Below are 136,454 nucleotides of genomic sequence, written 5' to 3' on the forward strand. Positions count from 1 at the left end.
GTAGTTCATTATCAGACTTCATTCTGCTTATTGGTCTAACACACTCATCTGAACTTTATGGAATATCTTTGCCTCTTGCACTTAATTATGCAAACAACAGAGATGAGCCACCAAATTACCTATATTTATAGGAATTACCTATAAATTTGGAGTCCTGATAAATAGCACATACCCAAACTGGGAAGAGGGAATGGCTCAGATTCACCTGAGTCCCAGGTGCTCAGTGATTCCCTGGGCTGTGAGGTGTTTTAAGCTAAACCATGCACAATACTCTGAAGAGAACACACACTGAAAACAGATGCAGAGGCACATCCATTCCCAGATCCAAGATCACCTCCTACTAGAAATTAGCTGCCTGGAGAAATTTTTTTTAGCTGCTGTAAGACAGCAGCTATTTTTTAAATTAATTTTTTCCATGAATCACTTAACACCTTACCTTGTGCTGTCAAAAAAAAGAAAGGTAATGTGCGGGTCATGACCAATCTGTGTTTCCTTTAGCAAAATGTTCTTTATTTCTTGGAAGTATATAATGATTTATAGCAACCAGCTAGAGTATGCAATGCTGATGCCATTACTTATACAGTGTCTGTAGAAAAAAAAAGGCATTAACCATCTCAAAACCTCAGAATTTTCATTATTGATAGGTTTATTAAGATTAATGATAGGTTTTGTGGTGGGGAGGAAATCTGTCAGGTTTTGAATTTCTGAATTATCTTCGGTCTGTTGCAGGTTTGTTTGCGAGGAAGACAGAAGCAATGGTTACAAGCCGAAAAGACCTTTCCGTAACCAGGACCAAATTAGGCAGAAACGTAGGAGAAGGTAAGAAGTGATTTCACGAGTCAAATGGGTTAGGAAGGAGGAGATCTACTGGAGCTCTATCAGAGCTGAGCTGCAGCTTCAGGACTCCTGCACACAGCACCGACACCCAGGGCTGGGTGTCCGAGCCCAGGAGCAGGGGGACCCGCAGGAGGGAGGGAGGGAGGGAGGGAGGGAGGGCATCCCCCAGGGGCCTTGAGCGCCGGAGGGGAGCGGGGCTTGCAGCTCCAAGCCTGTGCTGGGTGACAGGGGACACCCCGGCCGGAGAGACACCGGGGAGCGGCAGGGTGACAGATCCCAGTTGGTGACAGATCCCGGTCAGTGACAGATCCCGGCCGGTGACAGATCCCAGTTGGTGACAGATCCCAGCCGGTGACAGATCCCGGCCGGTGACAGATCCCGGCCGGTGACAGATCCCGGTCGGTGACAGATCCCGCCGCTGTCGCACCGGGAGCGGCTGGCCCGGCCCCCAGCGGGCGCATGGCCCCGCCCCGGCGGCTGCACGGCGTAACGGGGCGGGGAGGAGCAGGAGCAGGAGTCGGAACGGGATCGGGATCAGGATCAGGATCAGGAGGGCGGTTCTGGTTCCGGGTCAGTCCCCGCCTGGGCAGGCTCTCGGGCGGAGGGCGGGGGCGGCAGCCCCGGCCATGCCGAGCCGAGCCGGGCCGGGCGGCGGCGGCCGCGCAGGGCCCTTCCTGGGCTGCGGCGGGGCCCCATGAGCCGCCGGGGGTAGGGCGGGGAGCCCCTTCCCCCCCGCCCCGCCGCCATGTACACCTTCGTGGTGCGGGACGAGGGCAGCAGCGTGTACACTGAGGTGAGCCGGCTGCTGCTGGCCAGCGGGCAGTGGCGGCGCCTCCGCAGGGACAACCCCCGCTTCAACCTGATGCTGGGCGAGAGGAACCGGCTCCCCTTCGGCAGGCTGGGTAAGGGTCCTCCCCGCCGGCAGCAGGGCCCGGCCGCTCCCTGCTCCCTTTCGGTTCGGAGCTCCCCCCCCCCGCCTCAGGGCAGCGTCCCCGCGGGTCGCCGCGGCTGCGGGCACGGGCGGGGCCCCGGCAGAGCCCCCGCGGTTCGTGAGGCGGTGCCCGCCGGCCCCGCTCCCCGTCCCTTGTCCCCTTGTCCGCCCCGGCCTCCGCCGGCCGAACAAAGCTCGGGCACCTCGGGGTGTCCGTGCAGTGCCCTCCCGACTCCCGGCAGGGCGCTCTGCAGGCCCCGCTGATGCCCTCCAGGGCTCGAAGGCTCCCCCTCCCAAGCTCCCGGAGAGTGATTTCACCGGTGCCCCCCCGCTCCAAAACACCCCAGCCCAGCTCGAATCGTGTGCTGTGGCGAAGCAGTGGGAAGGGCTGGGGAGGGGACGACACAAGGGTCACCCGGAGACCCCCCTGTGACATGTGGGAGGCCTCAGGGTCCCGGCTCTCCTTTGCCTTCCTTGGCCTGCAGCAGTGCCCCGGGGCTGTCTGCGGGGTCGCGGTCGCGCCAGTGCCCTCCCCAGCCTGGTGCTGGGCAGGGACACTGCGGTGCTGAGCTCACGCCTTAGGGGGTGTTTCTGCCGTTTGACACAGGAGGCGGAACAGGTGTAAGCCAGGCACATTCAAACCTTCACTCCAGAGCTGACGCTGGTGGGGATGTGCCTCTGCAGGGCTTGGTGAGGGTGACGGCACTAGTCCCTGCCCCACTGCTGCCTGACCCCCACTGTCACTCTGCCAACGTGCAGGGCTCTGGGAGCTGCCCTGTGCTGGCTTGTCCCCTGCCTGCCATGCATGCTGCTGTGCCATGGCACAGCAACCCTGGATGGTGCAGAGCCCAGGAGCAGGGAGGGAGAGTGCCCACAAGCAGGGACAGCCAAGCCAGGCGCTGGCAGTGTTGCAGGGCGTGGCAGGGATCGGGGATGCACTGTCATCTTGGCCCTGGTTTCTTTCTTTCCTTCTGGGGTGATTTTGCAGCACTGCTTCTGGCTGCAGAAACATCAGTACAGGCAGAGCTCACTCACTCCAGCAGCTCTGGTGCAGGGTGGCTTTGCAGCTCCTTTCTTGAAGCAGAGACCCATGTCTGACTGCTCTTTCCAGTTTGCAAGTCACCAGCTCCAGCACCTCTCCCTTGTCTCCTCCACATTTGTGACTGGAAAGTCCTTGTCACATGGCAGTGCCAAGTGGTCACCTCCCGGTGTCAGAGTGTCTGCAGCGGGCAGGGAAACACCAGGAGAGGCTCAGGCAGTGAGGATGTGAGCAGGCAGCAGGCAGACCTGTGCTTTAACTTGCTCAGCGTGGAGGACCTTGGAACATCAGGCCTCATTGCAGAATGAGTGTAGTTCTTTGATGGGAGTGGGCATGCATGGCACATCTAGCTATGATGGGCTTGTGGCCATCTCTAAGTAACCCCTTCCATCCTCCACAAGTATCCTGGGGTGATGGAAGGGCTTTCCTGAGCCCATCAGCATGTGTTACAATGGGATGCCCAAAAACTCAAACCATTTCTTACAGACAAGACACGTCTATAACCCATGGAGTGGGGCCATGCTTTGGCACTACCTTTTTTAAACCATCCTCCTATAGCAGGGACTGGGTGCCTGAAATCTACAGTAGAGTCAGACCCAAAATAACATGATTATTTTGGTGCATTTTCCAAAAAGCTCTATCTTCTCTGGTTCCTCTTCCTGTGCAACTGTTTCATCAAAGCTGGCTTGGTTTTCCTAAGGGCTCTACTCAGTGGAAGCAGGCATTAATTCAGGGAGCTGTAGGGATTTGCATTACTCAGGGCCTAAGCTGGATCATGGAGAGAAGTGGGGACTCTCAGCGTGCACCACTGCTTCTGCCCAGCTGCAGGGACCTCTGCAGCTCTCACCAATAACCTAATTCCTGGGGGATTGTGCCCTTAAGATGTGTCCACATCTAGCAGATAGAGAGGAGGAAGAGGCTGCAGAGGTCTCATGTGGCAGGGGATGCTGGGCTGGCCAGCAGAGGATTGCCACTTTGGTCAGTGCCTTGGCAGCTTTTTAATCCTGATAAATGCGTGCTACAGACCTCACAGCATGCCCCAGAAGTTTCTCTTCCTGCCTTGGGGTCCCTCTTTGCTGTCCACCAAACTCTATGTTGCAGCCCACTGCTCCACGGCAGTGCTCAGGAGCCCAGTGAGGATGTGTCTCCCCAGGATAAACTGGAAACAGAAAAAAAAATTGAGGGGTTTCGTTTTTTGGTTGGTTTTTTTTTGGTTTTTTTTTTTAGTAAACCTGGCTGTGCTGGCTGCACACTGAAATGCCTGAAGTTACAGATCTTTTCTGCAGGATGGTTTTCAGCTGTCTTGTATTTAAAGGTTTATGAATAAAAGTGACCCAGGTCAGGGAAGTGACTTTCAGGCTGAAAATAGATACTGACTCTCTGTGAACTTGCAGCTACCTGGTGCTTAAAGTAATGTTTGCTCCAGGCCTTTTTTTACTGGGCAGACATCAAGGAGGATAAAGTAAAACTCTGAATCCTTTTTCAGGGTTCTGGTCCCTCTCAGAGAGCTTCCAGCTGAGCACCAGTGTTTCTGTAGTGTGAAAAGGTGAAGGCAGGGAGGCTGTGGTGTGGAGTCCAGGTTGCTAAGGAGGTACCCATCTGTTCAGCACTCTCGTTGTCACTGCTGAGGCCACAGCTGATACTGGGGCCAGTTTGGGACTTTCCAGTGCAAGAAAGGCTTAAACATCCTGGAGTTATTATAGGAGGGGACACAGGTTGTCAGCCAAGCACTGGGACAAATTCTTACAGAAGTCACAATCTGTCTTTAGAGATACTCAGACTTTGAACAAGAGGTTGGAGCAGAGACTCCCAGAGGTTCCTTCTCACCCCAGGTATCCAACGGGTCTTGTTGCAGACTGCTAGAAAGAAGCAAGGCTCCAAATCTTTCTAATGTTTCCCAGTGTTTTGTGGTATCAGGCCCAAGAGGGAATTCCGCTGTTACAAGACAAAGAAAAAGGGCCTTTTGCTAAGCTGTGATCTTTGTGTCATGGTGTGTTTCCCTGCATCCTCCACCTGTATTTAAAAGTAACCGAAATCTTGATTCTTAAAAGCTTACACCAGCAGATGGAGAACACTTTTGAGTAGTGCTGCCAGTTCCCGGTGTGAATTAGGAAAAAATTCTTTTCCTTTGCAAAATGGATGTGTCAGATTAAAAACAAGTGGGTAGCTGCATGTTTTTTTGTTTGTTTGTTTGTTTGTTTGTGGGGGTTTTTTGTAGCTAAATGAAAGAAACCACAGGAACCAATACCAGTTTACAACCTGTTTCTATAATGCAAGGCAAGGAAACAGGCTCCTTTCCCCCCCCCCCCCCCCCTCTGCTGCCCAGGTCCTTTACACCAAGCAGCTGTTTTGCCTTTATTCATTGAGGAGTTTGTCTGACCTCTGTTTCTCCTTCTTAGGCCATGAACCTGGACTTGTGCAGCTGGTGAATTACTACAGGGGAGCAGACAAGCTGTGCCGCAAAGCATCTCTGGTGAAGTAAGGAATTCACTGAAATGTTAGATGGGCTTGGCAGAAGCTTCTCTTCTGAGCCTTGTTGAGTGTTGAACCTGTTAGGAGGGTATTTCACAGAGCAGCTGCCCTGGGAGTGTGCTAGCATGTGCTGTCTTCAGACTCCTGGGCTGGTCTCTAGAGTTGTTTGTGTGCACAAAGGCCTCTCTGTAACCTCAGGGGAAATGCCATTTTCCACTGAGTTGTATCTGCTTGAAGCCATAGAGTGTATTGAATCAGATTAGAGCCAAATCAAAAGGAGAAAGAATCCCGAACATATCTGCTCTTTTTCCTTGTAGACATTTAATTAAAACCTTCTCCTTTTATTCTCTGTTTCATACAGAGAAGAGACACTAATGTGCCTTTAGCTAATCAGATTTGTTGGTCAAACAAATGCTTGGAGACATCTCCAGGAAGATCTCTGGGAGTTAATTCTGCATGACCTGCCATGCCAGGGTCTCCTGGGGAAACATGCATGAACTTTCATTGTGAATAACCCTCGTCCCTATGCAGTCTCTGCTCCCACCAGAGTATCTTTATGCGCAGAGAACTCTTGGTGTCCTTCAGCACTTTGATTGCCCATTACAGTCTGTGCTCCTCTTGTTGGTGCAGTTCTGCAGACTGTGTGTGCTGATCCAAGCCCTCTCCTTCCTCTGCAAAGAGCCTCTTCCCAATTGATTTCTTGGCAGTGGTGATGGTGTTTGTCAGAAAGTGGCAGAGTGTCTTTAAACAAGCATTTACAGCACTCCTCGGATGGATTTCTCTTTAGCCTATTACCTAGACTGCTAAAAGCACTTGCACACCTGCTTTTACATCCTGCAGCTTGGCTGACCTTTTTAACTGAAGGATCAAGCATGCATCAAGCTACTTAGGAACCCACAGGACAATAAATGACACTCCTCAGGGCTCCCAAAGTGCCACTGACTCACTGCCATCTTGACAGAGAGTCAGCACCTCATGAACTCTGCTTTTGGCCTTAAGCAAAGCACAGGCATTTGGAGAGGCAGGCAGCTCCCTTGACTTTGAAAGAAAGCAGGCCTGAGCTCTGCTAACAGGAATTTGCTGCTATCTCCAGACATTACTGGTAGGAGAGATGTGCCAGAGGGATACCAGACACCTTGGGATGTGGAACATCTAAGTGTGCTCTTGCTTTCTGTGGGCTCCCAGTGGTCTTCATACACAGCTGGGACACCTGGTGTGATCTCAGTGGGAATGGGATCAAGGGCTAAGCACCAGCACAGAGAGCATTACTGCTCTGGCTTCCCTTTTTCCAGTTGGAATCACAGCATCCTTCCAGCCCTGAGCCATGTCAGCAAAAATACCTCCCCGATTCCCTTGTGCAGAGCTGATGCATGGAATGCACCACAAGCTTTAATTACATGGAAACTTCTCAGCTGTTAGTTTCACAATATCCAAGCTGTCAATAAAATGTTTAATGAAGGCATGCAGGTTCTGGTTCAAAGAACAGTGCTTTGCTGTGGACTGGGGTTGCTATGATATCTTTAGGAAAACCCTAATTTCAAGGGTGTAAGGAAAATGGGGCAATTCAGCGCAGACTATCCGTAAGATGCCATTCATCATCAAGCAAAAGAGCCTAGTTATTGATGATTTTTCCTTATCAAATGATCCCCATGCAGGTGGGGACACTCCAGAGATTAACAGCCTGTCTCTCTTCACCCAGGCTAATCAAGACAAGCCCTGAGCTATCAGAGTCCTGCACGTGGTTCCCTGAGTCGTATGTGATTTACCCAACAAACCTGAAGACCCCCGTGGCCCCAGCACAGAATGGAATCCACCATCTCATAAACAACTCGAGGACGGATGAGCGGGAAGTGTTCCTGGCAGCTTACAACAGGCGCCGGGAAGGCAAAGAAGGCAACGTGTGGATTGCCAAGTCCTCAGCTGGTGCCAAAGGTTCATTCTCCAGCACCAGGAGCTCTTCCTCGTTATTCCTCACTGTTTATGTGATCTGTAGAGTCACAGGGTTTGGCTGAGTCAAGTCGATACGTAGTCTGCCTATGGAGGGCTTCATTCGCCATGCCAGTCAAGCCATGTGGTGTGCACGTGGTACCCAGGACATACACAGCAGTGAAAGGGCCTCTACTTCTCTACACATGCACCTCAAAATGTGGGAAAGTGCTGGGGGGGAAGGCAGCAGGAACCAGCATTTGAGGGGAATGTGGAGAGCAGGTTAGAGGGAGCGGAACAGGATACAGGGAGGTGGTGAGCAGGCAGGACAGCAACCTTGAAGGGCAAGGAGCCCAATCCCCCGTGCTGTGCTTTAACTTACCTTCTTCTGGGTGGAAATCCCACTTGCCTTTCAACCAAACTCAGATGCCTGGTGCCAGTGGCCTGCCCACGGTCACACTGAGAGGCTGGCTGAGCAGCCATGAGCTCAGTACATCAGAATTGCAGCCAAGCCTCAAGGGAAGGTACCAGAGCGAGGACAAGCATTGCAGTATCTGTCTGTCCATTTAATCTGAATAGGACAATAGGTACCCAAGTGGTATTGTGTCCTTCCTTGTTTCAGGGTCATTCCAATACTCACTGCAGAAATAGCAAGCTGTGAGATAGCTGGATACAGCTGTAAATGCAATGCTTTGATAACTGTGTGCTCTGTCAGTTATGGTGTTATTATGGGCACAGTATTAGAATGGCTGTGTTTAAAAACTTGCCACGTGTGTAGCAGAGCCCAGCATGAGGAAGTACCTGGTCTTTTCAGAGAGAACAAGCCCACATATACTACTCATATTTGCAGAGTCAATTTGCATGCAGCCTTACAAAAAGAGAACGTGAAAGCCAGAGCTGGCTGCAGGGAGGCTGCATGATAAAACTGTCCTCCACACTGGCTTCCCTCTCTGTTTTCTCTTGGCTGTCTCACCAAGAAGCATTGGAAGAGTATCCTTATTTTTATCAGGAACAAAGGGGAGTTGAGTCCTTTCAGTATGCCAGTGCGAGAATGTGTTTTTCTGTGGTAAACTGGCAAAAAAAAGTCCATCCAGGCATTGGAAAATACAGTTGCTGTGGTCTTCTGCAGGCTGAGCAGGTTCAGACTCTTCAGATACCTCATGCAAGTGTGATCCCATCTTTTCTGCACTAAAGCAGAGTAGTCTTTTGTATTCATCACTGTGCTGCTGCAAATTAAAGTGGAAAGCAGAGTCTCGTAGTAATCCTGTAGAGGGAAGTTTTATACATCTGGGGATTACTTCTAATGAAGAAGAAAACTTGCTCATGCTAATCACCAAGAAAGATACATCTCAGGCACAGCCCCTGTTTTGGGACAGGTCTAGCAGAAGCTTGATCATCCATCAGTAACAGGAAAATTCAAGGTTTAGGATGCCATGACTCAAACATTGTAAGGGTTTGTGACTGTGGCTGGAGGTTTTGGTGTTTTCTTTGAGAGCAGGGATAGCTGCCCCACATAATCTGCTTTGCTGTCTCACTGGGTTGCTGCCTGGGTGCACAGTTAAGCTGACCCTCCCCTTGGTTTGCCATCTGTCCAGTGTGGAACAAGTGCCTGCTGATCTCCCCACTGCACCAGCTTTGCTGGCTTAGGGATGTAGTTTTCCTCCTTCCCCAAGTGCACAGCCTGAAGTTGTGCCAGTGCAAGGTTCTGCCTTGCTCTGTTGTGATCAGGAGACTAAAAAATCTTGCCCCCTGCATAAAGCGTGAGTGACAAAGATGGCAGCCTTTTTTTTTCAGTGGAGGGTGCAGGGATGAATGGGAGGTAGGTAGGGCTGGAAGGCTGAGCAGAGGATGGAGCAGTTGGGAGTACCTGCAGGGTTGTGCTGACAGCAGCCTTCAGAAATCACAGCTAGGAGCATTTTTCACTGGATGATCCTGTCTAACCTGGCCTGTGCTCTATGACCCTTTTGATGCCCCCTTGGAGGGTGGGGTTTTTTGTACAGTATTTCCTCAAAAACACTGAGCACAAAATTAAGACTGAATCATCAGGTTTAGTCCAGAAAGTTGCCTCAAGAGCAGGCAAAGTGCCAGAGGAGTGTTTGATAACTTTACCTCAGTTGGCTTGTCATGGTACCCTGCCACTCCTTTATGAAATCCCAGAAGGAAAATGGTCTCCAGTGCTCTGCAACACAAGTTTCCTATTTGGATTCTTGCAAGAAATGAACAGTGACAGGTTCAGCCAAAATGTGGGAGTGTTCAAAAGGCACAGTTCATTTTTTTAATGAAGAGCTTCCACAGCAGGAACACTTGAGTACATGGATGAACAATTTAAAATAGTACTTTTCCTTATTCAGCAATTATTTTAATATTAACTTAAGTGAACTCAGTGAGCAGGGCAACACTGCACAAGTGTGCATGTGTGACTCCCTCTGGCAGCCAGAGAGACCAGACAGGGGAAGAAAGTCTTGAGTCTGGGATAAAAAAACCCTGCAAACCTCCCTCCCCAAATAAAAAAGAAAGGCAAAAATCTTTACAGAAAATGTGCCAAACCCCTTGTTGTCTCTAAACTGCTGAAAACCAGGGAAAAACAAAACCAAATTTTTCAAGTGCCAAATACTATAAGCACCACCATGCCCTCCTACCCCTGCCAAGCCTCGATAGGAAGCAGAAAAAGAAGTAAAAGAAAACAAAATGCCCCCAAAGGCAAGCAGCTGCCTCACTGCTTTGCCCAGGTCCCTGTCTGCTGTGCATCTCCTCACACCTCAACAGCCACCCCACTACAGAGGTGCCCCAGAGAGGCCGTGCTGTGTCAGATCCCCTTGATTCCTATTTGCATTAGCCCTGGTTTCTGGGGAGCCATAGGCCCGTGGCATGGCTAAAAAGAGGTCCCTCCAGAAATTAATTCCCATGGAGTGACTGTGATATTGCTTGGGCACTTGGCTGACCCTGGGGCTGCTTGTCCTTGCATGTCATGTTTTGGGCTAATGAGCCACGGTCCACTTGGAGCCCAAAAAACCTCCAACAAAGGTAGAAGGATCCACTGCCTAATTTGGTCTTCAACTTTCTGTGCCAGGGGAAGGGATCCTGATTTCTTCAGAGGCTGCAGAGCTCCTGGACTTCATCGATGAGCAGGGACAAGTGCATGTGATTCAGAAGTACCTGGAGAATCCTCTGCTTTTGGAGCCGGGGCATCGCAAGTTTGACATCAGGTAACCTTTTCTGCCTTTGTAATACCAGTTTTCTTTTTAATGCTGTTTCTTACTGAGACTAGAGTTTGTTCTCCTATCCCCCAGGAGCTGGGTTCTCGTGGATCATCAATATAATATCTACCTCTACAGAGAGGGTGTCCTGCGGACCTCTTCCGAACCATATAACAGTGCTAATTTCCAGGACAAAACCTGCCACTTGACCAATCACTGCATTCAGAAGGAATATTCCAAAAACTACGGGCGGTATGAGGAAGGGAATGAAATGTTCTTCGAGGAGTTCAACCAGTATCTGATGGATGCCCTGAACACAACGCTTGAGAATAGCATCTTACTGCAAATCAAACACATAATAAGGTAGCCAGCTGCCTGCTGCTGAGGATGGCATAACCCTTCAGGGACAGGGAGTGTGCATGGACACAGCTGGGGAAGCAGACAGAGCAAGAAGGGAAGGGTTTCAATTGCATAAATTTAAGAGAAGGCCATAAATACCCCTATGTCACCGCTCAATGGAAAGGCACCTCCATGGGTGCTGTTGATTCAGTGGTACGTGTCCATGTCTCTGCATTTTGCCAGGTGTGGCTGGAGAAGGATAGACTGAAAGGGGAAGAGAGCAGCTCAAAAGACAGGGCTGGGAGAGGCTGAGATTAAAAAAGGCATAAAGGCAGTAGAGGGGAAGTGAAGCTGGACTCGACTCTGGATGCTTCGCCCGCCATCAGCCAGCAGCAGCACATGGCTTTCACCTAGGTCATCTTACTCAGTCCACCAGAGGCACTTCCTTCCTGGGCACAGAAAGTGCCTGGAGAGAGATCTCGGTGCTACAGAGAATCCAGGTTTTGACAAAGCAGCCCTTCATGAAGGAATTTGCTTTGCCCGTACCCCATTGCTGTAAATTGCACTAAAAAGACGTGGCGTGATCTTTGAAGGACTGGAAGGCAAAATGAGCATCCATTGGCAGTTTCCTGGGGACCTGCTGCAGCCCTGTGTGGCGTTGCACATGATGTTTTTCAGGTTGCCTGACCCAGTGGTGAGGGAAGATGCTGCTCTCCAGCTCTTTGTGAGTTAACTCAGGGGTGTCCCCACATGGATTTTCATGGTCACGGGATCTCACTCGCAGGGACCTAGTTGCTGTGGCATGTGTTGGATATAAATTGTAATTTGGGGCATTTTCAGGGCACCCCCTCTCACTTAACTATGCAAGGCATGTGTCCACAGCATCCTTAACCCTGAGTTTCTGTTTTTCCCTTCACAGAAGCTGCCTTATGTGTATAGAGCCTGCAATCAGCACAAAGCATCTTCACTACCAGAGCTTCCAGCTCTTTGGCTTTGACTTCATGGTGGATGAAGAGCTGAAGGTCTGGCTAATAGAAGTCAACGGGGCCCCAGCATGTGCCCAGTGAGTAAATCAGTTTCTGTAATACCCTTGTGAGGCCATCATTCACATGCCTCACCCAAAACGTGGCTTATATCCCAGCTCCTAGTGAAAAAGGTAAAAGAAAGTGAATGAAAAGGGAGTTTTTTCAGGCTAACACTGATCACTGCTCTAAGTGCCAGTCAGTTTGGGTTCATTGCTCTTGCCTCTGTGTTTGCTATCCCCCAGCTGCTTTCCCACGTGAGGTGGGGCACTAACCTGGGTTTTTGAAAAAATTGGTTTGAATATAACTTGTGTCATTTTTATTACTCTTGGGTTGAAGTTATGTTTGCAGATTTAATGCTTTGGGAGTCAGATTATTTCTCAGTCTCTCTTGTGGAGCCACTGGTGGCTGCTCTTTATATGAACACATGTTGAATGAGTAGCATCAAGAGCAGCAGCTGGAAGTGAGTGACTAAATTTGCAGGCAGCAGGACCCCAGAGCTCACTGTGGACGCTGCAGATGTTACCAAATCTCTGAAAACTGGAATAAAGACTCCTTAACAATTTACTTTTAAGAAGGGCATCATTTATTCAGGTCACATGGGGGGAATAACTCCTGACTTCATGTGCCCATGTGATTTTACAAGTGTCTTGCTTAGATACAGTCACTTCACGCATGTTACAATTTGCCCATTACCAAGAAACCTTCCCCAGGTTCCCAAATTAAATCCTTGTCTTGGCTGTTCCTGCATTCCCAAGCCACATGTCTTCTTACCATCCAGCCATCCTTGCTGGGAAAGCAGATTTTGCATGCCTTGTTTCTCTGCTGGGAGTTCACAGGCACAGTAAAAATTGAATTAACCCTTTTGGTATCGCAGAGTTTGGATTACAGCTTCTTCCAGCAGCCACAGGGAGGCTGGAACAGCCAAACAGCCCTGGCCATGAACATCTCTCTGTAGGCACAGCAGGAGGTGCTGTATTACGTGACTGAAACAGCTGCAGGGGACCAGAAATTTTTGCTAAGTGAGCATCTGTGTCATATTAAAAAAAAAAAAAATCAGCAAAACAGAACAGGCTGTACATTACTGCATTAGAATTTGATCAGATTAGGTGCCGATTAAATTAGGTTAGATCATCACTAACAGTAGATGAAAAATGCAGGTCAAATCTACCAAACAGCCTGTTCAGCAGCTTTTCCAAGGCAATAACTCAGGGAGCTTTCTGTGCCCAGGATGCCCTGCTCACAAGGTGCATCATGGTGCCATTACTGCTTGCACCTCCTTGTCTTGTTGTATGGGTAGAATTAGGCTATTGCTACGTGGATTTGGATTGCAGCAGTGCCCTGTTTTGTGCCTCTTGGAAGAGGAAGGGCTTTGTTGGGCACTTAAAAGACTGAAAGCAGCTGAGGTAGGTTTTGGCTATTTGTGACTTCTCCTGTTGAGGTTATTTTTATTTATAGGACTCGTATCACACAGCTCCCATTTAAAGAGGAAAAAAAAAAATTGGCTGCTGTAAGCAATAACATGCCCAGGAGCTGAAAAAAACATCTTACTGTCACATAGCCCCCCAGTGGCATGGAGTAAAAGACATTGATAATCCTGGGGAAAACAGCTTTGGTACTGTTAAATATGCCCCAGATGCCAGCACGTTCAGGGAGGTTACATACACATTTCCTCCAGCAGAAAATGAAGCTGTTGTTAACTCATCTCAAACCCCTTGTCTCTCTTCTCCCTAATCCTGCTGTGCCTGAGCTGTGCCATAGTGAAACACATCCCACACGTCTGAGGTCCTGTGAAGCCCCTGTGCCTGCTCACAAGCTGATGTGTACAGCTGCACCCCAGCATAGCTTTTCATCAAACCAGGAATGCGTCAGAGCAGCCCTTCTGGGGCACATTCCTGTGTGAACAGGGTCTGGTGCAGTAAATCCCAACTCCCTGAGCTGGAAGGCTGGTATAGGGAGCCCTGACATGTTTCCTGCCCCTTTGCATCTTGTGGAGACTAAAGTCTAGGGACTGAGGGTCTGGAGCTTCTGCTCAGAAGCCTGACCTGACTGTAAACATAGATAATGGGTTTTGTGTTCCTTTGTGAAAAGGAGCATTACTGGGAATTACCATCATGGAAAAAGAGGATACTTGTTGGTGTAAACAGGGAGGAGGTGGAAGAGATAGTGCTCTCCTGCTGTTCGCCACCCTGAAACTCCTTATAATGGGAATAGGATCTTGTAGATCTTGCTGAGAAAACACATTTCTACATAAAAATCGGCCAGGGGTCTGCTGGTTTGTCCTGCCTGGGTATCTGATTGTCTCTCTCTCTCTCTCATCTCTTAGGAAGCTGTATGCAGAGCTCTGCCAAGGAATTGTGGATGTAGCCATCTCCAGCGTTTTCCCCCTCAACGACACTGGGCAGAAGACAAACCAGTCATCATCAATCTTCATCAAGCTGTGATGACAACACAACTGCCACTGCTGTGAACAGGGAGAGACTGCACCCCACGGGTCAGCACAGTTCGGTGGCTTATCTCAGTAACATGCCAAAAAAGTCATAGAGACAGGCTTCATATTTTCTGGGAGACCACAGGGAAAAACAACAAAACAGGCATCCTCACAGAGCTGTGATGAGCCAGAGCTGCTCAGATAACTCTGCCTGCATTCACCAAAATCCACTTTAGAAACAGCTCCTGTGACTTTGATACCTGAAACAAATCTCTCTGGGAGTACAGCAAAACAACCTTAAAATGAAACCCCAGCAGGGATACTGTAATGCTGTATTAGCTCCTCCTTTTCTATAGAGATAACACTGGGGTTTTTTAAGGGAATTGAGTGAAGAGAACGATGGAGTTGTCCTCCTCCCGCTGTGTTTATTCTTTCCTCACCTACTGCATCATTAGTGCCTTAGCTCGGCTCCAAATAGGTGACTCCTATCCTTTGTTCCTGCTCTGTTACATAGAAAGGAGCAAGCTCTCCTGGTGCCTAAAACCAGGAACACCAAGAAGTCAGTTTCCTTAGGTCATTTTCCAAGCTGGTTGGCTGAACACCCAGGCAGTAGCTGGCAGAAGGGTGCTGAACTGCAGGCGGTGAATTAACCCAAGCAAGGAAGGTGATTTTCTTTATTTATAGCTATCCCTTTCCTACTGAGATTTGAATCAGTATCTGTCCCAGTCTGAGGCAGTTGGATTCTGCTTAAAAGAGGCAGAGAGATTCCCTTGCAGCTCACTGGTAGGCTGTAGGATTTCTAGCATCACTTTTGTGCCGAGTGTTTCAAGTAGCAGAAACCTGATCCCAGTTTCTTCTGAGGCACTGCAGTGAATTTAGGCTCTTCTCTCATATTTCACCTTCATGATTTACTTGGGGCTTGAACCTGAAATCTTTCTACCCAAATTCCATTTGATTCAGCCAGTTTTACTCTCTTCCACTGGACAAATCATGGAATCTTCTGCCCTGAAAACAGTCCACAGCTTGATCTTAGCTAGGGGGAAGGTGGGTGAGGTTGTCTCCTGAACAACCAGGAGACAGATTCCTGTTTGTCACACATCTGGGAAATCAGGTGCTTTGGGGGGAAAGAGGTTAAATTCCTTGAGGTCTCTGAATTTCAGAGCTAACATCTGCTTCAAGTATAACCTAAATCCTTGTCATGCTTCCCACCTTGTGAAGTGTGAATTTTTTAGTGTGAGCCCAGCACATGCCTCTAGCAGGGAGAGATGGTCGTGGGAAGAAACTGGTTCTTGTCCCCCATAACGAGGAAACACGGAGACATTGTGGAGATTACAAGCTCCCCGTGTGCAATGGGAAGTGAATCAAGCAGTGGAATTTCTACCTTCCTCAGAAGAACCTAGCATTTTGGTGTACTCATCTCTGCTTGTGATGGAGATTTCAAGAGTTCTTCATGCAGCAGACAATCCTGATGGGATGGGGCTGGGTTATAAGCAGGGAGAAGGGTGTGGGGGAAGGATTGGTTGGGTTTTCTAACCTTAGGATAGCACGGAGGTGTCAGAGTTTCACTGCAGTCCAGGTGAAGTGTGGTGGTAACTCAACAAGGTAAAACATAGGCTGTTAGTCAACTTGGAAGGTTCACCACATCTCCCATTGACGTTTTCATGTTAGCTCAGCTAAGCTTAAAAACTCTTCTTTTTTTGCCCAGCAGTGGGAAGACCTTGCAGCAATTGCTCTCATCCAGGATGTGCCTGGGGTGTCAGCTGAGCTCTCATAAACTCTAGGGCAGAGGAGAATGGGAAATTTTCCCCATCACAGTGAACCAAGGAATGTTCATTTTCTGGGGTGCTAGACCCATCCTTCTCCTCAGAAGGGAAATTTAGATAATGCTGGGTGGTAGAGCCACAAGTACAGACGATGCAGCTATTCATACCCTGCCTTTCTAGCTGGGCTTGGGGGAGGTAGTGTTTCGGGGACACTTGAATCCTCTGTTTGCTGAATTTTTCAGGAATAAGCAACATCCTCTAGAGGAAAGCATGTATTTTCCACCTTCTCTCAAAGTGACCCCCAAAGTAAAGCACAGAAGGTAAATGATAAAGGACAGAGAGCACAGTGCCTAAAGTTTTGCCCAAAATACTAGCTACAAGGTGGAGTAGAGGATGTGTATTGCTGAGGCCTGGGCATTGCAGCCATGGGTGCACCTTGCAAGTGATGCTCACAAGCCCCTGTGAGACTTTTGTTTGTTTCTTTTTTTAGGAATATACAACAATAAATGTTTTCTAGTTTATTTCAGCTAAAAGGTCAATAGAAAAGGTCTTACTCTCTTTCCTGAGCTTTCACCCAGGATACTGCTGGGTTTCCAGAAGACACCTACCACGTTGCAGAATGTCTCTAGTCTTAGTTGTATCCCTTCATGTCATCCATGAAGAATTTCTGGCCCAGGTGTTCTGGCTGCGTTGTCCAGCAGGGTCTGGTCCCACTGGACTCTGGGTTTCAGGTAACTCCCATGTGGCTTGTTCCATATGAGCTGGTCATGTTGTGCTTCTGCTGAAATCTGGTGGCTGCCCACAGTCCATGGAGAACGCTGGAGAAATTCCAAGAAAGGCTCAAACGCTGATTTCATCCAGGTGACTGTGACCAGTGTCCCTCAGGACTGCTTGCATGTCCCTGCTCCCAGCATTTCTTGTTCTCCACACACGGCTCTCTCCCGGGAGAGCAACGCTGTGCCGTTCATAATCCTGCTCCACGACAGTGTCTGCTGTGGCAAACCTTGGGATACCCCGGTGCCGAGAGGACGTGGGGTACACGTCAGGCTCGGGATGGTGCGCCCAGCTGCTCTCCCGCCAGCATGTGCATGTGGGGCTGGCGAATGCCTGAGCTCCCGGCTCTCCGGTGAGCTCACATTTATCCACATCTCTCCTAACCCATCATTAAAACATGCGAACCCCGCAGCCTGTGGTGTTTCCTTGGGATAGCGGCTCCCTGGGCTGTCAAGTCCCCAGGGCCCCGGGAACCGGCTTCACATCCTAGGCTGTCCCGGCAGCGGTGGGAGCTGGGGAATTGCGGGGCGTTCGGGATTCCGGGCGTGCGGAAGGGGCAGGCAGAGAGCGACGGGGATGCGGGGGCGTCCAGGCCGCTGCCGTTCTTGGGCTCCCGTGGCTGAGCGGGGAGCGGGAGAGGCACACGGGTGGCTGGGCCGCGCAGGGAGGTCAGGAGCAGCGCACCCTCGGAGGAGGGACGGAGCTGCGGGGCGGGGATTGGGGACGGGAGCGCTCGCCGGGATCCGGGACGCGCGCCCGCGGAGAGGTGCCGGGAAGCGGCGCGCACGCGCGAGTCCCCCGCACGCGCCGCTTCCCGTGAGGAGGAGCGCGCGGCATGGCGGGCACCGGAGCGGAGCCGCGCCCGGACCCGCACCGCCTGCGGCCGCCGCGGCGCGGCACGACCCAGCGCGACCTCACCGGCGCCCACATCGAGTCCTTCAACTACGCCGTCAGCGAGGGCGTCTATCGCGCCGTGCAGGTGTGCGGGGCGAGGGGCGCGGGGCCGGGCCCTGTCCCTCCCCCGGCGCGCTGACCCGGTGCCATTGCAGGATGTGGCCCCGGTGGAGTTCGCGCTGAAGGACGCGCGGCTGGCGCTGACGCTGGTCGGGGTGTCCATCGCCCCTCCCGCCGTGCCGGCCGGGACGGTGTGCCAGGAGAGGAGGGTGTTCCCGGCTGAGTGCCGCGGGATGCGCAGCACCTACCGCGGCCGGATCACGGTAAGTGTTCGCCCCGCTCACGCGTGTCCCTATCCTGGGGGCACCCGTGTCCCTGTCCCGGCTCTCCACACCCGTGTCCCTGTCCCGGCCGAGCCCTGTGCTGTGGTTAATGCCCCTTCCCGGCTCACCGGTCTCACGGGGGTTCCGGGAGCGCTGACCTGCGTGGCCTCGCTGCTTTTCCCCGCACATTAAGCTTGTCGTGTTCCCGGCCCCTCTGCCCCTTCTTTCCCGTGTCACGTTTCTCCCTGCGAGCAGCCAGCCAGCTTGGAAGACCTTGGATGGAGACCTGTGTCGTCCCAGAGGGCAGCTTCATCCAAATGTTGTTTCTGCGGGAATCCAGGTTTCAAAAGCAGCATTGTTCCCCCACAAAAGTCCAGAGCTGTAAATCTCTCCTGTTTTCCTGAAGTGTTTTGAAATTTGCCTGGAGAGGAAGCATCCCTAGCAAATATTTCTGTTTAAATGCTGTCGTGTCTGAGCTGATTGCTTATGTTGAGGCACCTGGTACAAGGGAATGCTTGCTTGGAATTTCAGTTTTTTGCTTGTTTTCTTATTTCTGGTTGTTTTTTGTTTCCCTGAAGCTCTACGCCTTACCGTGATAAAAGCCACTCTAAGTGCAGTACCTTAGCTGAAAGTGAAAGTGGGGGAGTGTAGAGTGTTCACAGCTGTATTCTCAGAAATTCACTTAAGAATTTCCTGAGACAGAGCTGATTTTATTTTTCTTACCTGAATTATTTCCCATCTTTTTTTTTGCTTGTTTATTTGTTTTCTCTTTCTCTCTCCCACTGTCTGCTGTTTAATTATTTTTGAAATGTTTGGAGCAGTTTGCTGTGCCTTGTGGTTGAGAAGGCTTTGCCTTCTGCTCGAGCAGGTTAACCTCTCCCATTCCCTGCCCACGCACAGCAGAAAACAGTCAGTAATTATTCCTTATTTCCACCTTGCTACTTTAGCTCAGTATCCCTCCCTCAAGAGCCCCAGTCTGCTGAGCAGCTGTGTGCACCCCTTGTCATCACTTCAGGTGTAGACCAGACTACAGCAGTCCCTTTGTAAGGCTGCCCCGTGGATTTAAAAGGGCACAGTAGCATTTCCCTTCAGTTTTCTAGTAATTTCTGAGACTCAGTTTACTCATTTTAGCTGCTGCCAGGTGTCGAACCGGTGTTGTTGTTGTATTGTAGTGCCAATGTCTCTTTCCTGAAGGACAGCAGCTCTTTCAAAGCCTGTCATTCTGCACGTAAAGTTGGGAGTTTTTGCTCCCACAGTCTTCCTACAGACCCACTGCCACAACTTGTTAATAAATTTTCTTTCCTGTGTGCTTTTCTTTCTTGCTTTTCAGATCACTCACGAGCATGCTGCATGAAGAAAGGAAGGATTTCATCAGGTCTTTTCAGGGCATGTTTGCTCTCTTTTTCTACTTCTAACTGTTACCTTCTGAGGTCTCCTTTTCCTGTCCTCTGGCTGCCTTTTTCTATTTAGGCTGTTCTTTTGAAGGGTCTGGAAGGCAAAGGAGGCCAGACCAACCTTGTTCTCTCACCCAGCAGCTTCTTTACCTGACTCTAGACTTGTATGATTTTCTTCTGTAAGCCTATGTTGACTGTTCCCCAGCGTGTAATCTTTAGGCATGTATCCACTGGCTCTCCTTTTTTTTTTTTTTTTTTTTTTTTTTTTTTTTTTTTTTTTTTTTAATTGCTACTACCATTTTACAGTGATACGAGTCTGTTCAACTGCTAAGGGCAATTTAACTTGCTTACTGTTGGTGTTGTATCATTTTAGGCTGACATTAGCTGGTCAGTGAATGACATGCCACAAGGAACTATCAAACAGCCCTTAGGGTACATTCCAATCATGGTGAAGTCCAAATTGTGCAACCTCTGTGGTTTTTCTCCACAAGACCTTATGCAGCACCATGAGGAAGAAGAGGTAACGGGGATTTTGAGGGTTAGGAAAGTCTGTGTTTTACATGAGCATTCTGTCAGGTCACCTTCTCTTTGCAGGGCTTGAACATTTATATTTTGTTTCAAGTTTGACTTCCCGTTTCCTCTTGAAGACAGATTTATGTGTATTGGGGCTTGATGAAGCAGCTTGAGAGGTTTGCAGCCATGGCTGCTCTTGAACAGAGGGATCTGTTTGGTGTCAATACCTGCAGTTTTGGTGTAGAACCTCTCAGCTGCTACACAGCAGCTGAGAGTGCTGTGAAGGGGACTCTGCAGAGAGGAAGACTTGGAGAACAGGCATTGAAAGAGACATTTCCATTCCCAGTTGTCTTTGTGCTGCTTCTTCCCTGTCTCCCCAGTAGCATGTTAGCTGTCCGTAATTGAATACAGAATTATTTAGCACTGCATTTTGAACTCACAAAAGAGGAGAAAGCAAACTACAAAAGAAAGTCAGAAAAGTAAACTTGTATGTGACCAGACAGAGATCTTTTGCTCTGAAATCCCCTCTGGTTTATAAACTCAAAATGAGAATTTTAGAGTGCTTATTTTAAAAAGTTAATGTCAGCTTTTCAGAGATGTTCCATTGATCACAAAGGTTTTTTCTTCCTCTAAATTGTGGAATGTGCATCCTTTTCCTTGCACTCTTCTACATTTAGACTTCATAAGCTCCTGCTAAGGAGTGGAGCCTTTCCAAAAGCAGTGCTGAATCATGTCTTGCTATTTTCCATTAAATGTTTGGTTTTATATGTATAATATATAGTGCAGGCAATTTTTATGCTTCTCACAATGCTGGTTCTGAGTTTCTAAGTATATTAAAATGATTTTTCTTCTCCTGCCAGGAAATGGGAGGCTACTTTATAATCAATGGCTTAGAAAAAGTAATCAGGATGCTGATTATGCCCAGGCGAAACTTCCCTCTTGCGATGACAAGACACAAGTGGAAAAACAGAGGCCCTGGTTTCACAGAGTATGGTAAGCTCAGCAGTTTGCTGCAGCATCCTAGTAGCAGCTGTTTCAGGACAAACAGGAGTGACCATCTGTAGCTAAATTTTGGTAACTTGTTTTGTTACAGTTCTTCTCTAATGTTAATATTTTTTGCTGCACGTACGAATGAAGGGTAAACACACGACCATGGTGGTACAAGCAAGAAGCAGGGACTTGGCTTGTGGGAACTGTCTGAGCTGCCCATGGGGAGCCAAGGAGATTTTATTCCAGGCTTTGCAGCACTTGACGCCTTTTGTTCTGTGGAAGGTGTAACTAAAACCCCACCTTTCAGTACAAGTCAGTGTAATCCACTGAACTAATTTCACTGATTTTTGTCTATACTTCGTGGTGGGAGATTTAATATCCGTGAAGGACAGAAAACTTGGTTCGTGGCTGCACCTTCCCTTTGTCGTGTATACTCAGCAAAACCACTTTTAAATTTAATTAAGCCAGAAAATATTAGATTGCATTTTAAACTCTGGTGTTGCCAGTTGCTGATTTGACTGGACTGTTGTGCTTCAGTACACACTGCAGTTTCACACCCGTTTATTTCAAGGCAGTGCCAGATTAGATAGTCCTTTTTTGTTTTGTTTTTCTTTGTCCTGCAGTGGATAGTGTGGAGCAGGATCAGGAAGCACTGCTGCAGCACTGCCACCCAAACACAGAGACAAGAGTGCACTTAGGAACAGTACCTTGTGTGTTATTCTATCCTACAGCCAGAGGTTACAAACAGGATAGTCGAGGCCTGGGTCTTTCTTTAAAAACTTTCTGCATCTTCCAAACCCCTCAGCAAATGTGCTGGCTGTCCTGAGACACAGCCCTCTTTAGCTAAGAGCTGAGTTGAGCTGATGTGTCTATTTGAAGTGGCACACTGACACTGAAGTGAGCAATCTGCCTCATGTTCTCAGCCTTCAAGTACCAAAGTTTCTCTCATTAATTGTCTCACATGTCCTTGGACACGATGCAGTGATGCAGCCACTTGGTTTTGTGCAGCTCATGCTGATGTTGTGATTTTTGTAGGGGTTGTGATGCACTGTGTCAAGGATGAGCATACTGCAATAAATATGAACCTTCACTACTTGGAAAATGGCTGTGTCATGGTGAATTTCATTTTTCACAAAGAGTTGTTCTTCCTCCCCTTGGGATTTGCTCTGAAGGTAAGCAGTAAATGCTTGTGCTTTCTGTATTGAATAAATACAGAAGTTTTGCAGAGCATTTTTATTTTAAGCAATGAGAAGCTAATTCCACTTGGATTATTTTCAGTCAGCCTTCCTTTTCTGGTTGGAGAAACGTCATCCAAACTGTAACACTATAATCAAACACTCAGTCTGCAGCAGAAGAAATGTCTGCAGGGACAAGGGATGAGGGGAGAGTCACACTCTCAGGTTTTGTGGGGTATTTCTAATGAATGGTCTGGATGGAGATCATTATCTGTGGATGAATATCCCCTGCATTCCTCTCTAAGCATCTCAACCCCACAGCATTTTGCAGTTTTCATTGTGGAAGGGCATTTCTAGAGCTCTGCAAACCTATATCATGGGGTGCCTTAGTTCTTTAGCTGTATTTTGTAGGCAGACATTGTTATGACCTTATTTTTCTGACCTGATAAACTTCTGTCTCTCAGGCATTAGTTAATTTCCCAGACTACCGGATTTTTGAAGAGCTGGTGAAAGGAAGGGAAGATGACTCCTTTTTTGGGAACTGTGTTACTGAGATGCTGAGGGCAGTGGTGGATGCTGGCTGTTTGACACAGCAAAACGTCCTGGATTACCTGGGAAAGAGCTTCAGAGTGAAACTCAACCTGCCCGAGTGGTACAGCAATGAACAGGCTGCAGATTTCATTTTGAGGTCTGTGTCTGGGTGTGATCCAGTGTCATTGTGTTGAATTTATAGGCATATGTGAGAGTATTATGATGATATGTATTTTAGTGGATAGACACAAGTATTCCCTAAACACTTTCACAAGAAGGTGACAGTTTTTATTTCGATGGGATTTTTTGTGATGTCATTGATTGAAAAGCACAAAGGATGAGGAAGAGGAGGTTAAAGCTAGCTCTATGACTGCTTTAGGCTCCATTTGTTGAACAGAAATACTGCAGTTTATTCTCAGTTTCACACAATCTCTGTGAATTCTGAATAATTTTTATTGTTTAAAATGGTAGAAAAGAGATGCTTTAAAATCTTTCATTAAGTGAGTTTGAAATCAGTGGAAGAATTGGCTTTGAGACTGTCAGTGTGGCAGGCATTCAACTAAAAACAATTCATTTTTCTGGTAAAGTAGGTGTTTGCTCTTCCTTTAGGAATTAGGTGTGGTTTTCCTTTTTTGTTTGTGCTAGACTGGTGCTCATCCCACAGTTTTCCATACATGGCTTGATAGCAGTGGATATTTGGAGTTTCTGTGACAGGACACTGATAGTGCTAAGGGAAATATTTTGTAGTTAACTTCTACTTGCCTTGTTAGGCTTTTTATAGAAAAAATAATTGGTTTACAGTTATTTAGGAGAAACCTGAGGAACATGAAGCTAGCATGAAGAGATCATGGTGGTTGCCCTTCTTCTTTTTCCTCCTTCAGCAATTGTATCTGCATTCACCTGACCAATAGAACTGAAAAATTCTACCTGCTCTGTATGATGACCCAGAAGCTCTATGCTTTTGCCAAAGGGGAGTGCATGGAGGATAATCCAGACAGTCTCATGAATCATGAGGTGCTTACCCCAGGACAGCTTTTCCTTATGTTCTTAAAGGTAAGGTCATGGCTCCCACATCTTCAGATTTCTTGACAGTCAGCATGGTAACATGCTTCTGACTTAAACAGGTAACTTACTACTCATCTATTTCAATTCAGTTTACAGGGATACCTCATTTTGGGATGCTGGGAGGAGAGTAGTTGTGTTCAGAAGCTTGACTGTCCCATGGAATTCACTGTGGAATAGTAGTTCTCACCCCCAAATAGGATAATTCCCTAAGTTATTACATAATTCTTTAATCTTTCTTTTCCCCTTCAGCCAGAATTTTCTCTAGCATTGTTTTGTTGAAAGACTTTAAGAAACTTGAGTGATTTGAAAGTGAACTCGGGGAAGCACTTCAGTGCTATATAGAGCAGCTACCAGGAACCAGAAAAGGTTGCTTTCCTGCCTAGCCCTTGCTGTCAGATCAGCAGGGGAGTTAACAGCCCCTTTTTTTGAATCCTAATCTTTTTTTTAAGATCCTAAATAGTGTAAAGCATAAAAAAATTTTCTCATTTCTATGCATTTCTAAAGCATACAGTAGATACAGTGTACACTGTGTGCAGAGATATCCTTGTGGTCATATGGTAGGTACAGTTTCTGCTTTGGGTTTTGTCTGTGCTTTATGAAATTCTGTTATTGTACTTCATTTGCCAGCCTCATCACTATTCTGGGTGGAAGTGATTGCCAAGCTGTTGGGTGGGTGTTTTCCTTTTAGTTCTGTGTTGACATACACCATGAGCATCTTGATAGAATGAAGTCAGTGTTGGAAACAAGTCTGGAAAACTGTCAGTTCCTTAGAAGTTGTCCATCTTGCTAATTTCAGAGGAGTTCCACAGCACGTGCAGCTGATGTGCTTGATTAGAACTGATGTTCTAATTTGAGCCTTTCCCTGTCCTGTTTCAATTTTAAATCTCTCACTTTTAAACCGTAGGAGAGGCTTGAAACCTGGCTGCAGTCTGTTAGGTTTGTTTTGGAGAAAAGAGCAGAAAAGGCAGATATCAGCCTGAATACAGACAGCCTGGTGAAAGCATTCAGCCTGGCACCAGACTTCACCAAGCCATTTGAGTACCTGCTTGCAACTGGTAATCTGCGGTCTAAAACAGGTAAATCTGCAGCCTTAAGATGCCTTTTTTTCCCTGTAAAACAGAATGAGGAACACTGTGAAATTGAGCTCTCAACTGGAAACAGGCAGATGTTGTGCACTGTAACTGAATTGCTAAAAGGGGTTTGAAGAAAGGGGCAGTTGAGGAAAAAGGCAAGATTTATGCACAAGCATAGGCGTTGTGTATGGTATAGAACAGGTTGGTTATGAATGCAAAGCCTCTACCCAAGTGAATAGGTGAAATGAAATTTAGCATTGTCCAAAACAGTAACCATAATTTGATTTGCTTTCCCAAAGGTTATTTCTTCTTAGGATGTGCAGTGTAAGACAGAAAAGGGGCATTTTTTATCAGAACTGCCCCATTCGTTATGTGAGCTTAAATTGTTTGCTGATGTATGTTCAGATTTATCTGATGCTTCCCTGAAGTGTCCAGTATGACAGTGTTGTAGAGGGGGGGGGGGGGGGGCACTAGAAAATGAAATCAGATTAAAAACCTGAAGAATTTTGCTAAAACATACCAGCTGGAAATTCCTAGTCCCTTCACTGGCAATTGCTTCCACGTGTTTGTAAAAGGAACTAGATTTTAAGGAACAGGTTGAAATTTGAAGTCTCTAGGTGTCTTACAGGTCACTGAGTTGGCTGTGCACAGGCACCTCCCTTGTTGGGGTCCGGTGTGAGCATCTTTAGGAGCTGTCAGTGAAGAACAAGAAACTGTCTTGTAACATCATCCTGTATTTGTTAAGGCTGGATGAGGTCCTGACACAAATCTCACCTTTTTTTTCCCTAGGGCTGGGCATGTTGCAGGCCAGTGGTCTCTGTGTGGTGGGGGACAAGCTGAATTTCATCCGCTACCTCTCCCACTTCCGCTGCATACACAGAGGGGCAGCGTTTTCCCAGATGAGGACCACGACTGTCCGCAAGCTGCTGCCCGAATCCTGGGGCTTCCTGTGCCCCGTGGACACCCCAGATGGAGAGCCCTGTGGGCTGATGAACCACATGACAGCTCTGTGTGAAATCGTTACCGAGATGGTGCCTGTGATGGACATTCCACCTTTGTTATGTTCCCTGGGTATGTTTCACTGGCCTGATGGTTTAGTGAAGTGCTCTCCTTTGTTCCTTCCCTGCCCTGCAGCCCTGTGCCTGGGGAAAGGTTCTCCACTCAGCACACTGATCCTGAGAAGGTAAAATCGGGTTTGACCTGTACGTACTGGGCTGTTCTTAGTGGTCAATAACACATTGCTTGTACAGGTACATCGGCCTGAAAATTCAATGTCACTGTCTCTCAGCTGTGTGCTGTAGTGTGAGGATGTTCCCTGAAGCACTAGGAATTTCTCACAGCTCTAAGAAACTAGATTAAACAGTAACTTTTTAATTACTCGATTTGAACTGCAGTTCACTTGTGATTACTGCAATAATGAGAATCCTTATTTCAGTCAGAAAAATGGGGAAGGGATTGACATTCTAAGTTGTAATTTATTTCTTTTTTCTATTGAACCTGTCTATGGTTTTGCCAATAATTTTTTTGATGTCTCAGAAAGTTTCTTGGTGTGAACTGACAAGTGCAGAAATAACTTCTGTGTTTTGTTTGCTTTTTTTTTTTTGGGCCATTCCTTCCATCAACCCCCTCTTCCCACAGGTGTCACCCCCATTGATGCAGCTCCAAGCCAGCCTTACTCAGAGTGCTACAGAGTTGTCCTGGATGGCTCCATGGTGGGCTGGGTGGAGCGGGAGTTGGCTCCTGAGATTGCACAAACCCTGCGCCGTTTCAAGGTTTGTTGTCTTGTTTGAAATGTTTCTTAACTAAACACCAACTTGCAGTGGTCAGAAATATGAATGTTTGGAACTTCTTAGGCTTCCAGTTCTTCTTCTTTTTTCTCTTTTATTTATTTTTTTTTAATCTGGCCCAATAAGTTATCTTTGGCTGTATGTTAGTATTGGAGTGTGCTTTTGTGTTACCTTTTTTTTTTTTTTCATCCATGTGTTTCCTCTGTTGGTTTATGAAGTTAGAATTTTTGAAAGAACATTTTCTTGGAAAAGGTAAGTTAAGACATATTCTGTCTTTTTTTTGTGGTGGAGGTTTTTCTAAAAGTATTTTTAAGAACTCTTTTCTCTGTAGCTTTTTATTAATGGCTACACCTGTGGTTGACATTTTCATTGTGTGGCCAGGTGGATGCAGTTTAATTAATCTTGTTTAACAGTGTCTGGACTGTTATTTCTTTGCACCAACAGATAACACAAGAGAAGAGATTTCCTGCACGGGCAGAAGTGGTCCTTATCCCAATGACAGGAAAAGCCAGCCTGTATCCTGGGCTGTTTGTTTTCACTAACCCTTGCCGGATGGTGCGGCCTGTCAGGAACCTGTCCTATGGAAGCAATGAATGGATTGGGACTCTGGAACAGGTGAGATTTGCATATTCCCATGTTACAGAGCTACCTGGCATCAAAAATTAGTTTGGAAAATACAAAAGGAGCTGAGGATGAGGCTTCTGTTGAAGACCTAGAATAGGTGATGAAAGGGTTTTTTTTCACTCCTGCAAATTGATTTCTGGTAAATGTCATAGCTGGGCTGTAGAGATCTTGTTGAGATCTTCAAGTCTGCTCTCGGTATTAACTTTGTGAAGATTCGAGGTGAAGGATTGCTGTGTTGTGTGTACCATGTCATCTTGTTACATCTTGTGTTACATCCTGTTTGCCAGATGGCTCCTGGGCAGCCAAGCAGCGGATTGCTGGGGAGCTCATCCACTTGAAACTGTTAAAGTGGGAGACAGAAAGGAGGGCACGTTACTGCAGTTCTGTATTTCAGGCTTTCTTCCCTTGCAGCTGATCTGTGATACGTGGTTTACCAGCTGTCTGATTCGTCTTGCTAATGCACTACAGTGCAGACAACAGCCACAGCTAAAACTGAAATGGATAGAAAGCCATCAGAAACAGCTTTGTTTCGTTTCCTTCCCTTTAAAAGGAGGAAGTGAACAAGCATTATCCAATTTGATGTTTCCAGATCTTCATGAACGTGGCCACAGTGGAGTCAGAGGTGGTGCCTGGAGTGACCACTCACCAGGAACTCTTCCCTCACAGCATTTTGAGCGTGGTGGCCAATCTCATTCCCTTCTCCGACCACAACCAAAGTCCACGGAACATGTACCAGTGCCAGATGGGTAAGTGCTGTAGTACCCAATGCTGCAAGACCCTGGGCAGGGGCATTAACACCTCATTAACACCTCTAGTATATTGAATTTCTGAAAGTATTATCGGAAAGATGTCCTTAAAACAGTATCTCTTTCTCATACTTTTCTGCAAGTGGCAGTATGACTGTTCAAAACTGTTTCTTTGTCAGGATATTGATGCTGGCAAAATAGTTATGAGAAGCAAATAAAAATAGTAAGAAGCAAATATTTTTGGCCTGGAAATGCATATCATGGGCCTCACCCTGGGAAACGTGGGGGAGGAGACACACGTACATCTCCCCTCAAAATGACAAAACAAAACAACACACACACAAAAAAAAATCTCAAAGTAAGCAAAACCAGAAACACCACACCAACCTTAGTGGGGATTTTTAAATTGCAGAAAAGAAAACAAATATGCAGAAAAGAATACAAAATTAGGTGTAGTTCTTATGAAGTGCTGTGAAAGGAACTGAGTATTGTGGTTCATAAAAAAATTATAGCTGGGCTTAGGGCAATTATTAAATTCCAAGGGGTTTAAGATTGATAATCCCTCTAAATTTTTAAGTATTTCCAGGTTTTTTTCTTAACATATATGGAGAAATAAATCCAAGCTTCCCTCCTTCCCTCCAGGAAAGCAGACCATGGGGTTTCCTGTTTATAACTACAAGGATCGCTCGGATAACAAACTGTACCACCTACACACCCCCCAGAGCCCTCTGGTGAGGCCCAGCATGTATGACTATTATGGGATGGACAGCTATCCTGTTGGCACCAACTCCATTGTGGCTGTCATCTCCTACAGTGGCTATGACATGGAAGATGCAATGGTAAGTCACCCTAGGGAAAAAATCCTGCTGACCTGTGAAGGAGTTTGATGTGGGGCACTGGGAGTAGGGGTGATACTCGGCTGAGAAGACCCTGCTTTCTGTCTCTGCTGGCCCTCACACTTTTTGGGCAGATTCAGCAGCATAGTGGTTGTGTTATTAGAGCAGGCAATGCTGGAGGTGGTGGGAGTGCAGCAGAGCTTGCTTTGTCTGAGGCAGTGGCCTTCCAGCTTTGAAAAATAACTGGGGTTATTCAAGGCTTGAGCTTTTTGGAATAGCGACTTACTGGAGGGCCTTAAAAAAGCAATTCCTATTTTGATCTGATGCTTACCTTTTGTAAATGTTTTATTTTCTGAAGTTATCAGCATGCCTTTAACAGGCTTTTGTTTCTCCTTTTTAGATCATAAATAAATCTTCCTGGCAGAGAGGATTTGCTTATGGAAGTGTTATCAAGGTGGAGAGCATTGACCTTTCCCTTAAAGCCAGCAGGGCAGGTGACAATTTAGTATTTGGCATCAGGCCTGGTGATCCAAACGTTGGGGAGAAGTTGGATGCTGATGGATTGCCTTTTGTTGGGTCTATCCTGCAGCCTGGGGACCCCTTCTACAGCTTCATGAACCTCAACACAGGGGAGACCTTCACTGTGTACTATCCGTAAGTACAGCTTGTCACTCCTGGCTCTGCTCACCCCGTGGGGAGAGCAGCTGGCCCTTTCCCTGCAGATGTTCCCTTTTCTCCTCTCAGAACAGTGTCCATGGTGTGGCAGAGGGCATCAAGTTCATGGTGTAGGTGACTCTCGGGCATGTACCACATCTTTTCTCTAAGCCAGCCTTTGCTGGTTGTATGTGGACATGGTAACAGCTAAGCCTGCAGCAGACCCCTGGCATGTGGAATATCAGCCTGAGGGCTCATTTGGAAGAGGAGAACACCCCTGAACAAGGCACTTGTTGTCAAAGCTCACACTTGGCCTTCCCTTTCTGCTCTGAACTTCCCTCTCTGCTGAAGAGCTGAATCAGGTTCCTTATTTTGGGATCCCATCAGTATGGTGTGAATTTATTGGTGGTAGGGAGAGGAGCTGCTGTCTTAACACAGTGGAAATGGCAGTGGGATGCAGTTTATCAGATACAAAGTGTGATACAGATGAGCCAGGTTGGAAATGATCCTTACTTTAAATCAGGGGTGGCACATTACCTGATCACCTGAAGGTGGTACCTGAATGGCACTTGGAAGATGCCTTTGTACTGCTTCCTTGTCCTGATCCTTACATAGTCTGAGTTCCCTCACTACTGAGTAGTGCTTTGAAGAATGGGGGTTTTTCTCAGCTGTCCCAAGGCATTTTATGTAAATGGTTCAAGTTTTTTGCTTCATTTTCCTTTTGAAACTTAAAAATTATTAGCAAACTTGACACCTTTGCTGCGATTGTTTTTCCACCTACACAGAAGCAAGGAAGTGGGCATTGTGGACAACGTTAGGCTGTGCAGCAACGACCGCGGCACTGGGAAGTTCAAGAAGGCTTGCATCACTGTGAGGGTTCCCCGAAATCCCACTATCGGAGACAAATTTGCCAGCCGTCATGGACAGAAAGGTATCCTGAGCCAGCTCTGGCCCGTCGAGGACATGCCCTTCACAGAGAACGGGATGGTTCCAGACATCCTCTTCAACCCTCACGGCTTTCCCTCCCGCATGACCATTGGGATGTTAATTGAGAGCATGGCGGGGAAGTCGGCAGCCCTGCATGGGGTCTCCTACGATGCCACTCCCTTCACCTTCACCGAGAAGAAGTCTGCTCTGAAATACTTCGGTGAGACCTTAGCAAGCGCAGGCTACAACTTCTTTGGGACGGAGAAGATGTACAGCGGCATCAGTGGGGTGGAGCTGGAGGCAGAGATCTTCGTGGGGGTGGTGTACTACCAGCGCCTGCGCCACATGGTCTCCGACAAGTTCCAGGTGAGGACCACGGGTCCCCGAGATGCTGTCACCAACCAGCCTGTCAAGGGGAGGAACGTGGAAGGCGGGATCCGCTTTGGGGAGATGGAGCGGGATGCTCTGCTGGCCCACGGCACGTCCTTCCTGCTGCAGGACCGCCTGTTCAACTGCTCCGATGGCTCCGTAGCCTACGTGTGCACAAGCTGCGGCAGCATGACCTCCCCTGTGCTGGAGAAACTGTCCCACTCCTCTGTGACCAGCAGCAGGAGGTATTCCTGCTCCGTCTGCAGCAAGGTAGATGCCATCGAGGTTGTCCCTGTGCCCCATGTCTTCCACTACTTTGTGGCTGAGCTGGCGGCCATGAACATAAAAACCAAGCTCAGTGTGGAGTAGCTTGGTCCTTGGCATGGTGACAGTGTAGGAGGGAGGAAGCACGTATCAGGTCATGTCCTTGTCCTTCAGTTTCAGGTATTAAGTCAGTTCTCAGGTTCTTCAGAAGAATTCAAGATTAATTTGATGTTTGTATTGCAACAGGGTCGTTGCCAAGCTGTAGGGTAAGGAAAGGTGGCTCTTTTGGTTTGTTTGGACTTCCTAAAGCATCACCAGCTACTGAGAGGTGTATGAAAATCAGGCAATATTGCTGCTCTCCCCAAGCTCAAGCTGGGTTGAGAGGGATGGGGTTCTTTGAGTGTGGACTGAAACTGTACTTTTGGAAGAGGTCATAAAACAGCATGAAGTGAATGCTGGAAATCACAAAAAATTTTGGGTTTTTTTTTTTTTTTTTTTTTTGGATAAAATTATTTGAAAAACACATGGCTTAATGATGGTAGGTTTGTGTTAAAGTTATTGTACATGTTTTGTTTTTCTGTATTTCAATACAATGTGCCTTGAATCATAAAGAGTCTCAAAGTCCTGCTGCGTGAAGCCACAGCCTTGATTTGACTGCAAGTAACCAGGTGTGTCCTGGAAGCGTTCAGTGTCACCAAGCCGAGTGGGGCTGGGCTTTTGGGGTTTGTTTTGGTGCATTTGGCTGAAGAAGAAAAAAGCAGAGGCATTTCCAGCCTGGCTCGTCTATGTTCATCATAGATATTTGTAGGACTGGGTAAGGGTTAGGGTTTGCTCCCTCTAAATACACAGCAGCCGCCACCCCGAACAGTGCCTGGTGTCCTCCCTTTCCCTCTGCCCGCCCCGGGACCGCGGGGCAGAGGCTGTGCCCCGGCCACAGCCGTACCCTGCGGACGCACAGCTCTTGGGTAGTTTCTCCCGGGACTTGGCGGGCAGGGGACGGTGGGAGTGTTCCCCGGGGGCGAGGCGCGGAGGTGCAGCACCCCCGGGGCCGGGACTCGCTCCGTGGCACCATCGGGAAGGATCGGCGGCCCCGGCGGGGCGGAGCGGAGCCGTACCACGGGCGGGGGAGCGCCGAGCCAGCCCCGGCGATGGGCGGTGCAGCTGGGGGCTGAGCCCTCGGCAGCCCCGTGAGCTGCAGCTGCCATGGAGCCGCTCCGGGTGCTTCTCGCTGCCGCTCTGCTCCCGCTACTGCCCCGTGAGTACCCCCGGGACAGACGCAGGAGGAGAAAAGGCCGGCTGCCATCCAGCCTGGATGCAAAGGCTGAGCTCTGCCGAGCTGGCAGCCGTGCTGGGTGGGATTGTGCGGGAAACAGTGTCCCTAAACCACGTCTCCCTCAGCTGGCAGCGCCGCCGTGCCGCTGCCTACGCTGACCCGGCCATTGAGCATGGTGCTGGCCGGGCAGCGCCGGCAGCTGGTGGTGTGCGTGGTGAGCGACCTGGCCCCCAGCTCTGGCCATGCTGTCTGGATCTCCGGTGGGAACGGTAGCATCCTGCAGTCGTTTGCCTATGGGGCCTCCCAGGAGGATGGTGGCACCGTCTGCTCCGTCTCCCTCCTTTCCAGTGAACCCCCGCGCGAGAGGGAACTTGCTTGCCATGTGGGGGCCAACAGGACCTCCCCGTCCCACAGCTCCAGCCCCATCCGCATCACCGGTATGACCCTGCCGCCACGCCACCCCCTCTGCCTGCCTTGGCCACTGCTGCTCAGCCTAGTGGGCGCGCTGGTGGCCCCCGAGGAGGGAGGTTGGCAGTGCCTCTGGGGCCGGCAGGGAGCAGGTGTGAGTTCCTAGGGGCAAACGTTGCTGTCTCGCTCACAGGAAGGGGTTTGTGGCCAGCCCTGCCTGCCATGCACCTGGCGCTGGGCTGCCAGCACCTCCCCAGCTGCTCTTTCATCCCACAGGCAACGAGGAGGTGGCAGAGCTGTGTAGCACAGCTGGTGAGTCTGTGCCTGGTGGGAATGTCAGCTGCCAGGGAGAAAGCCCTGGCAGTGGCTTGGCTGGGGCTAGGTGGTGATTGGGATGGGTTTTCCTACAGTGTTGTGGGACTAGGGAAGAGGGAGGAAAGCTTCACCTTGGGGAAACTAGGTCAGAGCCAGCCGGCCCTCAAGGACAGCATGAGGGTGACCTGAGGTGCCTCTGGGATCCCAAGTCTGCCCAAACATGGCCCTATGGGCAGGCCTGGAGAGGACGTGGAGGCAGTGGAGTGTCTGTGGCAGGCATCACTTCACCCTTCCATTGCAGTGTCACCGGCCTCTGCCTTGGCAGCCCTGCTTATGGCTGTCCGTGTGGTGTTGCTGAAGGTCTTGCTCTCCGATGCTGTCTTCACCTCCATCCTCCTGGCCTAGAGCTGAGGCGTGGGCAACTGCCCATGTCCGAAGGGTAAGTCTCCCTGGTTTAGTGTAGGGGTGTGGAAGTCAGTGGAAATATTCTGGAGACTGGAGAGAGGACCCCCAGACGGAGGAGGGAGGAGACCCACTCGGTTGGGGAAGGTACAGGATGGGAATCTTGGTATGTGAGAACAAGAGAGAGGGGGCTGACAGGTTTCTATCGGTGGCAAGGCCCCGGAATTACCTGGAAGATGGGAAGGAACCCCAAATTATCCAGAGGTAGAGAAAGCGCCCCAAGGCACTTCGGGGGGGGGGGGGGGGTGGTAAAGTCTCCGGAATTCCAGAGGCAGGGTTGTGTGGCTGCCCCGAGGGGTGCCCGCTCCCGCGTGCGCGCCCCTTCCCACGTGGGCGCTCGGCGGGACCGCCCGGGGGCGGTGCCACGGGGGCCGCGCGCCGCTGCGATTGGCTGGCGGCGGCCGGCGGGGATTGGTCACGCGGGTCACGCGCGCCTCCGGCATTGGCCGGCGAGGCGGGGTCGCCATGGTAACCGGGCGTGGCGGGGCGGGAGCGCGCCCCGGAAACGGAGTCATGGCGGCGGCGGCGGGGGCAGCGGTGCTGATGCTGCTGATGGCGGCGGCGCCGGCGGAGGGCGACGACTCGGACTGGGTGCGACTGCCCAGCAAGTGCGAGGGTAAGTGGGGCCTCGGGGGAACCGCGACGATCCGCCGCCGCCCGCTGGCTTCTCGGGCCGCGGGTGGCTGGTGCGGGGCTGCGCCCCCGCGGGCTATCCCTCTGCCCGCCTCCTGCCCGCGGGCACCGCTGCTCCCGGCAGGCACTTGATCGCCCGCCCGTTCGCAGCTGGGACTGGTCGTGTGTGCTGCTTGTATTTCGGTCTCCGTGATGCTTTTTGTCTGAGTATCCCTTTGGTTCACAGGCAGTCCAGGGTAGGTCACGACGGACATTTGCAGTGCAGTTTCTTCTGTCTTTGCTGTGCAGGCGCGTGTGGAGCTGGACAGCAAAGAGAAATTAAATTTAAAAAAAAATAGGGAATTCTTTACAAAGCTTTCCCTGTCGGGGAAGCAGCTCTGGAGATGCTGATGTCCGAGTTCTGCTGTGGCAGCAGCATAACCTCAGAGAAGCATCGGAACAAGCACTGACCACACACTGCTCCTCTTCCTGCCCAGGCTTGGAATCTATGTCAGTGCATAGCAAAAGCTGCAGGAAGCATCTGGATAACTGGACTCGGCATTGAGCTCTCCCAGCATATGTGGGGACAGTGCAGCAGGTGTGGTGTGGAGGGGGACATCCTTGAGGCCTGAGCTCCAAGGGTCTGCGGAAGGAATGATCATCCCACCTGAGAAATGGCCGCAGTCACCTCCAGCCCCTGGTGCCAGCAGACAAAGGATTGTGCAGGAGGTGGCCACAGGGCTTCTAAATGTGTGCGTGGGAGCTCTGGAGAAGCCACCTTGCTCTCTTCCTGCCTGGGGTATCTCTCAACTCATATAATTGTCTGGGAGAAGACAGTGGCTCATTGCTGACTGACCGCTCCTGCTGGAGCTTGGTGCTTCTCCTAAAGTGGAGCTCGAGGAGGTGGCTCCTGACAAACAGCCTCACAGCACTGGACAAAGCTTTCTCCAGCTTCCTGAGACCCTGTCTTTGGGGGAGGAATGGCCACACCAGGCCTGGTTTCCTTCCTTCCACATTCCCACTTGTAAACCCCTAAGATATTTCTCCTGCTGTCCCTTTCTATAGCTCTGTTGGGTTCTTTTTTTACAGAAGAAATAAAGGGTTTTTTTTCTTTCTTTCTTTCTTTCTTTCTTTCAGTTTTATAAAAATACTCATGCTTTGTGTTCTGAATCTGTTGGTGATATGGTCTCTGCTGCAGGCAGAGCCCCAGGTTGTGTTGCTGGAGCTCACAGCCAGCACCTTGTCAGGTCACCCAGACCACTGAACCCTGCCAGCTGCTCAGTCCCCAGCACAGTCCCAGTGTCCCTAGAGCACTGAGAGCACAGAACCAGTACCAGATGGGACGTGCTGTCATCACGAGGAGAAGCTCAGAGCCACACTGGGGCTTGCATTGCGAAAAGACCCTGTGTTCTTCCAAAAGGAAGAGAGAAGCTTGTGGCAAGGAGGTAGAGGGTTTTTTTAGGGGGGAAAGCTGCAGGCGTAACTGTGCTTGTGTGACCTGCTGTGGCACAGCAGCTGGTTTATACCAAAGCATTGGTTTGGGTACTCCTGCTTCAAGTGTTCTCCAGTGGAAGCAGCTGAGCCATTCCTGATTATTTCTTTAGATGGCCAAGATGTGTTTTGTGCTCACAGCAGCTTTGGTGTGCCCAGTTCCTGGGGCTGGTTCTTGCTGCTGTCCCAGGTGCTCTGTCAGAACAGTGACACCCCCTTAACCACTTGTGCTCTTTCCTTCCCACAGTGTGCAAGTACGTAGCCGTGGAGCTGAAATCTGCCTTCGAGGAGACTGGCAAGACCAAGGAGGTGATCGACACCAAGTACGGCTTCCTGGATGGAAAGGGCTCTGCTGTCAAGTACACACAGTCGTAAGTGGGAGTGGGATGGAAGTCTCTTGCTGCTGTCTCTGCCTCTGGAGCCAGAGGCTTTGGGAAGTTCACCCTGTGCCCTGGCTGTTGCTGGGGGCCATGGCAAGCCTGAGCCTTTCCTCTTCTTCTCTGTGCAGGGACATCCGGTTAATTGAGGTGACAGAGAACATCTGCAAGCGGCTGTTGGATTATAACCTGCACAAGGAGAGGAGTGGCAGTAACAGATTTGCAAAGGTGAGGGCCATTCCTCCAGCTCCTGCTCCCAAATGTGCCTCACCCATCCCTTCACTGCCAGAGTGACAAAAGAGGTTCATTCTTCCCATCCCCTGCTAGTGACTGGCACGCAAGGCCCCAAAGTCAGATGTGGGGTGCAGGAGCTGTCCTCCTCTTGGGTTTGGGACCAGGTTTGCAGAGGGGGACTCGATGCCGCCTGACCTCCCCCCGTGATGATCCCTGGCTGATGCCCCAGGGATCTGGCTTACCTTCTTTCTGCATGGCTGGGCAGAGTTGTGTGGCTGCCACTGGGAGGGGAGATTTGGAGTACTCCAGGAGGAGCACCACCTCACCCAGCATGGCTCCCTCCCTCACAGGGCATGTCAGAGACATTCGAGACCCTGCACAATCTAGTGCACAAGGGTGTCAAGGTGGTGATGGACATCCCCTATGAGCTGTGGAACGAGACTTCTGCTGAGGTGGCTGACCTCAAAAAGCAGGTACCCCACCCTGTGAGATTGGTCCTTGGTGGCTGCTATGACCTTGTAGGCTGGAGTGGAGGGGGGGAGAGTATCTAAGGGTGTGATGCTGGGAGCAGGATGTTGGCAGGACCTGTGGCAGAAGCCTGGCCCTGGTCCTGCCGTACCAGTACGTGTCTGGAGCTGGGCTCTCCTCTCTGCCCTAGTGCGATGTGCTGGTAGAGGAGTATGAAGATGTGATCGAAGATTGGTACAGGCACCACCAGACAGAGGATCTCTCCCAGTTTCTCTGTGCTAACCATGTGCTAAAAGGAAAGGACACAAGTAAGTCCTGGCTGCTGCCAGGGGCTGAAATAATCATGGCATGCTCAGGAGGGCAGAGGAGCCTTGCTAAAGCGTGGGGAGCCCTGCCTCTCCTTCAGAGCCCCCTCTGCCCCTCTGTTCCCCTCTTTTCCCTAGGCTGCCTGGCAGAGAAGTGGACTGGCAAGAAGGGTGATTTGGCAAGCGTGGGGGAGAAGCAGAGCAAAAAAAAGAGCGGGAAGAAGAAGAAAAAGGGCCATAAGGATGAGGGCGAGGGAGCTACCAGCCTTCCGGACACAGGGGAGGCCCTGGAGGGGGTCCAGGAGCAGGCTCCGCTCACCCACAGCCCAGCTGATGAGCTGTAAGCACGCAGCCCCTGCCCCCGGGGCCGCCCGCTCCGGGGTTTCACCCCGCCGTGCCTATGGGTACCAAAGGAAGAGGGACTTGTGACTCGGGGGAGACCGGAGCGCCTGGCCCTGCCTTGCCAGCCTGGGTGCTATCCCGTGCTTAGGTGTGACGGAGCCGCGGACCCAGCGCTGCCGCATCCCTGCCGGGGGCTCCAGCTCCGGGAGGCCGCGAGTGCTGCCCCGCCGCCGCTTCTTCGCACGCCGCCGGGACTGTAAATAAAGACGTTTTCCCCAGAGTCGCCGCCGCCACTCCCGGCCCTGCTTCTGCCGCTGCTGGGTGCGGGGTGAGCGCTGCTGATGCTGCTGCGGACCCGCGGTCCGGGGCGGCCGCTGAGGACCGGGCCGGGCCCTGACCCCGCCGAGGCAAAGGTCGGGGCCATGAGGGGGCGCGGCGCGAGCGCCGCCGGGCGGCGCTGATTGGGGGGGCGGTGGCCGGGGGAGGGCGTGGCCTGGCCGGGGGCGGGAGGGGCGCGGCGCGGGCGACGATTGGCGGGGCGGCGGGGGCGGACGCGGCGGGGATTGGCTGCCGCGCGTGGGCGGGGCGCGGCGGGGGCGCGGCACAGCGAGGCTGAGGGGCCGCGGCGGTGTCGGTGTGCGGGTCCGTGTCGGTAGCGGCGGCGGTGGCGGCATGGTGGACAGCGTGTACCGGACGCGGTCGCTGGGAGTCGCGGCGGAGGGGCTGCCGGATCAATACGCGGACGGGCAGGCGGCCCGCGTGTGGCAGCTGTACATCGGGGACACGCGGAGCCGCACGGCCGAGTACCGCAGCTGGCTCCTGGCGCTGCTCCGCCAGCACCGCTGCCGCTCCGTCCTCGACGTGGCCTGCGGCACCGGGTGAGGCCCCACAGCCCCCGCACCCGCCCGCCTCCCAGGTGTCCCTTCCCTCTGCCCGGGGCTACCCGGGGCCTCGCTGCCCCCGGCCGTCCCCAGTGCCCCTCTCCCCCTCGGCTGCCCCCGGCCCCGCTGACAGCCATGTCCCCAGGGTGGACTCCATCATGCTGCTCGAGGAGGGCTTCCAGGTCACCAGCGTCGATGCCAGCGACAAGATGCTCAAGTACGCGCTGAAGGAGCGCTGGGAGCGGCGCAAGGAGGAGCCCTTCGACCGATGGGGTGCGGGGGCTGGGGGCCGGGAGGGGCCTTCAGACAGTGACACTCTCCCCAGCGCACTGCCCATGGCCCCTCTCAGTGCTCAGGCCATTCCTCTGGGACTGCCGCTGGCCGGGTGCCCTTGCTGCGGGGACCCGCCAGGGCCGGCTGCTCGGCGAAGACAAGCCATGCGTCTTCGCCTGTCTGGCCGCTGGTCAGAGGCCAGAGCCAGCACCCACAAGGGCCAGGGAAGGTCTGGGTGATGCTGGGATGGGGTCTTGCAGGCAGGGGAGGCTGTTGGGGGTCCCTGCCCTCATCCATTTCCATGTGCTGCAGTCATCGAGGAGGCCAACTGGCTCACACTGGAGAAGGACCTGGAGAAGCCAGGGGATGGGTTTGATGCAGTCATCTGCCTCGGGAACTCCTTTGCACACTTGCCTGACTTCAAAGGTGAGTTGGGGCAGGGGAGAGGAGGGGGAGCACCTCTGTATGTGTGCGTGGTGTCTTCCAGCAAGCTGAGAACGTGTCCTAACTCATGGCATTAGTGGGATGGGATTACACACAGTGCAGGTGCTGCTTCATGGTGCTTCTCCAGGGAGGATGTAGCTGAGGCCCCACTGCCTCAGTCTGTGACATGAGTGGACCCAGTAAGTTCCATGGTCACAGTGGAGGTTTGTGCATCAACGTCACATGCTGGCAAGGCTGGAGGCACACCCAGACTTGTGCCACAAAATCAGGTGGTGGGTTTCCTACATGGCATGCTCTGGTCCAGTGAGGCTGAGAACATGCCTGAGCTCATGCCATGGGTGGGGCTGTGGGTTCTCTAAGCTGAGATCTGGGGGTAGATGATAGGGGCAGGTATCTGTGTGTGCATGTGTATGTGTGTATGGGTAAGATGAGGGCATATGGGCTGTGCCAGTGCTTGGAGATGCCATAGTTTCTTCTCCAGGGGACCAGAGTGACCACAAGCTGGCCCTGAGGAACATTGCCAGCATGGTGCGGCCCGGGGGCGTCCTGGTCATTGACCACCGCAACTACGATCACATCCTGGCCACGGGCTGCGCGCCACCGGGCAAGAACATCTACTACAAGGTCGGTGGCTAGCAGGCCCTGCCCATCCCAGTCCCCTTTACCCCAGCCCCGTGGCCCCAGCGGGGCCAGGCAGGGCAGGCAGCAGGATTGTGCCCAGGCTGGGGGACACCGAGTTCCCACAGGACACAGATGTCCTCCTGTGGTCTCCCAGAGTGACTTGACCAAGGACATCACCACCTCAGTGCTGCTGGTAAACAACAAGGCACATATGGTGACCCTGGACTACACGGTGCAGGTCCCCCCCACTGAGGCGGGGGCAGATCCGGAGCTGAGGTGAGAAGAGCTGCAGAGGTGGCTCCTGGCATGGGGGGTGAGGACACTGTGCCCCATTGTCCCCCTGCCTCACCAACACTGCCTCCTTGCAGCAAGTTTCGGCTCTCGTACTACCCGCACCGGCTGGAGGCCTTCACAGCTCTGCTGAAAGGTGCATTCCAGGGAAAGTGCCAGCACAGCGTCCTGGGTGACTTCCAGCCCTACACACCGGGACAGGCCCACGTGCCCTGCTACTTCATCCACGTCGTGAAGAAGACAGGCTGAGGGGCCTACGGAGATGGGACTGTGGTGGCTGAGAGCTCCAAGCAGGGGGTGGGGACATGGCTGAGAGCCACCTGGGAGACCCCTCCCCTCAATTAAGAACACTGGTGAGAGCTACCTGCAATCATGGTCCATGTGTCCCTGTGTGGGCAGGGTATGGGGCAAGGGGGACAGCCACAACCTCCTCAAGACTCTGTGGAAGGATGTGCTCAGCCTGGGGGTGGTACAGGATGGGTGCAGGCACAGCTTCCCTGCCAAGACCCCAGCTGCAGGTGCCAGCATGCCAGCAGTGTGGGGCTTTGGGGGCCTGCTTGAAGAAGGAGGGGTGAGCTGGCTCCCAGGTGGTTGCACATCCCAGCCGAGTCCCTGCAGGACCGCTCACAGGAGTGTGCCAGAACCTGTTTTTTCACGTGCGCCTCCCAAACAGGTGCTGGCTGGTTTTTTTTGACGCTCCTCAGTCCCACAGAGGGGTCCCCATCACCCACTGGAGCTCCCAAAGTGGGGAGGCTCCATCAGTACTTCCGCTGTGGTTGCAGCTCCCTCTGTTCCACCCTAGGGAAGATGTGGTGCCCAGATCCAGCAGTGCGGTCAGGGACAGCCCTGCCTGAACACGCTCAGGCACCAGAGCCACAGGGCTCCAGGCGTGCACCAGCTGGGGACTCACACCTGGAATGGCAGAAGCTGCTGTGGAACCAGCCCTTAGCAGAGGAGCTCCACAGGGAGCAGGCTCTCACAGCCCTGCCTGGCCCACGGATGCAGCTGTCAGCAGGCTCAGTGCCTACAGCAGGTGGGGCAAAACCCAGCACCAGCAGCCCCTTTGGCTGCATAAAGGCTGAGGGCAGCTGCAGGCACCTACAACAGCAGCTGCCAAACACAGCTTGAAAAGGCTGGAAGCAGGGGCTATGCAATGCTGGCAGCAGCTGCTGTGAGGCTGCAGAGATGAGACAGGACCTCGGGGAATCAGGGCCAAGTGGTGCTCAACACAAATCAGCGTAGACCAGGCAGCTCCAGACAGGGTTTGAGTATTTCCAAAGCTGAAACTCCTCATCGCCCTGTGACAAGTTTTTCCTCTTATCCGATGGGAATTTCTTTGCTGCCACTTTCTGCTGTTGCCTCATGTGCTGTCACCTAGTGTCTCCAGCAAGAACTGGGCTCCTTCAGCAGAGGGAACTCAGCTCGAAGCCAAGCAAGCGCCTCTCCCTCAGACTTTCCTCATCCATCACAGGCTCCAGCCATTATGGCGAGATGAAGAGTGGCCTCAGTATAGTCTACAGATGTGCTCCCCTCTCTACCTGCAGGATGATTTCTCTGCACCATCCAGCCCACCCAAAAACTTGCAGGGACCTTCCTGAGCCTACAGACACCATCAGAGGCAACAACTTGAGGTCAGGCAGTGAATACCTAGGGCTAAAAAAACTGTATTTATTTAGAGACTATGTCAAGTCCAGGCCAGCTGGAGCAGCAGTGCCCTCTGGCCAGCACCTCTCACTGGGACCTGATGGCCCAACAAGCAGCTGCCTCCAGTCCTGCACTTGCTGCCAAACCCGATGCAGTTTGAGGCTTGCTCCCCCATCAATGAATGGCCTGGCACCCATGGAGACACTGCTACACCGCCCATGGCTTTGTCCCCCACAAGGAAGGCACCCTGTTACGTTCCTGGCAGCCACAATGCACCACTGACATGTGAGGGACCCTTACAGAACCCACCACCCTCCTGGATGAGCAGAGCAGCACTTCCACCACCACTTGCTTTGGCTTGGGAAACTGCAGTTTCCACCCAAGCTCAAAAGACAAGGGGCCCAGGAGGCATCAGAGAAGAGCAGGCAGGTGCCTGTTAGTGCCTGTTCTCCAGCCCCAGCTCTGCTGAGCTGAGCATTAGGAGGCCGCAAACTTCTGCTGGATGAGTCTGTACCTGAGCAGCTCCTGCTCAGAGACTGATGGCTGCAACCTGGCAGCAGCCTGCAGGAAGTCTTCCATGGTCAGGATCAGAGCAGACTTCTCAGTATCCAGCCCTGCATGAGAGAAACAACACGAAAGAGCTGAGAACAGGGGCACCTGGCAAGATCCAAAAGCCCATTCTCCAGCCATTAAAGACTGCAAGGAAAACTTTGTGTCTCTCTCCTTCCCCCTGGGGCCAAGCACTGGAGGTGGAGATGACCACGTCTGCAGAAACTGCCTGCCTGGCAATAACCCAGAGCTTAGCACTGTGGTCCCAAAGCTGCTGAAGATCTTCTCACACAGCCCAGCTACCAGCAGCAGTGGTAACTCTCCTCTCCCGCCCCTCTGCTGGGCTGCTCCAACAAACGGGACAGGTAAGGGCAGGGCTCTTACCTTCCTCAATCCACTCCACCTTGCGTTTCACAGCACACATCATGGCATCTGAACACAGGGCATAGATATCTGCTCCTGTCAGCTGAGCTGGGCATTTTTCGAGGATGGTGGTGAGATTCACAGAAGGATCCAGTTTAAACCTGCCAAGAGAGAAAAATGGAGGTGTAAAAGCTAACAAAAAACAGACCAGGAAAGATGTGGCAGCCAGTGTGACCAGGAAGGAACAAGCAGATTACCCAAGTTTAGCCACTTCGAGAATGTGCTCTGCATTCTCAAAAAACAAAAAAAAAAAGGTTGCTTTACTTTGTTTTTTCAACAGTCACCTCTCTTTGAAACATCCCTGCAGGAAGGTCCTTTCTCCTGCTAAGCAGGATTAAAAGAAACTTTGAATCACAGCACAGCATGGCGTGGGTTGGAATGGATCTTCAAGATCATGCAGTTCCAACTCCCCTGCCATAGGCAGGGACACCTTCCATTAGACAAGGATGCTCCAATCCCCATCCAGCCTGGCCTTGAACACATGCAGGGATGGAGCATCCACAGCTTCTCGGGGCTTCTCTGTCTCCAGGCTAGGATGCAGGGAGTAGTCTTGGAGCCATGGCGCAGGATGAACTCTGTAGAACACAGTCTGTTTATGCCATTGGTGTTTGACTTCTCACCTAGATAAATTAAGTGCTGCACATGCCTGGGAACAACCTACAGCCAGGGCTGGATGAGAACATGTTTAATGACAGAGTACAAAACCACTGTAACACTAAACCATCCCCTCAGAGCCACGCTGCAGACAGTGAGCCTCCTTCAGCATGACCAGCAGCTGCTGGTGGGCATGGTGGCCAAGACACAGGGTGTGACAAGCTGTCTGCAGCCAGCCCATGTTCTCACGTCTCCTACTAACACAGCTGATCACAGCTATCCAGGACAGAGCTCCTGCAGAGGCAGTTACAGCGACTCACCCATCTGTGGTGGGTGGTACTGCTGCACCTGAATTGCAGGGCTTGCTTTTTTTTCCTTCAGAGATGCTCTCAGGAGCTCAAAGCAGCTGGAAAAGCAGCCAAACCCTGCTGCTCAGTGATCCCAAACAACCAGTGATTGGGAAGAACACACAGATCACAGCCTGAACACCCCTGAGCACCACAGGAGGAGAGGTAATGAGCTGAACGGAGCTGCCTTCGCACTTGGATTGGCAAACAGCAGGGAAACTCTTGCAGTAATCAAATGTGAGCTTCCTGTCCCACAGCTGCACTGCACTCTCAGTACACCATTAGGATCTGGCTGATCTCCTTACGAAGAGCATTGTGCACAGTGGCTGGAAAACTCTACCAACCCCTCCAATTGGACAGGCAGGCTGAGCTTTGCTTATCTTGTAGAAAAACCAGTCCCAGTTCAGCTTCTGGAAATTGGTTTGTCTGTCTTGCCCTACCTGCCGGCTGTGGCTCAGTGACCTCAGCTGCTCCCCAGGGCTCAGACATGAAGCCAAGATGGAGCATGCTAAACATCAGCCCCAGAAGGGCTGTGACCTCCTGGAAGGAGGTGGGAGGGTGCTGCCAAGAGCACAGTGTCGCTCACTTCCTGGTGACGGCGCTCAGCACCTGCAGCTGCGACTCCCGGTCCTCGCTGATGCCCACGTAGACCAGCTTGTCAAACCTGTCAGCAGAGAGAAGACAGCTGGGAACAGGCCAGAGCAAACCTGCCACAAATGCTCAGCCCTGTGGACCAGGAGCTGAAGGGTGGCCCTAGGACAGCTCCTTTTGCTGTCCAGTTTGTGGATGATACAGAGCCTGAAGCAGTCGATGTGCCGCAGGGCAGGGCTGCTCTTTAGAGGGATAGTGGCAGGCTGGGGAAATGGACTGACAAGAACCACACAGGGTCCAACAACAGCAGATACAACGTGCTGCCCCAGGACAAGCAAGTCACAGGCTTGAGGACTGGCTGGGGGGCAGCTGGGGGACAGAAAGGGCCCTGGGGAACCAATTCCTGCCATTGTTTGGTGCAACAGCAGGTCCCTCATTACCCTGCTGTGCTGCTGGGACAGCAACCAGAGTGGTGGGAGCAACAAGCTGTGGTGTCTTATGCCGCTGCTACAGCCACAGGCACCAGCCTCCTCTTGGCTTCCTGTGAGCCAGGGCCAGGGGCCTTCACAAACAATGTGGGGACAGTCCTGCTCACCAGGGCCTGAGGAGCTCTGGGGAACCCCCCTGGAGTGAGGCAGGGTAGGATGTGAACACACCTGCCTGGCCGTAGCAGAGCTGGGTCCAAGAGGTCAGGCCTGTTCGTGGCTCCAATGACAAACACCTCTCTGCTGGAATGAAGGCCATCAAGCTCTGCAAGGAGCTGTGAGACAACTCTGCAGGGAGCAAGACAGGATACTCAGAACTAGGCTTTGGCAAGTCACCCAGCGTTTCCCTCCGCCACCAATGGAAAAAGGAAGAAGTGAGGCCAGTGGCAAGTCTGTTTCTCAGACTTCAGCTCCCATTTCTCTTCCCTAAGAGCCCTAACACAGCCATCCAGACTTCTCCATTAGCACAGCCAGCAAGCACGTGGGCTCACTGCATTGTAATTCAAACCCCAGACAGTCCTGCAGAACAGGAAGACTGGATGGGGACTGCCAGCTTAGCAGAAGAGCAGAGGAGGCCTAGCAAAAATAACCCTGTTTCTGGGTATCTCTAAGCTTTACACATTTTGCTTCGACCAGAAGCAGCTGAAAGGTTTCCCACCACAGGGAAACAGCAGCTAATAGGAGGACAGCACACCAGGGGTGTGAAGGATGACCTTGGAGAGGCCATAGGGAGCACTTGGCAGCCACAGAAGCAGATGGAGGATACTGTCTTAATCAAATGTTTGCACAACTAGCTTGGGCAATCGGGAACCTGAGGCAATGCAAACAGCAGTACTAATGCTCAGAGAGAAGAGACAGGCCGTGCTGAGAGCTTAAGGGAGCAGAGAAGGGGAAAAAACAGACAAAGAGGGGTGGAATGGACTCTGCCTTTCAGGGCAATCTCATGTACTGCCTGCAGCTGAGGCAGGAATCCTGCTCTCCCAAGGACACCTGATGCACACTCACCTGTCCATGACACCCCCTGAATCTCCACTTCGCCCACGACTGGGGGCCAGGGAATCCAGTTCATCAAAGAAGATGATGCAGGGAGCAGCTGCCCTGGCTCTGGCAAACACTGTGAGGAGACAGCACAAAAGGTGAAAAAGATGTGGAGGAGCAGTCAACAGCAATAGGACCTGCTATGTTCCCAGCAGGGAAGAGCTGTGGGTGTAAACCAGATACCCACTGTATCACCACTACCAACTGCTCCTGCCTGAGTGGCTCAATAGACTGGGGACAGGCAGCACCTAGCAGGATGGGTCCTGAGGTTCAGCTGTGTCTCTGAGGGGCTGCTGTCCCATCAGGAACATCAGGGACAGGAGCAACAGGAGCAGAGAGAGCAGGAGGGGGAAGCTGTGGGGAGCAGGGAATGGACTGCAGGAGACAGCCCTTGCTGAGAGCTGTGGGTGGGAGTTGGCAAGGGGGGGTTTAAGCACTACCTCCTTCCCTGCAGCACTCCAGAAAAGCCCCATCTCCCCATGTGCAGGAGCAGGATGCACATCCTCACCATTGCGCACGTTCTCCTCACTCTGCCCAACGTACATGTTGATGAGCTCTGGCCCTTTCACGCTTCGGGGCAGGGAGAAGAGGAAGTCAATTAGAGGACACCCATCCCCTGCCAGGAGGAAGTCAGTCCCATTGTGTGTACCACATTTCTTACCTGAGGAATGTCATGGTGCACGTTGTTGCCACGGCTTTTGCCAGCAAGGTCTTCCCTGTCCCCGGAGGCCCATACAGCAGCAGACCAGAGCGGCACAGACCCAGTGACAGCAGCTCTGGGTGCTCCAGGGGCAACTGAATAGTGTCCAGGATCTCCTTCTTCACGTCCTGCAGCCCACCAACATCCTGCCAGGACACTGAGGGGATCTGCCAAGACAGGGAGAATCCTTGTCAGCACTTATTTCTTAGACCCAAGCATGCCTGGGCAGCTCCAGTATCCAGTATCCACATTCCCCCTCTTCTGAGCTTTGCAATGGAGAAAACAAACTGTACAAACACGTCCCTAGACATGCAGCACTCACAGACTGCACTTCATCTCCAATCCTCCACTGCCCCTCATATCATCTTTCCGCAAAAATACCCCAGGAAAAGTATCTGCCAGGGTTGCCTGCAGCTTTGAGGAGAGAGAGTCTTGCTGCAGACAGCCTTTGGGATGCATGAAGGAAGGTAAAAAAATAATTAAAAAAAAAAAAATCTGGATCTTGCAACTATGAGGGACTTGTGTTCAGGGCATCTTGTCCCCCAGAGGGGTGAGACCTGTGCAAGGGCTTCACACCTTGCAGAAGGACAGAACCTGGGCTGCCAGGACCTCTGTGATGGCAAGGAGGATGTGAGGGGAGCCATCCTGCAGGACAGTGTATGGAACACTCACTGTTCTTGGAAGATGGGATGCAAGATCAAAGTTCCTGTATGCTCACGAGAAATAGATAGGGATGGGGTCAGCTGCAGACATGTGAGGGGTCATGGAGAACAGAGAGAAGACACCAAACCCGAGACGGGTGAGCCAATGCCCCTTAAGTTATTTTGTGCTGAGCACCACTATCCCAGAGCACGCTGCTGCTCTGCTCACAGCTTTAGGAATAGCTGGAATGCCACAGCCTGCATGACATCCTCCTGAGAGTCAGAGCAGCTCTCATGGGAACATGCAGAGAAAGCAAAGCCCCACACTTCCCCCCACCTGCTGGCTGCTGGTGCCAGCACAAGCGGGGAGTTTAAAAATAGCTTAGGGCAAAATTCTTTCCCTCTCAGCCAATTTGCATCTCCTTCCCTCACTGCTGGAGATGATGTTATCTTACTTTATTTCTTTAGCTGTCCACCAGGAAAATTAGGTCAAACAAAACAAGGATTTTCAGAAAAAAAAAAAAAAAAACAACAACAAAAACAAAACAGCAAAACTTTTAAAGAAAAAGTCACAGGCCCTTCTGCAGTGACAATGAATGGAAGAGCTGCCCTCTCCTCTGCACTTTTGCTCATCCTGCCTTGCTTAGGAAGAGCTCTACAGACATGAGCACAGAAGCTGGAAAACTGCAGCAAGGTTGTTTTCAGGGGAGAACACTGTAAGACATGGTGCAGACACTGTTAACTAGTGGAGGTTTGGAATCAGTTCTCTCCAGAAGGCTTAGGCTGTAAGTCCAGACAAATGTGTGACTAACCAGAAAGTGCAAGCAGGGAACTGAAAGCCATGTATTATTGAGAGTATCCAGGTCTGCTAATGGGCTTCCTGACCACAACCAATTACTAAGAAATCAATAACGGAATGTAAAGTGCAAACAAAATTAACTCCCATTCACACAGCTCACTGCTGAGCATGCTCTGTGGCTATTTGTCTTACAGCAAACTTGACAGCAAACAGATCTCACTTCATGAATTAAGTGGGCAGCTGGGGAAGGTGCCAGAGGAACTGCTCCAAGGCCAAAGCTTCCTCTGTCCTGTGCTGAACTCAGTTGTTTGCACTCACGGGCATGAAAAAGAGGTTCTGATCACTTTACTTGTTCCCAATGCCGTATTAGCCAGCCAAACCAGCCATCCCAAATGCTGCTTCCCTGGGTGCTGAGCTGCCAAAAGCAGACCACACCCTTTCTGAGAAGCTGACTCCTGGTTTTTTCAGACTCTTCAAGTCACTTTCCCTGAAGAAACCCCAAGTTCTTCCAATTGCCTGTCCATCAGAAAAGTCCATGCCAGCTCAAGCAGCATCCAAGGCCAGGGATCAAGTCTAAGACTTACCACACGTGTGGAGAAACCCCCTCCCCAGCCTGTGCCACAGCCTCTCTGTTCCCCCAGGCCAGGTGGCTGAGGAGATCTCAGCGAGGCAGCCTTTGACCCCCAGGAGGCTGAGCTGCCCAGTGGCACCCCTCCAGCACCAGCCAATTAACTGGTCTGCAATTAGCACTCCAAGAGCTTCCCTGGCAAATTCCAAGCCAAGTGGGTGAAAACTGATGGGGGAAAGTCCAGAGGACTGTTTCCCACTGAAAGCTGGGGGAACACATGGAAGGACAGAGCAGGAAGCACTGTGTCAGCACAGCCCTGAAGGATCTTCAACGGGCACCTTGAGCCAAAGAGCTCTGCAGAATCCACCCCCTCCATGTGCCCCAGCATCCCACCTTTGGGGCTCCCACTGCCTGTGAATGAACATCATGCAGCTGGTCCAGTGCAGCACTGAAATCCTCCTCGAGCACAGGGAACCCAGCAGTGCAAAAATCCCTCTCCACTTCTTCGCTCAGTCCGCCGGGAAAACTGGTGAGGAAAGGAAGGGAAAGGAGTCAGGCTCTGCCCCACTACTGGCTGCAGCCCCTGCCTTCCCACCCCCTGCCCTGCTGCGTGTGCTACCTCAATGCCTGGATGCGGGTGCAAGCAGCCCGGCTGCTGTAGGACAACAAGGCACAGAAATCTCCCAGCACAAATCCCTGTGAACGTGTAAACAACAAGCATCAGTTCAGTCCCTGCAGTCCCTGACCATAGCTACACCTAGGCCATAAAAAGTATGGGGAAAAATTCCTTGCAGAGCTGTTCCTTGAGCCTCTGGTTAAAGGCTCTAGCTTTAGTTGTTTGGTTTTTTTTATTACCAGAGCTGAACATCGGCCAACACCTCTGCAAAAGGTGTGGAGTCCATAGGCACTAGAAATCTGTATTTAAAAGCTGGTATGTGAGGACCAGGACTAACCACTGAAGAAGTTGTCTGGGCTGTGGGAATTACCCTCTTTCTCCAAGGCCAGATAGGTGAGACTGGCCCAGCACTCTCAGCCTGCCCATCTCCACACAGTGCTGTGGTTTTACTCACGGCAGTCCTGCGGGCCAGCTTGGACAGGCTCACTTCTTTGCCCAGCGGCAGGCTGGCAGTCAGCATGCTCAGCATCAACCTCCTCTGCTCCTCTGAAGGGGCTTTGATGTTCACCTCATGAAGGAAAGCAGTCTGCACGTCTGTGGGAACATCCTGGGGCTTGCAGGTTGTGCCAATCACGACGACAGGGTGGCTGTGGAGGGAAAGGGACAGTGCATGTTCTCAGCTCTGTGGAAGTACCCTCTTACACTGCCATCACATATAGCAACTCACTCTCCCATGGCTAGGCCATTGGCAGAAGCAAACAATTACCTCAGATGCCCACAGGAAACATGCAGGGTCCATACCTCAGTGCTGGGTCTCTGTCCAGGAGCAGCTGCCTCAGAGTAGCAATGACCCTGGCATCCTCACCGAGCCCGTCTCGGTCTCTGCCAAGCACCTCGATGTCTTTCAGCAGGAGCACACAGGGCTGGTACTGCTGGGCCTGGCTGAAGGCCACCTGCACTTTCTCCTCTGTGGCTGCGCTGGTGTCACCGCACAAGCTGACGCAATCAACCTGCCAGACACACCACACAACACAGTTGCAACATGGACAGCTGTTGGGGGGGCTAGGGCAACATTCCACAAAGCTTCCCAGGGGCAATTCACGGCTCAGAGGAGATCAAGCTCTGTACTTCCCAGAGACACACTCAGGTCGTATTCAAAACAAGCACATTCAGGATGCCTTGGCACGGATAAATGGCTGATTCTTGCTTCTCTGCAAGAGGTGACCTGGGCAGGAGGGTCTTATCTGGAAAAAGTGAGGCAAAGAGACCAGAGAAATCCAAATAGTGGATGCCACAGCTCGGCAACCTAAGCTGGAAGGGAGGTGAGAGCTGTGGAAGACAGGGAGAACAGAGTACCTTGCAGAACAGTGCAGTAAGTAGAGGAGGAGGCCCAGGGAAGTGCTCAACCAGTGCCAGACAGGCTCAAAGTGCAGGAGGAAGGTAAAGGTGACTCGTGTTTGGGGGGAAGCTATAGGTGGCGAGAGGCCCAGACACTGTTTATAAAGCAAACACTTGATGAAGTCATCCAAGGGGAGAGGTGACTGGTGAGCCTTGAACAGCAGCCTGGGAACAGGCAGTGCTGCCTCCTGGCGCTGCAAAGTGGTCCAGGGAGACACAGACCATCTCTGGGATTCCCTGAGTTTCATCCTCAGAAAAGGCAGCCTGAAGCAGGGAGAACAGCTCCCTAAAGGATAAGGACAGAGCAGAGGAACTCCTGTGCTCCATGTATTACAGAAAAAAGCCCAGGAGTTAGGGTTGTGGCAGGCCTAATGGCAGCAGTACCTGTATGCAAGTACTGAAAGGCAGAGAGAAATGACAAAAAAACTGTTTATCATCAGGTGGGGGAGATTAAAGCAGGGAAGAATCACTGTGTCCTGGTGGGATGGCAGACACAACAGTCAGAGAAAGGGAAGAGTAGGTGGAATGGCAGTGTAAGCACTGCAGTCAGTGAGAAAGGGAGAGGAGAGTGTAAAACCTGGGGTAGGAGAATAAGACAGACAGAAAATATCTCTGTCTTCAACACTAAGTGTGTTAGTCTTTTAAAGCAGCACACAATGCTGAAACCAGAGCTGTAGTCTTGCACACACACCCCACTAGAACCTGAGGCCACTTGACAGGACATGACAGTGACAGAGTGCTCCCAAGCACATCCTAAACATGGATCTGAAGGTCCTGCGAAATCCCTGCAATCTTTCATTGGATCCCAAGAGCTGTGACACATGTGCAGAATAGTCAGAGCTCAGCACCACAATATCATGTCCATATGAGTGCACAGCAGCAGGCCAAGGCATTATCTACCTGCTCCACTGACCCAGTGTTACAGCTTTACTTGGAAAGAAAAGAACAGGAAAAGTTTACTCTAAAAATGTCCACCAAAAGGAGGAGCAAGCCCACGATTTCCTTCCACAAAAAAGAGGAGCCTTCCAGCCCTATTCTTTCCATTATTTTCTTCCATGTCCTTTCAGAACTTCACAGAGTCTCCTAGAAAAGTCACCACATGACTTCCTCTCGCTTTTGCAAACTTGTATCTACAGATTCAAGGAAATGAAAGCATCTGTGGGATAATCCAGGACTGTCAGAGTGAGTAACAGAGGTATGCTAGAGGAAAAGAGCAATTTTAACAAGTCAATGAAGACTGTGTTGGTCCCCAGAATCTTTTTGGGTTCTAGACCTCACTTTGGCCATCCAGGCACGTACCAATCCCATCAAAAGGGCTTTTCCCAGTGAGATATGGTTTTGTAACACTAGATTTCTCATCCAAATACTCTCACCTACACAGAGAAACATCTCCTTTAGCTTGCCTGCTCCCACTAGCTTCACCTGACTGTCACAGGCCTCATGTTGGCACAGAGAAAAGTAAACACCTTCCATGCTCTGCTGTCCACTCAAGCTCTTGTGAAAAATCTCCTTCAAAAAGATCTTGTAAAAACTTGTATCAAACTCTCCCTCAATTCTTTATTTGTCAAGCTGAAAAACTTATTCAGCTCTTCCCCACACAGAAACTGGTCTAGACTCCTGATCTTACCAAGTGTGAATCTCTGAATTTTTCCAGCTCAGTTTTATGCTTTTGTGATGGCGAGACCAGAACTGTGCATGATACTCAATGTGTGTCAAGACATGGATTTGCACAGCAACAGCACCCACTCTCAGGTTTGTTTCATAAAATGTGATGTGATTTTTTTACACATATGGAGAGCGGAACACAGGTTTTCATGGAGCCATTGACAAAAAAAAAACAACAAATTCTTAATAACAACAGTCAACTTGAACTATATCATATTCCACATAAAACCAACTCCAGTGAATTTCACCTGCCACTTCCCTGCTCGTGGCAGGGGGGTGGGCGTGAATGTGAACAAAGCTACAGGGAAGCTATTTTACACGCCAAGAGATTTTGAGCCAGGTGTACCAGGTCTGGTACATGTGCTAGCGTGAAACCAAGGGCTGATTTTCTTTTCCCACTCGGCCAAAGAAGATCTCGGCATCATTTGTGCCTCACTTGTTTGCACGCGCACATGGAAGCGCTCCTGGATGAGCTTGTATCAGGGCTGACTTAAAAAACATTTCCATAATTTTCTCTCTGGTGTAAAACCACTAATCCATTGGCCAGAGGAGAAACTACCTTGAAGAGGTGGAGGTTGAGGCAGCTGCACACAGCTCTGACAGCCATCAGCTTCCCGCTGCCGCTCGGCCCCGAGAGGAGAACGCTGCCCACGCCGCTCAGCGCACTGGCCCTGCAACAGACAGGGAGACCTCCCTTTGGCCACGGTCCCAAGCTCTTCCAGGGCTCACCCCAAGGAATTCACACTCACCGACGGTTCAGGTGAGGCCGAAGAGCATCGCAGAGCTGTTTCACGACGTCAGAAAGTCCCGCGGGAGACAAACTGCTCCAGAACTCGTTGCTGTTATAGGCTGGGGCAGATGGGACAGTGCTATTTGTTGAACCCACCTGTGAGAAAGGAAAAACACCACCCAAGTAAAGGCAGGTGCCAAGTGACAAAATCTGTTCCTGAAATGTCATTTTCCCATGGCAGGAGGCACAAGCCTCCACAGGTACATTTGTTCCCCCCAGTGTAAGCTCAGTCTCTCTGCTCTCCACCAACATCTCACCAGATAGAGAGACGTGTTCTGGGTGTCCACCAGGTAACCCTCGGACTGCTCGCCTTCCACCATGCCCACGACCTTCTTCACCTTGAAATAAAGCTCTGGCCACCTAAGAGAAAAAAAAAGCAAGCACTCTAAACTGCTGAACCAAGATCTTGAAGGAGAGAACAATATAAATGTCAGCAAGAAGACAGCTGAAAACCATAGGTAAGCAGAGATACTCTTGTCCTCTTGCAGTATGCACAAAGATCAGGCAATGTCAATGTTGAGAATGTCACTGGGAGCACCCTTATCCTGATACAAAGGAGACATTCCGTCTCCCATTTAGCACAACTGCTCCAAAGCCACGTGAGCAAAACCAAGAAAGGCAGAATTGGTGGCCAAACAAAGTTTTTCTGATGTGAACTGCTAGGGCTTACATTCACGTTTCGTTGTTTGTCACAAACTGAGAAGCCCAGCTCCCACTTTGCTTCCTTTACGTGGCTCTGACTGACCCCAGGCCATCCCTTTCTCTTCACTCTTTATTCTCCATCAGTTGTTCAACCTCTTTTTTTTTTTCCTTTCTTCCCTTCCTGACTATTCGAAATGAGCTAACGGAAGCCTCCCTCTTAGCTGCAGCCATCCACAATCCAACACAAACATCTCCCTCTTGCCAGTATAATTAAGAGACAGATAAAACACTGAAATCCAGGGACAGATCAGAATGGAATAAACTGTCTGATTTCAAGAAAGTCAGTAATGGAAAAATATCTCTGCTCTTCTGGTACAAAGCAATAGAGCCACAGTTTGTTTGCACCTACCTTAGGAACTTGTCTGCATTTAGTTCTATAAATTCAGCATTTCCAAATGTTGGAACACACAGGATGTCTCCCTCCTGAACCAGCCTACAAAAAACCCAGAGAGTTTCACTAGTGAAAGAGAGTAAATCCTTCTGGCTGTGTGCCCTCCCTCACCTGCATCACAAGTGTTTTTTACAGAAAAGAACGTAACTATTCATACTGATTCACTCCTTGCCTGTAAATAAAACTATCAACAGCCACTGAAATCTTTGGCATGCACTGGATGGAACCAGACTACTAATGGGAGCCTTTCGGGAATGGAAGATGAATGTCATTAGAGTGTCTCGTTCAGACAAAATATCCACCTTATCTGTGTAATAGCTGGGAATAATCCCAATAGATAGCCTTGGAAGCCATATGAAAGGCATCAGAGGAGAAGATGACAACACATCCAGTTTCCAGACTTTACTTAGCTGAAAACTAGGATTACAAACACGGACACTCACAGAGGTTTACAAAACTGGGATTCCACAATGGAGGTTTGTGGGCAGCATTTGTGAGCCCTCAGCACTGGATGGTGGATCATGAGGCAGGAGACTTGAGGATAACTTCTGAAGGACAGGACAAAAAGTGTTCTGTCCAAGCAGAGCACGCTTATGCTAGAACACTGCAAGGGGATAGTCTAAAACCACACAGCCCCTGCACTGGGGGTGTCAACTGTGAACGTCCCCAGCGTGTGGCACGAACACACGGGGTATCTCACGAGTCACAGCCCGCACAGCTCACCGCGGTGTTTCGAAGTGCCTATAGAGCACGCTGTCGTAGCTTCCCCGGGCGCTGTAGGCCGGCGAGCAGACGATCTCCAGGCGCAGCTCCTTGGCGAACGGGGGCACAGACAGAACGGACCTGCTGCCCTTCCCATCCGCGGCGCCGGTCCTTTCGTACCTCTGCGGAGCGGACGGGGCGCACCGTGAGCCGCGGCTGCCGCCGGCCCGCTCCCCGCTGTGCCCGTCCCCGGCTCACCTGCAGGCGGAGGTGCGCGGAGGCGGCGGGGTCGCAGCCCAGGTTGAAGGCCAGGGCCGGGGCCAGCAGCGCGGTGCCGTCGGCCAGTCCGCGGCGGGCGGCCCGCGGGTACTCCCAGGGCGGCGGCCGCGCCAGCAGCGCCGCCAGGTGCTCACGGGCAGCCCCCTCCGCGCCCACTCGCACCCACTCGCCCTGGAACAGCCCCAGCGCCAGCAGCCCGCGCCGGCTCACCCAAACCTCGGCGCCGCCGCCGCCCGCCCCGCCGGGCACCGCCCGCAGCCGCGGCCCGGCGGAGGCGGCGGCGGCGAAGCGGGAGACGAGGGGCGGCGCGGCGGAGGGATGGGGGCGGCCGCGGGAGGCGCCCGGCGGGGCGGGCGGCGGGGGCGCCAGGGCGGTGCGCGTCCCGCTGCCCAGCAACCCCTGGAGCGCCGGGCGCGCCTCCAGCACCAGCGGGCCCGGCCCGGGGCCCGGCCCCGGCAGCGCCTCGCCCCGCCGCGCCAGCACCGCGCCGCCCGCCAACCTTCCCGCCCGCCCCGCCGCCCCCAGCAGCACCCAGGCGAGCGCCGGCGGGCGCCGCACGGGCCACACGGCCACCCTCCGGCCGGCCGCCAGCCCCAGCCGCCGCAGCAGCGCCCCGCGCAGCCACAGCTCCGCGCCGCGCCGCCCGCCCGCCTCCAGCGCCACGGCGCTCAGCAGCACCGGCTGCGCCCCGCCGCGCCCCGCCGGCCGCACCGCCAGCACCAGCGCTCCGCCCCGCCCGCGCAGCGCCGCGCACAGCCCCGCCGGCGCCAGCAGCAGCGCCGTGGCCGGAGACAGCTCGGCCGGCGCCGCGTCCAGCGGCCGCAGCACGGCCACCGCCATCGCCCCGGGAGCGCGGCCGGGCCGGGGCGGAGCGCGGGGGCCGCCCCGCCCCGCTGAGCGCGCAGAGCGGCGGCGCAGAGCGGGCCCGGAGCGCGGCGGGGAGGCTGCGCTCGGGGCTTTGATCCCTGCCGTGCTGGCGGCAGCGACACCCAGTGGGGCCGGCCCGGTCCTGCTCGGGTTCCAGCGGGCTGCAGCCAGAGCCTGCGGGAGGTGGGACAGAGGGGGAACGTGGCCAAAAAGGCGGGCGGCGCTTTCGCTGTTCCGCTCGCCCCGCGGCAGCACGGTGCGGGGCCGCCGGGAAACGCCGCTCGGAGCAGAACCGCTGTCCTCGCCAGCGGCTGCCTGAGGAGGTTTTGCGGGCTGAACACGTGCGTCTGGTTGAAAAGAATGGAATTGTGTTGGTGTTAGTGCTGAACTAACCTAGGAAATCATAGAATAGTCTGAGTTGGAAGGGACTCGTAGGATCATCGAAGCCCAGCTTCTGTCCCTGCGCAGGGCAACCCCAGTAATCACAGAGAATGACCGAGAGCATTGTCCAGACGACCCCTTGGACTCTTGTCAGGCTTGATGCTGTGACTGCTTCCCTGGAGGGCCTGTTCCAATGCCCAACCACTCTGTGTGAAGAAACTTTTCCTGATATCCAACCTAAACCTCCCCTGATACATCTTTAGAGCCATTCTCTCGGGTCCTGTCAATGATCACCGCAGACAAAAGATCGTATCTGCCCCTCTGCTCTAACCGCGAGGAAGCTGCAGACTGCGATGGGGTCTCTCCTCAGTCTCCTCCAAGCTGAGCAGACCAAGTGACCTCGGCTGCTCCTCACAAGGCTTCCCCTCCGGACCCTTCACCATCTTCGTAGCCCTCCTTTGGAAGCTCTCTGACAATTTTAATGTCTGTTTTACCTTGCCGTGCCCCCAGGACTCGAAGTGAGGCTGCCCCAGTGCAGAGCAGAGCGGGACAATCCCCTTCCTCAGCCAGCAGGCGATGCTGGACCTGATGCACCCCAGGAAAGGGTCGGCCCTGAAGCAGTCTGGAGAAGGTCAGAGGCTCTGAGCAGCGCCTGTGCCCTCTGCCAGGGACCAGTCCTTGCACCGAGTGCCCGCTGAGGATGCAAGACGGGAGCAACGAAACGCAAACCGCGCAGGATTCTTGTATTCTGCACCCACAGCACACGTCCAGGCACGGCCCTGCGGGGCTCTGTGGGGATAAGGGGAAGGAGCGAGGCTTCCAGTTGCCTCTAGGGCTCCAGCCAGCCTCTTCCCCGCTTTCCTGGGCTGCGCGCCGTGTCCCATCGCCCCGCTCCACACGAGGGAGCGCTCCCAGCCTGCGGCTAGGGAGGATTGGCCAAAACAAAGCGACACGGTTAGATGTTGACATTGCTAAAAGCTGTACGGGTATGGTACCGTGAAGATGCTTCTGCAGATACAGCCCTGCAGCCTTCTCTGCCCTGGCCCCATCACTGGGACACCCCCACTGCTCCCCTGCACCCTCCGGGTGCCCGACAGCCGGCTTCCAGTCTGTGAACAGACCTGCCCATGTGAACACTGGCTTCGAATTTACTGACTTCTCTTGCCTGAGCCACATGGAAGGGACCTCGTGCTTGAGCAAGCCCAGCACCTGTGGCTGAGGGTCCCCCAGGGCTGCCCCTATTGCTGCTCCAAGCAGTGGTGTTGGAGGACGGTGGACTCTTCCCTGCCAGGGTTAGTGCAGGCAGCTGAGAGCCGAGTGACTCCCTACTCCAAGGAGGGCACCAGGAGCTGAGCCTGGCCAGTCACTGCCATCCACCAGCGTCTCTACCCCGCAGTCATTTCCCAGCACATGAGAAGTGCCTTGGGCCAGTAGCCCCCCTCTTGGCTCCTCGTTTTCAGCATGTGGTGAGAGATGGGAGTCCACTAGGCACTACCAGGAGCGAGAATGGTCTGAACCCTGTGCGTGGTGGAACTACAGAGTCTGCCCTTGTAGCACCCGTGGTGGTGACGTGCGTGCTCTCACAGCGCTGCAGCCAGCACAAGGCAAAGAGCCAGGCCATCTGCACGCAGGCAGACCAAAGGGGGGAAAAAAATATAAAAGGATTGCAAGCATCCAGTGCCAGCGTGGCACAGCCCAAATAAAAGGTTTGCAGATGCTGCTCAGGCAGGATTAGGCCTCCAATGTGCTAAGTCTCGGCTCTCAGTGAGCCTAATTGCTGCTGCAATAAGCCCTGGCTGGTCCTTTCCTGAGCCGTGCTCCCCACAGCCCCCCCAGAAAACTTTTTTTTTTTTTTTTTTTTTTTTTGTGCTGCAAAGCTTGTATTTGCCATGCATATGTTAATCCTCCCCTCAGCTGCCTGGTGGGGTCTGGCTGGCTGAGCAAAGGAGGGGAAAGGCTGGAAATCTACACGTGCCACTTACTGCTCTGCTCTTCTCAGGATGTGTTCCCCCACTCTCCCCCTGTCCAGCACAGCCCGTGAGAGCAGCTCAGGCCCAGCAGCAGAGGCAGGACCAGGTGACAGCATCAGTACCTGGCCACACAGTCCCTGAGATGAATTAAGACACTCTCCAAATTGGAATTACTCAGATTTTAATGAAGCCATTTGATAATTTTCTATTATATTTTGGCTGGTAGATGAAACTGGAGGTGTTCCAGGAGAGCTGTCACAGCCTGTGCATGGGCCAGTTCAGCAACTGCCACGAGATGTGTCAAAGGAAGGCATAAATTGCAATACAGAGCATGAAAACCAAAGATACCGCACAATTTTATTTATGGATGTGTAATAAATAAATGGTGGACAAAACAGGAAGAGCCACATTCAAAAATCCAGATTACTAAAGTGCTTTTAGACATAAATATAGGGCAACCAAGAAACAGCTCCGACATCAACACTTGTTACAGACAATTACAAAATATCTTCTTATGTCAATTCACAAAATTGTTTAATTGCTCCAGGGTACTATGGCTTGCTTTTCAAAAAGGTCTGTTCTATCATGCATAGTGTGCCAAGTGACATTCAAGAGAGTACAAAATCATTGCATAAACAAAAACGTCCTTACCCCCTTCTCACAAACATGAGTTAAGGAAGATGCACAGTGTAAATCCAGTGATAAGGCTGCATTGGCAGGCTAGATCCTCAGGGAGCATAAACCTGCCTGTCTGTCAGGTTACACCATCTTGAGGATGAGCCCTACCATGTTTAAAAACACTGCTGCTCCTCGAGGTGAAGGACTGTGTGCTCGGTGTGGAAGCACGCAGGCGCTGCGTTGGGGTCGGAGCGCTTGGAGAAGGTGTCTGTAAACTCCTGCACCATCCTTGCACCTGCGTGCTGGAGGAGGGAGCAACTCCCAGTGTGTTGCTCCTCTTTGTGCTTCTGGCTAGCTGGGGAAGTGGTCCCAGCACGGAGGGGAAGGGGGCTCCTCCCCAGCAGCAATTGGTGCTGGCCACAACGCGCTCCTGTCCTCGCACTGCTCTTGGCCCCACTGGGACCCCTCTGCCACCCTCCACCCTGGCTCTGCTGAGAAGTGAACGGCTTGAAAGTGAGGGGACAAGGGGATGTGTGTGCCCAGTTTTAAAATGCCCTGAATTCAGATAAAAATTCCGTTGTTTGAGAAAAAAAATATATATCTATCAATAAATCAATAAATATTATGGTCTCGCCAGGACGCTGTGGGGTCCGGCCTCCTCCGGGGCAGCCCGAGCTCAGTGGTCCCTGTCGTTCTGCTCTGTGGGGGGGTCCCCGTTGATGTACTGCCTCAGCACACCCCTCTTCTCGTGCTTGGCTGTCCTGGACAGGTCGATGGCTTTGTCCTCTGAGTCTTTTGCAGGCCCAAGCTTGTCGGAGCCCCTCTGGGAACTGGCCTGCGTCCCTTTGAGTTCCTCCTCCTCCTGCTCCACTCGCCAGCCATCTGCCAGCTTCTCTTGGCTCTCTGCCTTCCTGCTTACCTCCATGGACTTTTTGTGCATACCTTGCAGAAGGGAGAGAGCAAAGCCAAGGGTATTGGTTGCTTATTTCTGCCTGGGAGTGCTCAGAATCACCTCCTGCATCACTGCTGCTTCCCTCATCTCTTGCCTGCACCTCGAGGAAAGCTCTCTCTAGCTACCACCCTTTCCCAACCCAGAGCCCTGCCACCTGCTCTCTGCAGCCCGAGGGGACGGCTTGTAGCAAAATTAATCTGTACCTGCCCTGTAGTAGGGAAGGCTTACAGGGAGAGGTGTGCTATATTGACCCATTCCAACCCAGATTTTGATTGTGTGCGAGCAGAGGGTAGGTCTGAGGTAGCTCTGAGGAATCTCCAGTTTAGGGGTGGGTGACAGCGACTTCTTTGATGCCTTGCACCTCCCATGCTGCCTGCTAGCACTGCAGAGTGATGCCCACCCATGTGCAGGCACCTGTCTGACACAGCAGTAACAGGTTTCCCTTTCCCTAGCTGTTCTTTGCAAGAGGAACTGGAAAACCCAGGGCGCCTGGCAGCCTGCGTACAGCTCAGAGCTGCGGAGGCCCCATTCCTTTCTGTAAAAAGGCAAGGGGCAGCCATATGAAAGAAGCTGAGCCCTGATTCCCCCCAGCAGCACCCCAAGTTCCCACTCACCCAGCAGCCACGGGGCGCAGGATCCCACCAGGCCACTCTTGGCGGAGTTGATGATGGACTCGGGCAGAGGGATGGAATGCCTCACCATGGCCCCGTAGAGGCCGTACTCGGCCATCACGCTGCTCCGGCCCCAGCACTTCTCCCGCTTCCGCCACTTGGCTCTTCGGTTCTGAAACCAAACCTTCAGGGGTAACAGCCAGGAGAGCACGGAGGGGTGGGGTTGGGGAGGAGACAGCCCCCGTGGTGGCCGGGTGTCCAGGGCCCATCGGGAACGGGGCGGGGAGGAATGTCCATCCAGGGCAAAGGGTCAGCCGTGGGGGTGCGTGGAGGGGTGGGGTGTGCAGACACGGGGTGCGGACACGCAGGTGGCACCACAGGGCAGCCAGGGCAGCGTGTGGGGAAGGGTGTGAGGGAGGGAACACACGTGGGTGTCAGAGAGGGGAGGAAGGGGGGGAGAGGGAGCACATGTTAACAAGAGGCTGATCGTGACACAGGAAGGCGATCCCAGCCAAAGTCACCCTACGCTGCTCTGCCTGGCCCCGCAGTGCCTCCCTGCCTGATCCACAAAGCACCAACGTCTCCAGAAAAAAGGCTCCATAGTGCGGTGATCAATCATGAGAGAAGGTTCTCAGGTCCCTCTTCCCACCCCACTCCTGCATTTGAAGGTTTGAGGGGTGTAAATACATCCAGGCTGCTGCCCAGACCACCACCTCATTCTTACGCCACATGAACTGCTCCACAGGGGAGCAGGATCAGGCCCTAAAATGCCACGTGTCCCTCAAAAGGGCAAGCCAGTGAGCAAGCTCCTGTGTCACAGCTTGGCCCAGCAGCTCCGAATTGCTCCCAGCTCCTGCCTGAGTGGGAGGGTAGAGCCAAGCTGCCAGCAGTAAGCAACTGCTGGGGCCAGCTCAGTCCCCTGGTTCTGCATGTCCATTTGGAAGCTGTTGGATGCCAGCAGGCAGAAGCTGAGCCTCCCCCAGGCGCCCTGCAGCGTTTCAGTACCACCACGTTCCCACCACCTGCATTCACTGCCACAGAGCAGAGGAGAGGGCCGGATGCTGGCAGCACGCAGACTCTAAGGAAGAGAGAGGACCGCTGCAGCCACCTACCTGTATCCTGTCCTCCGGCAGCTCCGTCTTCACAGCCAGCATCTCCCGGGCATAGACGTCGGGATAGTGCGCTTCATTGAAAGCTTTCTCCAGCTCCTCCAGCTGGTGAGCTGTGAACACAGTCCTGCCAAGAGGAGAGAGCGTTCTGTCACATCGTCCGAACCCTTGGGCAAAGAGCGAGGCTGGCAGCCCCCAACAGGCTGAGGTTTTCCTCCGGAAAATCCTCCCCCCACCCCAGCAGCAGCCCTCCTTTCCCTCCCTTTATGCCCCTTGGGGATACCGACCGCCCCAGCCTGAGGATGAGAGGAACAGCGGGAGGATGGTGGCAGCAGCGAGGAGGTGAGAACGGGGAGAGCCTGGCTCCCGGGCGCTACCTGTGCCGGCGTTTCTTCCTCTTGATCTGGGAGGTGGACATCTTCAGGTCGCTGGCGTCCCCAGACAGGCTGTCCTCATCTGGCAGCAGCATGCGGGAGGGGAAGAGTCACGTTCCCGTCGAGAGCGGGACAACCGAACCCAGCTCCCCAAACAGGGTTCCAGCCGCCCGCGGAGAGCGGGCCCGGGGCAGGGAGGGGTCCCCTCCCACGGCTGAGCCCGAGGAGCCGCACCGGTGATGCCATCCCCGGGCAGGGGGTGGGAGCCCGGAGCACTTCCCGGAGGGTCGAAGGCTCGGCATCCCGGCGGGACGGGCGGCACGGGAGCCGATCGCGCACCGGCGGGAGGATGCTGGCCGAGGCCGCAGGTGCGAGGCAGCCCCGGCAGCGGCTCCGGACGAAGGTCCCCGTGCGCGCCTGAAAGGCCACCCCCGACCCCGACCCCGCTCACCGGAGATGTTCTCCTTGTGGCGGCGGGCGGCGGGCGGCGGCCCGGGAGGCGGGCGGGGGCCGCGGGCGGGCAGGAGCGGCAGCGGGGCGGGCAGCAGGCACGGGGCGCCCGGTCCCCCCAGGCTGCACAGCAGCCCCAGCCCCAGCCCCAGCGCCCCGCCGCCCTCGTAGCCACCGGCGGTGGCGGCCGGGGGGGGCCCGGGGGGCGGCTGCAGCTCGGCTTCCAGCCCCAGCAGGTCGGTGATGGCGAAGCCCTTGGCCCGCAGCCCCGCGCCTCCCGGCCGCGCCGCCGCCCCGGGTGTCACCGGCGGTGTCACCGGCGCTGTCACCGGCACGGGCACCGCCACCGGCCCCGCCGCCGCGCGTCCCCCCGACGGCTCCGCCCGGCCCGGCATCGCCGCCGCCGCCTGGCCCGGCCACCGCCGCCCGCCGCCCTTTTTATCGTCCCGCCGCCGGTGCCGGCTCCAATCACACTCCAGACCGGCGGGGGGGGCGCTCCCAATCCCCGGATTAGCGGTCCCTGTCCCCCCCCCCCCCCCTCCCTCCCGCACCGGCCCCGCGCCCCTCCCCCGGCCCTCCCAGGTCACCGCCCGGCCCCCACCGCCCCCTCTCGCCGTCCCTCCCTCTCTCTTTCTCTCTCTCTCTCTCTCTCTCTCCCCACCTCCGTTCCCCTCGGCCCCCTCCCCTCGGTCCTCGCCACCCCCCCGGATCCCCTGCGGTTTCGCTCAGATCGTCTCCGGGACCCCCTCTCAGTACCTGTCCTGCCCCGGCCCGGTCACCCTGTTCCCCATCATCCCCAATACATCCCACTCACATCCCTTTGGGTTCCTTCTCCGGGTTTCCTCCCAGGAACCCCCTGCTGTGTCCCTATATCCCCTCTTCCAGTGCCCGACAATGCAACTCCCCAGTACCCCCATTCCAGCCCAAGCCCTACATCCCAGGTGGGACATCCCACTGGGCTCAGCACCCTAGAGACGGGCATGGGAATAGGCAGGGGCTGCTGGGCAGGACCTGATCCCAGGTGTCTTGTCACCGGGGCCGGGGCCACCTCGAGGTGCCTGGCCTCTGTGCTTCCTTTTGCTCCCAGATTCTTGCACCTGGCCTGCAATTTTTTTCCCCCTTCCCTTCATCTGTTGATGGAAATGATTTACAACCGGCTTACACGGGCTGCCTGATCCAGGCCTTCATTGGACAGTCAGATTAACCGAGGGTCCTTCTGATAAAGATAATTACAAGGGGACTCCGCATTAACTTTGCATTATTAAAGAAAGACCCAAATCTCCCATCGCAAGCTGTTCCCGGGATTAGCAGAACAATAACTTTCATTTAGGATAATTGCCGTGGCCGGCGCTGGGGGCTGGCGGGGGGACCCTCTGGACCATCATCGTGCTTCTCACCAAGAAAGGCAAAGGGGTGTGAGGGGAATGGGAGGTGTGGGAGTGTGGTCGCAATTCCCAAGCCACCAATTCGGGATACTCAGGGTGTGCTCAGGACGAAGGGATGCTTGGGGCATCCCCACCCAGGGCTGCCCCCTGCCCAGGTACGGAGCACCCCGGGATCCCCTTGGGCATCTTCTCTTCTCCAGGGTGGTTTTGCTGCAGTTTTGCTGGAATAGGAGACTTTCACTGCTAGGCAGGGAGGATCTGCCACAGTAATTAGAAGTCATAATCCGGCCACCACCCACAACAAATTTCCTGTTCGAGCAGATATTAGTGGTTAAAACCCTAATTTTTGATGTTGTCCCAGAATCAGCTTGATTTCAGCAGTTTACATTGAGGCTGAGCTGTTGGGAGAGATGATGAAGCCTTAAATATGCATATGGCCTAGGCATTTGGAAAGTTTGGGGATAAAGCATGTATAATTGCTCCTAATCAGTTTATGAAACATAAAAGCTCAAACCCAAGAGAAAGCCGATAGATGCAGAAATGGAAATAGAGATTAAATCTCCCCATGCTGGCAAGGTGGCCTGGATATGGCGCTGCTGCCCAGGGCGAGGGTGACCGAGGCTGTGCCCTGGGGGATGGGGACACACCCGCTCCACGGACAGGACGGTGGGATGGGGTGTGGGGACACTCCCGCTGCCACCCCCAGCTCCCCCAGCCCTGGTGAAGACGGGCATCTCCACCAGTCCTTTGGACAATAAATCAGTTAAAGGATATCTTGATATACGCTCATCAGATAGGATTAGCTGGGATTAGACTAATCAGTAAATGTTTCTCTGCTCATTATTTTCTAAGGAAGATTTTCAGCCGATTCTCCGACGCCGAAAGATTATTAATCGCTTAAAGAGCAGAACATCAAACATCGCCCCTTGCTCTAATTTCCCTGGGGTTTGCCCCCCTCCCTCTCCATGGGCAGGGTGCCTGTGCCAGCCGGCCCAGCAGCCTCAAGGTGCCCCAGCAGGCAGAATCCCCATGGGGCTCTACCAGAACAGCCCAAGGCCACAGGACCCCGGCCTCGGTGCAGTCCCATGTCCCAGGGTGCAGCTGCTGCTGGAGCGCTCCCATCCCTGCTGCAATTTGCAGGACTAGGGACTCAGCAAGGTGGGACAGTCCCCAAGTTGCCCCCTCCTCCCCATGGCTGCTCCACCAGCAGGTCAGACCTGCAGGATGCCCTGCCACGACCTGTGGGATGGAGGGCACGCATGATGGGATGGATGCCTGGAGCTGTCCAGCTCAGACACCGGAAACAAGCCTTGCAAGTCCTTAGGGGATTACGGACGTGTGCAGCATTTTGGCAGACCCCCCTCAGCTGGTGATAACTCCAGAGACAGCATTTGGAGGGGTTTTGGAGTCCCTCTTCACCATAGGGCTCAGGGAAAGCCCCAGAAGGATGTTCACTCACCCTGCAACCACCTGCTGTAGCAATGAGGAGGGGGCAGCAAGGAGAAGGTATTGAAGGGCCTGGTTTAGGGGATTAGTAATGGGATAAGACAGCTTTCACCTCCCTGGTTTAGATATGAATCAGGTCAATAATAAAGGACCATCTGACAGTTTCAGGCAGCTCAGGGTGGAAGAGGCTCCTGTGCCCCAGGCTGGATGGAGAACCCATCTCCAAAAGCACAGCTCTTACCGCACACCCATGTATTGTACCTGCACCAGCAGTCACAGCCCAGTACTCCTCCCCAGCTCCACACCCCACACCTGCATCAGCTCCTGGCACACCAGCACAGGAGCAGGTTGGAGCCTGCTCTATAGGGAAGATGCTGGCACCACAGCCCTTGGGCACCTGCTGTGTAGGGCAAGCTCAGCCAGCCCATTGGTGGCCACGGTGGGCCTTGCACAGGTGCAGGGTGACCCAGAGGCAGAGTGCAGCAGGGTGAGCAGCCAGCTGATGGCAACACAGGCAATTTGGCAAGGGTGGGAACCTCAGCATAGAAAAAGCCCTTTTCTTCTACCTCTGTTGTGGATTGTGTGCGCGCTCCTGGCCAGTTAGGAACAGGTAAATGTGGTGGCCAAGCACCACCCATTTTGGGGTGATGGATTTTCAGAGGCAGGCAGTGTGAACAGGTTCAATGAATCAGGGAACCTGTGTTCCCTAGGCTGTCAGGCTGTGGGAAGTGTTTTGTTTGCAGCTCTGGATGTGGGTGAAGCAGAGGGTTTGCAGGATGAGCGCAGCCACAGCTGGCCACGCACCACCTGCTCAACGCTGTAGCACTGCCAGCCCAGCTTACTGCAAGTGTTGTCAGCCCTAATTTGGCACGGGGGCCCTTTCCATGTCCCACTCCACACACCCCAGAGACATCCCTTCTAATTCCTCTGCACAGATTTCTGTCTTAAGGCATTTGCCTTTGATTAAAACCAGAAGAGCAGTCACGGTTTAAGTGGAGTTTAAGAGCAAACCATGTGCCGCTGCACAGGGTGCTCACATCTGGAGTGTCACAGATTTAATCAAACTGCTGGGAAGTGCCGCACGCAGACAGCTGTCACAGCAGCCTGGAGCCCATCTCCTGATTAATTCCTAGTCAACACAGGGCAAACAAATGGCCATCAAGGTGCTACACCTACAACATCAACTGCAAGCATTGCTGGCAGTCAGTGAGCAGAGCTCACCATGTGTGTCTCCAAGGAGCTATAGGTGATGTAGCCCATGGAAAGTGCTGGTCCTGCTCCTAGGGAGGAGGCTGGGGCTTGTTCCAGAGGTGTATGCCTGGGAACAGGAGGGACAGAGTGCTCAGGAAGAAACCCAGATGGAGTAGGCACAACAGTGGTAGCCCTGATTTCTGGTTGCTCCTTCAGTTGCTGCTTTTTGCTTCCCCTCCTTCTTGCTTCTGCCAAACTTGTTGCTTTCTAGTACCATTTATCTGCCCACCTCACATTCCCCGTGGGCAACCCCCTCTTGTCCTATACAGGATGTGTGAGCTGGGACACAGCTCTCCCTGGAGATGCTCTGCCTGGTGCTACCCAGGGCCTGGCACCTGACAAAGGTTCTGGGCGAGCTCCGCTGCCACAGCATTAAGCAAAATCTGGGCAATGGCAAAACAGGTCAGGCCCAGACTCGGTTCTCCTTGGTGCTCATTCACAGCTCATTAAAGCTAATTGAAATGACTACCAAAGCTGGGTCTATGTGGGTGTTTGGAAGCTCTGGGCACAAGGCACAACTAGGCTGGGAATATCCAACTGTGAGGAGCCCCAAACTAGCTGATGGACTGTCCACTCCAATTAGCCCCACAAAGGAGCTATTATTCCTTTGCACTATGCTTGTCTGATTACTTTATCTTATTATTTTTTGATCATTCCTCCAAAATGTGCTAATTAAACAGAAATCATCAAGTCAATTAGAGAAACACTCATTAAAGCTGAAAAGAAAAGAAAGTATCAGCAGAAGAAAAACGGCTGTGAGGGTCCCAAACACACACAATAGCTGCCACAATCATTAAATCAGCAACTCCCAAAAGAGGGGAAGACATTGTCCCACTCTGGTCTGTGCCCTGCAAATGAAACTTCCTAAGCAATGGAATCAGATGACTTTCCTTTCCTTTCCTTTCCTTTCCTTTCCTTTCCTTTCCTTTCCTTTCCTTTCCTTTCCTTTCCTTTCCTTTCCTTTCCTTTCCTTTCCTTTCCTTTCCTTTCCTTTCCTTTCCTTTCCTTTCCTTTCCTTTCCTTTCCCTTTCCCTTTCCCTTTCCCTTTCCCTTTCCCTTTCCCTTTCCCTTCTCTCCCCCAGGCAGACTCTTCACTTTCATGCCCAGCACCTCACCAAGCAGAAAACTTCCAGAATAATGCTTCCCTTCTCACCTTCACTCCCCTGGCATGGAAGAAACACACAGGAAAATCCAGGGAAACATGTTAACCAGTGATTTCAGTGAGTAAAGAAAGGGAGATCACAGTTTGTTCCGGCCCCAGGGTGGCAGAGCATCCAGCTCAGCTCTGGTGCTGCCCAGCCTTTGCATTTCCAAACCAGTTCAGCCATGCCTAATCACAGGCGCTGTGCTCTGAGACCTAACAGAAGCACTTCTCCTTTAATTAATCTCCAAGTTTGCTATCTGAGTGATGTGCCATATGGTATTGATTTTTCAGCTTGGTATGACAGCACTTGCCATGAAAGAAACTAACCTAATTAAAGCAGGGGACACCAGCACACAGGCAACTACTCTCACTCTTCCCCACAATACGGCTTCCCAGATCAGCTCTCCTGAGTGCTAACAGGTGCTGAAATGGGGCACCTCTACTTGCAGGAGAATTCAGAGGTCTTGGTTGCATGCAAAGAGGTCCAGATCCCTTTCTTAGCACTGGTCTGGGCTTGCTCTGACAAATGGCACCTGGGCTTTCCCAGCTATCTCCACTCTGGAGCTGAGCAGGGATATTTTGAAGCAAGCCTTCCCAACACATACAATTTATTTTCAGGAAGACCAGCTAAGTCATTAATGAGTTTCACAGTGTCTCCCCTCTCCCTAGGAGGGAATATTCATAAGTGTTAACAGCTGGACTCCTAAGAGACCTAAACTGGGGTCTTTTAGCTGAAGACTGATGTGGCAGTCTCACAAATCCCATCAGACCTGACATAAGCAAATGACCCTTTACCCAGGCTATGTTGCCCCAAATAGATCATTTAAAGGACCTATAGAAATAAGAGAAAAATAACATAAATATATTCATGTGCATGGATTCTCCTTCTCAGAAGAGTGAAGCCACATGTGCTTGCCTGTCTCATCTTTGTAGGCAACCACATTATTTGGTGTGAGAAATACAGATAGTGTTCCTGTAGCTCACTTTACCCATTTTACTTGACCCTGCAGGAAAGCTAGGGATGTGTTTTCTGTGCTCTGACACTGCATTATGCAATTTTCTTTTTTTCTTTTGTATGCAGAAAGGGCATCTTTCAACACGTGGGGACTTCCCCTTCCTGGTTGTCCTTTCATAGCTCAGCCTTGCTCTCACCAGTGTCACTCCTACACCTTCTTCTCCTCTGTTCTCTTACACTGGCAGCACTGAGTTGTAAAACTTGCAAAATTTTCTTGTAGGACTAATATTTTCTACAGCAAAGGACAGATTTTAGCACAGAGGACTTTCCAGCTTTTCTACCAGCTCCTGGGTCTTGCTTTCACAGGATTCCTCTAATATAGTCAAGGTGGGCCTTGATGCCAAAAGGGAACCTACTGTATAAAATGAACAGATTGAATGTTGCTGAAAATGAATAATTATTTAATCATCTCAAACAGGACTTACTGTTTGTATTATTGGTATTGTTACTCTCTGGGAAAAAGAGGAGGAAGGAAAATAGTAAGAGGGAGAAATAAATGTCTCCTTTGTGGGATTGTTGTCTGCAGTCTTCCCTTTTGGCTTGAGGTTACGATGGATTTTGAAGGCAGGACAAATGCATTTTTTTCCTATTTGGAAATTGCAGTGAAGGCTCTAATTTCCTGTTGTTTGATACCTCAAAAGTTTACACCTTCTACAGGGAAAAGATGACTGGCCACCAGTTTCCTTCCACATCCCCCAGCTCAGCCTCCTTTGCAGCTCCTGCAGACCTCTTCCCCCAAAGCACTCCCCAGACTCCTGAGAGGTGAACACTCAGCAGTGACAGCAGAAACCCTGGGCAATACCCTTCCCTCTGCTCTTGTCTGCCCAGGGCAGGAAACCTGTGCCATGGTCCCATTTTGGGGCCATCCTGTGAAGGATGCACAGACAAGCAGGTTAGCTGCATCTCCTCTCCTGGCTGGGAGCCCATGATCCATCCTTCCCTCTCTTTTTAAGTGACCTCCCCTTTGTTTCTTTAGCTCACAGGAGGAGATGTAACAAAGAGCCCCACGGTCCTGCACAGTGCCTGAGTGTTCATTTGTTGGGCAAAGCAGTCCTTTTGGCTGGGGGAAGCCTTGAGAGTGCAGCTGAGCTGTGTGGCAGGCTGTGGGGCAGCCATCCCCAGGGGCAACCTGAGAAAAGAGGCAATTAGCCAGCCCCTCACCAGCACAGCAGGGGCGGTTCAAGGGGAAAGAAAAGCCGAGCCCTGGTGGTAATGACATTTTTCCACTTGGGTAAATGCATTGATCTGTGACAAACAATCCCAGGCTGTGCCTCTGGCTGTGGTGCAGAGAAGGAAAGGATGGGAGAGCTTCCCCGTGCCAGATGTTCAAGGCAGAAGTTTTCTGGATTCCCTGCACTTAGCTGAACATCCGTGAAGGACGAGTACCTGAGCATGTGTCCCCAGACCCTGCTGAAACCACAGGTCCTGCCCAGGGCCACATTTCCCAGCAGGTGCCAGGAGCTCCTCCTTAAAGGCAAGTGTGATGCAGGTGAGCCTCATCCACAGTCCCATCCCACATCCTCAGAAAGTCCTGCAGAGCAGACAAGAAAGGTACAGAAGACTCAAGTAAAGCTTCCTAACAGAGCTACCCTGGGTAAACTACCTACCCATGGAGGCTAAAACAGCAGTGAATCTGCTCCTGTCCCTGACACCCTAACTCACCACGTTAGTTTCCTTTTACCTACTCCTTGCAGGGTGGTGACAGCAGGCTGATCCCATACTTGTAGAGCACCTGAGGTAACACAGCATTTCTGTAACACCCCAAACTACGCCTGAGTTGGGGCATCTCTCCCAGCACAATTCCTCTAGGAAAAGCCCAATCCATAAAGGATGAACACTGGCAGACATGGACCTCTTCTTTGCTTGGAGCAGTTCCTTCTACTTCCCCGCTTTCCAAATTGCCAGGTGATCACATGTAAGTACCACTACTCAGACAGAAGTGGTGGGATGTTCCAGGCACAATCATACACCCTCTGGACTGGGCATCATGAGTGTCTGAGAGGAAACATATAGGAGTGTGTTATTAGTGTCTCGTCATGGAATGGACAAAGTGGTTTAGGAGAGCACAGGGCAAGGCACACATCCTGTCCGAAAGAGCTTAACTTCTAAGCTTTAATCAGAAGAATTAGGGCTTTACTTTGGCTCGAATTTAATCAGAATGAATAGCAGAGATGGTCCTGCCATTTCGTAGGCAGGGTGCTATCTGCTCAGGACATTCCCTCCTGCCTCACATCAGCCAGGCTGCACCCCTGGGTGAACAGGATCTGACTCTGGTGACGGGCACAGCTAACCTTGGAATGCCTCAGGTAGCAAGAAATCCCTGCTGGCTCTGGGGGTGCTTCCCAGGCTGACTTTGCCCTCCTGTTGGAGCTTTGACCTTAGCCGAGCCCTCCTGGGGCTGCCCGAGGTGTCAGGCACCTGGATGCACCTGCACACGTGCAGTGGCAGCTCCAGCAATTCTCCCACACCTCTGCTCACTCAGCACTCTCCTTTGGGCCAGAGCCATCAGGGAACAGCCCTGGATCGTGCCTGTATTGCCAGCTGGACTGGAGCCTGGGACCTGCTTTAGCCCAGCTCCCACCGCGCGTGCAGTGGCACGGCCGGGCCATGGGTGGAGCGGGGTTGAACCAGATTTCCCAGCAGCAAGGGCGAGCATGAAGGAAGGAGATTTGTTCTGTTCCTGGCAGGCCTCTCCACTCGTCACACGGGGCTTGCAGATGCTTTGACAGGGCAGGACATGTGCACAGGGAAAGGACCTGGGGCTAAATGCAAGGTGGGCATTGCTCTTTCCCCCATCTCAGCACCTGCCTCACCCACCACATCACCATGGGATCACTCCTCCTTCATTTTTAGCTGCAAAATTGCACTTTTGATTGGCATTTCACCTGGCAAGCTCAAAGTAAAGGCAAAGAGCTTCCTTAGAAACTGTGGCTAGTTAAAGTAAACCACACCATCCTCTGCTCAGAGCTGCCATGGTCAGAGGCTTTTTGTTGCTTAGCTTTTTCCCACCCTGCTTTTTTTGACACTCTCTTCTGTTCTCTTTTGCAGGCACATCCCTCATTGCAAAGCCAAACCCCAGCTGCCCTGGGCTCTGTGCCATCCTGCCACTTTCTTCCCTGGCTGAAACAAATTCCTGACCATGGCAGCAGGCAAGTATCAGGCATACATACTGGATGTAACCCTCATCCTAGCTCCTCTCACTCCTTGCTGCATTTCCAGCTCACAGAAGTGGCTTGGATCTTCCTGGGCAAAATCTAATCAGGTCTGTGTAAAAACAAAACAGAGTGGGAAAGAAAAGCCCCGACCATATTTTTAAATAATACCAAAAAGCTGTAAGTATGTGGTCGGCCTGTTTGTTCTTACTGCATGGGATCAGCCTGATTATTCAGGGATTCATTTTTATTTCTGAGTTTTATTTTTTCTCATTCAACAGCTGCACATTAATAAAAACTCCATTTATTGGAGGATTTGGCTGGGATTGCTATAATAAAATAGAAGGATTTGTGCCGGGCACTAAAAGAACTCTCTGCAAAAAAAGTAGTGTTTTTCCTGTGATTAGGAGCACCAGAACATATTGTTTTGCTGTGTAGCACCATCACTGCCAAGGGTGGTGACAGATGTCTTGTGTTAATGTTGAATGATTAAATGCCATTTCTGAAGCCACTCCCTATCTGTGTAGCACGGTGCTACTTCACCCACACAATCTGCCTTCAATCTGTTCCCTTTGCTGACAGCATCCCACCCTGCTGCCTGCCATGGAACCCTCCATCACCACCCCACTGCACGCTGTGCCCCAGAGGCAGCTGTGTCCAGCCAGTGTCAGGAACATCAGCCTTCCTGTTGCCCTGTCAGGGCAACTCAGAAGCAGAGGATGCAGCCAGTGGAAACAGAAAGACAAGTACAGCTCTTGGGCTTCTCATCCTGCCATGGTGTCCCTCACCCACATCAAGAGTGAGGGCAAGTTTGGTGGGAAACCTGAGGCCAGCCCAAGAGGTCACTATTTTCAGCTCTAACTCTGCTAAAAGAGGTGATATATTCCTGCACACTTGCCTCTCTTCTATACAAAGGCCACTGCTTGTCATTTGTGACCAGTGCCTTTGAGCAAGGCAGAGAGCATCCCACCTGTGGGTAGCTACAGAGTCATATCCAGCTGCCCTAGAGCTTCCACAAGCCCTCTAGCACTGACTTTTTTTGCTTTCCACTGTCCTCAACCCACCTTGTTCTACTCTCTTACTCTCATAAACCACTACTGCCCACAGACTGCATCCCACTCTGCCCAAAACCAGGTAGCTAAATCAGCTCTGTGAAGAAAGAGCCTCTTCCCAGAAGAAGAAGATGGGCAGACCAGCAGCAATGCAGAAGTGTTGGCTCGCTGCTGTCCACCTGAAATTTTGCGATTTTCCTTTTCTAAAAGCCTGCTCTGGTCTCAGCAAACACGCACAGAAACACCCTGAGAGAATCACGCACACGTGCACACACGCAGGTGCATGATCAGGACACCTGTATCCTCTGGAAGAGCGTTGTTTTCACAAAACCATCATCTGTTTGGCATCTTTTGCAATGACCTGATGCACAGACAAGTTGTGCGCATCGCTTCCAACCCCCCCCACCCCACACACACACACAAAGGAGGCATCTGAGTCCCAGCACCACACAGATGACATATAAGGTTGTTTCCCCAAACAGAGCTGATGTGGTAAAGGGAGGAGCTGTTCGAGGAAAATCTGGCTGCTCACCTGCATTCCCACATGTTGCTACGAGTCCTGTCAGTCAAGGAAAGGAAGCATGGTAGGGGAGAATTTCGGCATGAAGGTGTTAAAGAGGGGGGTGTCCCTGCAGAAAGCCCAACCAAGGTGATGCTGCTGCATCCGCTCACACCACCTAAACAGCGCCTTCTCCCCTCCCCTGTTCACCTCTCTCCATGCATCCCGTGGATTTGGGGGTGATGTCAAGTGCCACTGAAGATGTCATCCCCCAGCTGCAGCGACCTGGCTGCACAAGGGAGCTCTTCTGCAGGGATTGAGGAGGGGGGAGCCCAAGGAGGTGCCAAACAGCAAGAGGCTCAAATTGCCTTATTTCTACCACCTCTCCTCCAAAAAAAAATATGAAGCCCTGCTGTCACTTGTTAATCCATCAGCCTGACAGGTCAAGTAAAAGCAGGTTGCCCACTTGCTTTCACTTCTCCCCCAACTTAATCTCTGTGCTAAATTACAAGTTGATAATGGGTTACCATTAATTATTGATTTTCCAGATAATACTTGTTAAAGTAGAATTAACGCTATTGTTTCTGAACAAATACTGCCCAAATACTGTGTTTAGTGGGCTTGTAATCAGCTTTACCCACTTCTCCTCTAATCTGATTGAAACAGATTTCCTACCAAATCTTTTTTATCATTTCGTTGATATTAAAAGGTCACATATTTATGCCTGCCCAGAAGTTTAATTTAAGTTACTGCAATTGATTATCATGACGTATTCATGCTCAAACAGCAGAGTGCTGATGGAGGTGCTTTAATTTAGAGTGGGAATGAAGAAGCAGAGAGAAACTGCGAGGAGGAACACTTTCTGTGGCATTCTGTGAGTGATGTTAGGCACTGTACATTTTAGCTTATTTTCCCAAGCCCTATATTATGATTCTGTTCATCATAATGCCTTTTGACCTGCTGCATTTACTCTATCATAATTATCCTTTAATACTCTTATAAATGAACTTTTAGCTTATCTTCTGTTAATTCTCAGAACAAGCAAAGCACACACGTAACAAACAAAGCCATCGAAATAAAGTGTTTAACCCTTGTGGTGGCTTTCCATGATTATTCAAAGGTGGGCAGTGTGTTTAAGAGGTATGTGGCATAATTACACTTTCTCTCACAAGGTACAGAATGTGTCATGGCATTTCAAGCCCTCTTCAAGCCAAGCCCCACTGAACAAATCTACGAAAAGAAAAAGCAATGAATTTAAAGCAAAACAAAAGTAGTTGGCAGGAGTAACACAGCTCAGTCTGGGATTTCTCCAGTGTTTGGGCAGCCCCCTAACCTGAAAGGCACACAGAACCTGAGATGAGCTAGTTAGGAAGAGGAGGTGGAGGCAACTTGTCTCAAGCACATGAGAGGCTTCAGTTTGATTTCCAGCTTAGCCATGAGTTGTCAGTGATCTCTTGGACAACTGGCTCTTTAGGACATAGAGGACATGGAGACCCCTGCCAGGTCTGTCCTGTGTTCCTGGACATTGGAGCAGAGAGGGTTTATCCACAATACAGCCACAGTACTAAACACTATAACATCTCCCACCTTGTTTCTCCTCCATGCTCAAGCCACGTTGGGAAATGGGAATGCACCAGCTTGTTCCATTTCTGTGTTGCAGAGTATGGCAAGTGAACACACCTCAGCAACGGTCTCCACAAAGGTTTCTGTACACAGAAATATTTCAGCAATGCAAAAAAGCACAGGACCAACACTGGTTTGCATTATAGCTGGGTGCAGGTGAGACCTAGCTGGAGACGTCATCCAGTAAGGACAAAACTCTCCCAGTGCCTTGGACACCTGCCACTGATCCAGCATGTCAAACTCCCACAAACTCCTGCAGGTGGCAAAACTGTAACCCCTCTCTGCTGTGACCTGATTTCCCTGCTCCACCTTGCCAGGAGTGTGAGAGCTGGCAGTGATCAGTGCCTGCCTCCCAAGACAGGGGGCAGGCACCTGGACACTCACCCCTGGTACAGCCCAGCCCTGCTGCCCGTGCATTCCTGGATATCCCAGGTGGGGACAAGATCAGTAAAGCATCTGTGGCACAAGGAAGGGTGACACAGCGATGCCATCGCAGCTCCTCTTGCTGCGGTCACTCCTGTCTCCATGCCATGGTTGTTTATTATTAGCAAGACAAGCAAAGCAAGAGAAGGTTCCTTTCTTGGAGAGTTTGCTAAACCTGGACATACAAGGGCAGAGAAATGAAGCTTCATTTGGAGCTGAGATCCAGTATAGGCTGTGGCTGCCTGGGGCTCAGACTTTAGGGGTCTACATGTAACCCTGGAGACCTTAAACACCTTTTAAGCAGCTGGTCAGTGGTAAGCCCAAACAGCTGTACATTTTCCCAGGGCACATGGCAACGAGGTCCTGCAGGCAGAGGAAGGAACAGAAATGGATGGATGCTTCAACCAGCAGGCTGTTGTCCTGAAATGACTCCACATACAGCAAGGACTCAAATGCTTGCAGCGTTTCCTTTCCCACGCACATCCTGTATCTGTCTGTTCTGAAGACAAACTGCTTTCACTTTCTAGCAGTCCATCAGAGAGTATCTCACCTAATTCAGAGGTAGGTAGAGGACAGAGCAGTAGAAAACTCTGAAGATCCTTTTTTTACAGACTAGGTAAACTGCAACCTGCCAGAGAAACTCATATTTTCATGGAAATTGAGTGATATTCAGTGAAAAGCTACTGGCATGCATAATGAGAAAATACCTAATTCTCCCAAAGAAGGTTTTATGCCCATAAGTGCATCAACAATAACCTGGAAGGGTTAGATTACAGCTAGTAATGTCACGCAGACCTCTAGAGGAGATTAACTCAGGAGTTTTGTTATTAAAGGTGTACCATTCTTGAGCCTAACTCCTCTACAGTGGTAGACACTAAACAGTATTATAAAAGGTTAACAGTCATTAGGAGCTCCACGAGTCATCTTGTCCCTATTGGTGCAAATCCCAATTTAAAATAAAAAAATAAAAAAAGTCTTGAGAAATTACAAATGAAACCGCCATCCTATTTGGTCCCCAGCCCATCTTATTTGCTCTGTAATATTATTTGTCCTCACAAAATCCTGTTAGATTTTTTTCCCTTGTTTTGCCAGCAAGATGAGGATTCTTTCAGTCACGGGGCTGGGTCCTGAGCTGCTGGGGACTGACCCAGCTTTCTCAGCAAATGGGACTATGTTGACTTATATCTGCTGGGAATCTGTTTGCTCTCCTGTTTCACATGGGATGGACTCACTAAGATTATCAGTTAGCCTTAAGACTATCATGTTTTTATTGTAAAGAAATCACTCTAAAAGCATTTTTCTCTATCCAGTTTTTAAGAATCCAATCCTCTGCCATAGCTTAAGGACAAACAATTTCATGATTACCACCAGCAGAGCCAAGGCCAACTTGAGAAAATTTTATTTATTTCCTGATAACATAATCCATATCCCCCTGAATTGCCATGTGAAATATACTCCTGTGTAATACCAAAGTGTTAATGGCACAGAGAAAAACCACAAGCTGGTTTGAAATGCAGAGATTTTGAAGGAAAATATATGAAATCACATAATGCAGCTCCATAATCGTTTGACAATAAATGATCCTTTTATCCGATTATTATTTCAGTTGCATGTCTTTAACAAAATGCAGCAGTCACCCATTCCCCAAAGCATTTGGACCACAGATATGATCGAAGAGCAGTGGCCTGTAGCAGGAAAGCTGCATCCTGGTCCTTTTTTACTCCATGCACAGCCTGTGCTCCTCAAATCTCAGGACCATCAGTGGGGTGACACTTAGGATCACAGGCACAATTGCTTTATACTGCAGCAGCTCCAGGGAAATCATCACACCAGTGGTTACCAACTAGAAGGCAGGAATTGGCAAGGACAGACACTGAAATAAAAAGACAGCACTGAAATAGACCATGACTAATAGAATCAAAGAAAGTAAGAAGGAAGTTCCTACTTTTACCAAGAGCAAACATATCTCCTGTTTGTTAGCTGGCCTTCCTACAAGATGCTGATTGTTGAGCTGCCATTCACAGTTCAGAACAATTTTCTTTAAGCCAATAAACTTCTGCAGTTTCAAACAAGGAAAGAAGCAGTGGTCACATCTTTTGGAGAAAGTTGCAGGTGACTATCTGCTCCTTACTTTTACAAGGAGGACAAGTAGGTAACTCAATGTGTAAAAAATCTTGGAGAGCTAACACAGCATCAGGATGTCCTGTTTTTTATGGTTTCAGAACAAAAAAATGACCCTTTTCCACAAGATTATAAGTTGGCTCAAAGATTGCAAACGTGCTGATAAAATACTGCTACAGCTTCTCAAAGTAATTTTATTTCATTCTGGTTTAAATAGAGATGAGTGTAATACAAAATTGGCTGTGCCCATATTGGCAAGTTTTCAGTCTATTTGACTGCTAAATCCTCAAATCAACATCAGCCTTTACTCAGCCCAGCAGAGTTTGGTTAACCACTAAGCTGTAAAGAAACATTAAATGTTACTGAAACCCATCACATTTGCAAAGGTGATAAATCAATGCTAAATAGCACAGGGTCTGGTCAGATGTGCAAGCAAATAGAGCCACTTGTAAAATAGATTTTTGCTTTCAAAAAACACATCTACCTCTCCATGGAAAAGATGGTGACTGGAGACAATCCTTCAGGATGGTACCTAAAATAGCTAAGAAAATGTTGAATAAAATGCCCTGGTTGGAAAATATTCTCTCCCAGAAGTAAGATGAATTTGGGTAAAAAAAGAGGGGGCATATTTATCACCATGGGTTCCCTAATGTTATTTACAGCAGCCAAAAAAAATGTGTTTTCTTAACTGTGCCAACTATGAGCTTGGCTGTTCGTACACGGTGTCGTGCGCATGGGATAGAGTGACACTATTCATCCTCAGAAAAGACATTATCAGAAACTACAGCATAAAGATATGAGACAGAGATGGATTTGGTTTTGTTTTGTTTTGGTTTGGTTTTTTTGTTTATTCATTTGGGGTGGGGGTGTGGGGCTGCTGTTATGTGGCCTCTGGTGACTTGAAGTTAAAAACGTAAATGCCACAGAGCATCTACCACATCAGCTTCTGAGATTTCCCAGAAGAAAAGCAGATGTCCATGCATGACATTCATATCACCTGACCACAACTCGCTTTTCTGTAACTCTTGTCAGCCTTGGCAATAACAACTGGACTACCAAGGCTCTGGACATCTGGCAGGAATGCAGTGGCCCAAAAAGTGATCATATGGCAGCACCTGAATACTTGTTTTAAGGCCTGCAAGGTGAGCAGCTGAGCTAAAATCCAGCTCAGGACAGTGAGACGATGGTGGAGAAACATCAGCATATTAAAAGCTGGGCAGCAGAACCCTTAGACAAATGAACAAAGCTGGTGAGAGCACAACCTCTTCAGCAGGCACAGATTAACTGGAGTGGCTGACCAAAATGCCCAGGTGTGACAGACACAGTCACACCTCACCTGATTAGATCACAGTGATGTGCAGTTTGGGCTCTTGAACTGGAGAACTAAATGTGGTGTGAATACTGTGAAGGACTGTCCATTCAGTTAGATTCCTTTCCTTCCAATGTCACTCTCCAACAGCTCCAGCAAATTCAGACCAGAATAAAAATAATACAGCTAAATCAGAAAGAATATATTGGTAGCACTGGTGTTTCTTTGGCTGCTGAAATCCCAACGTGAGATTTCTCCAGAAACGAAGGAGCAGTTCAATTACAGGACTGGGACCACATCTCCAAGCACAGAGGTTGTGCACCAGGAATGGCAGTACAAGCTGACAGTTGTAATGTGCTTTCTTCCACAAAAAAATCAAACAAACAAACATAAAAACACACTATGAAATGAGCAAAACGCTTTGCACAACTCGTGCCATCTTTACACCAGCGTCAACCCAGAGAATTAGGAAAATGAAGAGGCAACATCCTGTAGAATCACTCTTTTCCTGCTTAGGGACTCCACCGTCTGCCTGTCCTCTCTGAGGAAGAGGCTCCAAAACTTCACACTGGCGCAGAGAAAGGCATTAATCCAGATCACTTTTTTTTTTTTTAAATTCATGGGCCTTCCTTAACAGCAACCATAAGAATAACAAATCCTGTGGGGAGCAACGTAACTAATTCATCCGCGGATTTGCAAATGGGCAATTTGCAAACTAATTGCTGCCGCACAATGCGCTGTGCAGACAGGTTGTCCAAACACTGGCTCTGCGCACTATTTGTAGCCCCGGCTGCCTGGTAAGAGGCGGTTGAAATATTTTTCTGGGCAGACAATGGGCTTGCTCAAGTGTGCAACTATTTCAGAGGGAAGCTATCCCGCCCACCCTGGGCGCTGAAGGTTTGTTCTGCTTTCGTCCAGCTGCCGTGTTGAGCCAGGAAAATACAGGGGGCCATGTGCGGGACAAAACAGTTTTTTGCCTTATTGCCTCTGCCAGCTTGGGAGGACGCAGGGAGTATCAGCAGCATATGGGCCCCGGGGGGATTTCAGCCATTTAACAAACATTATATGCTCCACAACAAAACAACAATATTTTGGTACTTAGATCAACCAAATAACCGAATTAGATTCCCTAGACGGTGAGGACTGGTATGCTAATTGGCTTTGCCTTGTGGATTTTCTATGTGGCTCCCCAAGAAACAGATTGGCCCATTTTTCAGGCAGCTGATTGTTAATTGGAGTAATGAATAGCAGGTTGGAGGGTCCGATCACTTTACTTGGTAAATTCAAACCCCTGTTATTCATGAGGGTAAGCGAGAGGTTTTCACGGGTGGTGGGCAAAACGGCTGGCCCCAGGTCAACTGCAATGTGTTTTTCTTTCTCTTTCCTCCAGGAACACACGGGGAAATTCAGCACTTGATTCCACCATCCCTCTGGGATGCTGTGCTCTTCCAACAGCTGAATTGTCCCCAAGAAGGGCTTGCTCCTCTGACTGCAGAAGGCCAGCCAGTACATTTACTGAGCAGATTCCTGCTGATCTCCTCTTCTGGCAGTGGTCTGTAACACAAGCAACCTCTGCACCTCCTGGGAAAGTCCTCACTTTTGCTCTCCTCTGCTTCCCTGGTAGCTCTGATGTGACCCGTCCCTCAAGCCCACAGTGGCAGGGATGAAGGCTTTGTTTTCCCACTCCACTCTCTCCAGTGCCTGGCTTTGATTACAAACCAAGTGTAGAAACGATGAGGTCTCTCTGTTCTCACAAATTTTGCTGTAAGCCAACCTCTCCCCTCTCCCTGGGTGGAGCAGTCCTCTCCAGACCAGCTCTGTGCTTGCACACAGGACACCTGCCTGCTCTTCTGGGCCATCTTCCTTGCAATTTCCTTCTGCACCACTACTCAATGTACAGACTGCCTGGAAAACACAGCCTGACTATTCAGCAAAGGAAACACTATGAAAATTTCAGAAATGTGTCCCTCTAGGGCATTTCAACTACAATTCCACAACTGATGGGATTTTCACTTTGGTAGCTGCACCAAAAAGTAGCTTTTACAAATTCACAGAGACATGCAATGAAAATATTTCAACTTGTAAAAACATCACCTTTCCAGGCAACTGTGGTTATACACTCTGCTAAAAAGCAGAGATTGTTTCAGTTATTAATTTTAAAAAAAATGCACCGTTTCTGCTTCACATTGAACATGAACGTGGCTCAAACCAGCACACAGGTGGCTAACATCAAAGTCTTTTCATTCTGGAAAGAAATAAAAATCTCACAGCATCAGTTTTCTGCATCACAATATCAAAGCAACTGAGCTCATCAGAGAGATTAAGATAATATTTTGCAAGAAGAGACTTATTTTGGTAAGTTACATTAGAAGACAGATAGGTGACCTTACTTACTGAGAAAACAAATGTATCACAATAGACTACACTTTTTATTCAAAAGCAATTATTGGATTTTGGTGTCTGCATTTCCGTGTGCACTGGGTGGGTGCTCCCAAAGGTGCAGTTCTTAAAAAGCAGGTGTTGGATAAAAGTCTTAAAATGCCTCAAGTTGAAGGTTACACATTTCCAATGTTTACTTCTCTGAGCTGGTCATAAGTATTCATCCAGGCACTTGTGCATTCACTCTGGCATGCGAGTGCTTACAAGGAACAGTAAATTTATCACCGGAGCACTAGAAAATGCATTCATTTATAGGAACTGAACTACTGAAAACTACTTTGCTTCTTCAAGGAAGTGCTGGAGAACAGTCCTGCAGCTCTTGAAGCATAGACGACTGAAGGTTAACAAGAAGGTACCACTAATTTTTATTTGTCAGTAGCTAATGCAAGGCATGGAAAAAACTAACGGAGAATACTTATTTTCTCTCCAAGGTGTACAATGATTATTTCACACACAAAACTCTAGGCACCTCCTAACAAACGAGATGTACGTATCTTTTCGGAGCAAAAAGTAACTTTTAGGATCGTTGTCCTTTATGAGACTCTAAGTATCCATTGTTAATATGCAGTGCAATTCCACATGGAGGACTGACCAGTGAACTCGTCCTCAAGGGGCAGTGGGAGAGCCCCAATGGCTCCAAAAATGGTTCTCAAGGCAGGAGGCTCACCTTCAGAATTGTCTCTCAGGACACAAGAAGCAGCATTCAACAAAGAAGAAAATGGGTTATTGTACACAGGGGAGAATTGGCAGCCAGTTGTGTTTCCCTACTTCCATTTCTACACATATCAAGCGAAAGAGTATTATCAATATTTAGGAAAGACAGACACTTTCAGATTTCAGTTTTTCATAATAACTTTAAATTGCTTCTGACATGCTTTAAATAATAGTCATTGAAAATATCACAAGTCTCACACAGAAAATTCATCATGAAATTAAACAGTGTAAAAACAAGTAATCATCTGAAGATGCAAATAATTTCCAAAATCCCAGAACTACTGTCTGTAGTCGTAATCTAACTGGCAGCTGAATACTAAGGGAGGCTTTTCTCAGAGATCTTCAGTGACAACACAAGAAGTAAAGGACACAAACTGGAACATGGCAAGTTTCTGTTAGGTATCACACAACATATTTCACCTTATGGGTGGTTTAGTCCTAAGATAGGGCCCCAAGAGTCTCCATCCTTGGAGATGGCAAACACTCAGCTGGACAAGAATTTGAGCAATCCAATCAAACTTCAATTTTGGCCCTGTTTGGTAGCATGGGAACCTCAAGAGGTCAACTCAAAGCTAAATTATTCTGGGTTTCAAATATCATGTTCAATTTTTTATTTTTTTAATCAGAGCATTTTTGCCAAAATCTGAACCCTAACATAAGCCAGGAATAGTTTTTAAAAGCTCTGTGGAAGAGGTTAGGCTCAATCTTCGGCAGAGGAAGCAGAATGAGAAGGAAATAAATTATTTCCTTCTCATTCAGAATATTCACAGTTGACTCCAAGATTATGACAAGATCATAAAAATCTTTCTTAACAAAAGCTTGTTAAAGGCATGGGCTGTGTATTCTGACAGAGAAGCCCGTGCCACTCGACAACCAGCCTACCAACTGAATAATATGTATATTTGATTAAACACTTTTCCCACCAACCCACTGGTAAAATCTGTCTATTTTGACTGCCTGGAAATTCATCCCTAACATGAAACACAAGGGACAATTTCTGAAATTGCAAACAGTTAAAAATGGCAGCAGTTTGTTTTCTTTTTTTTTTTTTCATCCTCCCCACCTATTTTTTTCTCCAAAACCAGCTACTTGGAGTCAGTGCTATGTGACAGCCCACATTTATAATGAATTTGGAGAAGTTAAAAACACAGTGATAGCAGACACAAAACAAAAATCTGGGGAATTCTCCTTAATTAGATTACACTCAGCACACCCTGTCTATCTGAATGAGTACCCAGCAGTGGAAACTGCCTGACAGCATTGCTAATACAACTGAAGGGGGTCTGTGGCAGCAGACATCTGTTTTAAAGCCCTGATCCAAATCTGCCCCTAGAGGCAAATCAGCCAGGCTTTGGATGTTGGTCTGAAACGTTAAAAGCAAAATTCATACTTGCTGGGAGCTGGTGCAGTTCCACTAAACTCACCACATCTCGAGGGCACCCTGGATTTCAAACAGCTCCAGCAGTCTGCAAGTGCAGCATGAGGGGAAATAGATCCGTTCTTTAGAAAACACTCAGCTATCAGTAAGGTGCAATAATGTTGTTTCCCAGCCTAGAAAGGTCTCAAAAAAGTGACCAAAGTTCAAAGTACACTCAGCTGCGCTACAAATCAAGGGCTTGAAAATTTTGCTGTGTTGTGTTTTCTCTGTCATGCTTAATTTTCTTGCATACAGATCTCCAGCAGATCTTGCATACATCCCCTCGATTAGAAAAGCAATAAAAACAATTTTCCTTTTTTTTTTTCCCCCTGAAAACATAATCTATGTTTTATTACATGTTTTTTTTTTACAACAGTCCATGGTACATATCAAATATGGAGGGGCCAAGGAGGAAAAATCTGGCAATGATCCTCCTGTACATGATTTCAGACAGCAGGCACACACCTCAGAATAAATAAATAACCGCTAAGCCATCCCCATTCATGTTTATAATTAGTGCAATCTATTTAACAAACAGACACATAATATAGGTCAATTATGTAGGTCATGATAAATTTATGAAGAACCTCAGCTTGTAGGGCACCGAAAAGACCACGTTGAGGCAGCATTTCCAAAGTTACAGTTTATTTCTGCACATGGTTTATGAGCAGCAGTGAGGAACAGCACAGACCTTCTCAGTTTTTCTGCTTTGTGGTACTATAACCCCAATCATCAAGGAAAATATCATCAGTATCCCCTGGGAGATACTCCCTATGATACAACCACAGAACTGGCCCTCCAAAATATTGGACCAGTTACTACTTTCAGCCAAAATTGGCAGAAGCATAAATGTCTCAAAGGTGTTTAATTTCTATGATTTTATCAAAAACTGATGGGTATGCAGAGGGGGGATAGAGAAATATGTTATTTTTGCTTCCTCCATAGGAAAGGAAATGGTAATTCAGTATTTGTCTGGTATGTTTGATCATGGCCCTCTCGACCAGGGACTGATGCAGCTGCAGAGAAGTTGCAGTGCATGCCAAGTCCTGCCTTATTAAGAGTTTTGGGAAGGAATTATGAAAAACCGTGGTGGAGGGCATCAGAGAGCAGCAGGTGCCATGTGGGGGTTTCAGGTAAGCGACAGGACCTCAGAATCTATCCTGCTCAGGGATATGGGGAGGACATGGTGACAGACTGCCCCACGAAAAGCTGCACATTAATGGTTTACAGCAAGGAGACACATTCAACATTCAAGGTTCAATGAACATCACACTTTTCTGATACAGGTCAGCACAAGCACAATTTGTTCTTTGAGATGAAAGGAGAAAGTGGAACCTGAATGGAAATTTAAGCTATAGGTTTAGTGGCTGTTCTTTTTCCTTAGTGCTTCCAAGTACTGCAGCAGACCAACTCTCTCTCTGGGTACATGTCAGCTGGGTGAACACCCGTGGGTGTCTCTGAGGATGTAGGGACATGGATCATTCAGTGGGATTTGGCACATGTTGCTACCTGGCTTGCACAACATCCCAAGCACATGTAGTTCATGGGCACACTGTGCCAAAAATGCTGAATTTGTACTTAACAGTACAACAGATCTTCTTTACTGTCCACAAAAGTTGCGACCAAATTGGTGAAATAACCTTTTAATTACACAGATTCTCCCATCTGTACAATTTGTCTTTGATCCCTGTTTATTAATTCTCATTCAGACATCCAAAACAATTATTCTTATAACATGGGAGTGACAGAAGTAATTTCCCAAACTGGTTCCCAGTAATCTGCACTCTACCTCAGGTCTGAAATATAATACACCAAACTATGAATCTAAATGTACAGGTATAAGTAATATGCACAATATGTAGATATCATACTTGAAAATTTGTGGCAAATCTCAGACTGTGTGGCTTAATTCCAAGCATGACCACAGTACTGTGTGTGACACAGTTTCAGGAATGGATCCAAAACATTTTAAACCATCTGCACTCCATCCCAGGTCCACAGCTGAGGTAAGGGGGTTTCCACAAACAGCCCGAGAATTGTTCCCATGCACAGAAGTAATGCTTTTCACAGGGGGGGGAGAAAAAAAAAATCCAAAACCCCTCAGCATCACATTCCCATTTATTTGGAATCTCTAGTCCTAATTGCAGCACTCTTTATGAACATATATGCAAGGTATTTCAATTTCAGCTAAGAGAAAGAAATACTGTATTGTTTTGCCCCGTCCCTGGGGAAATGGTGTTCCTGACAAAATACTGCTCTCTGCTGGCCTTGACCAACTCTTCCTCAAGGGCCTCACCTCCTGAGATCTGCCTTCCCTCCTGAAAAGGGGGAAAAAAAGTATCTTATTTTGCTGACTTAGAATCGGCAAAAGGAGTATTTCTTTTTTTAGGAATGAAAAAAATTATTCTGTTAAGGAAAACCATACTGTTATCACTGAAACCTTCTACCTTGAAGAAAAAATGCAAGTAGTCCTTTACCCCGAGTAACCCTCCAGAAATATTCCTGTTTTCTTGCAACCTGGAAGAAGAAACAGACCGCTGATGTAGCAGGCTCTCTGTTGTGATGAGTTCAGATAACTGTGTGTTTCTAAATAGAAGGCTCTCAAGTCCTGATCTAGCTTTCAGGAAACTTGCTCCTAGGTGGGAATTTTCACAGCAGCCTAAAATCCCAGTGACAACCACAGAACTTGAGATGGGGCTCCCTAGTCTTTTACTTTGAAGGACAGCTCCAGACCTGAGTAGCTCCCTAGCCCAAAACTTGTAGTATCTTTACTTCCTATCCCCATTTTTTTTTTGCTGTTCTGCCCAAAGGAGATCTCTCAGAACAAAGCTAACTGAAAACCAGCTTATTTGCATTGAATTTACCTTCACGCTGTCACTAGGTATTGCTGAGCTACACCTGGCACATCAAGAACCATAAAAAAATCGTTTTGACTCTGTCAACATCTCGTATTTTGGGGCAGAGCAAGATGATGCCACGCTGCAGACTCCCCAAGACCAGTGGCCATGCCCAGCCATGGCTATGACCACCCTCTCCTCAGTCCTGGAGACAAATGCTATTCACCCAGCAGCCAGGCTGCATCTTTCCTGAGGTTCTCCTATCTTCTCCCAGACTGGTTTGCAGCTCCTGAGATGCCATGACTGACAGGAACGCCACAGCAGCAATTTTGGGATTAACACCTACAGGAATTAGCAGAGCATTCTCAGGTGTCTTTTTTTTTTTTCCCTCAAGCTGCTGGCAGACTAATATTTCTGTGGTAAAACCACACCAGCAGGGTCTTGCTTTGAAACCAGCACAGAAACTAAACATAGATTCTGTGTTGCAATCACATCACAGAAGAGCCACAAATCTTTAAAAAATTTAATTCTTTGCATGAGGTGTGGAGAAAGGCATGAAGCAACTACTCAAGGGCATCCTTTGCTCAGATCTCCCCACTCTCCCCGCCTCACACCCAGATCAAACTTGCAGGATAAGAGTTCCTGACAGGGCTGGGTCTCACTGGGGTGCAGAAGGTGCCAGCCATCTCCAAGTGCAATTATCCCTGAGCCATAGGGCCTCTCCCACCACCTGCTCTGCCCTGTACCCTCTCACCTTGAGGACCATTCCTGTTACTGTCCACAAAAATCAGATTCATTATGCAGTGTGCGACAAGCCAACAATTACACACTCAAGAGAGACATTTGACTGTTTGATTCAGAGCTGCACAAGCCTGGATGATTGGTGGTGCTCTACAAATCAAGGATGTTCCTCAGGATTTTCCAGGACATTATTTATACACAGATATTTAGTACTAGCAACCTCCCAAGTACATGTAGAGAGCAACCCAAAGTGTTCTTGTATCCCATATCTATCTGTGCCCCAAATTGTTATTATCCCTAAGATCCTGCAACCAGAAAAGAGAATGTGGGTGGGAGGTGCCACAGGCCTTTTTGAAGTCTTTGTTCATGAGGGGTTAGTGAGATGTAGCAATTCTGTTTCCAGTTATTTACTAATATATTTTTTATCTGTTGCTGTTTCACTTGTTGGTAAACTTATTTTTTCACTTACATCTATTCATAGTCATTCCTTACTGGGGGAAGGGGACTGGTTAAAACTAAAGGAAGATAACTCATTTAGAGCATCCACCTCTTCAATTGTTTTAAACCAAGACAGTACAGCCCCTCTATTGGCATTGTAATTATCACACAAACTGCGTGACCCGCCTGATTCCTGTACGTTCTCAGGGGAAAGGTCTTCAAATGGCCAGAACCTTTTTGAGCTACAGGCATGACTTTTTAGTACTATAATGAACATATTTTCAGCTGCAGGATTCATGGACCTTGGGCGTTTCGCCAAGCTGTCAATGGATACACCAACATCTTGATGTACTTCATCCTCAAAGCTTCTTAGCGCCACGCTGGCCTTGACTACGCGTTGTTACCCACCACCTGATTCGAGATAACTTTTACACATTCCACATTTTCCGACACCGTTTCTCCACACTGTTATGAATGAGAAGCAAAAAAGCCTCGTTATTCAGCAAGATTTAGATTGCTTTATTTGGTACAGACAGAGCAAGCAGCGCTGGGGAACGTGAGGGGTCAGCGCCCACTCCACGCTCCGTCCAACCTTGGTTTGCAGTACGGTCTCTTGTTGTAATCAATAAATTTTGGGGTTTTTTTTGCTGTCGTAACTTTGCCGGGTAAGCAGTGGTGGTCGAATAAACATCCATAAAGTCTCTCTGGGCGATAGTCAGTCTCATAGAAAACCGTGTGGTCTTGGTAGTAAAAACCAGCAAAAATCGGGAACTCTGTAGATAGGCAGCAGTGATCAAACGAAGGCAGGAAATCTGATTTTGCAAAACGTATCGGACTGTGGGAAAGTCTGATTTTGCAAACTGGTAGTAGAGACAACTTATTTAGAAAACACACTATTCATAACAGGGGGCTTTAAAACAGAATGATTTAATCATGTATTTTCCTCTAATGCCCACGCTCCGCCTCACGCCTTAGTATTTTCTGGTTTGTGCAAACCCCAATACTTTTATGATTAACACGCATCTTTTATCGATTGCCGCAACACCTTTCCGACGTTTCGCCTTTTACTTATTTATTTAAGTAATGTTTCGTTTTTTTTTTTTTTTTTTTTTTTTTGTTTTTTTTTTTTTTTTGTTTTTTTTTTTTTAAGGACATTTATTTTTTTTCCGGCGGCCCCGCCCTGAGGGGGGCTCGCCCGCCGCGGGACCGCCCCCTCCCCTCTCCCCTCACAGCGGCGCGAGGCCGCTTCGCGCATGCGCTGTGTTCGCGCGGAGGCGGCGGCGGCGCCATGGCTGAGGCGGCGTGAGTTTGGGAGGGAGGAAAGAGGGAGAAGGGAGGATGAAGGAATTACGGGCGGCGGGACAGAGGTTTGTGTACGACCGAGGGGCGCCCCACGGGGTGGGTTGGGTCTGGCCCCCGCCCCGCCTTGCTATACAGCATTCCCCTCACAGCAAATCTTGGCGTCCCCTGACCGAGGCAGGGAAGGGACAGTCGCGATTCTCCGCGGGCGGGCGGACGGCGGTAGGAGCTCAGCGCTTTCAGGCTGCTGTGCCTCCTCGTTTTCCCGGCCTGCGCTTTCCTGCGGTGGCTTTCCTGCCTCCTGTGACATTTTAGCTCGGCTGTGGCTGCAGCCGAGGCCTTCCTGGCACCGGCAGGATCGGAGCGAGCACCCCGTAGATCTGCAGCGACTGCCGCCTGCGTGTCTCTGCCTGCTGATGGAAGACAGGAAGATTTTTCATTTATTTGCAATGCCGTCTTCCCGATTTCTGTGTCATGACAGTCTGCAGTTCCCTTTCCCTAGAGCTGATCCATTGTTCGTGTGTATATGTGCCTGTGGTTTTGTTTTCCCACGTTTTTATGAAGTGTCGTCTTACCTGTTTTTGGAAGTACCCTGTAATCACATTGACTTTAAATTCCTCTCCTTCACGCCTTCTGTATGCTTACTGAATCCACATCAAGAGATTACATATGTGTCAAAAACCTTATTTAACTCAACTTCATCAGTTGGTTTCCTTTCTCTTCATTACTTTATCAAAAAAAAGGAAAAAATATATGTAATTTTTCTCCCCATAAATTACCACTGACTGCTTTTTAATTATGTGAATGATGCTGTGTGGGGGCTTATAGATTTTGTAGGTTGTGCTTTGCTGTGGTTTCTTACCTGGTATTGGAGGTGGGAGAGGAGGGCACGCAATTCCCTGGATCTTGCATCTTGCCTTTCAAACGTTATTTTTAAATTGTCCAGTGTTCTGGGACCTCCCTTACCATCCAGGAGCTAACAAAGATAACTGCCCAGAGAAGCTGTGGGATTCTTCATCCTCAGAGTTTTTCAAAGTGCTCTTGGGTGTAGCCCTTGGCCACATGGAGGGTCCCAAAAGCTGCCCCTGCTGTGAGCAGGAGGTTCCCTCATCATGTTGGATGAGGTCCCCTCCCACCTTAGTCACTTCTCTGAACCCTCCTTATTTTCTGCCTTATTGGGCCTCTGTAGCAATGGGGGAAAAGAAGATTTGTGCTGCTCCATGCATGCTGAAAGTGAGCTGTAGGACTGAAAGAGATTGCTTTCCACCTGTTCATTGGGAAAGTAGCGTCCAGCGTCATAGGCATCATACTTTTAAAGCCTACTATCTATGCTTGGGAAAATAAACCAGATCTTTTCTGTTGGATGTAGGAGTGATGTGGGAGCCACCTGTTCTGCGTGAAGGACAAGGAATAGACCACTTGCTAAAGGGAAGAAACAAAACATCCCATTAAATGGAAGCCATGAAGATATCAAAGCGGTTCTTTGCCTTTGGGATTTTGACGTGCATAGCTGTTTATGTTGCATACATAAAATGGCACTTGGGCTCCAAATCATTTTTGGGAGCCACAGAAGGAGTTGCTGAAAGCAGGGGAGATAAACTGACCCATCAGGCAGTGACCACAGCTCTCTCAGTCTTTTATGGAATTATGTTTGACGCAGGAAGCACGGGAACTCGCATCCATATATTTAAATTTGCACAGCAGCCGAGAGGTATGTCCTGTTCATTGCATGACAGATTATGTCTTCCATAAATTGTGGAGGAGATTATTGATGATGGTTTTCTGGGGTTTGCTTGAATATACATGCTTCAGGTGTTTCCAGAGAGCTCTCAGGAGGTATGTTATGGTTCAGGCATGTATATTTGGATGAAATTGCGAAAATGGTGAACGAGGAGAAAACACCATAATGTCAGAATATGAAGTAAATAGCAGCTGTACTATTAGTGTCTTGAAGAAAGGCAATTTTGCGTCACACTGTGGAAGAGAATTATAAATTCAAAGTGCCTTACTTCCCCAATTTTTTTAGGTTGGTTGGTGTTTGCAGTTCCTGGCCGCAAGCTGCTTCTCTCTACAGTAGTGTCTGGTTTAGTGTATCTTTGGCTTCAGTGGTGGGCTTAAACTGCAAAACAAAACAGAAATTGCAAATTGTTTGATTAAAATTGCTGTGTGTTGCATCTGGACAGAAACTACTTCTAAGAATTGAGACAAAGTGTACAAAGAAGCTCCAGCTTTCCTCTGGAGCAGTAAGCTTGATTTGTTTATGTGTTGTCAGCTCCCATTTATGAAACTCTTATGCACGAAAGAACTTGGGTGGGTGGTGTTAGTAGGTGATTTAAAGGCTTTATTGAAAGCTGTCCTGCAGCTTTCCAAAATACTGGTCTGCATCCCTCTGCTGCCATTGAAAACAGTGGAAAAGCTACCATTAGGTTTTGCTGGGATCAAGTTTAGCCAGAACAAGGTAGGCTGAAAGAAGAGGTCTTTTTCTGCAGGTGCAGTTTTAAAAGCTGTATGTGGCAGGTGTAAGGCCTCAAGGAGAGCTTGCACCCATCTGGTGACTGGTGTGCATGGTGGACAGCAGCACCTGACAACCAGCCATGGCTTTGGAAGTGGTTTTCTCAGGTTCTAATTTCACAACCAGGGCTGTATTTAAAGGTCAGGTGGCTGATAATAGTTAATTAGACAAGGCCTCAATTGACTACTATTAGCACATAATAATGGAATTTTAAAAATTACTTTCTTTTTGTGTATGCAAATTTATTTGTACCATTACTTATTTTGGAATACTGCTTCTGAACAGAGACTCCCAGATTAACCCATGAGACGTTTAAAGCACTGAAACCAGGTCTGTCAGCGTATGCTGATGATGTTGAAAAGGTAATTGAAGTTACTTCTTTCCTGTCTCCCTTACCTTCTGATTTGCAGGGATTTAGGGACTTCTGAAAGCCAGACTTAGACCCAGCTCACAGTGTTTTACATAACCCTTTGCTTTCCAAGAATTTGTCATACTGCCTTCTGAGTCTTTTGTAGTCAAAAAATATGGTGGCAGAGTTCTGTTTCACTGTTTGAAAAAGTGACTCTCTGTTTTGGACCTGTTGCTCAGTAATTCCCATTATATCCTCTAGTCCTTATGCTGTAGTGAGATAGTGAGCCCTGCACCTTCTTTTGACCTCTTTTGATATTGATTTGTCTCTGTTTCACATTTACAGTGAATCGTAGCTCTGATCACCCTTTTCATCTTTCAAAAGAGTTTCTAAGATGCCTTTTGTTGTTCTTTCTCTGCTCACAGAGTGGCCAAGGAATAAAAGAGCTCCTGGAGGTGGCAAAGAAGGAAGTTCCTATGGAGCTGTGGAAGTTTACTCCTCTGGTCCTGAAAGCCACAGCTGGCCTGCGGTTGCTGCCAGGAGAGAAAGCCCAGAAATTGCTGGAAAAGGTATTATCTCTTATCTTTCTGTTTGCTTTCCAGAAAACATGCTCCTGCTAAAAATGCAGCACCCTGGGACATACCTGCACCCTGGGACATTCCTGCAAGCCAGGGTGTCCATCTCCCGCCTTTCCCATGCTTGCATAATCCCTTGAGGGTCACCAATTCCAGCAAAGCAAACGGGATTCCTTTCCCTACCCGTGTCCATCCCTTGTTAATAGCATTTCTGAGCAGTCTTCATGCTTGAAAATCCATCACATCCATCCCTGTTTCTGCACCCAACTGCAGCAGCTGTTAAGCAGCTGTTAAGCAGCACATAAAAGCTTCTGCTTGTTGGACTCTCGACCTTCAAACAAAGTGGTGAACAGCAGCCAGGATCTGGCCCTAGAAGAGGAGTAGTAGTGTAAAACTGGGGTTTTGGAAAACTTGTTTTTCAGCTGAAAAAGTATTTCTCTCAATGTTGTTTTTATTTGAACTACAGGTGAAGGAGATTTTTCAGGCCTCCCCCTTCTTTGTGAGGGACAATTGTGTGTCGATAATGAATGGAACAGATGAAGGTAAGCAACTTTATGGAGTCCTGGAAATTCCTGCTGCACTGTGACAAGTTCCTACCTGCTGTAGTGAGAACCCATAAGCAGCAGTTTTGACAGAAGCAGTTTTTACGCAGCTACAGGCAATGCCTGCCGAAGAAATCATGTGCCTTGTTCTCCAGTTTGAAGTCCTGAGCTCTGTCCTGATCTTGAAAGCTCTGAGTGTTGAGCAGTTCCTGTAGGATCAGCTGAAAGCCACTGTGCAGTCAGCACTTTTGGAAAAGTTTCTGAATATCTGCTTGTTGAGATGGTCTTCACCAATTTGGTTTGTTTACTCAGCTCTTGCCAATGCTTATCAGAGTTCTCTGGAAGTATTTGATCATAAAGTTACTTATAACTCATCTAATGAGTGGGAATGTGAGTTCAATCTGAAAAAAAAAAAAAGTTACATAGGAAAGGAAATACATGCTGAAGTAAGTTCATGTTCATCCAAAAATGTTGAGGACAGAATGTCAGAATTCTAAGTAACTAAGTGTTGAAATGTGTTTTAAATCTGCTGAGAAACCAAGCTTTAAAATAGCTGAAGCTGTTTATGAATTTCTCTTCTTGGTACTTAATGGAGGAATGACATTATTTTTCTTCTGTTTTAAAATCAGTAATAGTAGTGATAGTCTAAGTTCAGCCAATGATTGAGGCAGGTCATGCTCTCTGGCATGCATTGAGTTTTAACCACATGAATAAATATTTGAACTTGTTAACATAAGGCCATTGATTCACCTAATTTATGGGGAACAGTTCATAAAACAAGGAGAGGACAAAAACAGCATAGCTCATAAAATTGCTTAGGGGAAAACAGGCAAAACTAGAACACTGAAAGGTGAAAATTCTTAGCATTCATAGAGAAAAGTGGAGTGCCTGACATCAAACAAAAGCCAATAGTGGATGTTTTCCTAGAAATTGAACAGTGTGAGTTTCAGTCATCTCTTTGTCTTCTAGCTAAGGACTGAAGCCTTTGTGACTTCCTGCCTAAGTTTTTGACCTGTGAAATACAGAGTTCTTCAGGCATTTCATACATGGGGCTTCTCTCCCAAATATTACATAAGCTCTGATAGAGAAGGTCATTCTCTTTGTTCGAATGTTTAGTCTTGGATTTGCCAGGCACTGACAGATCTGGAAACCCTTTAATATGGCTTGACTTACTTGTTGCTGCTATTAGATAAAATTAAAAGCATGTTGTCTTCTGAATCTTTTCCTTATTAGGTATTTCAGCGTGGATCACGATAAATTTTTTAACAGGTATGTGTACATGAGCATGTGTATAAAGATGTGACCAATGCTGTGAAATTCCTGTTCTTTTCTGCCTCTGTGTGGGATTTCCTCATTCATTGGGGTGGAATGGGACAAAGAAGACTCTGAGAATTAAGTCAGCAGTTTGTTTTTGGCTTGGCCTATTTAAGTCATTAGGATTTTGTCCATTTACTTGATGGAGTGAGGAGTTTAATCTTTTTTCCTAGAAGTTTAATGTAGCTTTTCTTTCCGTTCCCTGCAGGGTTCCAGAGCATTTTATTCCTTTTTAGAGCCTGCTGTGGCTCTGGGTATTTTTTTTTTTTGTGTGAATATTCTAGATGTGCTTGGCAGCTGCAGAGAATAAAAGAAAGTGCTATGCTACTTCCTTACAGATTTATAACACAGAAATGCCACGGGTGTTTAAACTGCTGAGTGAGAAAAGGGTAGCTGAAGAGTAGAGAAAAAACTAAGCTGAAGTCCTTTCTGACAATACATAAAGCACTCTGCCATCCAAGTGCTCTGTTCAGCACACAGTGCTCTGGAGCTTTTTCTGCTCCCAGGAAATATCAGAAATATCAGCGATCTTCAAACATCAGCTGTCATGAGGTATATGGAGATACTGGGCACAAACTGTCCTTGTCAGGAAGGTGCATTTGAAGGAGCTAACTCAGAAGAACTAGATCTAAATGAGAGCAGAGGTCTTGGCTGGCACCAGGAAGAATTCCAAGAGAGCTGAGTCTCTTAGGCCAGCTCTTTTCAGTCTGTCATCCCTTTGGCCGTAGGAATCTGCAAAATATTGTTAAGGTCACAGGGAGAGGTGGCCAAGAAAACCACATTCCTCTGTGTTACAAAGTGGTTACCAGAGCAGAGTTTGCAAAAGGGCTTTGCATCCAAAATGTTTAGGAATGCAATAACCAAAGCTGCTGTGATTAGGACAGGAACAGCCACTGAAGAAATAAGAGAGTCTTGTCACTTTAAGATTTGCAGGTTTGATAAGGCCAAAATCAGTGCCCAATAGATAACAGTGTAATTTTGTGCTGTGCATAAGCTAAGAGTGGAGTTAGATTGTTCTCTTTCTTTACCACTGTACCTCTGATTTTGTTTCTTGCCAGTTTTTCACAGTGCCCACCGTGGCTTTCTCTCTTCTGTCACACATTTCAGGCAGGCTAGATGACCCACAGAAGAGAAGTGTAGGGATGCTGGATTTGGGTGGTGGATCAACACAGATCACTTTCCTTCCGCGCACCAAGGTAATGTGAGCATGCACACTTGGGAAGTGCTGCTGCAGGAACCTGTAACTGCTCAGATTTCTTTCCCTTGGAAACAGAGCAAGAGTTTTATCAGTGTGACATGAAGCTATACTTGTGACATGGTCATATGTGCTGTTTTATAGTCAGTGCCAGAGGCATTCACAACTCTTTGTCCATCCTCTTCATCCATGGGTCAGTGGTGCTTGTGGTGAGTCTGCCAGGGCTGCTTTATCTTGAGGACACCGTGTTCACCTGAATGTTTTAATCCTTGACTTTCAGTTTGTACAGCTTATAACAAAGAACACAAAGAGCAAGGCTGTTAATGAATTCAAATCCAGCATTTGGCCTGGATCCCAGCACTGAGATTTAAGAACACAGGTGCCTTCTCAATCCTTGTTTCTGATTGTCCTGAGTTCACTCAATTGCAAGTGAATGCCATTTTAGCTTCCTGGTGTGGCATTTTTACAGGTGTTCTGTGAAGCCCTGTGGTTCTGGTATTGTAAGGCTCTGGCCTGAGCAGAGATAGTGCTCATAGTAAAGCTGCACAAAAGCAGAGGGATTGGATGCTGGATACAGCATCCCAGCCTGGGATAATCAAGACACTGCACTATTTCAGCAGAATGGCAAGGGACATGAAGGGTCCGGGATGTGGAAATGCTGGACATAGAGAAGGAGTTAAGATATGAGCAACACGAGCAGCACTGTGGCCTGAGCTTTGCTCCCCACAAACACTCTAGCTGTGCTTATGCACTTGGGGAACAGGCTGCCCTTTCATTCCTTCAGACCACAGGCTGATCCTCGTTCTGTTCCTTGGCAAGCACCAGGATCTGCTTTTCCTCTGGCTTGTGCAAGTTCACAGATGAATTCACTCGAGTAGGAAGTTAATGCGTGCCTGGCCTTTCTATTAGTTTGCACACAGTTCCTGTAGTAGGGATCATGTGGAGAGGCAGTTGCTGTAGCCTCTGGACAAACACAGTTAAGAGCTGGAGTAAGGATTCCGTTTTAATGAAAGTAATTCTTTTATACAGCATATTGGTGTGGACACAGATATAACCAGTTTAAAACCTGTCATGTGAAGACGCTCTTAGCTGAAGGTTTTGTGGTTGTCTTGCATATCAGCAGTCAAATTGAAATCCTTGCAAATTCATAATTTCTCTCTGAATCATGCTAGGATTGTTTCACGTTTTTCCTAATGTGTTGGAAGATCACCTTGTGGATGTTTGCTGCTGCCTGGCAGAAACCTGCCAGTGACATCTTTTTCTTCCTCCAGGCAACTCTCCAGACATCACCATCTGGCCACACAACTTCATTTCAGATGTTTAACCACACCTACAAGCTGTATTCATACAGGTTAGTTGTGGAAAAGAGAGCACAGTGCTCAGATGTGGAAGTTTTCTGTGAAGCCACGGAGATTGAGGTGCTTTTCTGTTGTGGGGTCCTTGGAAATGACTACTATGAAGAGGCAGAGCAACTTGAGCCACATGATTTTGGTGAATTAACCTTGGCTGCCTACCACATGCACACCCAAGTCCCTCAATTACTCCCATTCCATTAACAGGACAGGGAGAAGAAAATAGGACAGAAGGCTCATGGGTCAAGATAAGGACAGGGAGGTCACCAGTTACTCTCATGGGCAAAACAGACTTTGACTTTAATTTTTTTAACATTTAATTTAAGTTATTGCCAATTAAACAGTAAGATAATGAGAAATAAGAACAAAATCAAAAACACTTTCCTCCTTTCCCTCCTTCACAGGCTCAGCTTCACTTCCAACTCTTATACCTTCTCACCACTGAGCAGCACAGGAAGATGGAGAATGGGCATTGCAGTCAGTTCATAATGCTTTGTCTCTCTTACTTCTTCTTCCTAAGTGTCTTCTCTGCTCCCGGTGTTTTGGGCAGAGGCCAGCAGCTTCTTCCCACCCATGTTTGCTGTGGGGTGTGTTTGGGTTCAGAAAGTCAGTTCTGTATGCAAGTGTCTGGGCTGCATTTGAGGAGAGTAGGAGTACCCAGTGAGGTACTAGGAGCCGAGTTAGGGAAATGCCATTGCCAGCTCTCCAAGAGCCAAATTACAACTGGCAGCTATTGCCTGAGCTTTTTCAAAGAGCAATTATCCTTCTGGAAAAGGTAATATGAGAGCGGTTGTCACACTGTTCCCCTCATGTGCATGAGCTGCTGACTTGAGCCACTTTGCCATGGCTGTGTAGAGAAGACTGGCATGTCCCAGCCCAGTTGTCAGTGGAGTATCAGAGGAAGGATGTCTGTTGCTCACAGAGGCTTTTCTCCCTTTACAGTTACCTGGGACTTGGGCTGATGTCAGCAAGGCTTGCCATTTTGGGAGGAGTAGAGGGAAAACCCTGTAAGTTATGGGCAGTCCTCAGATGCTGGTTCTGAGCTCAGGATGTGTGGTGGGGGGAGTAGCTGTGTAGCCCTTTCCCGTGGGCTTGAGGTCCCTGAGTGGCATGTGGGCTCCTGTCACCATGGCTGGGTGCATCTGAGATGAATGCTGGAGGTGACATTGACAGATCCCAGGACCTGGATTCTTGCCAGCCTCAGGTTGGGGGCAGGCATGGAAGATCCAAACCGTGACTGGGCTGTGGAGGGGCCTTGCTGAGACTGAGCACAGAATGGAGCAGGACTAGGGGTGAAGGATCTGAATTTACTCCTTATGTTTTTTCCTAATGTGACTTTGTTTTATTTCTGCAGTAGGAGAAGGGGAGGAATTGATCAGCCCTTGTTTACCACCTGGCTTCAAATCCGAATGGCAACATGCTGAGATAGTGTACAAAATTAAAGGACAGAAGGCAGGTATAGTGATTTATCACTCTTGCTATCTAGGTTAGCAGCTATTAGCACAGTAAGTGATACACTCTCATCCTCTTTCAAAGACACCAGACTCTGTTTGCTGTTCTGTCTGGCTCCTCTTGATGTGCTGTCAAAGAGATCCTGCAATTACTTTGTCTTGTGCCATGATGTGTCTGTCCAGTAAGTAAAGCTGCTAGACATGATGCAGACGGAGTTGAGCAGCCCTTGAACAGGTCTTTCAAAATCCTTCTACTTCAGATGATGTTGTCCACATCTGATCTATCATGTAGTCCCAACCTGAGGATGATAGATATCTGCCTCTGGAGGACAATGCAGATTTTAGTTCTCTGTGAAGAGTTTTGCTATTTTGCAAAAAGCAGCCTGTTTCCTGGCCAGTCCTGAATAAATACTTTACCTGTTTAACTCTTAACCTGTAATATGATGGTTTGGTGTTTTTGTCTTCTTTTAGGTGAGCCTCTGTATGAGTCTTGTTCTAATAAAGTGGCAAAGATGCTCTACAAAAAAGTGCACAGAGCTGATGAAGTGAAAAACCTGGACTTTTACATTTTCTCCTACTACTACGACTGTGCAGCAGAGGCTGGTCTCATAGGTATGTCTGTTCCTGAACTGGTTTCATTTTAATATTAATTTCTGTAGAGAAGATACCAGGGCTGTGAAATAAGACCTACAGCCTTTGATAATAGTTTTTAAACAAACTGTTTGCATTTCAGAAGTGGTTGTTGCCTAATCAGCTCTACAATCTGGAATAGAAAAAAAACCCCTCATAACGATAAACAAATTTCTTGGGCAGTAAAGCAGTAAAAATTATTTGGGCTGTGTGTTTGCTTCACTGACATTTTTAGATGGAATGAAGATTTTCAGATATTTCCACATGCATTCAGAATGCATCACATCTCTTTTCCAGTGGTGTGCTTGTGTACAAAAGGCTGTCATATTCAATAGTAAAAAGCAGATAATGAGATCTCAAGTTAGTTTGGACAAACATACCCCCCTTCTCAGCCACTCTGTTTTTACAAATAATTTCAGATTTAGTGTGTTGCAGAGCACCACTGCCCTGTCAGATCTGGTCACAGGTGTTCACTGTCCAGGGTAGTGCAGAAATGGGGGTCAGGTGAGATGGTTTGTAAGCTCTGTTTCTGTAGGAAACGAGGCTAAAGGATCTTCATAAACCAAGGTTTTTGAACTTACATTGAGAATCTTTTGAAGGTTCTTTTACCTTTAAAACCAGTCTGAATTTTGACATTGTTTTCAGTGGCTCAAGGTTTGATTTCCAAACAACTTTTGTGACTTGAGTTGGCAGTTGCCTTTATACAAAGACCATAAAAAACTTTGGTTTTTTTTCTTTTAGATAAAGAAAAAGGAGGAAGCTTAACTGTCAGTGACTTTGAAATTGCAGCTAAATATGGTAAGTACAAACACACACTAGTAATTGTGTGTAAATTCATTCCAGGTGGCAAATGTGGGACACACTAAGAAGCCTGATGCTTCTAAGTAAATATTGAGTCCCTCTAAATAGCATCTAACCAACATTTCTGCTGATTTCTGAAAATCTCTCCTACTTTTAGAATAACTTTTGCTTTTGCAGTGGGTTTTGAGTTTCTCTTTTTTATTTTGTTGTGTTTTTTTTTTTTAATTTGGTTTTGTCAACATTTGTTGAATGCTGGTGCTCAAGAAACGTAACACACCTGAGGTTGCTCAGGTACTCGAAGACTTGAAATAGATAGAAGAAAGGCTCTCTTCCTGGAGAGATAGGAAGAACTGTTGTCTTAGGGGAGAGACAGAATGTCTTGATCTTCCTTACAAAGCTTATGTGCTTATCCTAATGTCTGTATGTCATTTCAGCCCCATTGTAACAGGTTCCATCACTGCACAGTTCAACTGACAAGAGCTGTTTTGTGGATTCATTTGAGATTTTTACAGCGGGGCTGTTGCTAGACCTGAGCCCACAGTGTGCATTCAGACACTTTTCTTTCTTCTCAGTTTGTAAGACCATGGAAATCAGCCCTAGAAACAGCCCTTTTCTCTGCATGGACCTCACATACATTACCTTCCTGCTTCAGGAACTGGGATTCCCGAAGAGCCAAGGCTTTAAGGTGAAGCTGAAAGTGGATTTCTGGGGGAGTGGGCAGGAGGGTGCTGAGGCAGGAGCCATCCTGCCGGGAGCTTGATTCTTGATTTACCTTCTTGCTATGACACATGGTCTGCAGTTATGGGTGCAGCAACACTCTCCCCACCATGGTGGTAACTGTTTGTCATAATCTTCAGCACTGTATCCACCTTGCATGCTTCAGATTCTCCCAAAGAATTGTGTTTTAACTTTTCTGCATGTTTTTTTTTTTGTCCAGCTTGCCCGGAAAATCGACAATGTTGAAACGAGCTGGGCATTGGGAGCCACTTTCCATTACATTGACTCACTCAATAGACTGCAGTACTAATGTTCCTAGGAGGTGACTTTTTGGAATTTCCATTTTTTGGAAGCACAGCATGGGAGACCCTATCAAAGGATGTGCTTTTGGCTTCCAGAGTCCTTTGGAAGATCACCATGAACTACACTCCTTTCCTCCCATCCCCTGCCAAGTCCCTACCATCACTAGCTCTTTTTTACAGTGCAGAATGTAAAGGAAGCACCTTGATTTGACAGCACGTGCCATCAGCTTAATGTAAAACTTGATCATTTTGGAAGGAAAACGAGGACTCTGCAGGACATCTATGATCTCTATGAGAAAAACACACCTTCTTTGGAATATGCCTGTACTATGTGCTCGCAGTGTGCTGAAGTTGCTGAACGGTCACTCCAGAAGGAACTCTTTACTGTCCTGATTTCAGGGTGTTTTTTTTTTTCCTGTTTGTCAGCAGTTTTCAGTGATGATTTTTATTTTACTACTCCTATGTTCGAAGGTGAACTTGTGTGTGTGCAAAAACGGTGCATTTACACATTATGCTGCTGACAGGCAGCAGCTTTGAAGTGCGGCGTGGAAGTCACAGCTCTGTGTTGCATTTGGTGAAGGAGAAAAGCTCAGGAAGACTCTAGAACTGGATATAGGCTTGGAGGCATGAATTGGAGCCTGGGTGCCCTTCAGAGTTGAAGGCTAAATTTGATTCCCTGGCTGTTGGGAGGTGGATGGTGGAAGACAACATCAGATATGCTGGATGAGCAAGGCCTGGGAGCTGGGTACAAGGATAATGATGGATTTGACAGTTCTAGAGCTGGTCAGAGGAAGACAGATGAGCAAGATGCAGCCACAAAAATAAACCCTGAGCATGGCTCACTGGAAGTTACAGACTTTTGTGCCCTGGCAAGGTTGATGCAGGGCTGGGGATGAATACATTTGCACGGTATTTTGGGTGTTTCTTCCTGCAGACACATCTGTGCTAAAGGAATGTAGTGTGGTTGCAGTTAACCAGGGGAAGCTAGCTGAGATGCTCCGCTCCAGCAGTGCCTGGTATGCGGGCAGGGAGGGGATTTGATGTGCTATTTGTAATCTGTGAATTTGTGATGTATTTAATGAATGTATAGAGAAGACCCAAGTGGTCTTTCGGGGGTGCAGAAGAGCCCACCTTCCCCGAGAGCCCCGACTCATGGGCTCAGGGCAGCAGTACATGACACCTGCTGTGTGCATGGTCGCCGGCTCCCTGTACCGGGGACACTTGAACCTCGCTGCGCCGACAATAAACCCCCAATTTACAATCAGAACCTGGTGCTGGGGTGGCTTTTAGCGCCAGAGCCCGCACGGAGGGGTGGGATGAGAAATCGCTTCCTTGACGCTATCCCTGAACTCTCGTGCCATCACCCAAGTCCTCCGGTGCCATCGCAGTCCCCCGGCAGCGGCGCCGCCCCCGCCTCATCGCGGGCGGAGGAGACGCAGGCGCGGCGGCCCCGGTCCCGCCCCGGTCCCGCCCCGGTCCCAGCTGCGGCAGAGGCAGAGGCGGCGGGGCAGCAGCAGCAGCCGCAGCAGCGGGATGGCGGCACCGCTGAGCGACGGGGAGCGTCGGAAGCAGATCAGCGTGCGGGGCATCGCGGGGCTGGGGGACGTGGCCGAGGTGCGCAAGAGCTTCAATCGCCACCTCCACTTCACCCTCGTCAAGGACCGCAACGTCGCCACCCCCCGCGATTATTACTTCGCGCTGGCTCACACGGTGCGCGACCATCTGGTGGGTCGCTGGATCCGCACCCAGCAGCACTACTACGAGCGGGACCCCAAGGTGAGCCTCTGGGGCTGGGCGGCTGGGAATCCTTCGCCAGGGGTGTCCCCTGGCAGGTGTCGCTGTGCATGGCCCTTGCACGCAGCTGGCTGTGGGTCCCCTTGCCGTGGGGGTGCCCCTCATGCATCCCACCGTGATTTCTTCCCTGCGGGCATCGCGACCCCTGTATCCCTCACGTTGCCGTGGGTGTTAAGGTGTTATCATGTCCGTGTCGCTTGTACACGCCTCAGCGTGGCTGTGTCCGCAGGAGCCTTGCCTCAGCTGTGTCCCTCACACTCATCTTGCCATGCCTGTGTCCCCACAGACATCACCACAGCCACGTCCCTTGTGCAGTTTGCCATGACTGTGTCCCCACACAGTCTTTTGCAGTCCTGTTCCACTGAACCTTACTCCAGCATTGTCACCCCTCAGACACCCTGATAGCTGTGTCTCCCCTGCACCTTGTCACAGCTGTGTCCCCTGTGGTCCCACTCTGAGCAGGTCCCTGCATGGGCCTTGCTGCTGCCAGCTCCTCTGCGCGCTCCACCACAGTCACGTCCCGCACTCACACTGCTGCGGTGGTGTACCCTGTGGGCATCGTCACCTCCATGGCTCAGCACAGCTGTCTCCTGACTTCACTCCTGCAGAACATGCAGGCAGCACAGTTTTGAGGCTGGAGAGGAGTTTCTTGCCTTGTGAAAACCAGACACGCTCTCCCAGGTCACCAAACCCCGGGCTTCCTCCCCTTTTGCCAGGATAAGACAGTGATGCTGGAGGTGTTGGGGGCTGCAAGACGTAATTCAGACTTAATTGTTTTGAATAAGGACCTAATCCAGTGCTTGGCTGGAGAGCCACAGAGAGCAGGTGTGTACTGAGAAAGGCAGGTACCTCCCCAGGGTGCAGGCAGCCACCTCCCTGAGTCAGTTGTTCTCCCAAGATCATGGACATTGCCTTGACACAAGAAACAAAGTGCACTTTCACGACAGAGTGGCTGCATGTGCACTGGGAGTTACAGTGGTGCGTGGAACTCTCCCTTTTGTCCTAACTCACAAGAACGGGCCCTGATCTGTATTGCAGCACCAACAGAAGGGATTGCACAGATCCCATAAAGGCTCAGAGGAGCCTGGACTGAGTTTGATTACTGTCCTCTACACTTGGGTTTTGACTAGAAATGTGCCCCTGCAGGAGACTGAAAGGAGCAGAGCATTTGTGTCCAATGATTTTGGTCTAACTGATGAGCCCCAGGGAACAGACTGACCCTTCCAGACTCTCAGCAGAGGTGGCAGCGTGGGTAATCCTGCTGCTTAGCAGGGAAAGATCCACACTACTGTGGAAAGAGATTCCAAGGAAAGCACAATTTGAAGTCAGGTTATTGTTCTATTAAGAATTCCGGTTTATTTCCAAAAATATCCATAGTGATGAATCTTGAGTGAGGGTAAAAAAGTTTTCACAGCCTGCTTCTCATCCCACAAATAGGATTTCGTTAGCATTTGCAGCACAGACACAGCTCCTCTCAAACTTGGAAGGTCATTGCACACTTGGGCCAGGAACCCTGCCACCTATGGGACAGTTTACTTGTGTAACAGGGTGAAACAGGAGTGAAATTCAGTGTGAGGTGAGCAGGACCCATGAGATGAGAGTTCTGGAAAATTTCTCACAGGAAGGTGCTGGCCCTCAGCCCAGCCAGCCTTCATGGGACAGGGGGCTTGCTCTGGCTTTCGGGAGACTGGATCAGCTTCAGCCTAGGAAAATTTTAAAAGCCCAGTGTAAACATCACCTCAGATGAGGCTAACAGTGTATATAAATGTATCATTCAGCATCCTAGATAATACTTGCCCTGAGTTAATTAGGGAAACACTTAAGAGGCAGCGAGATTTTTCTATAGAAGGCTGTTGGCGGGGAGATGTGTGGTGGAGGCTTGGCCGGCGTCCCGCATGAAATTCTTCTGACAAACAACTCTAGTGCGTGGTGTTCAGGGACAGGCGCCGAAAGCCAGTCTGGGAAGACATCCCTGCTCTGGGAAATGCTTGGGTCTGCTCTTGATTTTAAGCAGCTTTTGTGAAAGCAGAGTGCTGTGCCGTGTGTAAGCATCTCGCTTTGCCTCCCCAGCGCATTTACTACCTGTCCCTGGAGTTCTACATGGGTCGCACTCTGCAGAACACCATGGTGAACCTGGGCCTGCAGAATGCTTGTGATGAAGCCATTTACCAGGTAAGGTCCTGGGGGTACCGGGGTCCCCCTGAGGCTAAACTTTTCCACACTGGTGGCTGAGTATCTTTATTTCTCAGGGCTTCACCTGAGAAGGTTGTGTTATTTGGACTATACAAAATGAAGCTTGGCTCTTTCATAGTGTTTTTCATTCCCTAGAGAAGACATTTGGGGAGCCTTGGGGTTCCTTGGATTTGGAGTACATTTTTTCCAAACCACCATTTCCCTGTCAGGAACAGGAGAACCCAGAAGTGTATACTAACAACACCCAGGATCCTAAGTGACAAAAGAGTCACAGGCTGCAAAAATCTTTCAATTAGTAGAAGAGATGATGGTTTATCACAGGAGATGTAGTGTAATGGGAAACACTGGGACTAGAGCAGCAAAACACCAAATTACTGTTCATACATCAAGGTATACAAGGACATCAGCAGTGCTGCCAGGTAGAAGTTGATTGGTGGGAAGAGAGAAAGGAGGGAAATCATTTGCTTGAAATACAATGTCCTCAGGTGATTTCCATCTGGGAAAAAACACAGCTGGCTATCACCAAGTCAGTCACTAATGTGAGGCCATTGTTACTTACTTATGTGGTTATTTGCAGGCACCTGTGCAACAGCACAGTGACCTCTTTTGACAGAATGTGATATTTTTGGCTTTCTCACCCAAACCCTTTATTTCTCTCAGCTTCCCCTCTCCCCTCCCACTGCTCCACCAGATTGATCCATGTTTCTAGCAGAAGTTGGGCACTTCACTGTCTCTCTAAATGAGGTACTACAGTTGCTGCTGAAACATCATGGCAAGCACTTCCCTTGCCAAGAGATCGGAAAGGGATTTCCAGAGAGGCACCTGTTTTCTCTCTGAGGTATTATGCCTCAGAGGGCAGGCTGGTTTTTTTTCAGGGAGCATCCTTCAAGTGCATGACACTTTCCAAGTGCAGATTTGGCCCAACATGACAAGGCTTCCGTTGCTGTAGCCTCCAGCATGTGGAGCTCATCATGGCCAATGGCCAGGTTACTTTGGAGTTCTCATATCCAGCATGGCTCTGTCACTTAGAGAATTTGTCTCAGTTTTTGTGTCCCCATCACTCTGTGCATGAGGCTATCCCTTCTTGTGGCTGCAGACCATTGAAATGCTCGAGAGTCTGCTGCACCCCTAGACTCTTGGAGAGTCCTTGCTGCTGGCAGCCTTAGTCTTTATCTGGCAGGGGCCCCCATGCCATAGAACAAATGGTTCAAGAAATGCAGCAACCACTTCCAGCCACGGACTGCAGCCAAGGAGCTCGGTGGCAGGCTGGGCAGGATGTGGGAAGCACAGAGAGTGATGGTAAATGTTGCAGTCACTGCTGCCAGCCTAGCCATGCCCTTCCTCAAGGACCCGATGGGCATGGGCACAGGGGTGACCTCCCCTGCCCAGGCAGGACTCAGGTGTCCTTTGCACACTGGATTGACCATTCCCCCCATACTGTCTCCAATGTCAAGTTTGGTCAAAGGGCATCCTGACCTGAGGGGCTGCCAGGGCGTGAGTGTTTTGTCTGAAGTCTCTAAGCAAACTTTCTTCATGGGAGAGTGACATCTGGTGATGGGCTGAATTATTTTCCAATCAGTTGGGCTGCCCAAGGTGAGAAGTTTTGTGGGGAGGGATGCAGAGACCTTGTGGGGTTTAATTTCCCTCAGTGTGTGTGGTTTTGGGATGTGTTTGTCCTCCTGTGGAGAGCAGCTCAGGATATGGGGTTTTATTAGTGACATGTTCTGCCGTGGTTCTTCCCCAATAGCTGGGTTTGGACTTGGAGGAGCTGGAAGAAATTGAAGAAGATGCTGGACTGGGAAATGGAGGCCTGGGCCGCCTGGCAGGTAATCCAGGGGGAGGGGAGTTCCCACCTCGTGCAGAGTGCATGGGGACCAGGGACCGAGGGTGGCATGGCTCTCACACCCTCACCGCTGGCATGTGCCCCACAGGCCTTCAGCAGTGGGACCCTCCTGCCTGCTCCTGGCTGGCTGGAAACATCCCCTCCCCAGTGAGAGCACCCTGGAGCTGTAGGTGTGTGTTCCGCAGTGCAGCAGGCAGGGCTGTGGCTGGAAGAGGCTGTCTGGAGCCTTTCTTCTCACCTCCCCGTGAAATCTCTCACTTCTCACAGGCACTCAACAGCTCTCACACAGGCAGATTGTTGGCTGCTATTTTAGTCTGCCTGTCCTGTGGGACAGCTTGAGATGGGAGCTTCCCTGCATGGAGTAAATGCTGGGGCTTATCTTTGCCAGAACTGCCTGGATTGAGGGCTGGAAGGGTTTCCTTTGGAAGCAATAGTAGTTAAGTAGCTAGTGGTGCAGCAGGTTTGAGTCAGAAACTCTGCTTTGCTGGGCAGACAGGCTTAGAGCAGAGCAAGTTTAGAAGAGCTCTCACTGCAACAAAGCTGGATTTGGGGTTTTGGTGACCTGTCCTTGTCACCAAAAATTTTGGGGGTTTGTGGTTGCTCAGCAGGACATGCATAGAGTCCTGCTGCAGACTGTCTCCTTGTCTCCCTTCTGTGCATGGGTTTCCTCTGAGTAATAAACATTTCCAGCAGTACTGTTGTGGCAGCTCCTCATCTCCATGCACACTGCAGCACATGCAGCAAGCAAGGAGTAAGGTTCCTTGCAGAGTGCCTGTTCCCTTGACCCTTACAGCCTGTTCCCTTGACCCTTACAGCCTGTTTCCTGGACTCCATGGCCACACTGGGGCTGGCAGCTTATGGTTACGGCATCCGCTATGAGTTTGGGATCTTCAACCAGAAGATTGTCGATGGTTGGCAGGTACTTGGCAAGCTTGGGTCCCTTTTTCTTCCTCTCTTTCATGCTGTGGACAAGGTCTGGATGTAAAAGGCACTGCAGTGCCTTGAGCTGCTCCTAAACTGGACATTTGAGTCCATCACTGAGCAAGATGATGTGGGAGTTGAGCCACAGGGCATGGCTGAGACCAGAGGTCTGCCTGCCTGGGTCTCCACAGTGCAGCTGCAACAACCTCGGAATCCCATCCAGCTTGGCAGTGAGTGAGCAAAGCACTCAGACTAAGGATGGAGATGTGCCTAAATGCTTCAAAAAGGCTGTCTGGCAAAGGGTGTGTTTGATCATGATGGAGCATAGGCAAGTGCCTGGGGTGAGTGCTGCTCCTGTGGGCTCCCTGGTCAGTGGCAGACAGGGCTTAAACAGGGATTTTCCCATAGCATTAGTGATCATACTATTTTTCAGTGAAAATAGGCTAAAAAACTGTTCCAGCTAACAGTTTTCCTTAGTGTGTGTCTGGAAATGGTTTTCATTAGGAGACTTACCTTGCTTTGGAGTATAAAGTATATTTTTTCCCCTAAAAATACCATTGTGTTAGTCAGGGACCATGAGAGGTTTGAAGATTGTTTTTTTCCTGCTTCTCTACAAAGAAGCTGCAGTGCTGCAATGCTAGGCCCCATAAATGGTGAAAGCAGGGAGGGTAAAGCTTCCCCTGTATTTGACTTCATGTTTCTTAAAAAAGAACAGGGGTGGTGTCATGCTGGGCTGTAGCCCTCCCTGCTGCCTTTCCCCTCCTTGTCCCACTATCTCCTCCTTCCTTTAAGTCCCTCCCCCCACAGCAGAGAAATTCATGGAGGCACTAAGCATCTCTGGATAACACCAGCCTAGGTGGCTCTGATGGCTTCACTTTGCTCTTATTGCCTCAGTTGTGAGCTGAGAGGAGAAACTCTCTCTTGGCAGAGGGCAGAACAGTTAACAAGGCCTGGCTTACAGGTTGTGGCTTGTGGCCAGGAACAGCACCACTGGGTGCCACATCCCACATATTCCACAATATCCACACTCAGTTTGACTGTAAAGGCCTGGAGTGCAGTGGTCTGTGCAGTTTGGATGGCTTAAACCTTAACAAAGGTCCATAGAGGCTGTTTTGTTTACACCAGGCGGGATGCACTCATCCAACTTTTGGAAAGCCCGGCTATCCTCTAGAGGCCTCTGCACATCCATTTTTAAAGCCAGCTTGCTGAAGCTTTGCTTTTGAACCGGGTCTCCCTTCGAGGAGGAGCTGTGTTCAGCCTTCAGTGGAGCCACGAGCCACTGCTGAGCCCAGCAGCGTGTGCCTCTTGCAGGTGGAGGAGGCGGACGACTGGCTGCGCTACGGCAACCCCTGGGAGAAGGCTCGCCCCGAGTACATGCTCCCCGTGCACTTCTACGGCCGTGTGGAGCACACTCCCGAGGGGGTGAAGTGGATCGACACCCAGGTACCACCCTCTGTCTCTCTGCTGGGCTGGGTGAGGCCAGACAGGGTAACCTTCTCTCCAAGACTGGCCAAACTCCCTCTGCTACCCTTGCGGTCACAAGGCGACTTTGTAGCCTGTGGGTTTGAGGAAATAAAAGCTTTTGTTGAATTGTTGTAGCAGGGTTTGAGAAAAAAGAGGGATCTGTTGATCTCTAGGGCAAAGCCCCGTGGTCTTGCACGGATTTGTTAGAGGAGAATTGTAGGCTCCTTGCATGCTGCCCCTGGCCATTGCTCACTCACACCCTGTAGATTTTCAGGTGGTTCTGATGCTGCTGCTGTGCAGGGGCATGGAGTAATCCCTTGGGTGTTTAATTCTTGTCGTGAGAGCAAGTTCCTTTCCCAGAGCAGCCCAATGGGCAGAATGCTGTCAGGGAAGGCTGGTGGTGTGGATTCCGATCTCCGGTCTGCCTGGAGGCTTTGTTTTGTGGAACCATGGATCACAAACACCCTTCAGCCTCTCCCACAGCTGAGGAGGTAATGCTGTATTTCAGGAGCTCATGCTTGTTCAGGCTACTGCATCATAGGTGCATTCCCATCTTGCTGCTAATGAAGGCACAGGTTTATTAAAAGGATTGAAGATGCTTCAGCCTCTCCTCTGTAAGCACTGCTCTGTGTGGAGGAAGGAAGGACAGCTAATTTCTCTGTGATTCAGGGAGATGACCTGGCCTTGTTCCCATGATGTTCAGTGGTCTCTCTGCCTGATGAACCAACTCAGTTAATCTGAGGAACTCACAGTCACAGAGCCCAGCCATTCTCTTCAGCACCAAGAGCTGAAGCTCAGTTACAGAGTCACCTGGGCCAGCTCAGAGGAGAAATAAACCATTTTATTTCTGGTTGTCAGAGGCTGTGCAGTGACCTAGGCCCTTGCCAGGCTAACAGTACAGGTGTTCAACACCACAGCCCCAGCACAGTGAACATTTTGGAGGTGCTGTGCCAGAGCTCTCTGGCCCCCATGTGCAGCAGGCATCCATTTGGGAACCAAGTGCCATTGCATTTCAGCGTGCCTTCCTTCTGATCCTGCTGGTAGTCTGGGATTTCAGGGATCCCAAACACTGCTTCCTACAAGGAGGTGAGTTTTCAGATAGTGCTGCTAAGGGAACAAATTGGAAAGGTTCAAAAAAACCAAAGATGCAGTCTCCAAATATAGCATGGCTGAGTTCATGTGATGTGTGCCCCAGTCCCTGGGCAGGCTCCCTGCCTGCTTCCATGTTCGGAGCTGGTAACAGCAGCTTGGAGAGCCTGAGCTCTTGCTGATTCTCCCCAGAGAGGAGGTGTTGCTGATGCCAGCACAAAGAGGCTGTTTAGGACCAACATGCTGATCTTACAGGTTTTCCCTGCTGTGTGAGCTGGGAGCTCCAGGGTTACTCCCTGTAGCCATGTGTGCAGCCTCCTGAGTCTTAAGCATCATCTGCAAACTGTACAAAGAGTTTCATACTCATGAAACTTTCATACTTTCAGATCTCAGTGGAGTTGTCAGGGCAGGTTCAACAAACCCTGAATATTGGGTGGATGGCTCTGGAAATGGTGCTTCAGTTGTACGGTTTGGTCCTGGCAGGTTGCAGAAGGCTGATGGGCAGGATTCAGACTGTGGCATTAATCCTAGATGGAAACACAAAAGCCCAAGCTGCCCTGGTTCTACCCCAGCACAGACAGAATCACAGTGGGAAGCTGGGGGTGCTTTCAGTGCTCTGATAGGTACCTCAGTTGGTACGGGAAGGTCATCGGGTTTATTGCAACTATTTCTTGCATTTCATTGATGGGGTTGAAAGTCACATTGGTCAGTAAAGCTCCATACAACTCTGGTTCCCCTGTGAATGCTTTCTCTGTAGCTGGTGGAAGTGCCCATGACAGCAGGGAAGTCTGTGAAACTCAGCAGGTGCATTTTAGTGAGGTGAGATTGCTTCCACAGCCAGGACTTTTCTTTGTCCTCTGGATTCTTCCTGTAGAGGTTTCAGCCACTGTCCCACATTCTCTGAGGCCACTGTGCTGTAACCAGAGGGCAATACTATCCTTTTCAGGTTGTCCTTGCCATGCCTTATGACACCCCAGTGCCTGGATACAAGAACAACACTGTGAACACCATGAGACTCTGGTCTGCCAAGGCGCCAAATGACTTCAACCTCCAGGAGTGTAAGTGCTCTCTCTCCACTGCCTCTCCTCTGGCCTCTCCTCTGGCCAGGCTGGGACATAGTTGTCCCTTTGTGCATGGCACCTGGCACAGCACTTCACATCTGGCCTGTTTTGTGTTTATCTCATAGCTATCTCCAAAACACAGCACTGTATGCACATCCATGGATCACACTACTCCTGAGCTGCTTCCAGAGCCCTCATACATCAGGATACCCACTCATCTTCTCCTGTCACTCTAGTGCCTTTCACACATGTACATTCCCATCCTGTTCCATTAATACCAGCCTGAATATTCCTGTTAGAAGAGAGAGAGAGAGAAATATTCCTGTTACGAGAGAAGAGGGAAAAGTGTGGTGTCAGGGACCTGCCTGAATCTCTACAGCTGCTTCAGTGCTGTGTGTATTTCTCTCCCTGCAGTCAATATGGGTGACTACATTGAGGCAGTGTTGGACAGAAACCTGGCAGAAAACATATCCAGAGTCCTGTACCCGAATGATAATGTGAGTGACTTGCTTTGCCTCTCTTCCCTGTTGCTGAGAATCATCCTTCCTGCATTTGTATCTCCTCGTTTGCAAACACTGGAAGGTCATGGCCATGTGATACTTGTTGCTCTGCATTAATACAATAGGTTGTCCCTACAGTTCCCAGGGGAACAGGTATGGCTCTGCTGGTTCCAGAGGGTCTTTGCTGACTGACTGGCAGCTAAGAGTCTGGCCCATATGATGTAGCTGCTCTGTTCAGTGCTGCTGAGAGGGGAAGACATTATTCCTTCGACGTCAAGGCAGTTGCCAGTTTGTACAGTGAGGACTCATTTCCATCCCCAGTTCAAGGGATTTCTCACTGCAAGGGCTGTCCCAGGCCAAGCACTCACTGGGCTCTGGGTCCTAAAAGGGAAGAGCCCTCATATCTAGTCATGGATTGGCATCTGTGCTGGAAAAGCAAATCCCTTTCACTTTACCCCACATGCTATCAAACCTGCTGGTGTGTGTGAGGCACAAAGTGCGGTGTGTGTCCAGAGACACTCTTGGCTGTTACAGAAAGCCAAACGTCCTTTGTCAAAAAACCCTGCAAGGGACTTTACCATGAGGAAGGGAGGTGTGCTGGCTCTGTAGGGGTAGTATGGATGAGGTGGGCTGTGTTGCTGTATCTGGAAGCAGCTGTTTGAGATGCCAAGCCCCTTGTGAGTTCCTATAGCTGCTGTCCGCATCAGAGACGTATTGAGAAACATCCACATTTGCCCTGGTGAGGAGCCAAACGTGTGAAGCCTATTGGGAAGCCCCTCGGGGTGGAGAGGAGCATCTCCAGAGCTTTGGGCTGCCAGGTGGGGACGGCAGCTTCAGCTCTGATGGATGTGGTGCCCCCACTTGCAGTTCTTTGAAGGCAAGGAGTTGCGGCTGAAGCAGGAGTACTTTGTGGTGGCTGCCACCCTCCAGGACATCATCCGGCGCTTCAAGTCCTCCAAATTTGGCTGCCGAGACCCTGTGAGAACGTGCTTTGAAACCTTCCCAGACAAGGTGAGTCTGTGGGCAGAGGAGCTGGGGAAATTTCAGCCAGACCTGCCTCTGATGAGGGAGAGCAGGATGCTCAGGACTCAATGGGGGCATTTATACAAGCACCCTGGCAACTTCAGTTGTAAAACAGATAATCTCCAGGCCTATTTTCCCAGGGAAAAATCTGTTATTTGGAGCACAACTTGGAAAGTTTTAATAGCTCTGTTACTGAGAGATCTTCCTGTTTCTGGGTTGTGAGTTAGGAGAAGAGCCTTGGGGCTGATCCTTACCCCAACCCTATGCATGCAGGGCGCTGTCACGGTCCTGTCACTGCCCGAACTGAGACCAGCAAGTCTGTGTTGCAGGTGGCTATTCAGCTAAATGACACCCACCCTGCCCTGTCCATACCAGAGCTCATGCGGATCCTGGTGGACGTGGAGAAAGTGGACTGGGACAAGGTGAGCAGAGCTGGGACGACCATGCTGAACCTTGCAGGGGAAGGACCTATGGGATTTCCTTTTCCCTCCTGGCCTGGGTGCTCATGCATTAACTTGTTGTCTGTAATGCAGGCCTGGGAGATCACCAGAAGGACCTGTGCCTATACCAACCACACCGTGCTGCCTGAAGCCCTGGAGCGCTGGCCGGTCTCCATGTTTGAGAAGCTGCTCCCGCGGCACCTGGAAATCATTTACGCCCTCAACCAAATGCACCTCGATGTAAGGGGCTGGTCCCAGGCTGTGGGAACTCTGGGGGGTCTCGGTGCGACCACGTTTAGGATGGGAGTGCTCCTAGGAGCTGTGGCTGTGTCACTCGTGCCCCTCTCCCTGCCTGCAGCATGTGGCAGCTCTGTACCCGGGGGACATCGACCGCCTGCGGAGGATGTCGGTGATCGAGGAGGGAGACTGCAAGAGGATCAACATGGCTCATCTCTGCGTCATCGGCTCCCACGCCGTCAATGGTGTGGCCCGCATCCACTCTGACATCGTGAAGAACTCGGTGTGAGTTGGGACACACCCTCTCCCATCACTGGGATTTGCCTGCTAGCTGGGAAGGGTTAGCTGGGGCAGCTGGTCTGCATTGGTCGCCTTGCTGGGGAGACTCTCTCCGTTTGGAGCTGGTGAAACTTTTCAGTTCAGCTGATGAAAGGGGTCAGAGGCAGCAAAGAGTTCACAGCTGTTACAGGGAGATTGACAGAGCCTACCCTGAGTCAGGAGAACACACCGAGGGGACCCAGCCGTAGCTCTGGGTGGTGGTGGGTGGCTCAGAGTTCCCTGGTGTTCCAGGTTCAAGGATTTCTATGAGCTGGAGCCAGAAAAGTTTCAGAACAAGACCAATGGGATCACGCCGAGGCGCTGGCTCCTGCTGTGCAACCCAGGACTGGCTGACATTATTGCTGAGGTGAGTGGTGAGCATGTGAAGTGAGGAGGTGAGCATGTGAAGTGAGGAGCTGAGCATGATCCCTTTGGTTACCTCTTGTGGTCTGGCCCTGAGGGTGACACCTGGCAGCTTTGTGGGGACAGCCTGGGAGGACCATGCTGTGAGTCAGATTGGCTGGGCTCTAAAGTTGATGATGAAGAGTTGGCCAAAAAAAGCTGCAGAAATCTGGTCCCTGCCCTCGTGGGGACTGTACACAGGCACAACCAGTGTCTGGACAAGTGTTCAGCTTCACAGGCACAAAGGAGCTCCTCCCATGGAGGCCCAGCCCCAGTTCTGTCCCTTGTATTTCCCAGGCCCTTTAGGACAGGTTTTTACATCACACTGCAACATGCCATGGCTGAATATAATCCTGCAATTAAATGCACCTTCATGTCCTTGCCATCAGTTTCTCCACCTGCCAGGAGGCCATGGCACATGTGCACACATCCTCCCTCTTCCTGCTAAAACTCCTTGAGAGAGGGAGGATTGTCCAGTTTTTTGCAAGTGCCCCGTTTCCATTTGGCTTCTTTATGACACAGGGAAGTAACCTCATTATGATAATCTAAATTACAAGAAACCATGCCTCTTTTCCTGGCCACACTGCCTCTTCCAGTTCCCAACGGGACCGTGGCATCTCTGCTGGGGAAAGGCAGTTGTGGACTGGGTGAAGTGTCTCATGACATTCCTGGTTTGTTGTTTTAGAAAATTGGGGAAGGCTTTATCACAGACCTGAGCCAGCTGAAGAAGCTACTGGAGTTCATTGATAATGAGACTTTCATCAGGGACGTGGCAAAAGTCAAGCAGGTAACGTGCACTGGAGGTGGCCTGGGGGAAGAAGGCTGAAAGCACCATGCTGCCAGGAACATCCCAGCTGCAAATCTCAATTCTGATGCAAGCCGTGGGAATTCACGCCCGTTCCTCATGGTTTTTGTGGCAGGAGAACAAGTTGAAGTTTGCAGCCTACTTGGAGGAGCAGTACAAGGTGAAGATCAACCCGATGTCCATGTTTGATGTCCAGGTGAAGCGAATCCATGAGTACAAGCGGCAGCTGCTGAACTGCCTGCACGCCATCACCCTCTACAACCGTAAGTCACCTAGCCTCTCACTGCCAGGGCTTCTCTCCAGGAGGGATACTCTCCAGAGTGTCTGAAGGGTCATACAGAGGTCTGGGAAAAGCTCACAGCCCAGTTCTCCAGCCCAGGTAACCTCCACACCTATTCTGCAGGTGTCGAGGCTGACCTGGTGCAAGTTAAGACCCCATTTCCCATTGTGTAGACCCCTGGCCATTCCCAAAGGGAGGCAAGTCATTGGAGCTGTGCATTGTTCTGGCTTAAGTAGTTCTCGAAGGATCTGAATCCCCAAGGATTCTGTGGCCATTTTCTGTCCACCACAGGTCCAGCAGATGTCTGGTGGGGCTTTAGGGTCCTGCAAGGTTCGTGGGTCCTTGTGACATGGGCTGAGATCCCAGCTCTCCTCTGATCCAGACAGTAAACTGCCCAGTTTATCTTCAATTCTGAAGACTTTTATTTTTTAAGATCAAATTTGAGCTTTCAGATTTGAAAAAGTTTTGCAGAAAGATCCCCTCTCTTTCAGGCATTAGATGTAATCCATCCAAATCCTTTGTGCCCAGGACCATTATGATCGGAGGAAAGGTAACCTGCATTCCAAACTTGGTGCATGCATGGCTCGGGGGTGGGTGGGGAAGGTCCTGTCCCCTTTCTGTGGCTTTGCTGGGCCTGCTGTAGATTAGCCAGCAGCAGGGAACACCTCCGTGGACTAACTGGACTGAGCAAGGCTCCATCATTATGACCCCATGGCTCAGGACTTCTCCTCCCAACAGGATGTTCTTCCTAATTCATGGCTGGGAGGATTCGGATTGTTCAGGCTCTGGGGGGGATTTTATTGTAGTCTTTCATTGCTTCTTTTAAGAAAGATGGGGACAAATGTTTTAGTAGGACTAGTTGTGATAGGACAAGGGACAATGGTTTTAAATTGAACAAGGGTTAACTTAGATTAGATCTAAGGTGGAAATTTTTTCAACGTGGTGCCCCACTAGAACATAGCCCTGAAGTGCTTACATGCTCCATATCTAGAAACATTCAAGATAGATAGGTTGGATGGGTCTCTCAGCAACCTGGTCTAGTTTATGTCCCTGCTTATTGCAGGGGGGTTGGACTAGATGTTTTTTAAAGGTCCCTTCCAACCCAAACCATGCGATTCCATGTGAGCAGCAGAGGTGAAGCTCAGACTCACTGTAGCCAGGACCCTGCACTGGCATCTCTCATGCTCTCCCTTCCTTAAAAGCCTTCCCCATTTCTGGGCTGCTCTTCTTCAGGCAGCCCCTGGCTACCACATGGCCAAGATGATCATCAAACTCATCACATCCATTGGTGAGGTCATCAACAACGACCCCTATGTGGGAGACAAGCTCAAGGTCATCTTCCTGGAGAACTACCGGGTATCCTTGGCTGAGAAGGGTATGTCTGGTCTTCTGTAAGCATGGGTCACAAGTTGGGCACGTCCCAGCTGAGCCCAGGAATGGGCTGGCCTGAAAGGCAGTTGAGGCAGGACACCTGGCTGTCCCTTAGGAAGAGCCTGAAGGCTCCACACAGGGCAGGAAGCCAGCTTCATGCAGGAGTGGCAGCAGCTGCATGGGGTTGTGCCAAAGCTGAGCCTGGCCCCGGAGTTGTGCTGTTTGGGCTGAGGGCAAGGTCAGAAGAGTCACTGGCAAATGTCAGTCCTGATTGTCGGGAGCTGCAATGTGCCAAGGATTAACTCCTACCTCTCTTGCACCTGGCAGTGATCCCAGCAGCGGATCTCTCCCAGCAGATCTCCACAGCTGGCACGGAGGCCTCAGGTACTGGCAACATGAAGTTCATGGTGAACGGGGCCCTCACCATTGGTACCATGGACGGGGCCAACGTGGAGATGGCTGAGGAGGCAGGCGAAGAAAATCTCTTCATATTTGGCATGCGGGTGGAGGATGTGGAGGCCCTGGATCGGAAAGGGTTGGTGCACACCAGGGCTTGTCAGATGGGGATGCAGAGCTCAGCTCTGGCAGGGAGAGCTGTGTTCTCTGGGAGGGGCACCTTCATCTCTGGGCAGCCCTGGAGCAGGAATGAGCAGGGGGCTGGAGGCAATCTTTGCCTTGGGCTAGGGTTCAGCACAATGGCTGTGAGTGGGATGTGGCACAAAGTCTATCAAACACCGCTGCTGGTCTGAGCCACGAGCAGGGTGCTCTGATGGGCACGGCCCTCGGAGCAAGGCCCCTCACTCAGGAGCTGTACCACATCCTTGCCTGCCCTCCCTGCCCCAGACACGAGGGCCCAAGGAAGAGCAGCAGTGCCTAGAGGCTGTCTCTGCTGGGCACAGGTACAGTGCTCGGGAGTACTACGAGAGCCTGCCTGAGCTGCGCCAGGCCATTGACCAGATCAGCAGCGGCTTCTTTTCCCCTCGAGACCCTGGCTGCTTCAAAGATGTTGTGAACATGCTGATGCATCACGACAGGTGAGTCCTGGGAAGCATCCCTGCACAGGGCGGGGAGCCCTGCCTGCTCGTGGAAAGATACCTGTCCTGCCTGGAAGGCAAACCCCAGCCTGACTCTGCTCGGTTTCAGGTTCAAGGTGTTTGCAGACTATGAGGCCTACATTAAGTGCCAAGGGCAAGTGGACCAGTTGTTCATGGTAAGACATGCCCACTGCTGAATGGGAACGCTGGGGTCTTTGGCCACGGCAGTGCAATGGGAAGACTACAGGGTAACTGGGATGAGTGTGCTCCAGTGGAGCCTTTCCTATGGACACCACAGTATGTGGGAGCCCTGGGGCAGGGTGAGACGGGTTTGGCTGCTTTGGCAGCCCCACACCGTGGTGTTTTAAACTAGTCAGTGCCCTGCAAGGCTGCAAGCCAGGATGGAGCTGGGTGAGCAACTGAGTACTGACATTGCCTCTCCTCTTCCCAGGATCCCCGTGAATGGACGAGGAAAGTCATCAGGAACATTGCGTGTTCGGGCAAGTTCTCCAGTGACAGAACCATCACGGAGTATGCCCGTGAGATCTGGGGGGTGGAGCCTTCTGCCACAGCAATCCCCCCACCCAACCTGCCCCGAAACTGATGCAAGCACCAAGGGAAGGAAGGAGGGATGCGCTCCCATCGCAGGAGGCCTCACCTGCATTTCGTCACCAGTCAGATGGGCTCACCTCTGCAGAACCAAGGCCTTTCCCTCAGAGGGGTAGAAGGATGCTCTGAGGAGGAGCCTTGTCTGAGGAACAAGAGCTGGAGGGCAGGAGAAAGGCCCTTTTGTTTGCACCTACCTAGCCTGCACGTGCTCCATAGTGCTTTTAGTGAGATGACCATGGATAAGTAAGTCTTCCACCATGCTTAACAAGGGCTTGCCAAGTAAACCCTCCCCTCCCTGCTGTGTGCAAGGGCCTGGCCTCCTTGACCCTCTGCCCCACAAGTAGGATTAGCCAACGCAGACCCTATCCTTCTCCTCCAGGGGTCTGCCAGGCCCAAAGCTGGGGGAGGGAGAGACCAATCCCTGCTCATCCTCTTTTCCAGTATCACCTAAAGAGGGGGGGGGGGGGGGAGGGGGGGGGGGCTGGCTGTAAAAGCAGCCGGCCCCAGGACAGGCACCAATGTCAAACACTGTGCCACAATCGCGAGAGCCTGGGATCAGCCACTTCCTTGCCCCAGAGCTTACTGTAGCCTCCTACCACACTTCTTTCCTAACTAAAGGCCCAGTAACCAAGCCACTCCAGGGATTTTTAGCCTCCATGTCTGCATAGGGATGGCTGTACTTGCCCCTGCCAGCTGGGTGGCTGAGCCTGCTGGCTCTTGGATTTGCAGGTAGAGCTGGGTGCTGCTACCCAGGGGGTGAACACGGATCACATCCCTATCACACTCTTCCATAGCAAGGCCATGCTGCTCCACCTGTCCCTCCCAGTGCTGGGGTCACAGTTTTAACACCCATAGTGCTGTGTAGTGCACCAGTACTGCCCTGTTTGACACCAACTCATTAAAACAACCCAGACACCTGCTGGTTTGACTTTGGACTCACTTGTGACTACCCCATGCTTTTGGGTTCAGGTTGCAAGAAGTTCAGGCCACAATGTCTGAATCACTGCTGTCCTGCCCCAGCTGTGGCTTCGTGGTTTGTAGTCCCTTGCAGCTGGCAGGGTGTTGGCAGCAGCAGGGGGGGTGGGAGCAACGTGCTCATGACGTGCTGTGCAGTTGGGCAGGGGTTAGTCTTGGGTTTGCTCTACAAATGGTAATTCTCATTTCCCCCATTCTCAGGGGAGAAGCAGAGTCTCAGCTGCAGCCAAACTACAGACACAGACCCTCCGGGTTAGTCGCTCCCCTAGAGCTGGCAGCAGCCACGAAGTTTTGCCCAGTCCCAGCTGCAAGCTCACCTCCCACACACAACCCTATCACAGCCCTGCCCCACACCCAGCAGACTTGCTCAGTGTGGGCAAAATGTCCCAAAAACTGTTAGGTAAGACTGGTTAAGCTAAAGTGATCAGCAGTCAATGCCTTTATTAAAACTACACCACTTTTAGATAAACAGTTCAAATTTCCAAGCATATCTCAAGCCTGCTAATAGGGAGTGTGGTGGTGGTGGGACCACCAACAGCAGCAGTTCTCATGCTGGATCCCAGCTCTGTCCCACCAGGAGGAAGGAAGGCAGCCAGGCCCCAACTCGGGCTGCACTTTACCACAAGCCAGCTGCCAGCAGCAGCAGCTTTAACTGGAATGTGTGTGTTACTCTCCAGAGCCAGGTAAGTATTTCTCATCTGTCAGTGCGATAAATTATGGTTGGCACACTGGTACTGAAGTGGCACAGCTACTTTATGGGTGTCAGGGGTCAGAAACCTTAGGGACAACTGCACTAATGGCAGAAGAATCTTGGTACAAGAACAAGTTACTGTCTCTTTTGCAACTAGTATGAGCCTGCAGCTATAACTGATGCGTGCTGAGCAGTTTAATACTATGCTGTACACCCCCGCTCAGACCCTTGGGGCAGCACAATTCCCTTTGAGCACTAGTGACTGAACCTACAGTACCTGGTACTGTCTGTATGGACTGACAAGGGGGCAGGACGCCTGAGGCAGTGGTCAGAGGCACTCCTCTTTCAGTGCAGAGCTCTTCAGTGGCAGAAACCAGCCCCACTTCTAGCCCCAAGTGGGGCAAGGGCATCCCCAGAACCTCTCCCTGTGGGACTGGCTCATTTCTACTTCTGCCTCCTGGACAATGGCTGTCAGAGCCTAAGATATGCTACTGAAAGTGCACAGAAGGCAGGGAGGAGAGATGGGGAGTGGCACCCCAGACTTATTTTTGCATCAGAAACTGCATGCTTTTAACTACAGTGGAACAGCAGTGCCACCAGAAACAGGGAACCCTGACCCAAGGAGTTGAAATGTAGTTGAGGAAAAAAAACCCTTGCCCTTCTCACAAAAAGCAGCACATGGCTGGCTGGGTGTGTACAGGGTAATGGAAGACATCCATTCCAGCAGCCTGGGCACACACTGTTCATGGAAGAGGAGATCAAGCAAAAAAGTAATCTCCCACTTTCTGGCTTAAGCACCCAAGTCTGCAGTTTATATAAATGTGTTATTCCAATACTAATAGGAAGTACTTGTGAAGAAGGGGAGGAGGTCCACAGAGGATAGCAGGAATGGGAACAAAAATAATGATGTTGAAAAGGAAAAATGTACAGGAAAGATAAAAAGGCACTCGCCTTTCCCATTAAATAGACATTTCAAAAGGAAGAACAAAAAAAAAGTTCATTTTATTTCCAAGTGTGTGCCATTACCCCAACACTTGCAGCACATTGTGACTGAAGAGCCAGATAAAAATATCTCTAACTACCTGGATCCTCCATGTATTTGTAATTACAGCCACTGATCAAAAAGGAAAGGCAAAACATATATTTTCTAGAAAGAGAACACCTCAAACTCAAGCAAGACAACTGTGATAAGGAGACATGGCAAAAGCCATTTGCCTACAAATGTTTCTCTACATGATCCAAAAACAGCAGCAGTGTTTAAAAGTGAAAGAAACATCCTTGGTCATGACACAGTGTCCTAGGAACATCTGTCCTCAGCAGGACCACGAGGGATGGGCAAGGCTTTGCTGTGCTTACATTTTTCACTGTTTGGTACTGGCTCCTGGGCTGTTACCACCCCTCTATCCAAGTCCAAAAAAGAACACAATAACTTCTTCCTTCTGCCATCACAGATGCAGATGCCAGAAGCTGGAGTTGCCAAGGATACACATCAGGACTGGAATGGGAATCCCTGACCTCCTCTAGTGCCAGGGATGGAATGGCAGACTGACCCACAGGGAGCAGGGAGGAAAAGGAGAGAGAGGAAGGAAATGAAAAATCTCCGTGCTGATGAGCAGACAGTCTTCAGTGATGATGCTCATGTTCAGATTTTCCCAGGAATTCCCTAGAAAAGGAAGTGACAAAGCAGTGACACTTGGCTCTTCTGTACTCTGGTGCACGCTACAGCCTGCGGGTCTTCCCATTCCTCTGGCAAATCCCATGGCTCACACATTTGCAGCTACAGGGAACAGCACTGAGCTTTGCTCTCACCCCCATCAGAGGCTCCCACTGGAAGAGCCAAACTGAAGCAACCGCTCTGCAAACAGCTCCTCCAGAGCACCCAGCTCACAGCAGAGACGAGCCAGAAAGCGCTCCCAGAGTCCTGCGGCTCTCCTTCCCAAAAGCTGCTTTGCAAGGAGGTGGAGAGCTCTGGCTCCTGTGCTAAGCCACGCCCGGGAATCTGCCCCGCTGTGGAGAGCAAAGGGTGCCCAGCCCAGCCCCGCCCCATTACCGCAGTATCCGAGGTAGCTCTGGACTCCTGTAGATGTACTTGTGCCGGTAGCCGAGGTCTGTGTGGAAGGGCACAAACTGCACCTTGTAGTCCCGGAAACTCCGCGACGTCGCCGCGATGTTGTAAAGCTGAACCCCAGGGGAGGCAGGTGAGAGACTCTTGTTACTCCAACCCAAACCCGCAGCTCCCTCAGGTGGGAGCTTGGGCAGCTTTGGCAGCTCCAGCCTCATTTCACTACTGATTTGCGACCTCCAGCACTAGAGAATCTGCAGTCCCTCCGGGCTATGTGTTTTACACCTTTCCATTACTGTTATGTTGTTCTATCCACGCCCATTCCTCCCACCAGATCAGTTTGCAGAGCCACGCGTGTACCTTTTTTCCCAGATGAAATGGTACCACTGGATCATCCTCAGCGTGAAGGATGAGCAGGGAGCAGGAGATGTATTTCACACTGTAAAACAGACAATGTCACAAAGGCTCAGAGCAATCCCACTGTTGTCTAACACTAACACATGTACATTTTTAAGAAAGTGTAAAGACAAACCTGTCCTGTGGGTTATTAACTACAATTTAAAACCTTATCTGGGCATTATTCATTTGATCAACAGAAAATTTACCAGTGAACGACGTACTCATAAAATTTTCTTGCTTCTTGGACCAGAGGAAAGTGGCTCACTCCACTGTACATCACCACACCCCCCCTGCCCCTCAGGTCTGGTTTGATTTCAATACTGGAAACTTAGAAATGCTCAGGCTCTCCAATGAGAGACTCAGTGAAAGGAGACAATGTGATTACAGGCAAGGTGGCTTAGGCAAATACACAGCAAAGAAATCTTCCCAAACCTCCCTCCCATGTTCCACTGCTACTATTTAACATGTAAGGTACACTTGAAAAGCATAAATGGCATGAACCAAACCAGCGTATCCCTGAGTAGACTCTGTCCTCTCTGTTGCACCTGTCCTTATTATCAACAATTACAAAAGACAGAGCTCCACTGTGCTGCTCCTAGGGCTGTGAGAGTAATTGAAATCACTCCAGTAAGAGCAATGCAGCAACAAAGAAGTCAGAGAGTATCACGTCTCTCCTCATTGATGCTTGCCATGGCTTACTGCAGCCACAGCTGGAATCCCAGCAAAGAGGGAACTCACTTCTCATCGTTTGCAAATTTAATTCCACTTGTCGTGATGGGGTCAAGGAAGAACCAGTCAAATCCAGGGAAGTATCTGTATATCTGAGAGGAAAAATGTGCATTAGTGGCAGGCACCAGCAAGCCTGATACAAACAGCACTAACAGGGCAGGCCACTGCCACCCCATGGCTGCTGACCATGCTCTCTGCAGTAAGACTGCCCCTGTTTCCACCAGCATGATTCTTCCTCCCCTGTTTCAGGCCTATCTTACCACCCTGCTCAGGAGCAGGCCCTGTGGGTGCTTGCATGGTCAAAGTCTCCAGGTATCATGCAGGACTGTTGGCAATTCTTCCTGGAAGAGCTTTATCCCAGGGCACCTCACCAGTTGCATCCAAGGACTGGATCCAAGGACTGGACTGGATGTCTGCTCAGTTCAGAGCCAGTTCATTCCCATGCTGGACACATGGCTCTGGCACTGCTTACTGTGTGCTCCAAACAGCTCTCTCAAGTGTAGTCCTTGGCCCCCAATGTTTACAGATATCAGCACTGCCCCACAGGTTGTGTAGTTAGCTCAGCTCCAGCACTTCTGAAGGTTCATTTCTATGTACACAATCCCATGCCACCAGTGGGAGTGCCCCTGTGTACTTGCCACAGAAAAAGGGTGACTCCGCGCCTCCTCCCGTATGTTGGTGAATGGAGATTCCAGGATCAGGGCATCCGGGGGTGTTTCTGAAAAGCCAGAGGCAATGTGCTGAAACGCAGGGGTGCAGACAGCCAGCAAGGTCAGGGTCTGCCTCATGAGAGCAGCTGCCACCTCCGTGTGCCAAGGACAGCTCTGTCACAGCCCCAAACGTCTGCAGGAATCTGGGACAGCGGCAGGCTGCTGGGAAGCACATCCACGGGTCACACTTACCTCTTTCGCAGAGGCGCCGCACCAGATTTGTTGCAACCCTGGAAAGAAGGAATAGCATTGAATTGGCACAGGCCTTCTGCAGAGCAGCAGCTCCAGAGGAGGCACAGGTACAACTCAACAGCCATGAGGTCAATCCCTGCCGGTGACCTGCGTCCCCACCAGCCTCATGTACCCGACTGCTCCAAGTGACACAGGAGCCTGTGCTCAAGTGAACAAGTCCAAGGAAGAAACACACCAGGTATGTGTGGATGGACTCCTTTCAGGTGGCTCTCAGGCTCCCAGCACATCTACATCAGTGTGACAAAGCCTCCTACCTCCAGACCACAAGGGTTGAGCAAGCAAGAGGGGAATGCAGGGGTATAGGCAGAGGGGGACTGTGTTCCAGGCAGCTGGAGTGCAGCATCCCAGGGCTACACTGCAAGGAGCTCCCCTAACTGGGACAGAAAGCAGCAAGGTCTCCCCTGTGCATGACCCTACCGGGACAGGGATATTTCCAAAGTTGCCAAGTCCTCCGAGCACAGCGCATCACACAAACCTTGAGCTCCAGACTGGCTGTGGTTACTAGAGAACTCAGCTGGGGACCAGTCCCAGGACACTGACTGCAGTGTTGGGAAACATCACAAGCATGCTCTGACCAAGAAAGGGATTCTGAACAGGGCAAAAAATATAGAGGACGAGACAAAGAAAAAGTCTTTGTCTTCTCTCAAACAAAGCAGGGTGTTTAGTGTTGCAGCAATGAAGAGCCACTTCCCTGAAATACCTCCCTGTTCCAGCAAGTGTTCCACAGCTTTTGTGGTCTTAAAATTTATCTGTACACAGCTCATCTCAAAGGTAACTCTTATGTTTGCCCTCTGCTCCTCCACCAGTCACAAGGGTAAGAGCTTATGGTGCTGAACATGACTTGCCTCCAGACAGCCATGGAAAGGGAGGAAGCAGGAAATTAAAGTTAAAAACATGAAGGCAAAGGCACTTGACACCTTGAACTTCCCTGTTCCAGGCACAACCATGCAAATGTGAGAAGTGGCCACCAGCATAGTCATGCAGGCATCTGCACAAGCACTGATTACACACGATAAGTTCATCAGGACAGGAGGAAAACCTTTTGTAAGGACAAGGCACACACATGTGGTGCTGGTCTGAGATACTCCTTTAGAATACCAGAGAAGTCTGATTTTCTGCTCTGAAAGACAATCTGCAATCTATTCTTCTGAGAGTCTTTCTAGTGTGAGCCCTCTGGACAATCAATGAAGGCTCAAGATCCATTGCTGTAGCCCTTCTCACTCTATACAGTGCAAATGGGAAATCTGCCCTCCAGAAATTATACCACAAATGCCAAGCCAAGCCAGCCCAGGGATTATAGCAAAACAGCACCTTCATCCAAGGTCAGTGCTTGATGTTCTTTAAAAGTTGTTTCCTTAGAAGTGCCACTAAGATTAGATGCTTACCCTGTGCCCAGGGAGTGTCCCCATATATAGACAGGGTTGTCTCCACTCCGTGCTTTTATCCAGTCAAAGACATGCAGGGCATCGTAGGTCATTCCTCGTTCTGAAGGGCTGCCTATTGAGTCACCCCAGCCTGGAACACAAAGAGTCCTGCTGAGAATCGCTCAAAGTGCTCAGCAGAGCCAGCCAGCTCCTCCCATGCAGCCCATCTGACACTCTAAAGGGACCTGGGAACTTTCTGTTCAAGTCACTGTGCACCTCTAGGACTTGGGGCTGAAAGCCCTGACTGACTCACAGTCATTTAATCCAGGTCACTGCTGTTTGCCAAGGAGTTTTTGTGGATTTGGTCAACAACAAAACCAAGGACTGGATCTCAAACACTGCTACAACAACATTCCTGCATGTACCCACCTGCAACAGCCCAGCTCCCAAACTTTCCGTGCTTCTGCATGCATGGAACCAATCTGTAAGTGGAATCTCTGACAGCACAGGATTGGATGCTTAGGGCCAAAACCCAACTGTGTCTCACAGTGCTGTTGCAACATCATTTTGTCCGTGCTGTTTGATCAGTGCCCTCCAGCAATTTTCCAACCTCCTGACTGTTTTTGGCTCCATCACTATTGCAGCACATCTACACATTGTATGCTCTTAGCACCCCACATCCCTTCTGATAGCTAATAAGCTGCCAGAGAAGCAGCTGCCAGCAGGACTGAAAAACAGGGCAAGCTCCTACAAATGAACTTCTCCCAGGTGTCTTCTTGATAAAAATGCAACGGATTAATTTCTTTCCTGGATCTGCAATGGCATTACACTGCAGTCATGGCTCAAATACCAAGGTAAAAAAAGAGCAGCAGATTCCTGACTGCTGGTGCAGAGGTGCAAAGCAGTCATGGGCTTCTGCCAAGTATTGTTAGCAATCATTTACTCTGTCTTATCTCACCTATGAGCTTTTAGAAGGAAGTAAGTGCAAATTCAGTTCCCTGTGTGACCTTAGCAAAGTCGACTAGATCTTATCCAAAAGGACTATACCTAGGCAAGCTTCCATCTGTGCACCTGGGGGGGGGGAGGGAGTGCCTTAAGTGGATGCTGTGACAGCCTGTGTGCCTGGCTCACTCTCTGCTCCTCAGCTCCCAAACCAACACGCCCACAGGAGCCACAGCCCACCCAGCTGGACATCAGGAAGCAGTGCTAGGCAGGAAAGCTCTGGATACAAATTTCTGGAAATTCTTTGGATACCCATGAGAGGAAAAAAAGAGAAGCAACAACCACACCTGATTAGCTGGCAGCAGGTGTTTGTAAAAGAAGCCCACATACCTCGATAGTCAAACGTCACCACGTGGTACCCGAGGGAGCTGAGGACCTGGAAGGCAGAGAAACACTCAGAAACCCTTTAGAGTCTTGCACACCAGCCATGCTCTTGCATCAGGCCAAAGTGCAGGGATTCATTTTAAAAAATTATTGACATGTTAAATGGACGATATACAGCTTTTCAATGGAGCAGGCACAGAACTTTCCAAACACACATCATCTCAGCCCACTGTTTTTACTCTGTTTGTTTCCTGGACCTCATATCAGGCTACCTAAGATGTTGATTAGCCCTTTAACAGCTTTGACCTTAAGATCTGCAAATATCCTACTGTTTCCCCTACCAAGACTTTCACGTTTTCCAGTGAAAGAGTACAACTGGTTCAATTATATTACTCAAATGGGCACAAATATAAGCATAACTTAAAGAAGCCTGTTTCAGAAGGCTTAAATGTATAGATAAAAAAATGTTCAGTTGCTCTATTATGAATATTTATGTTATAACCAATTGTAATCCTGACAAAATATGTTAAAAGCAAGTAAAAACACTCAATGTTAGGCCCACTTGCTAGGAAAAAGTGCCTTGATAAAACTAATACAAGCATTTCAAGCTGCCATTGCTTGATATGAACCTAACAGATCTGTGGTAGACAGAGCCAATCATCAAAAAGTTACAAAAGGATTAAAATCTTATTCTTGTGGTCTATGTATGATACATGATTTTTTAAAAAACAATATTAGTATTATGCTATACTCTAAAGAGGAAATACAAAACCAACACCATTTCTAGTGGTACTGGGACTATTGTGGCCTAGAAATAAAATTACACCTGTCAGCTGAGCATTACTCGTAGCAGAATTTTAAGAGATTACATATACTGGGTAGATTTATAAACAATTAAACATTTCACAGCCACTCTGGGGCACTTAATGTCAAGTGGAGCTCACACAGACAACTGGTACCTGACTGGAAAAGGAGAGAGCCCTTCCATTGTCCCACTAGACAAATTAGGTGCTGTAGGACAGCTGTTTCCAATGGAATCACTGTATGACATTTTGATATATTCACTTACACATTGGATTCCCTGACTGGGAACATGCAGAAGATGAAGTTGCTTCCTAAAAAGTTTGGTTTTTAGCTTTACAATGTGATTTTTAGTGTTAAGATATCATATACAATCTCACCTTTACCAGGCCATTAAAAATAATTTAATCTGTTGAGAGTTCTCCTCTCTTCTATACAAGTTTGCTATGCATTGGCTGAATTGAAGGCCTACTAAGAGCACCAGCAAAAAGGACAGTGTCCCAAACTGGTTCATTCTGCTGGAATAAACACAAACCTGGAGTTTCTGGAGTGGCACTGCTAAGCTCATGTGTGTGATCACACTGGCTGAAAAAGGCAAACTAAACAGTTTGCCTGCATGTTCTCAGAAGCAAAGAATACCAGACCCAGGAAGAAAAACCATGGGTTTTGGTAAACTGTGTTCTCTGTATATGTACACACAGGAACACACCAAGTCTGTATATTCTGAAGCACTGCTACTCCTGTCCATCAAAATCAAAACAACTCCTCTGCCAGCACAAAATGAATCACAGCGCAGGCTGGATCTAGAAGAATGACAAAATAGATCACCACACACGACAGTCTCCTCAACCAATTTTCTGCATCTTAGCTCATCTTTTTTTTAAAGGAAATGAGGTATCACCTGCCTCCATGGGGTTGCTAAACACTATTTTCTAAGCAAGCTGAATTTAAAAGATTTTGCAGCAGAGGATCTTGCATTGAATTGCAATAAAGCTTTGAGTGCCAACACTGACACAAATAAAGAGAAGAACAGAATCAGACCTCTCTGAAATGAGCCAGCAAAAACAATTGTGGCTCTTTTAGAAACATATGATATGAGATCAAGAACCTGTGTATGGGAATTTCAGCTAAAAGAGTTCAATAAAATAAATTACCCAAAAAAATCATTGGACAAAACACTCAAAGGAACTGTGTTCTCACCTAACTCACACCATAGTGCTACACCTGGGAAATTCACTGGGTTTTCTACAAAACCTTCTGCACGTGAGACAGCACCACTCATACAAATGCACTGTGCTATGAGTAAAGGGAAAATTCAGGCTGAATAATCTTAAATGGTAACTTGAATTAGTACACTAAGCTAATCAACCAAGCTGGGGCTGTAATTAAATAAAACTTCTGATTTTTCCCAGAATCTGTGTTGGTTAGCTCAGCTGGAGCTGGCAGTTAACAGCAAATAAAAGACCTTTCAAACATCTTTGAAGATGGGACAAGTGTGTGCTCAGAGCTTACAAACCACTTTTCCCATAGAGGCTTCCTATTTAAAAGGCACTGAGAGCCTCAGGGGCTGGTGCCTGTTGGCACTGGGCTGTTTGAGCAGTCTTCTCAACTCTGTGCATACCTGATGTGTTCACCTATCTGGACAACACAGGCAGCCACTCACCTTGTAAAGCTCCACCCGGTGATCCCCTCCTCTGGCAAGAGCCATTGATGAAGAGGAAAGGAGAGGGGGAAAAAAAAAGAAAGAAAAACATAAAACAACCGAACAAAAAGAAACAAACACAAAAAACCCCCCAAGCCAACCACAGTTGAGCATCTAAGTTTCCAGAAACATTTTTCCCCAATTGCTTCAGGCAATCTAACAAAAGCATGCCAAACATAAGGAACACCATAAATGCTTTGTCACAGGCTTCAAGGAGACAGCCAGGCTTTGTTGAGCTATGCAGGACATAATTTTGAAGTCAACTTCTCCATGTAAATCTTTCCACACAGCAGGTAAAAATGAACTTTTCAACCCACCCTGCTATTTGCCTTTTCCAAAGCCTGCAATACATCCAGAACAGCCTGTCTCTTTTGGCTCAGCCTACCCTGAGCTCTTGCCACAAGTGCTGCCCCAGCCAGTAGCCCTGACTCTCAAAAGTTTGATGCTCCCAGCAGAAATCATGACATTAAGCCAAGCAGGTGGCTCTTAGATTTTCTCACCTGGCTCCAAGCACAGGGAAAGAAAGGACATGTGCAAAAAAAATGAGGAGAGAAAAGCAGAGCTGAACACTATACGTAAGTCCAGAGTGAAAATCTGCTTTTATTTATAAATATAAACTGAAACCTAGACAATGGAAAGGAATGTGAATTTGCCATTACATACCTTAAAATATATGCACAACATGACACAGCTAATCCATACTCAAACTTTAGTTTAGTATTGGCATTATAGTAAATATGCTCTTGCACTCATGAAAACCCTAAAACTTTCATACTATGACTGGCTTGGTCAGTGCAGCCTCTAAACCAAAATGCCAAATCTCCCTCTAAGGACACATGCACTTGCCAGCCAAAAGCTGTCAGCTCCAACCATGCTACAAAGTACCTAATGCAGTCAAAAACACTCGGGGCAAAATGCAAGGGGTTGCTTGCAAGTCATTTTGAATCATACAAGCCTGAACACTTGTTTGAAAAGTCACCTTTCACATGCACACATTTGTGCTTTTTCATGCTTTCCTTGAAGTGTAACAGAGGAATTTTTTCTAAGGGGATCAAGTACATATAACATTTTTGCCTCAGCCCCAGATCACTCAAGTCACAACCAGGAAGCCAATGCAGTGCCTTTTACTTATGGTTAATGCAGCCTGCAGCAGTAAAGCAGCCCTTGGACAAGGGAATGAATGTGCAGCACAGAAACAAACATACAGAAACACACATTAAATCTGAAATGGCAAAGCCAAGACACTTCCAGCTCCCCCAGTGCACAGAGTGAAATGTGAAATATGTAACTGATCCCTAGTTCAGTCCTTTATGTCAGTAGCACTTGAGGGAATTGAGAAGGAAATCTAATCATTAAGCGCACAGCAGAGATACTGGGCCCAAATGGCCACCATTAAGCTGCAGAGTAGCTTCCCTTAGTACAATTTGATACATCCAGTAAAGGCAAAAAAAAAAAAAAAAAAAAAGTGAAGAAATATTTGAAAAAAAATGACACAATTTGATTAAACCTTGCAATGCATCAGCACAAGTAGGCAAGGGCAGTTTGCAAAAAAAAACATCTGTTCAAGCATTTCCTGGGTCACAGCACACAGCTTCCACATTGTGCCCTTGTACCAAGAAAAACACACTGCTGAGACAAGAAATTGTGTGCAAAATGTCCATGTGATGTAGAGGATAGCAAACCTTCATTATCAGCACAACTGAAACACTTTCTTTACATCATGGAACTTGTTTTCCTGCAATGTTGCTGCTCTTGCAAAGTATCTATGGGAAGATATCAGCTTCAAAAGAACATGCAATCAAGAAAAAACATCCCAAGAACTGGCAGTCAAAATTCAGCAGGGGGTTCACACTCTTTTGTAAAATACGTATTTTTAAGAGAAAAGATAGTGTTCTAATAAATGAACAAAAGCACTGTAACATGTGGAGAGGTGGCAGGAAGAACATGATCCTGAGAAATATCTTTACACTGCATTAATGGGTTTTAGCATCCAGCAATGAAGTACAGAGAACTAACCTACTACTTTAGCCAATAAACAGTCATATAATTGCAAATTTTAGAAGTGCTCCTGGTCCAGACAAACGTCCTGGACAGATGCAATAATGAAACAAGATCAGCACATGACCTTCCTCTTTCCTTCTGATTTTCCTTCCTCGGAGCATGTTAATTACCAAAATAAACTCACAAAAGGAACTGGAAGGTTTATTTAATTAATGACTGCAAGTCACATACACAGAACTGCTAACACCATCCCATGTCTCAATTCACAGACTATTATATTTAAAAGAACTACTTCTCATCACCTGATTCAGGAAGGGGCTTCTAGCAGAGGATACAAGGTAAACTATAGTATCAGGTATCTCTGATAACTGCAATAAATCTATTCCCACATTCAGTAAATGGAGAGGGATCGTTCCATAAAACATATGTGCCTTCTTTTAGAAGGAGAAGCACCAAACTAATTTTAGACTTCATTTTGGTTTTAATAATAGAAGAGTTTAGGTTGCAAGAGACCTTCAAAGGCCATCTTGTCCAAATTCCCTGCAATAAGCAGGGAAACCAAGTAGATCAGTTTGCTCAGACCCTCATCCAGCCTGACCCTGAACGTTTCCAGGGATGGGGCATCTGCCACCTCTCAGGGCAACCTGTTCCAGTGTTTGACCACCACCCCCATTGTAAACAATTTCTTCCCTGTATCTCACCTAAAACCCTCTTTTAGTTTAAAACCATTATCCCTTGTCCTGTCACTACATCCCCTAAGGAGTTTTTCTTGTCTTCCTTAACGTGCTGAAGCTGTGACAAGCCAGGAAAGCACATCCTGAAACAAAGTCATCAGTGTTTTGTGCCTCACCTTGTTCCTGCATTGCCATGCAGGTAAAGGATTACAGGATGGCTGAAGCCCAAAGCCTCTTCAAACCACAGCTGGTCCTTTCCTCGGGCATTCTTCCACAAGGCTGCAGGGACCGTGTGCCTGTGTACAGAAGGGAAATTTACACTGTCCTGCTGCTACACAACACTCAAGTGCCTGCCACTTGAATTCTGAGATCTTCTGTTCAGCTCCTTCACTCAGGATTACACACCACAAAACTGTCCTGATTAGCTGACAAATGGTCAAATTGAAAAGGCAGTGGCTACACGTATTTCTACACTTTCACCTTCCATCACCATTGCCTTCAAAACTTTGATGCCTTGCACAGACAGCCCTAACTTCAAAGGCACAATTACTGAACTTTCTGCTTTTCTGGCTAACAGTATCACAGTTCCTCAGCTTTTATGGCACTTAATTACTTCAACATACTTACAATTAACATACTTATATGCCATAAAAAAGATTTGCTGCTAGGTCAGCAGAAGTTCAGAAGAATTAAAGGCAGTTTGGCCTGGAAAGAATGTTCAGTGATTAGGAGGCACATCTGACTCTATAGCCAATCTGAGGAAGAGGAGGAACCCAGGCTCTGAGGAGATCATCATGTGTTTTGTTTTCAGGCACAAGGTTCTTGAAGGTCTGACATTTTAGCTGAAAAAGTTACAATCTACAAGAGACAGGAATTTTAAACTCACAGCTGTTCTTCTGTAGATAATGTACCTAGGTGGCCTGCAAGAAAGAATTGAACACTGGTGGAACAGAAAGAGGAATGACAGACTGAACAGAAGGTAGGCAATTAAACTGCATAATTAGAATACAAACAGAAAGCAAGTACATGCCCATAACCATCTCAGTTGTTGAGGAGGGGGCTGGCTCACAGCCATCACAAGCAATTTAAGTACTTAGATGCCTTTTTACCAGAAAGGCAAACAAGCCTGCACCTACCACACTGATCCTCTCCAGATGCAAAGCTCAGAGGACAAACTAACAGGGGAAGCAATGTAAAAAGTCTACTTGCTTGCATATAGCCAGCAGACACCAAGGTCTTGAAGAGGTAAAAAGCCTCAGTAACCGTGAGACTCAAAAATCCTTCAACTGTTCTGCCCCAAGACTTTTTCAAACTTACAAGCAAAGCAGGATGAGGAGTTTGTTTCACAAGTACACCAAATGCGGGACCTTACACTAGCTTCTAAAAGCAAGGTTCCAAACTTTTGTGAAAATCTTCCATAGAATCAAGACAAATGACAGCCTCTGAATTGCCACCACAAGCTGGAAGTTCTGTTTTGGCAGAGATACACAGTACACTTGCAAGAGAAACAAAACACAAATATCAAAATTGCAACAAAAACTTTCTTTAACAGCTTAACAGGTAGAATTTTAATTGTCCAGTTGGAGAATCAAACCACTATTTACCAGCATATCATGGAAAGACTGAAGTTTTCAAGTTTCTAAACACATCTTTCACCAAAATTTCCTTAAAGGAAAGAAATTGTCCTAGTGATAATTTTAAGGCTATCCCATTTAAAGGTTATGTATCCTGTGAAGAGAAAATCTCTACTGCATTAAAGGACACCTCTAAATTACACACACAACTGAAAACCTCAAATCCTGCACATCCCAGATGGAACATCACTGTCTGCATTAAGGGAACACCTCCTTCCCTCCATACCTGACACGATCCAGGGTAACAAGAAGCTAAAATGAACTGCACCTACCTGGGACCAGAAAATCATCTGTGTGAGAAAGAAACGACAAATGAGCTCTGACACTGTCACTTGTTTTGTAATGAGAGTAAACTGTGTGTTCTGTTCTCACCCACTCTCCAAATCTTACATATGTTTTATGAACTGAATTTTCTTCCTCCTACTCTGAACACTGTGATCTGTTTTTCTATTTTCCCCGACATGTATTTTGCAAAACAAAATATGAATCAGAGTTGAATGACAAAACATCTACCTCCATGGGTCCAGTCTGATCTGGAGACAGGATCTCTGCAGGGATGCAGACCTGTAACCTTTATGATTCCAAATTTTTATGGTTATCTGATTGCACAGGTTGTCTGACTGTGTTTTGTGCATTACTGATCAGAGCTCAGATGAGTCCCAGAGATCTGCATACTTTTCAACATGAACTTGGCCACTTGGCAGAGGAAAATACTAACATCCACAAATGAGAGCATGCACAGCAACAAGACTGAGTAGGCAACACCAAGAACAAAAAGAATGATAAAGATGCATGGCACATACTGCACAGAACTGGATTCCTTACCAGACTCCAATGGTTACATCCTCCTCTGGCTGCAAGTAATAATTACAGGTGTGGTTTAAACCTTGATCCTGCGGTCTTTTCAAGTCAATGAAATACGGGACTCTCACTGAAATAGGAAAAAAATTATAATTCTAATTTTTACCATTTTTTTCTTACAAAACTGCTTAACCAAGGCACTGGAGAGTTGTACAAACTGGTCCACTGTGCTGGGAAGACCTTTTTGTGTAGAAGGGTGAATTTGCTACAGCTGTGATTTAAAATATGAACAGCAAAGAGAGCAAGATAAGAAGACACAGGCAACCATCAAAAAAACAGGGAACAGACTGAAATTAAGAGAAGGTGGGGGACACAGACAAAGCTTCCTTTGACAAACATTTAAAACCACCCCTGTCCAGTCTGCTTTATAAATCTCTGCTGCATCAGTGACGTGGGTTAGCTGATTTGGATTCAGTCTTTTCCCACAAAAAGGAGCTCCACTACAGCAGAACCAGGAAGTCTGTCTCTGTGAGATTTACTGGTACAGCAATTAACACACCAAAGCTCTCGTGCTATTGACACAAAAATAAATACTGACAAAGGTGACAGTCAAATCTCACTTCACTTACCCTCTAAAAGCACATCAAACTTTACACAACCATGAACACCAACGTCAGATGACAGCCAATGTTAATCTGACACATGTGGACTCCCAGACTACAAATCTTTACTGGTGCAAGTGGCTGTTCTTATAAAAAAGTGTATGGGAGAGTCTCAGACAAGCCATGCAAGGCAGCAGGGACCTGCTGGGTCTCACAAGGGCTGTGGATCCTCCAAGAGCATGGCAGGTTCTGCAGTCAAGGTCTGGACAGGCACACACAATTGTTTAATTCCTTGGACAGTCTTTCCATGGATGAGACACAGACCCATACCAGGGAAGAGATGGTTTCTTCACAGGGCTGGAATTTGGGAACCAAACTGTCTACTTTTTGGTCTCCTTTTTTCCATTACATCAGTGCCAATGAGCTGACACATGACACCAGCGTGCCCCATGGGAACTTCCAACACATGGTTGGTGCACACTGGATGTCACCTGGGTTTACAGAGGACTGCTCCTTCTTTGAATCCTTACAGATCACCTCCGACACAGCTGATTCTCTCAGCTTCTGGATACCTTGGTGTTCCACTTGTCTCAGTGCACTAAAAGGTCATCCTTGCAAAGATATCTTTCCCTCAAGCTTAACAGGAGCCACTTCCAGAGAGTTTCTGGGAGCAGCCAGGTAACCAGGGATTCACTCTCAGCTCACCTGGGGGTAGGGATCAGGTGATTATCTCTGGCCCTGCCTCTTCCCCTGGTTGTGAGGGTCCTGCTTCATCACTCACTACACAAACTGATTTAGTACTGGATTTCTTGTTCTGTGCAGTTTGAGTGGCCACAGTGCCTGCTGCTCTGCTTTTCTTCCCCTTCCTCCCTTCCTCTGCCCTGCTTCCCTTCCCCTCCCCCTGAGGGTGCTGTCCAGTAATGAGCAGTGTCCAAAAATTAGCAGCCAGGGCCCAACACACTGCAGCAAGTTCCCCCTTTTGGATCCACCACGGTTGATTTTCTTCCAAATATCCTGCCAGTTTACCAACGTCTTGTATTTGTTCAGGGGTGTAAAACCAGTGGAGCAGAATACTCCTTCAAAAACTGGCCCATTTTCTCCCACTCTCCATGCTATTCATGACAATCCACACCTCCAGGGCAGGTTTCTGGACAATTTTCCCTAGGAATCTCTGTCCTGACTCTAAACATGTTGTAGACCATGCTGAGGAAACCTGGCAAACACAGCAACAAGAACATGCTACAGGACAATTATTTTGGTGACTGATGAATGAGCAGAGGCAGGAACTTCAGTGAGACCTAACAAAGTTCTGCAAAAGCAAAATCACTGAAACCTGCACATGTGCACACTTCACAGCAACCATGATACAAGGTGTGAGAACACACAAAGCATGCAATCAAAATCAGACAAGTTATATTAAAAAAAACAGTGTATCCATAGTCGGTTCTTCTAGCATTGACAGTAAGAGGAAGATATTATTCAAAAATTCATTACAAAATACAAGTGAGGTTTAAATGCAAATTCAGATTGCTGGATTTAATTTCACTTGATTGCTGTCTATTCATGCAACTGTGTGGAACACTGTAGAAAAATGCATCTGACATGTTGCACAGTTTTCCTGAAGGAAAACTCTTTTGGCTGAAAATTGGGTTCAGTTTGGTCACTTTATTTATATAAAGACATGCTACAGCAACCACCAGGGTCACAGAGAATGCTTTCCAAAACACAGTCTGGGGAAGTTTACAACCTGTGAAAGTTCACAAACTGTTCACATGCAGGGTGAAAGTAAAGGCAAACAAACCAAAGACAGAGACACCTCTCCCCTTGTCCCCTTACCCACCCACCTGAGTCACTTACCAAAGTTTAGGAAGACCAGCTTTGCCTGAATAGCAGGGCAAAGTTTTACTAGAAATGGGATGGCTATGTACATTCCCAGCAACCAGAGTATTAACCTCCTCAATCGAAACCATAATCCGTATCGCCTGTATAAAAGAAAAAAAAAAAAAATAGAGCTGAATACAGCAGAATTTTTATGGAGAAATTTTCACAAGGATGATCTGCACATTTTGAAAATCTGGTTATTTACACTTTAAACAAAACCCAATTTCAAACAGTTTGTCTGGCTTCAGTTGTTTGAGAGAAGCAGAAGTAACCAAAATACCAGTTGGTAACAGCTTGGAAAAAGGGAATAGAAACTCCCTACTGATTACATTTTAAAAGACTCTGTAATAAGACACTTTTTTTTCCTGCTAACTTAACAGATTTCAGAAACTCCAGAATGCATATCACATATTCATCTCCAAAAAAGAAGCCCGACTGTATTTCCCATTTAGATTACTATCAGATTTTGTTTGG

The 136,454-nt window shown here is 49.5% G+C and overlaps 9 protein-coding genes across 15 annotated transcripts in view; 6 read left to right on the forward strand and 3 right to left on the reverse strand.

The window, feature by feature from the left end:
* The first annotated feature begins 1,545 nt into the window (after positions 1-1,545).
* Positions 1,546-15,650, forward strand: TTL (tubulin tyrosine ligase). The gene is made up of 7 exons (XM_062489497.1): positions 1,546-1,739; positions 5,207-5,285; positions 6,979-7,211; positions 10,276-10,411; positions 10,496-10,765; positions 11,661-11,804; positions 14,090-15,650. The coding sequence occupies exons 1-7, from the start codon at positions 1,583-1,585 to the stop codon at positions 14,205-14,207; spliced, it is 1,137 nt and encodes a 378-aa protein (XP_062345481.1). The 5' UTR covers positions 1,546-1,582; the 3' UTR covers positions 14,208-15,650.
* Positions 15,651-17,852: 2,202 nt separating this feature from the next.
* Positions 17,853-31,918, forward strand: POLR1B (RNA polymerase I subunit B). Its single transcript, XM_062489498.1, has 14 exons — positions 17,853-17,948; positions 19,716-19,862; positions 20,716-20,848; positions 21,881-22,017; positions 22,485-22,708; positions 23,433-23,604; positions 24,521-24,692; positions 25,479-25,760; positions 26,328-26,461; positions 26,921-27,091; positions 27,690-27,846; positions 28,489-28,685; positions 29,083-29,336; positions 30,122-31,918. The coding sequence occupies exons 1-14, from the start codon at positions 17,919-17,921 to the stop codon at positions 30,999-31,001; spliced, it is 3,090 nt and encodes a 1,029-aa protein (XP_062345482.1). The 5' UTR covers positions 17,853-17,918; the 3' UTR covers positions 31,002-31,918.
* A 175-nt stretch (positions 31,919-32,093) lies between these two features.
* Positions 32,094-37,357, forward strand: CNPY3 (canopy FGF signaling regulator 3). 2 transcript variants are annotated; one of them, XM_062489499.1, is made up of 8 exons: positions 32,094-32,151; positions 32,295-32,606; positions 32,854-32,889; positions 35,705-35,828; positions 35,966-36,062; positions 36,419-36,541; positions 36,727-36,844; positions 36,980-37,357. In XM_062489499.1, exons 1-8 carry the CDS (start codon positions 32,100-32,102, stop codon positions 37,183-37,185), a joined length of 1,068 nt encoding a protein of 355 aa, XP_062345483.1. In that variant the 5' UTR covers positions 32,094-32,099; the 3' UTR covers positions 37,186-37,357. The 2 variants fall into 2 exon arrangements, with proteins under 2 accessions (XP_062345483.1, XP_062345484.1); XM_062489500.1 differs by lacking the exons at positions 32,094-32,151; positions 32,295-32,606; positions 32,854-32,889 and adding an exon at positions 33,820-33,970.
* Positions 37,358-37,825: 468 nt separating this feature from the next.
* GNMT (glycine N-methyltransferase) lies at positions 37,826-40,045 on the forward strand. Of its 2 annotated transcripts, none has more exons than XM_062489502.1 (6): positions 37,826-38,061; positions 38,210-38,337; positions 38,650-38,767; positions 39,306-39,405; positions 39,557-39,678; positions 39,771-40,045. In XM_062489502.1, the coding sequence occupies exons 1-6, from the start codon at positions 37,856-37,858 to the stop codon at positions 39,940-39,942; spliced, it is 846 nt and encodes a 281-aa protein (XP_062345486.1). In that variant the 5' UTR covers positions 37,826-37,855; the 3' UTR covers positions 39,943-40,045. The 2 variants fall into 2 exon arrangements, with proteins under 2 accessions (XP_062345486.1, XP_062345485.1); XM_062489501.1 differs by having other exon boundaries at positions 38,650-38,763; positions 39,263-39,405.
* Positions 40,046-41,423: 1,378 nt separating this feature from the next.
* On the reverse strand, positions 41,424-55,455 carry PEX6 (peroxisomal biogenesis factor 6). The gene is made up of 17 exons (XM_062489503.1): positions 54,595-55,455; positions 54,358-54,518; positions 53,593-53,676; positions 52,799-52,901; positions 52,501-52,637; positions 52,311-52,422; positions 49,490-49,698; positions 49,143-49,335; positions 48,692-48,768; positions 48,466-48,598; positions 46,026-46,231; positions 45,873-45,934; positions 45,332-45,440; positions 44,498-44,614; positions 43,837-43,914; positions 42,271-42,410; positions 41,424-41,951 (listed from the first exon to the last, which is right to left on the reverse strand). Exons 1-17 carry the CDS (start codon positions 55,453-55,455, stop codon positions 41,815-41,817), a joined length of 2,919 nt encoding a protein of 972 aa, XP_062345487.1. The 3' UTR covers positions 41,424-41,814.
* Positions 55,456-59,127: 3,672 nt separating this feature from the next.
* On the reverse strand, positions 59,128-62,342 carry LOC134042313 (visual system homeobox 1-like). The gene is made up of 5 exons (XM_062489504.1): positions 61,949-62,342; positions 61,501-61,579; positions 61,127-61,250; positions 60,018-60,198; positions 59,128-59,393 (listed from the first exon to the last, which is right to left on the reverse strand). Exons 1-5 carry the CDS (start codon positions 62,340-62,342, stop codon positions 59,128-59,130), a joined length of 1,044 nt encoding a protein of 347 aa, XP_062345488.1.
* A 27,362-nt stretch (positions 62,343-89,704) lies between these two features.
* On the forward strand, positions 89,705-100,101 carry ENTPD6 (ectonucleoside triphosphate diphosphohydrolase 6). Of its 3 annotated transcripts, none has more exons than XM_062489505.1 (13): positions 89,705-89,963; positions 91,050-91,126; positions 91,539-91,683; positions 92,138-92,230; positions 93,464-93,499; positions 94,652-94,740; positions 96,011-96,090; positions 97,034-97,098; positions 97,446-97,547; positions 98,014-98,154; positions 98,914-98,970; positions 99,546-99,658; positions 99,911-100,101. In XM_062489505.1, the coding sequence occupies exons 1-13, from the start codon at positions 89,705-89,707 to the stop codon at positions 99,998-100,000; spliced, it is 1,347 nt and encodes a 448-aa protein (XP_062345489.1). In that variant the 3' UTR covers positions 100,001-100,101. The 3 variants fall into 3 exon arrangements, with proteins under 3 accessions (XP_062345489.1, XP_062345490.1, XP_062345491.1); XM_062489506.1 differs by having other exon boundaries at positions 91,539-91,682; positions 92,155-92,230; XM_062489507.1 differs by lacking the exon at positions 93,464-93,499 and having other exon boundaries at positions 91,539-91,682; positions 92,155-92,230.
* A 1,424-nt stretch (positions 100,102-101,525) lies between these two features.
* PYGB (glycogen phosphorylase B) lies at positions 101,526-117,371 on the forward strand. 3 transcript variants are annotated; one of them, XM_062489508.1, is made up of 20 exons: positions 101,526-101,768; positions 103,857-103,958; positions 105,727-105,805; positions 106,638-106,741; positions 108,055-108,186; positions 110,243-110,354; positions 110,772-110,854; positions 111,725-111,868; positions 112,210-112,302; positions 112,414-112,560; positions 112,679-112,842; positions 113,128-113,242; positions 113,963-114,064; positions 114,198-114,345; positions 114,854-114,912; positions 115,596-115,737; positions 116,061-116,268; positions 116,633-116,767; positions 116,877-116,943; positions 117,219-117,371. In XM_062489508.1, exons 1-20 carry the CDS (start codon positions 101,526-101,528, stop codon positions 117,369-117,371), a joined length of 2,532 nt encoding a protein of 843 aa, XP_062345492.1. The 3 variants fall into 3 exon arrangements, with proteins under 3 accessions (XP_062345492.1, XP_062345493.1, XP_062345495.1); XM_062489509.1 differs by lacking the exon at positions 103,857-103,958; XM_062489511.1 differs by lacking the exons at positions 103,857-103,958; positions 105,727-105,805 and having other exon boundaries at positions 106,721-106,741.
* A 2,901-nt stretch (positions 117,372-120,272) lies between these two features.
* ABHD12 (abhydrolase domain containing 12, lysophospholipase) overlaps positions 120,273-136,454 on the reverse strand; it is a 34,499-nt gene continuing 18,317 nt past the window's right edge. The window contains exons 2-13 of the mRNA XM_062489512.1: positions 135,957-136,081; positions 133,522-133,627; positions 131,239-131,358; positions 128,349-128,379; positions 125,891-125,936; positions 124,580-124,709; positions 123,135-123,172; positions 122,871-122,950; positions 122,242-122,324; positions 121,465-121,543; positions 121,093-121,220; positions 120,273-120,705 (exon numbers count right to left, since the gene is read on the reverse strand). Coding sequence (XP_062345496.1) covers positions 120,666-120,705; positions 121,093-121,220; positions 121,465-121,543; positions 122,242-122,324; positions 122,871-122,950; positions 123,135-123,172; positions 124,580-124,709; positions 125,891-125,936; positions 128,349-128,379; positions 131,239-131,358; positions 133,522-133,627; positions 135,957-136,081 — 1,006 coding nt within the window. The 3' untranslated portion in view covers positions 120,273-120,665. The remainder of the gene's footprint in view (positions 120,706-121,092; positions 121,221-121,464; positions 121,544-122,241; positions 122,325-122,870; positions 122,951-123,134; positions 123,173-124,579; positions 124,710-125,890; positions 125,937-128,348; positions 128,380-131,238; positions 131,359-133,521; positions 133,628-135,956; positions 136,082-136,454) is intronic.

This window comes from Cinclus cinclus, chromosome 3 (genome assembly GCF_963662255.1).
Source record: "Cinclus cinclus chromosome 3, bCinCin1.1, whole genome shotgun sequence".
NCBI lineage: Eukaryota > Metazoa > Chordata > Aves > Passeriformes > Cinclidae > Cinclus > Cinclus cinclus.

What these genes read in the sequence shown, in the direction of transcription:
- TTL (XM_062489497.1), top strand. Translation starts at nt 1,583, where the DNA reads ATGTACACCTTCGTGGTGCGGGACGAGGGCAGCAGCGTGTACACTGAG. An exon ending in CGCAAAGCATCTCTGGTGAA is followed by an intron (nt 5,286 to 6,978) that starts GTAAGGAATTCA and finishes CTCTTCACCCAG; the next exon opens with GCTAATCAAGACAAGCCCTG. An exon ending in GGGGCCCCAGCATGTGCCCA is followed by an intron (nt 11,805 to 14,089) that starts GTGAGTAAATCA and finishes CTCATCTCTTAG; the next exon opens with GAAGCTGTATGCAGAGCTCT.
- POLR1B (XM_062489498.1), top strand. Translation starts at nt 17,919, where the DNA reads ATGCGCAGCACCTACCGCGGCCGGATCACG. An exon ending in GCTGCAGATTTCATTTTGAG is followed by an intron (nt 22,709 to 23,432) that starts GTCTGTGTCTGG and finishes TTCCTCCTTCAG; the next exon opens with CAATTGTATCTGCATTCACC. An exon ending in TAATCTGCGGTCTAAAACAG is followed by an intron (nt 24,693 to 25,478) that starts GTAAATCTGCAG and finishes TTTTTTCCCTAG; the next exon opens with GGCTGGGCATGTTGCAGGCC.
- CNPY3 (XM_062489499.1), top strand. Translation starts at nt 32,100, where the DNA reads ATGGAGCCGCTCCGGGTGCTTCTCGCTGCCGCTCTGCTCCCGCTACTG. An exon ending in GCAGTAACAGATTTGCAAAG is followed by an intron (nt 36,063 to 36,418) that starts GTGAGGGCCATT and finishes CCTCCCTCACAG; the next exon opens with GGCATGTCAGAGACATTCGA. An exon ending in GCTAAAAGGAAAGGACACAA is followed by an intron (nt 36,845 to 36,979) that starts GTAAGTCCTGGC and finishes TCTTTTCCCTAG; the next exon opens with GCTGCCTGGCAGAGAAGTGG.
- GNMT (XM_062489501.1), top strand. Translation starts at nt 37,856, where the DNA reads ATGGTGGACAGCGTGTACCGGACGCGGTCGCTGGGAGTCGCGGCGGAG. An exon ending in GGAGCCCTTCGACCGATGGG is followed by an intron (nt 38,338 to 38,649) that starts GTGCGGGGGCTG and finishes CATGTGCTGCAG; the next exon opens with TCATCGAGGAGGCCAACTGG. An exon ending in GCAAGAACATCTACTACAAG is followed by an intron (nt 39,406 to 39,556) that starts GTCGGTGGCTAG and finishes GTGGTCTCCCAG; the next exon opens with AGTGACTTGACCAAGGACAT.
- PEX6 (XM_062489503.1), bottom strand. Translation starts at nt 55,455, where the DNA reads ATGGCGGTGGCCGTGCTGCGGCCGCTGGACGCGGCGCCGGCCGAGCTG. An exon ending in ACCCGCATCCAGGCATTGAG is followed by an intron (nt 48,599 to 48,691) that starts GTAGCACACGCA and finishes TTTCCTCACCAG; the next exon opens with TTTTCCCGGCGGACTGAGCG. An exon ending in CTGAGCGCCGTCACCAGGAA is followed by an intron (nt 42,411 to 43,836) that starts GTGAGCGACACT and finishes CTCTCTTGGCAG; the next exon opens with GTTTAAACTGGATCCTTCTG.
- LOC134042313 (XM_062489504.1), bottom strand. Translation starts at nt 62,342, where the DNA reads ATGCCGGGCCGGGCGGAGCCGTCGGGGGGACGCGCGGCGGCGGGGCCG. An exon ending in CCACAAGGAGAACATCTCCG is followed by an intron (nt 61,580 to 61,948) that starts GTGAGCGGGGTC and finishes TGCTGCTGCCAG; the next exon opens with ATGAGGACAGCCTGTCTGGG. An exon ending in AGGAAGAAACGCCGGCACAG is followed by an intron (nt 61,251 to 61,500) that starts GTAGCGCCCGGG and finishes TCCTCTTGGCAG; the next exon opens with GACTGTGTTCACAGCTCACC.
- ENTPD6 (XM_062489505.1), top strand. Translation starts at nt 89,705, where the DNA reads ATGGAAGCCATGAAGATATCAAAGCGGTTCTTTGCCTTTGGGATTTTG. An exon ending in CCAGAAATTGCTGGAAAAGG is followed by an intron (nt 91,684 to 92,137) that starts TATTATCTCTTA and finishes TCTCAATGTTGT; the next exon opens with TTTTATTTGAACTACAGGTG. An exon ending in CACGATAAATTTTTTAACAG is followed by an intron (nt 93,500 to 94,651) that starts GTATGTGTACAT and finishes CACACATTTCAG; the next exon opens with GCAGGCTAGATGACCCACAG.
- PYGB (XM_062489508.1), top strand. Translation starts at nt 101,526, where the DNA reads ATGGCGGCACCGCTGAGCGACGGGGAGCGTCGGAAGCAGATCAGCGTG. An exon ending in AGATTGTCGATGGTTGGCAG is followed by an intron (nt 106,742 to 108,054) that starts GTACTTGGCAAG and finishes TGCCTCTTGCAG; the next exon opens with GTGGAGGAGGCGGACGACTG. An exon ending in GACATCGTGAAGAACTCGGT is followed by an intron (nt 112,843 to 113,127) that starts GTGAGTTGGGAC and finishes CTGGTGTTCCAG; the next exon opens with GTTCAAGGATTTCTATGAGC.